The sequence below is a fragment of the Diospyros lotus genome, chromosome 13 (genome assembly GCF_014633365.1).
Source record: "Diospyros lotus cultivar Yz01 chromosome 13, ASM1463336v1, whole genome shotgun sequence".
Taxonomy (NCBI): Eukaryota; Viridiplantae; Streptophyta; class Magnoliopsida; order Ericales; family Ebenaceae; genus Diospyros; species Diospyros lotus.
Genome location: NC_068350.1, coordinates 31,879,198 through 32,023,376, shown reverse-complemented (window position 1 = coordinate 32,023,376; position 144,179 = coordinate 31,879,198). Strand labels below are relative to the sequence as shown.

The 144,179-nt window shown below is 39.0% G+C and overlaps 3 protein-coding genes across 4 annotated transcripts; 1 reads left to right on the top strand and 2 right to left on the bottom strand.

Moving 5' to 3' along the window:
• Positions 1–2,359: 2,359 nt before the first annotated feature.
• Positions 2,360–3,401, bottom strand: LOC127788185 (uncharacterized). Its single transcript, XM_052316296.1, has 2 exons — positions 3,084–3,401; positions 2,360–2,998 (listed from the first exon to the last, which is right to left on the bottom strand). The coding sequence occupies exons 1-2, from the start codon at positions 3,399–3,401 to the stop codon at positions 2,360–2,362; spliced, it is 957 nt and encodes a 318-aa protein (XP_052172256.1).
• A 26,598-nt stretch (positions 3,402–29,999) lies between these two features.
• Positions 30,000–98,827, bottom strand: LOC127788399 (mediator of RNA polymerase II transcription subunit 33A-like). 2 transcript variants are annotated; one of them, XM_052316600.1, is made up of 12 exons: positions 98,345–98,827; positions 76,301–76,411; positions 72,001–72,354; positions 66,342–66,658; positions 66,126–66,217; positions 65,668–66,043; positions 65,306–65,516; positions 65,115–65,229; positions 64,442–64,603; positions 56,582–57,254; positions 56,164–56,370; positions 30,000–31,536 (listed from the first exon to the last, which is right to left on the bottom strand). In XM_052316600.1, the coding sequence occupies exons 1-12, from the start codon at positions 98,629–98,631 to the stop codon at positions 30,443–30,445; spliced, it is 3,999 nt and encodes a 1,332-aa protein (XP_052172560.1). In that variant the 5' UTR covers positions 98,632–98,827; the 3' UTR covers positions 30,000–30,442. The 2 variants fall into 2 exon arrangements, with proteins under 2 accessions (XP_052172560.1, XP_052172561.1); XM_052316601.1 differs by lacking the exons at positions 76,301–76,411; positions 98,345–98,827 and having other exon boundaries at positions 66,342–66,630; positions 72,001–72,149.
• A 41,823-nt stretch (positions 98,828–140,650) lies between these two features.
• On the top strand, positions 140,651–141,814 carry LOC127787824 (calcium-binding protein CML42). The gene has a single exon (XM_052315848.1). The coding sequence runs from the start codon at positions 140,973–140,975 to the stop codon at positions 141,570–141,572; it is 600 nt and encodes a 199-aa protein (XP_052171808.1). The 5' UTR covers positions 140,651–140,972; the 3' UTR covers positions 141,573–141,814.
• The last annotated feature ends 2,365 nt before the right edge of the window (positions 141,815–144,179 follow it).

Below are 144,179 nucleotides of genomic sequence, written 5' to 3'. Positions count from 1 at the left end.
AGAGTCCCGAAGGGCAAATATGGCCTTACGCGCTACATTTTGAATTCCGAGCATCTAACAACGAAGCAGAATATGAGGCCTTATTGGCTGGGCTGAGGTTGGCTGAACAGTTGGGGGCTCAAAACGTCGAGGTGAGTTCAGATTCTAACTTAGTGGTGCAGCAGGTGAATGGAGAATATGAAGCCCGAGAAAGTCACATGGCGCAATACTTGACCCTAGCCAAAGAGCTGATGGCGCGTTTCCAACACGTAAAGGTGGAATACGTCCCTCGAGCCATGAATACAGAGGCGGACTTGCTGTCCCGAATCGCCTCTTCCTCTTTCCCTACAAGCTCTCGGGAAATTCGGATCGAATCTCTTCCGCAAAAGAGTATCGAAGAAGCCGCAGACCAATTTTGTATCGATGACGAGCCTAGCTGGATGGACCCCCTGTTGTCATATTTAAGAGAGGAAAAGCTCCCGGAAGACGACTCGGAGGCACGGGAGGTCAAACGAAAAGCCCGAAATTTCGTGTTAGTCGGGGGGGAACTATACAGAAGGTCTTTTTCACAACCGCTGCTCAAGTGTATCCGACCTCGCGAAGCAGACTACATCCTACGGGAGATTCATGAAGGAATATGTGGAAACCACATCGGGGCTCGGGCGCTTAGTCAAAAGGCCCTGCGACAGGGGTATTATTGGCCAACGATGGTACGAGATTCCGAGCAGCTAGTTAGAACTTGCGACCGGTGCCAGAAAACGTCTAACTTGGTCCATGTGCCGGCAGTCGCGCTAACTCATCTCGCCACACCATGCCCCTTCGCCCAATGGGGTATAGACATCCTGGGACCTTTTCCCCCAGCAGCTGGACAGGTCAAGTACATCATGGCTGCTATCGATTACTTCACAAAGTGGGTTGAAGCTGAAGCAGTGGCCTCTATTACTTCTCGCCGGGTGAAACAGTTTCTATGGAAGAATGTAGTCTGTCGCTTCGGAGTTCCTCGGGTGCTGATCTCAGACAACGGCACTCAATTTTCTGATCGATCCGTTCGGGAATGGTGCCAGGAGTTGGGAATCAAGCAACAATTCACCTCGGTAGCTCACCCCCAAGCTAATGGCCAAATCGAACTCGCTAACAGAACTCTGTTGCGTGGGTTAAAAACAAGAGTAGATAAGGCGAAGGGTAGCTGGGTAGAAGAACTATCGAGCATTCTGTGGTCTTACCGGACTATGGCGAAGGTCTCCACGGGAGAGACTCCTTTCAGTCTATGCTACGGCTCGGAAGCATTAATCCCAGTTGAAATTGGAGTACCTACGCTACGAGTAGAGCTATTCGACCCTGAATCCAATGAGCAGAGTTTGAGGGACAACCTAGATTTCCTTGATGAATTTCGTGACCAGGCGAAGATTCGACAAGCTGCTTATAATCAGCGCATAGAGAGATACTACAATCGACGAGTAAGAGCACGAAACTTTCTACCAGGAGATTTGGTACTAAGGCGAGCAGACGTTCAGGGAGCCCGAGAAACAGATAAGTTAACACCAAATTGGGAAGGTACTTACAAAGTAACAGAAGTCCTCAGCCCGGGGGCATACAAAATACAGACCCTCGAAGGTACACCGGTGAAAAACGCATGGAACGTGCAGAACTTGAGGAAGTTCTATCAGTGATAGCTCTTTATTATCTTCATATGATCTGTTAGTAATAATTTTACATTATATGTCTTGGCATCTTTTCTTTTTTATTGCTTTGCGTATGCTATCCAGGAATAAATTCATTTTTTCTCCTATGCGTAAAAACTCATCATTTCCAAAGATCTGGGAAGGCACATCAGCGCGAAGGGAAAGAATTGACATACCTTCAACGGGGCTAGACCCCTCAACTATAACAAAGGATCAAATATGATCCTCGGGGGGCCCGAACCCCCGACAAAAACAAAGGATCAAATATGATCCTCGGGGGGCCCGAACCCCCGACAAAAACAAAGGATCAGATATGATCCTCGGGGGGCCCGAACCCCCGACAAAAACAAGGGATCAAATATGATCCCGACAAAAACAAAGGATCAAATATGATCCTGGGAGGCCCGAACCTCCGGCAAAAGCAAAAGATCAGATGTGATCCTTGGAGGGTCCCGAATCCTCGAAAGGCTTAAGATTGCGAGGATCAGGCGCGATCCTTGGGGGGCCGGAGCCGAACCCTTTTGAGCAAGCGACGAAGACCAAGTCTTGCGATGAGCAGGAAGGGTAAAAAAAAAAAAAAAGGGAAGAATCAAGCCTGATCCCAAGCGGCCTTCTTTTTCTTGTTTTTCAAAAGAAAATTGTGTGAAAAATCTAAACACTTTTATTATTACGACAACAGGTTTTAATACAAAAAATGACTACTCTAAAGAAGACAAGGCGGCGACAACATCGAAGGGGATGGAGTCTACATCCAAGTTTGGGAAGCGCTCTTTGATGAGTTTTCTCATATGCTCAAACCCACCCCGAAGAACTCCTTCTAATTCCGCGGCATAAGCTTCAGAGCTTCGGAAATCCTCTCGACCATTCTGAAAAGCCACTTGGGCATCCTTGAGGGCAGATTGAAGTTGGGCATGAGCAGTACGAAGGTCTTCTTTGCACCGGGAATAAGACTCCAACGCTTCGACCTGTCCCTTCTTGGCCTCCTTCAGCTCTAGAGTGAGTCTTTTTATATCCTCCTGAAGCTGGCGATTAACAACCTTAGTGGAATCCAGCTCCTCCCCAAGTCGGGAATTGGCCTGATTAGCCTCAAGCATGTTCTTCTGGACCAACTCCAAATCCTCCCGAGCTTGAGCTTCGGCTTCGTTGGCAAGTCGGGCATCTTCTTGCGCCAGCTCCACAGACTTGGTTAAAATATGAACACGGTGCTCGAGACCCGACAGTTGGGAAGAAAGAGATTCCAACCCTCGAAGCCTTTCCACTTCAGACTCCAGGGAGATGATCCGAGTTTGAAGTTCGGACTCTCGTCGAGAGACCAGACCTTGGAACTCCGTAAGGTTCTGAGGAAGTAAAAATAGAGTACAGATTAAGACCTACTCGCATAGAAAAAGCGAAAAGTCAAAAGAAGAAGGAGTACGGTCGCACCCTTAGAATTTCAGCGCAATAGTCGATCTTGTTCGGAGTTCGTAGAGTCTCCGGTAAGACTAAAGCCATTGAAGGAGCATTGGTGGCTTCAGGAGCCGAAGGCTCGGAGGGAGCAGCAGCTGGGGAGGCGGCTTCCATCCTACGACGCTTCGTTCGGCGCGCTAAAATCTCCTTCGCCGACAACACCGAAGCCTTCTCCAGCGAAGCCTCTCCCGTCAGCTCCGAACGCCCCGCTGGTGCCAATGGCGTTAAAATTCGTTTAAAAATCGAACTGATAGGGATGCTGGGAGGCGTAGCACTGGACTCCGTACCTACCATGGTTTGCCTTTTCTGGGCCTCTGCGCGAGCTACAGCAAGCACCTGAGCGATGGTCGCCGAATCGTCTACGGGAGAGATCGGCAAGCGCGCAGGCATGGTGGAGGCTTCTCGCCGCGCGGTCGGAGAGCCTCTGGTTTGAGAAAGGAGAAGCGGGGAAGATGGGTCCCCCGAACGGGAAGATGGGTCCCCCGAACCCCCAGCAATGCTCCCCTTGGAAGCCTCTTGGAAGGTCCCGGGGTCTTCCTCCACCGCCCTTCGCGACCTGGACGGTAATGAGTTCTTCTTGTTACTCTTCTTGCTCTTTGGAATTCGCTCGGAAGGCGCAGTCCTCTCCAACACCCTCTGGTTGCCGGAAGGTGCCGAAGGCCTTTACTCCCAGGGAAGTCCAAAATCATTCCTTTGGTGATAGCAGAATAAGATATTTCCCAGACCTCTTCATCTAAGAAAGAGATAACAACGAAAATCAAATACAGACAAAGGAAAAAGAGAGAGTAAAAGAAAAAGATGAAGGAAAAAGAGCTCACAGTTCTCGCCGTCCAAACCCGCTTGGGAAAGGCTGGGATTGGAGAGCCATCCTTCTTCCCAGTTCCGACTGTTCTTCATAAGTCGGCAGGCGAAATCTTCAATGGTCTCGACACTCGGACGCTTGTGCTTAGTGTCCAGAGTCCACTCGTTACTGACAGACCAGATCTCTTGAGAAGAGCCGGATGGCCTGGGGCGGACGAAGACAAAACGCTCCTTCCAATCATCAGAATCTTTCGACCCGCCGGATTGCATGAGAGTCGAAGCAGAAATCTCAAGATTAGAGTATCCCTTGCAGGCGAGAAGACGGCTATCTTTCACGATCCGAGGGGAGATGGAGATCCACCCTCCGGGGTCGCGGTTGGTCGTGAAGAAATAGTCGAAGAGGTCTCCAGTTGGCTCAATTTTGCCAGAATGACAAATAAGGAGGAACCCCATCAAGTATCGCCATCCGAAGGGAGACAGTTGGGCGGGAGCGATAGTAAGATGTTGAAGTAAGGTCATCACTCTTCTCCAGGGAGGGAGCCGAAAGCCCCTGTCAAAAGCACACTTATAAATGCAAAGGCGGCCGGCGACGGGATGACATGCTCGTAGATGGCTGTTGAACTCTACCTCCCACTCTTCGGGGACGTTGTACTTTTCTCTAAACTGTTGACGTTCCGCTTGGCTCATCCATTGACATGGAATCGACGCAGCAGGATGTTTTTCCCACTCAATAAGCTCTGCACCAGCGGGATTAAACCTCCCAGAACCGATTATCGCCATGGCAAAAAGCTAGAAGAAAAAGAGGCGAAAGAGGAGGAAAACGCTTGCGGGCACAAGAAAAGCTAAAACTGAAGGAAAGTCGCACGGAAAGAGAAGTAGAGGGACTGAAGGGTTCCCATTTTAAAAGATTAAACTGTGGGGATAAGAGACCAAAGGACGAGCAATAATGAGCATTGATCACCCCGCACTGACAGAGCTCGAAAGACGAAACGGCCTCGGACAGCGCATAGGGAAGGGATACCGCCGTCAAAACCGATTGATTTTCGCGTCTGCCAGACGCAAAAAAAAAAAAAAAAAAAAAAGAAAAAAAAAAGGAGTTAAAGTGAAGAGCCTCAGGGGCCTTACTACTCCTCGGGCCCTTCAAGCCGAAGAGCTCAAGGAGTGGGGGGGCAAGTGATGAGGGGAACGCCCTCGGTCCCATAATTACGCCGAGACGAATACCTAACAGCGGTCAAAAGATACACAGCAGACAAGCATTGCCACGTCAATCAGATAAGCACTCAATAGAGAAACCCCCGAGACCTCAGGAACAGGCTATCCCACCGAAGATCACGGAGGCAACAGTTATCCCGAACTCCTCGGAGACGGAGGCTATCGCGAAACCCTTATCGGGAAAGTCCCGAAGAAGGCGGGAGGAAGATCCCGAAGATCCCTCATGATCCCTATCCCGAGAAAAGGTAAGCGAAGAAGGTGGGGGATTCTCCTTATTTTCCATCAATTAACATAGTTTAAAAGGGACAAGGAACCCTAGATCAAAGGACTAACTTAATCATCGGAGATCGACCGGGGGAGCAAGCCCCGTCTCCATTGCAGGTGCATTCAGAGAGGCAAGAAGGGAACGTGCGGCTACCACTTCCGAAAATCCTTCATCATATTTGATTTTAGTAGGTGATTAAGATGATCTAAAGACTAGAATTAAAACTAAACTAACACTGAATTTAAGAAAGTTGGGTCAAGACAATTTCAGTGTCAAAATTAATTAATTCCTGATTTAATAGAAAAGATCAGTAATATTTATCTGAATTAAGTTTCGTAGATCTGTCAGTAATTTTAGTTCAAGATAATGATAATTTTTGTTTAAGCAATCTTCATACATGGCATGCAAATTATAAGTTAAGCAATTACCATAAATTAAATTATATTCCACAAACAGAATTTATAGATATAGATTAATCATTTGGGCTTGGGTATGAAAATATTTCCAAGTCTAGCAATTTTCATACGTGGCATGAAAATTCTAAGTTAGACTTATGCTCCAATCCAAACTCAAAGATACACTATACGCACATTGCTCAAATTAAATCAGATTAATATTACACTTTTGAAGCGCAATTTTCTTTGGGAATTATTGGCATTAGACACTGTTGTTGCCTTAACTCAAGATTGGATTTAGCTACTCATATTTATTTGAAAATAAATTGGCAGGAATTTAAATGACGAGAATTAAAATTACAGAAATTAAAAGACAGTATTTAAAAGACAATATTTAACCGACCATATAGGCGGTGGATAATTTAAAAGACAGTAATTGAAAGACTATATTTAACCGACCATATAGGCGGTGGAAATTAAAAGACAGTAATTGAAAGACAATATTTAACCGACTATATAGGCGGTGAAAATTAAAAGACAATAATTGAAAGACAATATTTAACCGAACATATAGGCAGGGGATAATAAAGATAACAAAAAAAATAACATAACACAATTATATGGAACTAAAGTTTGAAGAATTGAGAGAGAAATTCTAAGAATACAAAACTATAGAAAAACTAAAGTTGAAAATTTGAGAGAGAAATTCTAAGAACACAACTATGCTTTCATTATAGAAAAATTGGATGGTTACAAATGCAACCAAGTGAGCTATTTATAGCCCACAAGATGCAATGGAGATCACTCAATTATCTAATTTAATAATAAAAAGATAAACAAATATTTAGTTTTATAATACAAAGATAAACAAAATAAAAAGTTCGGGTCAAAGTGTAGTTCTTGAAACTTCGTGACTGGATATAAACAATGATATCATACCAACCCATGATATAAGCGATGTTGTAAGCGATTTGTGAGACTTGGGCCTTTCTTGTTTTGGGGTTGGGCCTTGCTTGTGTTAGGCTTGGGCCATATATTATATATATTATATTTATTTTTTGTATTTTATATATATTTTTATATTAATATTTTTAAACCTGCACGCAATCACAAAATGCATAATAATATTCAATTTAAACCATTTTAAGATCAAAATAAAGGTGAAATTATAATAAAATTTTTACAAAATTAATCACTAATTAGGAGCGGAATGATACATGCAAATGTTATGGGAAAGTGGAAGACCAACAAAGACTTGGTCAAGTTGTTTATTGCTCAAAGTTTAGTTAGTTAGTTGAGGAATAAAATCTGTTATGCTGATTTTCAACAATAATGGTAGTAGTTCTTCTTATTTCCTTACTTTGTGGTTATTTTCTCTTTGCATTGTAAGGTTATAAATATAGCCAACTAATGGAATAAAAAGGGGATAACATAGACAAAAATTCATAATACTCCATCTTCTTCTCTTTAAATTATGTAGATTCTCCCTCCCTCTAAATTCATTTCCTATCATTTGAATGATAGGTGAAATTTAGGGGGGGGGGGGGGGGGAAGGAACCTATTGAATTGCAATAAAGAAAAAAGAGGAAACCAGTAGAAAAGAAAAAGATTCACAAGAAGAGATATTTGTTGTAATTGTTCACCCCTATTCCATAATTGCTAATAGCTATTTATAGACAATTTACAACTTGTTAACCAAGTAATTTAACCACTTACCTAGAAATAAGTAAGTGATCAACATAACTGATTTTATCCAATAAACAACTAAAAGAAATAGAATGGACCAAATCTTGCAAGTCCCATTTTCCCATGCATCCATTTCATGTGCTCAGTGTTGTTTGGTGTTGCATGGGCACTTTACATGCATCATCCCCCCCCCCCCCACTAAGTATCCTTGTTCACAAGGATGAAGTCGGGTATGTCTTCAACCATGAAAAATTAAGATTGTTGACACTGATGTTCAGGAAGGAATTTCTCATCACAGTAATAGCATATGCCATTTTCCCTATGCTCTCAGACTTCTTGGCTCATAATTCCTTTGAAGGGATTAGCATTATTAATGGGGTCGATGCTAGTCTTATGCATGGGTAGGAGGCCCAAAACTCCAACAGAACTATTGGGTCCTGATTTTGGTTGTGTGTGAAGTGGTTGGCTCAAGATCTTTTGTAACTAATTCAGTTCCTCGATTAGCCGAACGACTCTTGTTGTCTTTGCCAAGGTCCTGGGTTGTTTGATTTTTATATCTAAGTAAATGTCATCTAGGAGTCCTGCTACAATGCAACCAATTAGAAAATTTTTAGACAGGCCATCTACTTAGTGGGAGAGTTTCTCGAAGGCTTCATAATAATCTTCCATTGTTTGAATTTTGTTTAAGGTGAGTCAAGGCTTCTGACGGATCATCATAATCAGTTGGGCCAAAACAGAGCAATATAGCTTTGGTGAATTCTTTCCATGTGAGTGGACAACAAATTTTTATCAACCACTTGTGCCACTATAATGCAATACCTTATAAATGAAAAAAAGGCTAGTTGACCTTGTTGGGCAAGTTCAATATTTTGGAAATCAAAATATTGGTCTGCCTTTATAGACCTAGCCAGTTGGGTCTTCGCTGTTAAATTTTGGAAATGATAATTTAATGTGTTGATGGGGGTGGTCGTTGGTGTTGTTTGGTTAAGAAGAACCTTTAACTGCAAAGGGGTTGACTTTGGGTTGGTAAATGGTTGGGCTTGATTAGTGTCGAAGAGCTTAAATCTCGATTAACACCGTTTGCAAAGTAGTGTGAATCTAGTCAATGCTTGACTTGTGTCGAGCTAAGATTTTGTGAAGTTCATTACGAAATTCAGCATTGGTTTTGCCACGAGTGTTCATGGTTGGAATCGTGCTCTGATACCAAATAATAGGAAATGAATTTAGAGGGAGGGAGAACTTATAGAATTTGGAGGGAAGAAGATTGAGTATTTTGAATTTTTGTCTACGCTTTCCCTTTTTTATTCCATTAGTTGGCTATATTTATTGCCTTACAATGCAAAGAAAAAATAACCACAAAACAAGGAAATAGGAAGAACTACTACCACTACTGTTGAAAATCAGCATAACAAATTTTATTCCTCAACTAACTAACTAAACTTTAAGTAGTAAACAACTTGACCAGGTCTTTGTTAGTCCTCCACTTTCCCACAACATGTCTTTGCTAGTCCTTCACTTTCCCACAACATTTGCACGTATCACACATCAGACCCATTGTCATCAATATAGATTTTTTCAAGTTGTAACTGTTTCATATTCCCAACACATTTCTAATATAATAATACCTTATATCAATGTGTTTGGATGAGAACTGACTATCACAAAATAGATCATACTTGTCTTGCTTGAACCAAGTTCTTAAACAAATTTCTTCATCCATAGCAACTCTTTACAAGCTTTTGTAGATACAATAAACTTTGATTTAATGGTAGAAAACACAATACCTTTTTGCAATTTAGACTACCATAACATAGTTCCCCCTGCAAAAGTGATCAACTACTTTGAAGTAGACTTCTTAGAATCAACATCACCAGTTATGTCAGCATCTGTATAAGCAACCAATATAGGTGCATCATTACCAAAGCACAAACATACACTAGTAGTGTTCCAAATTAGTGAAACTTATTGTCATATTCTGCACATTAGAAATTGCTAAATTAGTCTTGTTGAATGAGTTTAGTTTGTTTTTTAGCTTTCCATTTGTAACACCCCAAATTTTTCGAGCGTCTTATAACTTAGGATTTCGGGAATATAAAAATTTTTCCATACACACTCGTTGTCATACATCACACAGATTTCCCAAAACCCTAATTTTCACCTTCTCAACTTAACAAACCCAATAATCGAATAGCTAAGACAGGTGTTAAAATTTCAAATGCAGAAGCTAGATCGAACCTGATATGGTTCACAACCATAATGTTTTATTTATCATAAATGAAATCGTTCAAGACATCTACAAAATGCATTACATGGACATCATCTCTTGCAAGTGATAACTGAACGTCTTAAACATATCCAAAACATACATAGGTTCGCACATAAACAAAAATATGCTAAACATGTTACGTACAATAAATTAAGCTTATTCTTTAGCTATCTCATTTCCCGTAGAGCTGCTCGTCGAATCTGGAACATTTGAATATTCCAGGGACATAGTCCAATTAGAAGATGAATCTTCTAGTGAGAAACTCTAAAACAGTTTATATCAATACATGAACAAGTATAAAATGTATGAGGAAAATAATGAGAACTACTCCGAAGTGCCTCGTGAACATGTTAGCCTCCTCCAACGAGAGCTTTCTCAATGACGCACGTAGAACGCCTCTCGGGTGGTCCCTAACCATGTCACCTGGGCCCGACCTCATAGAAGTCATGAAAACACCACATTTGTTGTCCTTTCAACTCACGGTCTTTCCCACGAGAGCTTTCTCGATGGCACACACATAGCGCCTCTCAGGGGATATCTGACTTTTTCTCTTAGCCAACAACAAATAAGTGCAATAGTATAGCCACACGAATTTTATAAATACAACAGTTAAAAAGCTAACAACATATATTTTTCAGAAAATACATTTCATATAAGCAACATGGTTTCACGTAAGAGAACAACAAGAGTTTACGTATAGGAACTTCACAAAACACGTTTTATTCAATAGAAGTCTTTCATAAGAGAATAAAAAATAGGATTTGGAGTATAGGAGTCTCACATTGAAGGTTTATCTCTTGGAAGATACAATTTCACAGCAAAAGGCCTAAGTTTCTACAGAAAACACACGTTTTGGTAAACCTAACCTCAAATATTTTTATATAGGGTTGAGGGACATTAAATTAGGGACAAAACTAAAAAAATTGAAGAGAAATAGGCCCTTCACGCGCCCTGAAAAGGTGGCACAGGCGCCTTCATGCACAACCACTTTCCGGCGCGTGTATCTCACGCATGGTCCACCAGTTTCAGATAGCTTCGCCTCGGTTTGGTATTTAGACCATAACTTCCTTATTTTAACTCCAATTCGACCCCTGTTTGAACCTACGCGACCATCTCTTCCCCCTCTACGGGATTATAAAAAAATGGACTTATCTCGCTTTTTTTCTGACTAATTTTGGCGAACTCCAACGAAGACCCGTAACTCTGGCGAGGCTCATTCTCTCCCGCTTCTCCGCCGATCTCTTCCCATCTTCTTGCAGAATTTCCTCTCCTCTCTCAAGAGCAAGCTCCTCAACTTCAACTCTCAAACTCCCTTAAATGATTTTGAGAACAGCCCATGGTCTCTATTTATAGATTCTTTGAACCAATCACATGGTGTCACTTGTCACAAGCTAAGCCATGGACTCCAAAGACTCAAAGCTAAATTGAATGGGTTTTCAAATCCAAAGCTAGAATGGATTAATTTTTGAAATCCAAGCTAATACCCCAAACTTCTTCCAAATGACATTTTGGCCCTTATTTCAAGTTCTCAAACTTTGATGTTTTACCACATAAACTCATAATTTCATTCTTATTTCGTTTGGATAATTCTCTAATTACAATTACACACTCAAACATCAAATTAATTCTCATCAAAATACTTAAAATCCAAAATTAATAATTCAAAATTACTTTATAAGTACGATTTCATCCCACCGCTCTCACAGGACCTTTGTTTCATCCCGAAACCATCTCAGGTGTTTTATTTACAAAATTAGAGCCTCTTTAGGGTTCCATCGATTTTCTGGAAGCCCCTTACCATCATTTGGTCTTTTTAGGCTACAATTTAGTTTAACTGAAAATTGTCTCTGATTTGATTTCTTTCAACGTTATAAATCTCACCTCGAGACGCTCGTAAAAAATATACTTTTGTCCTTAGGTATCTAAGTTCCAGGGCACTCTCTGTAGTTGATTCAGTCACTTATTGCCATTTCAAGCATATTTTTTGATATTTTGAACTCATTTAAAATACATGGCAACTTCACGAAAATATGGGGTATTACACCATTTATTTAGGAAGTTGATTTTATCTTCCTTTTATTTAGGAATTAATGGATTTTATTTAGGCAAATAAACTCAGAAGACACGTTGGTGTTGGTTGAGATGTTTTAGGAAATTTTTAGTATTTATAAAGTTTGTAATCATTGTTTTTGTTCAGATCTTCATTGAGCAATAAAATTCAGTTTTAACAAATCATTTCTGCTTCTTTCTTTGGCTGCTTATTGTATTAATATTTATTTCATGGTATTAGAACTTGGTTGCCTACTAAGTGTTTGATTGTATTACTCAGTGAAGATGAATGGTGGAAGCATTGTCTCTATAGGCAAGCTTGTTTGTAACAATTACAGTTACTGGAAGCTATGCATGGAAGCTGATCTATAAGGGCAAGATTTGTGGGATCTTATCTCGGGTGATGATGTTGTAATTTCAAAAGATATGCCACAGAATGGCGAGTTGCAGAGGAAGTGGAAGATTAAGTGTGGCAAAGCTTTGTTTGCCTTGCCAACATTGATCAGTAAAGAGTACATTGAGCATGTTCATGATGTGAAGTCGCCAAAGGAAGTGTGGGAGACACTTGAAAGGTTGTTCACTCAAAAGAACACAATGAGGTTGCAGTATTTGGAGAACGAACTTGTTGGCATGACTCAAGATAGATAATCTTTTAGTTTCAGAATATTTTTTGAAACTTAAAACCTTGTGTGCTGAAATTTCAGAATTGGATACAAAAGAGCATGTGAGCAACACTCGTTTGCGTTGTTATCTCATTCCTAAACTACAGAAAGAGTTTATGCCTTTTATCTCTTTGATATAAGGATGGGCAAATCACCTTCTATCATTGAGTTAGAGAATTTGCTCTCAAATTAGGAAGCATTGGTGAAACAAATGACAAGTAACAACAAACAATCTCCCTCTTAAGTGGAGAATGCTCTTTACACAAAAAACAAAGCAAAAAGCAAATTTTCCTCCAAGCATTCTTCAAGTGACAACAAGCAATCCAAAATTGTAGGGCAATCCAAAGGTAATTCAAAAGGCAATCGTGTGAAGGTGGCGTGTAATCGATGTGGGAATTCAAGCCATATTAAACAAAATTGCCATGTAAGTCTCATAGAAGCAAGAGCAAATGTTACACATGAAACTAGTGAGTTTGAATAACTTAAGTAGGAGAAATGCTTATCCATTGAAGCCCTTGATCAACCTATTACTGTGACTTTTGTTGCGCATCAAACCAATCCATAAACATATGCTAATGTTTCCATAAACTATAACAAGGATTGGATTGTTGATTCTGGTTGCTCTCATCATGCTACGGGAAATGCTTCTTTACTCTCTGATGTTTGTCCTCATTATGGAAAAAGAGCCATTGTGACGACGGATAATTCATTACATTCGGTAGTGAAAGAAGGATATTTCAATGTCAAGAAAGATATTTCAAATGTTGTTAGCGTTTCTCTCAAAGATGTTTATCATGTTCTAGGCTTAAAGAAGAATCTTGCTTCAGTTTCTCAGATTGCTGATTTTTGGAGATATGTTCTTTTTGGTCCAAACGATGTGAAAATTATTTATAATATCAAACACCTTGAAGATGATGTTTTATTTACTGGAGAAAGAAAAGATTCATTCTATGTATTGTTTGCAAGTGATGCATATGTTGAAAAGATAAGTCAGAATACAAGTGCAATACGTGGGCATGCTAGGTTAGGCCATGTTAGTTATCAATTGTTGCAGAAAATCTCTACAAAGAAACTTCTTAATGGAGTTCCTCTCTTTAACGAAATTCATCAAGATATGGTTTGTCCTGGTTGCCAATATGGAAAATCACATCATCTCTATTTCTTGAATTCAAATAATAGAGCTTCTGATACACTACAACTAGTACATTTAGATTTGATGGGGGCAACAAGAACACTCAGTTACCATGGTTTTCATTATGTAATGGTTCTTGTGGGTGATTTTTCTCGATTCACTTGGGTGTTTTTCTTGGAACACAAAAGTGAGACTTTCTCCAAATTTATTTAGTTCAAGGAGTAGGTGGAGAAAGAATTTAGGCTGCTAATAAAGTGTCTATGCACTGACAATGGAGGAGAATACATGTTTGATCAATCCCTAAATTGTTATAGAGAACATGGCATTCGATGTCAAATGACTTGTCCAGAAACTCTACAGCAAAATGGAGTTGCTAAGCGCAAGTTAGCACATCTCACATACATGTGCTTGTCATGGTTGCATGCAAAGAACCTTTCGAGAGAGCTATAAGTAGTAGCTATTCAATCAGCCTGTCATGTCATAAATCGTTTACCTCCATTGCCAGGGACAAAATCATCTCCTTTTGAAGCATTATACCATCACAAACCCAATATGAGTTATTTTCGAGTTTTTGGCTCAGTTTGATATGTTCATGTCTCAAAAACTAATAGGACTAAACTTAACCCAAAGGCAAGGCATTGTATTTTTGTTAGTTATGACACTTACAGGAAAGGAAATAGATGTATGGATCCAGAAACAAAGAAAGTTGTTGTTTCTCGTGATGTGGTGTTTGATGATGTTTCATCACATCAAATTGATACAAATACAGATAGAGGCACAATTGATCTTTTGCCCTTCTTTGGTGACCATACATCTAGCAAAATAGGGAGTTATGCTACTCTTTCTAGAGAAAATATTCAGCAAGATGAGATTGTAGGGACTATGATTCGGAGGTCATTTAGACAAAGAAAACAACCTGATTATGAAATTCAGTTAAATCATTGCTATGTTGTGTCCTATTTTTTGATGAAAATGAGCCTAAGTCTTACAATGAAGCTAAAGGTATTCCTAAATGGGAAGAAGCAATGCGGGAGGAAATATTAGCTAAAACAAGAATTACACATGGGAGCTTATTCAAAAGACAAAGAATGTTGAATTAGTTACTTGTAAATGGGTTTACAAGTTGAAGAAAAGGGTTAATGGTACTATCGATAGGTATAAAGCTCATTTTGTTGCTAGTGGGTTTTCTCAGCAATATGGTATAGATTATGAGGAGACTTGCAGCCATGTCACTAAAATGGTGATGATTCGAACAATTATTTCATTGGTTGCTTACAAAGGCTAGAATTTGTACAATTAGACATGAAGAATGCATTCTTTTAGGGGAATTGGATTGGGATATCATTATAGAGCTATCACATGGATTTATTTCTAAGGAGTTTCTGGACTATGTGTGCCGACTCAAGAAGACTTTGTATGGCCTCAAGCAAGCTACACATGCTTGGTATGGTAAAATCGCTCAATATCTTGATTTTTGTGGTTTTAAGTCTTTAAATGCAATTCAAGTTTATTTGTTAAGAAAACATCCTCAGTGTGCACAATGATCCTTCTCTATGTGGATGACATGATTATTACCAGTGATGATAATGCTGAAATAACTCGTCTTCAAGATGCTTTGTCTCTTCGTTTTGAAATGAAGAGTTTTGGAGAAGCTAGCAGTTTTCTTGGCTTGAAGGTGAAAAAGTCAAATGGATATTTTGTCTCTCAAAAGGGATATGTAGCAATTTTACTGAATCATTTTCATATGGAGGAGTCAATGGCAATGACTACTCCTATGGAACCTTACTTGAAGTTACCTAAAGATGAAGGGAAACTATTGGAATATGCAACACCTTTTCGACGGGTTGTTGGTAGTTTGTTCTATTTTAACTATCACAAGGCCTAACCTTTCATATTCTGTAGGAGTCATCTCTCAGTTTATGGACAAACCATGTGAGAGTCATTTAGTTGCAACAAAGAGGATTCTTCGCTATGTAAAAAGTACTCTTAACTTTGGCTTATTGTATAAACAACATACATTATTCTTTTTTACTGGTTTTGTATATGCAGACTGGGTTGGTGATGTGAATGATAAGCGCTCCACAACAGGGTATTTCTTTAATACAAGTTCAGCAGCAATCTCATGGTGCAATAAAAAGCAAACTAGTGTTGCTCTTTCAAGTTGGGAAGCTGAATACGTAGTAGCTACTATATTCAACTTTAAAGGCTTATTCAAGAAATGTTTTTTGTCTTAGACTATCTAGTTCCCATTCACTGTGACAATGAAAGTGCAATTAAGCTTGCTGGAAATCTGGTGTTTAATTCCAGCACAAAGCACATTAAAACACATTACCATTTCATTCGAGAAAAGGTTTTGACTTAAGACATTCAGCTGTAGAAAATACGAACTGAAGATCAAGTTGCTGATATATTTACCAAAGTGCTTGGAAAAGCAAAGTTTGAAGTGTTTCGAAGTGCTCTTGGTGTTGTTGACAGTAAGTTTGCACTAAGAGAGTGTTGCAAATTAGTAAAACTTACTGTCATATTCTGCACGTTAGAAATTGATGAATTAGTCTTGTTGAATAAGTCTAGTTTGTTTTTTATCTTTCCATTTATTTAGGAAGTTGATTTTATCTTCCTTGTATTTAGGAATTAGTGGCTTTTATTTAGACAAATAAACTCAAAAGACATGTTGGTGTTCGTTGAGATGTTTTAGGAAATTTTTAGTATTTATAAAGTTTATAATCGTTGTTTTTGTTTAGATCTTCATTGAGCAATAAAATTTAGTTTTAACAAATTAGTTTTGCTTTTTTCTTTGGTTGCTTATTGTATTAATATTTATTTCAAGTAGTACCTCAAAGATACTTGAAAATCCATTTAACTACAACCCAATGTTCTTTACCTAGATTTGAAAGAAACTAACTAACAACACCTACAACGTGATCTATATCTAGCTGAGAGCATAACATAGAGTACATTAAACTACCAATAGCTAAAGCATATGGAACTATGTCCATTTCTACTTGCTCTTGCTCTGTCAAAGGACTTTGTTTAGTGCTCAATTTAAAGTGATTAGCAAGAGAAAAACTAACCACTTTAGGCTTGTCCATATTGAACCTATGGAGTACTTTTTAATGTACTTCTCTTATGACAACCACAACTTCTTAGCATTTCTATAACAAACAATCTGTATACCAAAGATCTGTTCTGTCGGTCCTAAGTCTTTCATGGTGAAAAAATAATAAAATCATTATTAGAGAATTTTTTGTAAAAACATAATGGTTAAAATTAGTCTTTTTGTAGCCTTGCTCCCCCATGATTTGACTCAAACTTATTGTACCACTGTTTAGGCGTTTGTTTCAAGCCATAAAGACTTTTCTTCAATCTATAAACATAATCTTGTTTTTCTCTAACCATGAAACCATTTGGCTACTCCATGTATATCTTTTTATACAGGTTACCATGAAGAAAAACAATTTTAACATCCATTTGTTTGATCTCTAAATCAAAGCTAGTTGTTAGACTAAGCATAACACGAATGGATGATATCTTCACAACCAGAGAAAAAATCTCATTAAAGTTAATGTTTTTTCTTTGACTAAATCACTTAACAACCAATCTAGCTTTATACCATGGGTATGGACAATGTTCTTCATGTTTTACCCTAAACACCCACTTATTCTTTAAAGCTCTATTACCTTTAAGAAACTTTAACAACTCAAAAGTTTTATTTTCATGCAAAGACTTCAACTCATTTTTCATGGCATCAATCCATTTCTCATTGTTTTCTTCTTTCATAGCTTCTTCGAGACTCTTTAGTTCTCCCCCGTCAGACAATAGCATGCAATGGCTATTAGGATATCTTGTAGAAAGTTCTCTATTTCCAATAGATTTCTTAAGTACAACAAGGGGTGAATCCACTGGTACTGGTGGTTGATCATGATCATTGTCATTTTGCTCAATCTGTATGGGAGCATCAACATCACTTAGACCATGTTGGTCATCATGTATCTCTTCTTTAACATGTTCTAGCACCATTATCAAAGGAGTTATTTTGAATTCATTTGGATCATATCTATTCTGAGTAACTATTTTTTCAACTTTATCAATATCTTCAATGGTTTAGTCTTTAACAAACCTAGTATCACGGCTTCTGATAAGTTTTTTTCTAAATTAGATCATAAAATCTATAGCCAAAAACATCTTAACCATAGCCAATAAACACGTGAAGTTTAACACATGTACAACTGTATTTAGAGCCTTGCCCCAAAAGGACTTGGGAAAATTTGCATGTGAAAGCAAGCAGCTCACTCTCTCCATCAATGTCCTGTTCATCCTCTTAGCTAAGTCATTCAACTTAAGTGTCTTTGGAAGTGTAGTCTGATGTTGATTACCCTACTCTTTGTAATAATTTTCAAAAAGTCCAATGCACTCATCACAATTGTCTGTCTAGATGCATTTCAACTTCTTCTCAGTCTGTCTCTCAATTGAAGTCTGAAACTGTTTGAACGCATCTAATACCTAATCCTTTGACTTTAAGTTGTCGACCCAAATTTTTCTCGAATAATCTTCAATAAATGTCACAAAGTAAGAGGCATCTACAAGTGACTTTGTTAGGATTGGACCACATAAATCAATGCGTATTAAATCTAACACATTTTTCATTATGGAATGAGAACTCTTAAAAGTAACTCTATTTTGTTTCCCTTCCACATAATGAGAAAACTTTCTCAAAAAAACATTGTCCATTCTAGTTAGCACATTTTGCTTGGTTAACTATCTCATTCCTTTCTCACTCACGTGACTAAGTCTCTAGTGCCACAATTCCACTGCATCACCTTTCTCCATTGAATTCTCTGTGTCTCTAAAGAGTCTTGCTTGCATCAAATATAGCGCATAGTACTTCTTTCTTTAGCAATTACCAGAGTACCTTTAATAAGTTTACATTGATCGTTGTTTATGGTGTTGTAGAACCCTTCATTATCAAGTTTGCTTGCAGAACTCAAATTTAGGGGAACATTTGACACATGCCTAACTTTTTTCATCACAAGCCTGGAACCATTATCCGTCTCTAGATAAACATCTCCTTTACCAACAATTTTAGCTATACTGTCATTTCTCATCTTAAGATGTGAAGAAATCCTTCTTGGATGTTGCATGAATAGTGGCACCACTATCAATCACCCAAATAGACTCATGACTTGTTTACTTTACACTATCATCATCAAGGACAATAAGAATTTGCTTTGTCTTGGTTGCAACATGTTCTTCATCACCTCTATCATCTTTCTTGTCTTCATTGCCCTTGTTCCTTTTGTTTTCTTTCTTGAGTTTTTAGCAAAATCTCTTAATGTGACCTTTCTTGCCACAATTCTGACATTCAATGTTGGCATATTTATTGGATTTGCCTCTACGTTTATCTCTATTTTTCAGACACCTAATTTGACTTCTGCCCATGGTATATGTAACTAGTACTTTTGATTGTGAAGTTGAACACTACTTTTAACAAAATCCATTGTGATCTTTTCATCTTGGGCTAAGTTGGATAGAGACATTCGGAAAGTTTCCTATGAGTCTAGTAAAGTACCAAGTAGCCATTATCCCTATACCTCATCATCAAACTTGATTCCCATTCCATCTAATTGATTAATAATTCCTTGGAACGTATTTAAGTGATTGATTATAATAGTTCCATCTTGGAATCTCAAAGTCATCTTCTGCTTGATCAAAATAACTTATTATTCTCTATTTTCATAGCATAAAGCTCCTCAAGTTTGTTCCACAAGGTGCAAGCATGTGTCTTTTCACTAACATGGTTCAAAATAGTATTATTTGTCCATTGCCTAATGTATCGACAAACTTGTCAATGAAACAACCTTTATTCTTCATCAGTTTTATTTTCTGGCTTCTTAGTGGCAAAATTTGACAAATGATAATCACATAAAGAAGATCTTCCATCTTTCCTCTCCAAACATGATAATTTAAAGCAAACACATAATTAACTTGGCTATGATATTTAACATAAGATAAAAAATCCTGTAACTTGGCTATGATACCACTTGTTGATAGAAACATGCACAAAGGAATAATAAACCAAGAATTAAAGCAAACACATAATTAACACCAGTTATTTTTACATGAAAAGTCACCCAAGAGTGGGGAGTAAAAACAACGGGGATAAGCTAGTCAATCTTCTACTATCTAAATAATGGATAAGTACAAAAATTCTTCCCTAACTCAACTAGAGGCGTATCTTCTTAATCAAATCTCAAGAATCAAATTTTTGGCATCCACAAAGAAGAAAAACTGAGAAATTTAATCAAACATGATATATATATAAAATACCTAAATTGAGCCAAAAAAACTATATGAAACGTTCACCTTGTAGCACTTGGAGAGCACATCAACACAAAATTTCATCAAGATTGGAGTTGAAATCACCACTTGATCTTGGCTAAAGGTTTACAAAATTCAAACCTTTTATTTTTTCTTCTTCTCCACATTGTCTTAGTCGCTGCTTCTCAATTTTTTTTTTTCTTCCAAATTTCAATTAGGGTTGCATGGGTGCACCTTTATACTATATATAATAGGTTACACACATGCACGACTATATATATGTATATATTATTAATTTATTCTAAATGGGCCCCAATGGGTAAGACCCACTTAACATGTGTAAGGGTTTTGAAGTTGTATCAAGGCATAAATGGGAAAAATGAAGGACTTTCAACTTTAATGAAGGCAATATTTAAGGCTAACAACCATTTCTCCATAGACAAATGAGGGAGATGGGTGGTGCAAAGTGACTGGTTGGGTTGGAAACACGTAGATAATACTGGTTGGATTTGTTAATGGTCTTTGATAGTGTCGATATGATAATAGAATCCACATGTTATGAAGAAGTTGGCAACACTATAGTGGTTTGCAATTGTTGGATTGAGGTTCTGACGATTTTGATGTGGTTATATAATGGTGTGATGAGACTTTGAATATTTATTACAGAAAATTGAGTGTTTTCAATGTTGCTAATGGAGCCTTTAATGGTCTTTAATTGGATTCTGTGACTTGTGATGATGGTAGTTATGAAAAACTAATGTAAAAATGATATGGACTAATGTTTGGCTTTGAAACCAAATTGATATAAGACAAAAGAGAATGGAGAAGAGAAGAGAGAAGTGAAAGGAAGAAAAAGAAGAAAATAGGAGATCGAGAGAGAGGAGAGAATAGTTGAGAGGAATTTAAATTTAAATTCAAATTAGTTGTGTAAGCACATTAGTTGTAATCAAATTCATGTAAACACACACACACACATACATGTTCAACATAAAATAAAACTAGTTTTAAATGCAAGAAATTAAAAAAAAAAAACAATTCTCAAATATAAACATATCTTAAAACCTACTTCTATGCCTATAACATGCCCACCCAAATCTTTCTCGAGACTCTCTTGTGTCAAAGACTCAACTAAAAAAAAAAAAAAATAGCAAGAATTGTAGTTTAATTCATTTAAATTTAAAATAGAATCAAAAGCATTATAAAGTCATATCATATCACTACAGAGAGATCAAATTGGTTTATATATTGACTATTTTGAGATTTTGTTGTGCACTTCTAATTTACACTTTAGAGGGCCATTTTAAATAAATAAGAAGAATTAAAGAGGCATTTTTCTACTTAAAAGGACAACATGGTAAGTGTTAGCATATCTATAATATATTTAAGAATACTATAGTATACACAATAGGTTCAAACATTTTATGTAATCTTTTTCTGCTTGTATATTCCATGTAATGTTTTATTTTCTATTTCTTTTTTGTATCTAGCTTTATACACAATTCTTTGTCGGTATCTTTGTATGTGTCCAAATACATAAGAAAGAATATATATTCTTCTCCCTCAATTATTCTATATTTTTCAACATGGTATTAGAGTCTTTATCCTAGCCATACAATCTACCTAGTTACATTTTGTTCTATTGGTCATTTGTAATGTGATTTTCAAAATGTTGAGTGCTTCAAAGTCAGCTTTGCGTATAGTTTTTGAGTTCCCTTTCATAATCAAGTGATGTAGTTGTTGAAGTTTAAGGGAATATGCTTAGGGAAACTATATCCATTCGCCTAGAGGTATCTTATGGGATTCATCTATGTCACTGTGCTTAAGTGGAACCCTTTCCTCCTTTGATCAACACCTTTTTCACAAAGACATGTGAGACTAGTGGATAGGTTTCTCTCCATCCTTACTAATAAAATCCATTATTCACCACCTTCTTAAAGGTAAAAATCATTAGAAGGCGAATTGTGTATTTTTTTTTTTTTTTTATCCCATTGAGGATGGTGGAGATGTGTATTGTTGGATTTTGTGTTTCCTAATGAAGCCTAAGGCGATGACGATGGTTCGGGTTAGCTTCATAGGTTTCGGCTCGGGACTGAAGCGACGGTTCAAACACCTTTATTGGCAGCCCAAATAGAAGTCGGGCCATAAGTCCTTAACCCTCCCTTTGGAGGAGAAATGAGCCTTGGCCCATTTGCTCAAGGGAAGGAGGAAGCCTATGAAGCCCAAGCCCAAGCCTATTACCCTCTTAGCCCATTTTCTCTTGTGCCCTAGGCCCTTAATATAAAAGGGATTCTTTCCCCTTTTGTGCCCTATGCGTGGCGGCCGATTGTGTTCTCTCTCTGGTTCCCTCTCTCGGCCGATTCTCTTTTCCATTGATGGCCGATCCTCTTAGGGTTTCTTTCCATCTCGGTCGGATGCTCATTTCCATGTTAAAGGTTGTTTCTTCCCTTTGTGGGTTCTTAGTTAATCCTTCGTCGAGGTTCAATGTCCTCTATTTATCTGATTGGTGGTTCTCTTTTTCGGGTAAGTTTTTTCGGCCATTGTTGAACCCATATCTTCGTGATTACTATATGTTCCTTGGTAGATCCTACTATGTGTGGAAGTGTGTGTGGCTTGAGTGAGGGGTGTCAATCGGCTGAGAGATTTGGGGGTTTGAGGACTTCGGTTCTTAGGGGTTTGGACTCCTTTGTGGCTTGGTGTCCCTATTCGTTGGCGTTACCTAAGTGGTGATTGAACGAGCCTAGATCTGAGCCTTGAAGCAATCTTCGTGACTACCATTGTAGCGGAAACATGGAGTTTATTTGTTTGCCTTGATTTGTTCTTGCATTCGGTTGTTTTGGTTTGTTTTCGATTGAGTACTAACCCACTGTTTTGTAGAGATTTCCGCAACATGTATAATGCTTGGATGCATTTGATGTCACTTATAAAGAATAAGTTGCTTGCAAGTGTGAAAGAAATAGTTGGTGTGTAGTTGGGGATAACCGTGTTTAACACATTATGGCTTTTTGGTGAAAAATGTTTATAGTTGGTCTCTTTGCGTAGATTCACAAGTTTCCCCTTTGAAAATATCCTCATGATTTCTTCCTTTTTGCATTTTCCTTTTCTTCACTCCTTTTTGTTTTTTGTGCTTCAGTTGTTAGCAAGTTACTAGGGGTGAGGCTTGCATTAGGACATCAAGGACTTATATTACTATTTGCAGTCTGTTGGGGTCGAAGCCCTTCATGCATTGGGAACTTATGGTCATTAGGTTTTTACTCAAAGTGAAGGTGCTCTCGTGGGGCATTTTGTTGCAGTCTTTTGGGGTCAAAGCCCTTCATGCATTGGGAACTTATGGTCATTAGGTTTTTAATCAAAGAGAAGGTGCTCTTGTAGGGCATTTTGTGCTTTAGTCTTTGTGTAGTGTGAAAGAACTATTGCAAGGCCTTTTGTGCTCCGGGTGCTAGAAAGTTACCAAGGTGAAGTCTAGACACCAAGGACTTACATTGCCACTAGACTTTGTTGAGGGCTAGGCCTTTTGTGCATTGAGGGCTTATGGCCTTTAGTCTCTTCTTAGAATGAAAACTTTCTAGGGATGTCTTTTGTGCTTTTGTCTTTGAGTGAATTGAAGGCACTCTTGTGGATAAGGGCATGCAATAGACAATTTGGGCAATTTGAAAAGTGTTTTTAAAATCAAAACACTATAGACAATTTGTCTACCTTCGAAACTACAACTAATCTATCATGCCTTTGAAACTAACCAAATAATAACTTGTTTGAGTTATGATAATTAACAATAACTAACAAGGAAAAGAAGGAAACATAGCAAGAACGACATTTTGTATTTTTTTTAAATAAAAAGTTTTAAAAAAGGATTTTAGGAATTGTCGATTAAGCCAATCCACCTAAGTTATTGATTAACATGCTTGAGAGGGAGGTAAATTGTAGTTATAGGTAGAGGTTTTTTTTTGTGGGTATTTTAGTAACACTTTAATTCTTTGGAATGCAATTGTCTAAGTCCACCCATATAGTGTGATTTCTTTAGTAAAAAAGCTGATGATATTTTGATTCTTTTAAAAACTTTATTCCAAATCGTTAAACCATAAATTGTGAAATCTTTGCTTTATTTTTTTATCAAAAAATTTGGTATTCTTTTTATAAGTAAAAGGTATGAATAACCAAACAAAATCACTATACACAAATTAGGTTAAAAACCTAGCTAGGGCATTTCCCAAAGCATGAAAAGTTACCGAAAGAAACCCAAAATGTGGCAAAAGAAATGTACATGAAAGAAAACCGAGCAACTATCCTAAAGAAGAGCAAATGGAAACACAAAATCAAGAATAACAAAAGTTGACAATTGAACGTGGAACAACTTCAACATAACAAACAACGAAAATATATCCATTTGCTAATGGTACATCATGAATGATGGTAGAAGGCAAGGCCATGCATTTTACTAGTACTTGACTCTACAAGCAAACCTTGTAATAGATAGAGAATAACTTGTATTCTATTTTTCTACATACTTGCTCCACCAACAAATAAAGGGTATGAGTGTGAGTGGTACCTCAAAACCTTTTATCATTACGCTCATATCCCAAATGATGATAACCACAACAGTTATGATTAACTGATAACATGTTTTCCAAAACCTTTTAGATTTTCTTCTATGTTAACGAGAACATAACTTGAGTCAAATCTTTATATGGCATTGAGAACATCTGGCTTTGAAGCGTTTTAAAAATCATTTGAGAGTAAACAATAAAAAAACAAATGGTCGTGACTTTTTACTTGATTATAACACAAGAAGTATCTATTTGCTTGAGGTTTGAAAGATAATAGTTTATCAATAATGGAAGGGCAATACTTGATCACAAGCCAAAGAATAACGCATGGGAAGACACATTATTACCAAACCAAACTAAAGAGTACCACACCATTTTAGAACCTAGATCACAAAATTAGCGACAAGCCAATGCTATTGGAATTTGGTCATTCGAACAAAGAAGCTAAGAAAGGGCATCATCTCAATTCTCATCTAGCATGTATTCTAGCATGAGCTTGCAACTTTATTAGCTCCAAGAAACGACGAGTAAGAAGCTACTACATTTCACCATCAACAATTGTCACCACAAAAAAAAGGTGAGCAAGTAATTTTTGGTAGCTTATTGTGCCCAATCCCAAAATCTAAACCAAATATTTTTAGGTGGTTTTTAAAATTGTCAAACTACAAGCAACAAGTATTTTTCATGAGATAGTTGTTTGGTGGTTTGGGTTGACTCGATGGAGTAGAATTGGTTTTTCATGGTGCCTTTTTTGCTCCAAGTGTAGCGACGATCTGATCTAGTTCCTTTGTTTAGTAGTGAGGATGTAAATTTATTTTCAAGTGCTGTCTTCATTTTGCAAAATCCTAACTAGAAATTGAGTTGATAGCTTTATGAATGAGTTCTTAAAAACCAGTCCAAGCACTAGTTTTAGGAGCCCAAAAACACTATTGAGGTTTCGTTCTAAGCTCACTAGAATTTGTAGTACCTGTTGAGCCAAATTACTCCAACCAACCTATTGTGTGTATTTTGATATCTAATAAAACATAATTTTAGTAAAACTATTTTGGTATATTTAAATCCCCTAATGGATTTTTGTTATCTTATGGTGGAAACATATTTTAAGTATTATAGTACTTTGTGTATCAAAATGAACCAAGAAATACTATTTCTCTAAGTTTGGAATATTAGTGCATTATAATGGGACATATATGAAAATATTTTCATTTTGAAAAACTATCTCATAGTATTTTGATAGCTAATATTCATTGTTGTTAAAATGATTTTTAAGGAATTTTTCAAGAAATAAAAGATATGTATTTTGGGGGTGGTAAAATCGCTAAATCTCGAATTTGTACTAAAACTAAAATTATGTTTTCTTATTGTTATGAATTTTGATTTTTTAGATATTTTTATTAAATCCAAATGGGGGTACTTTTTTATTTACATTCATGTATTAAAGTAAATAGAAGGTAAAATATAAATTAAAAAAAATGTGGACATTTACTTAAACTAAAGAAATGTAAATATGTTGTAATGTATATATGCTATTGATTGTATTATCAAGCAAATCTAATTTTTTTTAAAATCTGGATTGAGAATCGATTCCCGATGAGGGACAGTGGGAGTCGACTGTGGATTATGCAGAGTTGGTCTAGCAACATTAGTGTATTTCAAAGAGTCGACTCTAACAGTGGAGAAGTTGACTCTTGTATAACTAGAGTAGACTCCCGCTTAAAATAGAAATCGACTTATGTTTCAGGAAAGTCGACTCTTCAGGTTTAACGGTCGAATTTTTCTAGCCGTTACAGATCCGTTGGAAGCTCAAGTATATATATCAAGAAAAGTTTTTGGAAAAGGCTAATGCACTATCAAGATCTATCATTATAAAGCACACCCAATCTCTCAAGATCTCATTCAAAGCAATCCAAGGCTCAAGCTACAAAGATCAATCCATTTAGAGCCCAAAGCAAAGAAGAAAAAGTTTTCTTCTTGTTGGTAATTCTTGTATCATTTGTATATTTTTCTTATAATATTTTTTCTTGTATTCATATCCATATTAGTCCAAGTTTGTTGGACATAGGATTGTTTATTTATATTAATTGTGGATTGTAAGTGGTAGCCTAGAGTTTGTTGTAATCTAGGTGGGTTGAATTAGTTTTCAAGGTGAGTTAAGGGGAAAACCTTGATGTTGTATAAAAGTTTCCTAGGTGAACTTGTTGGAAAACCTAGGTATGGTTATAGTTGAATCTCAAGTGTCTGGTTGATCTTGAGAGAGTGGACGTAGGTGTTAGAGACACCAAACCACTATATATCTTGCGTTAATATTGTGATTGTTTGTGTATTTATATTGGTATTTCTCCCAAACAACATATATTTATAACAAGTATTTTCTTTGTATAAGAAAAGCTTAAGAGTTTGAAAAGGGAAAAATTTAGTTTAATAAGTTTTTATCACTCAATTCACCCATTCTTGAGTGGTCATTGTATGTCAAGGGACCAATAGTACGAATGCTTGCTAAAATGGCTATCGTTGATACTTCTTAGTTAGGAAACAAATCACCTGATAATTTGCACACGATGATCATAGAATTCAATATCTCTAATGAGATTTATGATTTTGTAACTCTAAAGAATCTAATTTTCCAATCCGAATGTGCACTACAAATAATTTGCACATGATGAACGTGGGTCTTGGTTTTTCATCTCAAGGTAGGTGAGTGTAATTTTGAAAATGTAAGGATTAGTTTTTGTAGTTAGGCTAAATTTGAGGTAGGCAACATATTTTATCCTAAATAAAAATATTGATGAGCTAAAATTTGCATAAACTACCTTAGTGATATTAATACTTGATATATTATTGTTGTTTGTAGTATTAAAAAAAAAAACACTTCTAGTGGAACATTATTTTTTTATTGTCATTTTATTGTGAAACCATGTATCTTTTATTTATTTATTTATTTTTTTATGGATAAATTATTAAAAAACATCTTTTTTCAAGTTTATAAATTATATGTCAAATTTTAAAAATTATCAATTTTATACATGAACATGTGATTTTGTATCAATTTCATAATTTATGATAAATAATATAACTAAATAGAGCTTCATAAAAGTAGGGTGATATGACTGTTTGTTTCATTTATTTCACATGTCAGACTACACTTCACCTGCTTTAATGAAGCTCTATTTTGCTAGATTATTTATAATATTATTTTATAATTGATATAAAATTAAAACTTTGTATGTCAAATTAATAACTTTAGGGAGCGTTTGTTAAAATGAGTAAAATAAAGGAATATCAAGATAAGTCCGGAATTATTTTCAGACCAAGATATAGAATAGTCAAGATAAAGTTAAAAAGCATTCCCAGATTTTTGTTAAGCTATTTGTTAAATTTTTAAAATACACTAGAGGACAAAAATATTATTTTTTTTTTATCTATAAAAACTAAGATATGCTTATCTTGAGGGGGGGAGATAAGGATATCTTGAAATATCAAGATAAAGAGGTTATTAATGATTTTTTCAAGAATAGTCAGATAAGCTTAACAAACATGTTAAAAAGAATAGAAGTCCGGAATACATCGCATATCTTGAGTTTTTCATCCCATGTCTTGATTAACAAATGCCCCCTTAATGTACATGATTTGACCTGTTACGACAAAATAGAGTTTGGTTAGGTTCATGAGCTAAGGTAGGCCAAACTAGGCTAGCCTAAATTGCATGGAAACGATATTTTCTAAACAATTAAGAAAACAGAAATATGAGATAAATTGTAAATTTTAAAAATATAAGGGTATATGTGATAAATAATCAAAATTATAAGTGTTGGAATAAAATAAATAAGGGTATATGTGAAATTAATTTATAATTTATATGATATAAATAGTTTTATATGTTGTAAACCTTAGCTTCCAAATGGAGTGAAGCTTGAAGGTTTGGAATAGCTAGAGAAAAACTTGGGTGTTCGCTATTCTCGCCGCCGACTCGTTTCGTCGATCGCTACTGCATTCTTCATCTTTGTCGCCGCTGCTACCTTTCTCATCGTCGACGCATCTCCTCGCCTTTCTCGCCACTATGGTCATCGTCAACCCATCTTGCCTCACCCTTGCCACCAACCGCCATTGTTTCCTCCATCTCACTACGCTTCGACCACACCGTTGCCTCTCGGCCCTCTTTGCCGACCCATCTCGCCTCTCTTGTTGCTTTGGCAGTCGCTGATCCGTTTCTCCTTGCGTGTGCTGCTGACCGTTGCCGCATCCTTCATCTCACTAGGCTTTGATTGTTGCTGCCTCTTACCTTTCTTGCCGACCCGTCTCGCCTCCTTCACTGCCTTGTCGTTGGAAACGTGTTTCAATTGAAAGGCATTTCCAACTACTTTTTATAAATTGCAAAACGATCCCAAAACATTTCACAATTTACAGAAATGATCTGAAAATCGTTTCGGGCGAGTTTTGTTGTTTTCAAAATGGGAAACAGTTTCAAAACGAGAAACGAGGCCATTTTCACCGTTTTCTTGCTTCTTAGAGGCCAGCTCACCAAACTCACAGGTCAAGCCAGGCTCAGGCTCATGAGTCTGAATAGGTGAAAGCACGCAAAGCTTATCGAGACAACTCGATTTTAATATGATTTTAAAATTAATTTAAAAAAATATATTTATTTAATGAATAGAATATAAAAATATTTTTAAAAATACAAATGTCACTTTTAAAATAAAAATTAATAACTTAGAAGTTAATAGTTAAAAGTTTGAAAATTGGTAACTTTTATCTTTTAATGGTTTCCACTTTCTAATTTTTAATGATCTAATTATACTTTTAAAGCTATATCAAATTTTATGAATATTTAAAAATTATAAAAAGTTTTTCTGTTTAGCATTTGTTTAAGGTAAGGTGATTATATCTTTTTTGTATGACAGTATATAATTATGTATGAGATATACAAATTATCATAAAAAATTTAGAATCAAATTTGTAATATAAAATATTATAACTTTCCAACGAGCTAAGTTTATAGGGTTGGTGGGCTAAACCGATGGGTCAATGAATCCTAATTAAGCTGACCTTTCTTCGAAGTCGGGTCATATGACCAAACTCTCGTTGGGTTATTCCCACCTTATCCATATTACAAGTTAAATCTAACCCAACTCGCTATAGTACTGAACCTGATTTTTTTTTTAAAAAAAACAAATTCAACAAAAATAAGTTAATTTTCAAAAATTGAATGTTTACATTCTAACAAAAAGAGCTTAAATGAAAAGGACTATACTATCCGTACTCCATGAATTACATTATGGGCTATAAAATGTATCATAAATAACAAAAATATCCTTCACACTTCACGGCCGTGCCGTCTCACCGTCTTAGGTGTGGAATATTTTAGTTGTGTCTCACCACCCCACTTCATCACCTTGGATGAGAAATATTTTAAATATTTTAACTATATTATGTAATCCATAATATATTGATAATATTTTTCAAATGAAAATGACATAACTTGCATGCACATAGACAAAAGGGAGGCCTACCTATCAGAATGGAATAAAGCAGTAAACAGGTTCTAATGGCACTCAAACAAGGCCCCAGAACTTCTCAAAACGTTCAAATGATTACTATAAAAGTTATTTCAAGTACACAAAGACTCTTTGCTTTAAAAAAAAAAATTCATCTCTGTGCATGATCTAACCTATGCATTGCAAAGAGGCTGCAAACAAATGCAAATGGTCTCCTGATTTAGAAACCCAAAAAAAAAATGGAAGCAAAAAACACCTCATCTATGCCATCAAATTTTGATTATTTTCTTACCAACTTTGCAGTAGTTGTCAACTTTTGTTTTGGTCGCTTCCGACTCAGTAGCTTTTGAAAAGGGCATACTTAGTGCACGGGACTTCTCTCCTCACTTTGCGAGGGTCAGGGATAGATCATATTGTATGTGACCTTGCCTTTGCCTTTTAGGTTGCTTTTACAACCTCAACCCGAGACACCTTCCACTTTTTGCGGGGAAGAGTCGCATATTGAAGTCAAAACAAAAGTCAGATTTCATTCACAAATTGAGCGACAGATCCCATGGCTGCTAGGCCACCTCTTTCAAGGAGGGAAAGAGCCAGTTCACACTCGTGCCATCCTCTCAATCCAGAGGCCAATTTCCTGAGTGTCTCTGCCTTCACTTCCCCAATCCACATTGGAGCAAAACTCACTAACAAGCTAACTAAACAAGAAACATAAGCTTTCCAAGTAGCAGGATCACATCCAAGTGATATGTTCCCTTCCAATACCCCTACCACAAAGTCCATATGGACCCCAAAGCCACTCAATCTCCTGGAGAATGCCCATGATGTTGGTTTGTCACCAACACCCCAAATGAAAGACCCTGATAACACCACCATGTATGCCATGGTATATCCTTCGAGTATCGGGGAGACAGAATTGGCCTTGCCGCAGTTTTGGTCTCTTGCAGAAAGGAACCAGGTTGGAACAGTTTCCTGATATAATTCCTGGACCAGCTGGAGGCCGCCTGCAGCACATAAGAGGCTTGCTCCGAGTGTGGCCACCTCCTTTGCCTTAGCAATGGTGACATTTAAAGACGCTTGGGCAGACATCAAGCGGGGTGAATCTGTACTTGCCCATCTGGTGGCTAGTTCCCGGGAAGAACCAGCTACAAGCTCCACTATCACGTGATTCAGACGATGGTACACATGGTGCATTGTACGGCAAGTTCGGAGGTAAAGAAATCCAGGTGCTACACGGGGCGTATGGCCTGGAGCTGAGATGAAGCTCCCCAGGAGACCATTCACTCCATTTTGACTAATGAGCGGTGAGGATGAAGGATGAAGCGATCCAAGAAATGAAGTGAAGCAACTTCTAAGAAGTTGAGCAACAGCACCCTGGTCTTGCCTGAAAACAGAGCGAGAACAAGATACAACAATGAAGTCGTGCCAGCGGCGAATCTTCTGAGCCCAAAGAGATCCAATTATCGGCATGCTCAGCCAAGGGCATCCTGAGGCACAATGCTCCAAAGCAGGCCCAACGACGGCTTGGATGCACTCCAAGCTCTTATCAAGTTTAAAAGTAATGGTCAGACTGACAAGAATTGCCATTGGTAGTGGAAGTATTGCTGGCGAAACCCCTGAACGAAGACATGAAGTAGGCCTTAGCAATCTCAGTGCAATGATTATTTAAGGATATTTACCTAGAAAACTCTCACATGGCAGAGAAAAGATATCACTGGCACAAACTGCATCTTCAAGGATGGAATTATAGTTCCATCAATAATAACATACCGATAAATGAATTGAGAATTCAAACCAAGAGAAGAAATAAAGAGACAGATTAAAGTTATGAAAAAATAAATAAACAAATAAATAAATGAAAAGACAAATGTTAGCATCAAGTGAAAACTACAAAAAGAATTGAGATCAGAACAAAGTTGTCTTTGTGGAGGAAGTATCGCACTGATTTATAAAATAGTGAATGTGTTGGAAATATCACAAATTTACTCAAAGAATAATTCGAGTAACAACTGGATTTCTGTCCTAATCTTATGGCCGAAAAATAGGAGATAAAAGGATAAAGTGATAAGGTGATTTGGAGATTAGAAAACTCCAAAAATAAAGGGATAAAGGCAGAAGATAATTCAAGATATCTCAGCAGTTATTTAAATTCTTGTTATTGTATTTTATCTTCTAAACATTCAAATATGTTCTTAGAATATAGGAGATAACCTAGGTATTGTGTATAAATACCCCATACTACTTGAGAATAGAACAAGCAAGTAATATATAGTTCTTTCAGCTTGTTTCATCTTCTTCTATATGATATCAGAGCCTTCTTTCTTGGAACCCTAATTTTTCTGCCGCCATCCTTAAGTTTTTTTGGTGTCGTTACAGCCTTCATTGCTGTTCAACCACTACCCTCAATCCTCTCCCTTTTTCAGTCTTCATTACTGTATCAATTTAGCAGATATCGCCACTACCATGTCTACAATTTCTGATGCAATTGCTCCAAATCCTTTTGATCTTCCATTAGGGGATCAACCCACTAATTTCTCGGGTAATTCTCAGCCTACTGAAAATATACTTGGCTATCATAGCGATCTTCATCCTATCAATTTAACTTATTGACTCCATGGAAAGAATTATCTACAATGGTCTTAGGTAGTCTCTACCTATCTAAAGGAGCATGGAAAATTGTCTCACCTAACCGACAAGGCTCTAGCTCTACCAATCCAAGTTTTGGGGCATGGGATGAAAAAGATGCCATAATTATGTCATGGCCTTGGAACTCCATGCTACCAGAAATAAGTAGAAACTGCATGTTTCTATTTTCTACTCATGACATTTGGAAGACTCTCTGCAAAAGTTATTCTATGAAGCAAGATGCAGCAATTATTTGAGTTGTGGACCAAGGTTGTCGCTATGAAGCAAGGAGGGATGACAGTGATTAATTATTATAACACTCTTATTGGTATTTGATATAAGATCGATCATTACCAGAATATGACAATGATCTACTCTGAAAATAATCACACACACACTGCATTTGTGGAGAGAGATCAAATCTTTGATTTTCTTGCTAATCTTAACCTAGAGTATGACCAAGTAAGAGTGCAAATTTTAGGTAAGGATCCTATGCCTCTTATTTCAGAAATACTCTATTGTTCAAAGAGAAGAGACATGACGCTCTGCCATGCTTGATCCACCAACATCTATTGGATCTGTTATGGCAGTAAACAAAACCACTCCAGCTGCAGCTAAAATAATATCTAAGTCCAATAAAGATGATTTATGGTGTAGCTACTGCAAGAAACCAAGGCAAACAAAAGAAAATTGTTTCATACTTCATGGAAAAGAACAAGTACCCAGTAGATTGGAGGTTTTAAAGGAATTCCCAATGGTTGGGCTAATCTCACTAATCAAGACAACTCCCAGCCAAAGCAAACTTCCTCATTGAGTATTGATATCAAAGGAGAGATTGAACGACTGAAAGGTCTCCTTGATACACTCTCCAAGTCCTCTAGTTCTTGTTCATTTGCCCCGAATGGTGTATTTTTTCTTCTTTTAATGCTTTTGGAATATCTCCACCTACTTGTTGGGTACTTAATTCTGGTGCTAGTGACCATATGACCCATGATTCTACTTCATTTATTTCCTACTAACCAAGTTCAGGGCATCACAAAATCATTGTTGTCAATGGATCCTCTCTTACTGGTGCTAGTGAAGGCCACATTACCTTAAAACCTTCTCTCCATTTAACTAATGTCCTTCATGTACCAAAACTCACTACTAATCTCGTCTCTATTTCTAAACTAACAAAAGACCTAGATTGCATTATTACCTTTTCTGACAACCATTGTGTATTTCAAAATCGGATATCGATGACAAAAATTGGAGTTGCTAAAGTCCAGAATGGGTTGTATCTTCTTGATAATGTGCAGGCTCTTGTTGTTTCTAAGAAACAACCTACTGAAACACAAGCCAAATCACCTAAATAGTTTAATATTTGGCTTCACCATAGACGTTTAGGTCATCACAATTTTGGTTCTCCTAAAGCTATGTTTCCTTTTTTATTCCTACATGTCTTTAGTACTAATTCAATAAAAACCACCATGGTGTATCTTTTCCACCTTCATCAATAAAAACTTCAGCTTCTTTTGATTTAATTCATTCTGATATATGGAGTCCTTCCAAAGTCTCTAATCTAAATGGGGCTAAGTGGTTCATTACTTTGATTCATGATTATACTCGGGTCACTTGGCTATTTTTGCTTAAAGAAAAATCTGAAGGTCCAAAGATTTTTCAACATTTCTTTCAACTCATCCATACTCAATTTGGGGTTCACATAAAGTGTATTCATACAGACAATGGGAAGGAATATTTTAATCATACCCTACATTTTTTTCAATCCCATGGAATCATTCATGAATCCTCTTCTGTTGACACTTCTTAGCAAAATGGGGTTGCTGAGAGGAACAATCGTCACCTTCTAAATATGACTTGAGCCCTTCTCTTTGACACCCATGTTCCATCTTATTTTTTGGGGGGAAGCAATCTTAACTGCTACACAACTTATCCACCGAATCCCGTCTCTGATCCTTGAATAGCAAAGTCCCCTTCAAAAACTCTCTGTTTCCTACCATCACCTATATATGTGTTAAGACATTCTGGAAGAAACCGAGATGCTTGATTGTAGACCTATAGATTTGATTGAATTCTCACAAATGATAGAATCTCACAATTAAACGATAGGAATCTCCGATTACAAAACTAACAAAAAGAAAACAAATATTGGCTTATTCGAGAGGGCCTTCTCTCCCACAACTCCTTCCGAATTCTCTAGCTATCTCCCTTTCTCCTTTTCCCCAGCCTTTTATATGTATTCCCTAGTCCGTTGTAGCCATGTGAGTCATTATTCTCCCCCAACTAAATGTGACTCTTCTGCCCTTGTGTCTTTTTCCTTGATTGCCCCTGTGTCTCCCTTCATTTTACGTCGCTGGTAAGTGTGACGAATAGGGGCCCTATCATTACTCCCTCCCATGAGATTCACTTTGTCCTCAAGGTGAAATTCAGGAAATCGATGTAGGATAATCTGATGGTATGGCTCCCAAGTAGCCTCCAAAGGTGGCAACCCCTTCCATTGGATAAGAACATCAAGGCTCCTCAAGTTTTTTCCCATGGCCGGCCTTACCACCTGTAGGAATTCCGGTTCCACCTTCATCTCCAGCTTTGCAGTCAGCTGGTTAGGGACATTGGTAGCCTCCTACACTGCTCCTTCAACCTTGTGGAGCTGGGAGACGTGAAATTTGGGGTGAATTGCATAAGATTGTGGTAGAGACAGCTTGTATGCCACCTTCCCAATCCTTTTCTCCACTACGAAGGGTCCATAAAACTTCGGTGATAGTTTCTCATTTGGCCTAGAAGCCAATGTCTTCTGCCTATAGGGGAGGATTTTCACATAAACCAGTTTGCCAGCCACAAAATGAATGTCACGCCTCTTTTTATCTGCTATAGCTTTCATTTTTGCCTATGCCCTCAACAACTGGGCTTGCAACTCCTACAAAATCGAATCTTGTTCCAACACCAAGACATCCGTTGTTCCCTTCTCAAATCTCAACAACGGGGGAGGTTCACGCCCATAAACTATTTGAAACGGAGTTAATTTACAGGAGACATGGTAAGAAGTATTATACCAGTATTCAGCCCAAGGAAGCCAACTATACCACACCTTTGGTTTGGAGGAAGAAAAACATTTGAGGTACGTCTCCAATGTTTTGTTGAGGACCTTTGTTTAGCTGTCAAATTGAGGGTAGGAGGTGCTTCTATTCAACTTAGAGCCTTGCAACTGGAAAAGTTCTTCCCAAAAATGGTTGAGAAAGATTTTATCTCTATCAGAAACGATAGAGTTGGGAACACCATGTAACCGGATAATTTCTTTCACAAAGACCCCTGCTATTCTGGCTGCTGAGAAATGGATGTTTCAAAGCAATAAAATGTCCATACTTAGCCAATCTACAACCACTAAAATAGAATCCATTCTAGCTGATTTTGGCAGCCCCTCGATAAAATTCATTGACACATCCTCCTAGACTTAACGAGGAATAGGGAGTGGTTGCAGCAGACCACCCGAAGAGAGTGCCGCATAATTATTTCCTGCTGGCACACTAAACATTGGCAAACATACTGATGAATGTCTTGCTTCATCACAACCCAATATACATTGGCAGAGATTCGTTTATGTGTCTTGAGGAAATTGGAATGGCCCTCGATTTGCCCATTGTGACCCTCCTTCAACATCAGGGGAATTAAAGTGGAGCCTTTAGGAAGATACAACTTCCCCTTGAACAGCAAATGACCATCCACCCGTGCAAAATCTAGTTAGCTAGAAGGATTAGACTGTACCTCCTTAATGATATGGTGGAGTTTACTATTTTCCTCTTACCTCTTTTTTTAAATGATCCCATTGTAAGACTCGAGGAATGATGAGTGCCATCAACGTGATAGGAGAGTAGAGGCGTGACAGTGCATCAGTTGCTCGGTTCTCTAACTCGGGGCGATATTGAATCTCGAAATCGTACCCCATCAACATCACCACCCATTTTTGACATTCCGGGTTGACTACTCGCTACTCCATAAAAAACTTAAGGCTTCACTTATCAGTTCGAATAACGAATTTTCATCCCAACAAATAATGTCTCCACTTCTTCATTGCGAATATAATTGCTATCAACTCTCTCGTACACCAACATTGAGAATACAATCTCCATCAACTCTCTCTTGTACACCGATTTATTCCGATCAATCGGATTTAGGGCGTGGCTAAGGAAAGAAAGAGGTCGCTGCTCCTGCATCAAAACTGCCCCTAATCCGTGCCCTGAAGCAACCGTCTCCACAATTAATTCCTTTGAGAAGTCCGGTAAGGCCAACACCGATAAATATGTCATAGCCCTTTTTAGTGACTGAAAGTCTTTCTTCGATAGCTCATCCCAATAGAAGTTATATTTTCGAAGACTCTGTCAACAGCCACGCCAAGTTGCCATAATTCCTCACAAATCTTTGGTAATACCCCGTAAGGCCTAAGAAGCCTTGGAGTTTGGGTAGAAATTGAGGGCTGAGCCACTCCATAACAGCCTTTACTTTAGTACTATTTGCAACCACTCCATCTTGTGAAATAACATGTCCTAGATACTCAATCTCCCTCTACCCAAATTGGCATTTTTTTGCATTAGCATACAACTGATGAGCTGTTAGGACCTATAATATGCACCTCGAATGCTCCTTGTGTTCTGCTATACTCTTTACTATAGACTAAAATGTCATCAAAAAATACTAGGACAAACTGTCTCAGGTGCTCCTTAAAAATCTCATTTATCAAGGACTAGAATGCGGCGGGTGCGTTTGTTAATCCAAACGGCATCACCAAAAATTCATAATGACCCTCATGTGCAAAAAGCAATCTTCAGAATATCATCAGGTGTGATTTGTATTTGATGATAACCCGATTTCAAATCCAACTTAGAAAAAATAGTAGCCCTATTTAGTTCATCCAAAAATTCTTCAATGATTGGGATTGAGAATTTATCGGGGATCATTACCTTATTTAAAGCATTGTAGTCCACACAAAACCTCCACCCATCATCCTTTTTCTTGACCAGCAACATGAGACTGGAAAATGGTCTAATGCTCGGCCTAATGATCCATGCTGCCAACATCTCATTAACCAGCCTTTCAATCTCATTTTTCTGGAGGTGGCGATAACAGTAAGGTCTTACACTTACTGGAGGGACCCCAGTTGCAACGTAATAGTGTGATCTCGCCTTCAGTGTGGGGGAAGCCCACACGGCTCCTCAAAGACTTCCTTGAATTCTGTTAGCAGCTCTTGCAGACTACCAAGAACTTCCACCCTTGCCTCTTACTTCAACCGTCAAGCTTTCTGAATTCTAATAACACTCCTCCATTTTCCCGTAATGCCTTCATCATCGACTTCAAAGTTACTAACATTTTGCTGAGGCTAGTATCCCCATGCAATGTGATAGCCATGTCCCCAATTCTAAACTTCATAATTAACGAGCCCCAATCGACTTGTGTCTCCCCAAGTGTGGCTAACCATTTCATCCTGAGAATAACATCTGAGCTTGTTGGAATTTACACACATGGACTGCTCTTCTTACGGTGCAATCTTTCCTTTAGTGGCTGATATTGTTTTCTGTTAGGACTCACATTAGTCTCACCTATCAAAGGCGTAAAAGGAGAGGAATAATAAGGGCAACCAAGAAAATTGAGTCAGGGGCAAAAGAGTCAGAAGTTGGTTAGAGGAGAATATTCTTTCACATGGTTGAAACAGAATGGGAGAGAGGTATAAAGGGGGAGAGTGGAGGAGAGAGAGGATAGCTGGAAAATTGTTGAAGGAACCATTGGAGAGTGAGGCCCTCTCGAATAGACCTGATTTCTTTTGTTTTGTTTTCTTTTCTTGCTATTGCTAATGTCCATTGTTGTAAGCTACTTTAATTGGGTAGTTGCTACTGTAAGAGCTTAATTCAATCTATTGAGAAAGGTCCTATCAATCTAGTATCAGAGCAACGATCCATGGGGGTGACCGTATCCGAGAGAGTGGGGGATCTGGAGGGAAGAGTGGAGAATTATCAATAGCAGATTGAAGAAAAGATGGAGGGATTACAGATGGGATTAGAATCCATGAAAAAGGAATTCCAGAGGGTGCAGAACATCGAGAAAAACATGGCGACGATGATGGAAAAATTTGGTTTGCTGATGGAGAGATGGGAGGATCAGGAGAAAGGGAGGAAGGGGAAATAGTCGGGCGAGCACATACTGGTGGGTTCGACCCTCATAGGGAGGCCACGCCGGAACTGGGAAATCGGCATAGGGAAGCTGGTGGTGAGTTCGATTCATATGGGAGGTCCGATGGAAGGGTCCGACGCCTGGAGATGCCAGTTTTTGAGGGTGACGACCCAGATGGTTGGGTGTTTCGAGCCGAGTGGTACTTCTCCATGAATCAACTATTGGATGTGGAGAAGTTAGACTCCGCTGCCCTTTGCTTTGAAGGACCAGCTCTTGCTTGGTTCCAGTGGGAACAACGAAGGCGACGGGTGAGGAGGTGGGAGGAGCTTAAGGCGATGATGAGAAATAGATTCAAGCCCACGTAGGAAGGCACGGTGGAAGAACGATTCCTGGCGTTCCGGCAGTGGGGGTCCATCAAGGACTACCGCCTTTGCTTCGAGACTTTGGTTGCTCCTCTCAAGGACATGCTAGAGGCGCTGTTGGAAGGCCACTTTATAAATGGATTGAAGGCCGACATAAGGGCGGAGATGAGGGTACTGAGGCCAATTGGGCTGGAGGAGATGATGAACCTAGCCCAACGAATTGAAGAAAAGAATCTGGTGGTGCGAGGAGGCCATTCCAGTCTAGGTGCACCTAGGTCACAGGCCCCTGTAACTATAGCTGCCAACCACCAGTGAGTGTTGGTCTCTCCTCCCCCGGTGGCGTCACCCCGATCGACTACCACCATCCCTGGTTCTTCCCACCGGCCTCTTAATATCGGTAAGTGGAACAATTCCCCATTTAAACGGTTAAGCGAGAGTGAACTACAAGCTAAACGAGCTAAGGGGTTGTGTTTCTATTGTGATGAGAAATATATGATTGGGCACAAATGTAAGAACAAGGAGCTGTAGGTGATGGTAATTCACGAGGGGGAAGGGGAAGAGGAAGATATAGGAGAAGCTGAAACAGGGGAGAATTCAGGGGAGGAAGGCGAAATCGTCAAAACGGGGGAAGTAGTGGAGCTGTTAATAAACTCGGTAGTTGGTTTAACCCCTCCACAAACCATGAAGATCAAGGGAGAAATAAAAGGCCAGGAGGTGGTGGTTCTCATTGACAGCGGGGCTTCCCATAACTTTATAACGTCAGAATTGGAGTAGAAACAGGAACTGGTCAGGTCGCAAACGAGAGGCTATGGCGTGATCATGGGGTAGGGCATGACTGTTCAGGGGGCTGGAGTGTGTAGAGGGGTAACCTTAACGTTGCAAAATGTGGAAGCAGTGGAAGATTTCCTGCCATTGGAGCTGGGAAGCTCGAATGTAATCCTTGGAATGAAGTGGTTGGCCACTCTCGAGGAAACACAAGTGGATTGGGGCTCGTTAGTCATGAAGTTTGGAGCAAGGGAGACTACCATCACACTGTATGGGGATCCTAGCCTCAACAAAACTTTGGTAACATTGAAGTCAATAATGAGGGTGTTTAGAGAGAATGGAGAAGGGGTGTTGTTGGAGTTGGGGAGTTTAACTACCCAAGAGGAAGATGTTGGTTGGGCAGTCCCTGACAACTTGTAGGAGCTGTTAGCGGAGTTTAGGCATGTTTTTGAGGAACCGTGTGAGCTTCCCCCACACTAGAGGCGGGATCACGTGATTACATTACAACTGGGAGTGTCACCTGTGAATGTGCGCCCCTATCGGTACCCCCACCTTCGAGAAATGTTAGCAGCTGGACTTATCCGGCTAAGTGTGAGTCCGTTTTCCAACCCGGTATTGCTGGTCAAGAAGAAGGATGGTGGCTGGAGATTTTGTGTTGACTATAGAGTTTTAAACAAGGTAATCGTTCCCGATAGATTTCCAATTCCAGTTATTGAAGAACTTTTGGATGAGTTGAATGGGGTTGCTATTTTTTCCAAGTTGGATTTGAAATCGGGGTATCATCAGATCCGAATAGCACCTAATGACGTTCTTAAGACTGTTTTCCGCACACATGAGGGGCATTATGAATTTTTGGTTATGCCGTTTGGGCTAACAAATGCCCCCGCTACGTACCAATCTTTGATGAACAAGGTCTTTAAGGAGCATTTGAGGAGCTTCATTTTAGTATTGTTTGACAACATTCTGATTTACAGTAAGGATATGGCTAAACATAAGAAACATTTGAGCTGTGTGTTGGGGCTCCTAATAGTCCATTGGTTATACGCCAATGCGAAGAAGTGTTAGTTTGGGCAGCGGGAGATTGAGTATTTGGGCACGTCATCTCTTAAGACAGGGTGGCTGCAGATAGCTTTAAGGTTAAGGTGGTGATGGAATGGCCCAACCCCAAATCCTTACGTGAACTTCGAGGATTCTTGGGTCTTACGGGGTATTATCAGAGATTTGTGAAGGATTACGGGAAGGTGGCACGGCCATTGACAGACTGCCTCCGGAAGGGTAATTTCTTTTGGGATGAAGTGGCAGAGCAGGCCTTTCAATCCCTCAAACGGGCAATGACCAATCTGCTTGTGCTGGCTTTGCCGAATTTTTTGAGGGAATTCATTGTTGAAACTGATGCATCAGGGCAGGGATTAGGGGCAGTGTTGATGCAACAGCAGCGTCCAATTGCTTTTTTCAGCCATCCCCTAAGCCCCACGAGGTTGAGTGAGATCTATGTATGAGTGGGAATTGATGGCAATAGTATTTGCAGTGAGGAAATGGCAACATTACCTACTTAGGCGTAAGTTTGTTATTAGAACAGATCAGCGAAGCCTTAAATTTCTTATGGAGCAGCGGTTGGTTAGCCTAGAGTGTCAAAAATGGGTCATGAAGCTGATGGGGTACGATTTTGAGCACGATTTTGAGATTCAATATCGTCTCGGATTGGAGAATCGAGCAGCCGATGCTCTCTCACGCCTCCCTTCTTCCGCCACCTTGATGGCACTTTCCATTCCCCAAATAGTGCAGCTAAACCAACTCAAAGAGGAGGTGAAAGGAGATGCTACACTCCAACAGATTGTTAGAGAGGTACAGGCAAATCCTTCCAGCAGACCTAACTATGCGCTGGTGGATGGCCATTTGCTATTCAAGAGCTGGTTGTATCTTCCTAAAGGGTTGGGATTAATTCCGTTAATGTTGAAGGAAGGGCATGATGGACTAGTTGGGGGTCACTCCGGCTTCCTCAAGACTTATAAGAGGATAACCGCAAATGTGTATTGGGTGGGAATGAAACGAGACATACAGCAATATGTTTAGCAATGTCATGTGTGCCAGCAGAATAAATATGAGGCTCTATCACCCAATGGATTGCTGCAGCCACTCCCGGTTCCTAATTGAGTTTGGGAAGATGTGTCCATGGACTTTGTTGAAGGGTTACCTAAGTCAGCTGGGATGGATACTATCTTGGTGGTTGTGGATCGCCTAAGTACGGACACTTTATTGCTTTGAAACACCCTTTTACAGCAGCTAGCGTTGCGGGGATTTTTGTGAAGGAGATAGTCCAATTACATGGGGTTCCAAGTTCTATAGTTTCCGATAGAGATAAAAATTTTGTCAGCCATTTTTGAGAGGAGTTATTTAGATTGCAAGGCACTCAATTGAGAAGAAACACATCCTACCACCTGCAGTACGATGGCCAAACGGAGGTCCTAAATCACACCTTGGAGACATACCTTCGATGCTTTTCCTCCTCCAAGCCAAAGGCATGGTGCAGTTGGCTGCCATGGGCGGAATATTGGTATAACACTTCTTTCCATGTCTCCTCTAAATTGACTCCATTCCAAATAGTTTATGGGCGTGAACCTCCCCTACTATTGAGGTTCGAGAAGGGCACCACGGCTGTTTCGATGATTGAACAGCAGTTGTTGGAGCGGGATTCTGTTTTGGAAGAGTTGCGGTCCCAACTATTGTGGGCACAAGTGAGGATGAAGGAGACAACAGATAAAAAGAGGAGGGATGTGGAATTCAAGGTGGGTCACCTAGTTTATGTTAAAATTCGTCCCTACAGGCAGAAGACTTTGGCTACTCGGATGAATGAGAAGTTGTCACCTAAGTTCTACGGGCCCTACGTAGTAGAGAAAAGGATTGGGAAGGTGGCCTACAAGCTATCCTTACCACCTTCTTGTGCAATCCATCCGGTATTCCATGTCTCCCAGCTTCGCAAAGCGAAGGGAGCGGTGCGGGAAATAACCAAATTTCCCGAACAGCTAACAACTGAGTGGGAATTGAAGGTACATCCAAAATTTTTGTTGGGTGTAAGGCTGGGTCAGGGAAAGAATCTACGGAGCCTTGAGGTCCTGATACAATGGAAGGGGTTGCCACCCCTAGAGGCCACTTGGGAACCCTATTAGCAGATCCTACATCAATTTCCAGAATTTCACCTTGAGGACAAGGTGAAACTTGTGGGCAGGAGTATTGTTAGGACTCCTATTAGTCTCACCTATCAAAGGTGTAAAAGGAGAGGAACAATAAGGGCAGCCAAGGAAATTGAGTCAGGGGAAAAAAAGTCAAAAGTTGGTTAGAAGAGAATATTCTTTCACGTGGCTAAAACAGAATGGGAGAGATGTATAAAAGGGGAGGGAGGAGGAGAGAGAGGACAACTGGAAAATTGTTGAAGGAACCGTTGAAGAGTGAGGCCCTCTCGAATAGGCCTGATTTCTTTTGTTTTGTTTTCTTTTCTTGCTATTGCTAATTTCCATTGCTGTAAGCTACTATAATTGGGTAGTTCCTACTGTAAGAGTTGAATTCAATCTATTGAGAAAGGTCCTATCATTTTCTTGATTTGTTTCTTATTTAATTTGTTTCCTTTTACTACTGCTTTGATTTGTTTTCTTTATTCTTGTTATTTTATTTATTTCCTTGTATTACTAGTGGATTGTATCTTGTACAATCTTTCCTTACTGTAGATATTTCCTAAGGTTGTTTAGGCATCTTTCTCTTGTTGGAAGACTGCCTAACTTAGAATTGTAGGCATGTATATATTATGTAACCTACAGACGAATCTAGTGAGATTGGATTTTTCAGTTCTTTGGTTCTTTCTTGCAACATGGTATCAGAGCCATAGTTTGATCCAATCCATTTTTTCGATTGCTTGAAATCAAAATTTTTTGATTCAAGCTCGACCTTTCTCAATTATTTGAAACCGATTTGTCTGTTATCCTTCCGTTCAAATCTCGTTCATAAACTGAAGCCATGAGTAAAACCAATGAATTCGGAAATACCAACGAAGGTACGAATGAGGTTACCCTCTCTGGAAACTCCGATAGCGGTGGAGTTGTTGGTGGAGAATTGCAACAGATACAAGCAACGTTTAGGCTGATCGGCAAGAATTATCTCAAGTGGTCCCAGTTAGTCAAGACTTTCCTTAAAGGCAAGAGGAAGCTGAGCCATTTACTCGGCACTGGACCAAAGGAGGATGATCCAGCATATGCCGTGTGGGGCGAAGAGGACTCACTAATCATGTCTTAGCTCTAGAACTCAATGATTCCATAGATTAGTGACACAGTGATGTTTCTCACTATGGCTAAGGAGATTTGGGACACGGTGAGGATGACTTATTCTAAGGTAAACGATGTTGCCCAAACCTATGAAATCAGAACCAAAGTAATAGTCACCAAATAAGGGACTTGGTCTATAACTGAGTATGCAAGTTTATTGCAAACCTTGTGGCAAAAGTTGGATCACTATCAGTGTATCCAAATGAAGTGTAGTGAAGATGTTTTCATTCAGAAGAAGTGGGTGGAAAGAGAGATGACGTATGACTTCCTTGCAGGCCTTAATGGAGAATATGATGTAGTGAGAATCCAGATTCTTGGTAAGCCTGAGTTTCCATCTTTAAATGAAGCAATTTCGATTGTTAGGGCCGAGGAAAGTAGAAGAGGAGTAATGCTTGAAGGGCAGCCTATGGAAAACTCAGCCTTATTATCCCTAAAGGGTGGTCTCAATCAAGAGAAATTTACTAGGGTGAAAAGAGGAGTAGATTTCACCAAGATCACAAATAAGGACAAACTATGTTGTATCTTCTGCAAAAAGCCCAGACACACAATTGATAGGTTCTGGAAACTTCATGGTAAACCAAAAAAGGGGGACAATCAAAGGGGCAGGCTTATGTAGCAAATGGTAAAACCAGTGCAAGGAATGAGCCTACAGAATAGGTCAATTCAATGGAGTTGTTGAGGAAGGAGGAGATAGAGAAGTTAATAAGCCTGCTAGATTCCATTGAAAAGGGATCAGGTGCAAATACTAGTGCTTCTAACTTAGCCTTCACAGGTATATCTTTTACCTCATTTAATTTACATACTTCAGACAAGGCCTTTAAACATACTTGGATTCTTGACTCTGGGGTAACCGATCATATGACATCATCCTCTACAAAATTTTTGACCTATAAACCATGTCCTAGTACCAAGAAAATTATGCTAGCCAATGGATCCTTAACAATCGTGGCAAGTCAAGGAAATATTCTCATTGATAGAAACCTAATCCTAAGAGATGTCCTTTATGTTCCTAAACTTTGTACCAATCTAGTTTCTATCCAAAAAGTGACCCATGATTCTAACTGTTGTGCCATCTTCTATCATTCCTTCTGTGAATTTCAGGAAAAGGAATTGAGGAATATGATTGGGCGTGCTAGCGTAAAGGATGGTCTCTATCATCTTAAAGATCTAAGTGGAAAAAGTAATGGGGAATAGTTTCCAATTTCATTTTTAGCTCAATCCAATAAAGATGTAATTTGGCTGCATCATTTCCGTTTAGGGCATCTAGCTTTCAAAGTTCTTCATGATATGTATCCCTCTTTGCTCAAGGGATTAGATGTTAAGAGTTTTCAGTGTGATGTGTGTGAGTTGGCTAAACACAAAAGGGCCTATTTTTCTCTTAATAATAATAAGAGTTCTTATCCTTTTGACTTGATTCATAGTGACATTTGGAGCCCCTCTTCAGTCCCAAATTTATCTGGAGCTAAATGGTTTATGGTGTTCGTTGATGATTGCACATGGGTGACTTGGCTTTATCTCTTGAAGTCTAAGTTCGAAGTGTGCACTATATTTCCCAATTTTTGTAAAATGATCAAGACTTAATTTGGAACTGAAATCAAAAGGATAAGAACTGATAATGCTAAGGATTTTTTCAACCAAACTTTGTCTAGTTTTATAAAAACAGGGTATAATTCATGAGTCATCATGTGTGTATACCCCTCAGTAGAATGGGGTAGCTAAGAGGAAAAATGGGCATCTTCTAGCTGTTACCAGGTCTTTGCTTTTCCACAATAATGTCCCTAAACATTATTGGGGAGAAGCAACCTTGATAGCAACTTATTTGATTAATAGACTTCCCTCTAAAAGTCTCAACTCAAATAGTCCTATTCAACTCCTTTCTAATTTTTTCCCAGACTTTAAATTATCCAATGGAATCAATCCTAAAGTGTTTGGTTGTGTGGTTTTTGTTCATAATCATTCACCTTAAAGAAGCAAGTTAGATCCTAGAGCACTTAAATATATTTTTGTTGGGTATCCCTCCACCCAAAAGGGATATAAGTGCTTCCATCCACCATCCAAACGGTTTTTGTTTCAGCCGATATTAGCTTCATGGAGGACAACCATACTTTGATAAAACTTATCCTAAGGGGGAGACCAATTTTCTTGAGGAATCCAACAGAGAGATATTTTTTCCCCTCTCTGTGAATCTTTCCCTAATGTTGTCTCCTCCCAGCCAAAACATATCTTAAAGGATTCTCTAGAAATGGTCCACAAGGAAACTGACCTACCATATACAAGTCCTCTTAAGGTCTATACAAAAAGAAAGAATCTGGTTCATAACCCTATGCAGGCAAAATCATCTATCTCAAATTCTAATTCTTGTGACAATCATTCTAACCCTACTTCATCTCCTATTCAGCCCACCTTGTCACCTAAATCGGTTGCCTCTAAACCTCACATTGACCCCTCTACTCAAGCTAAATTTGAACCTTATGACTTGGACATCCCTATTACTCTCAGAAAGGGAACCCGCACTTGCACTAAACACCCGATTCATTTGTTCATGACCTATTCCCATTTATCTCCTGCTCATAAGACATTTTTAACCAATCTTCATTCCATTCCAATCCCAAAGACCGTGTCTGAAGCATTAGATAATGAGTGTTGGAAGGATGCTATGATGGTTGAGATGGCAGCATTTGAGAAGAACAATACTTGGGAATTGGTTAAACTACCAAAAAGGAAGAAGCCGGTAGGGTGCAAGTGGGTGTTTACTGTTAAATACAAGTCAGATGGGACCCTAGAAAGGTACAAGGCTAGGCCAGTGGCTAAGGGGTATGCCCAAACATATGGGGTAGACTACCTAGACACTTTTGCTCCAGTAGCTAAGATAAACACAATCCGAATATTACAATCCTTAGCGGTTATGTATGACTGGCCATTATCTCAATTTGATGTTAAAAATGTTTTTTTACAAGGGGAGTTGGAGTAAGAAATTTATATGGATATCCCACCAAGGTTTGGAGTGCAAATAGGAGATGGGAGTGTTGTATGCTGGCTGAAAAAGGCCCTCTATGGACTGAAACAGTCCCCTTGAGCCTAGTTTGGGAGGTTTGCTCAAGTTATGCTTGGTTTAGGTTACAAGCAAAGTCAAGGTGACCATACCTTGTTTATACATCATTCAATTGCAGGAAAAATAACAGTATTGTTGGTATATGTTGATGATATTATCGTTACCAAGAATGACAAGGCTGGGATAGAACATTTGAGGGGTTGTTTGGCAAGAGAATTTGAGATCAAAGAATTGGGAAAGTTAAAATACTTTCTTAGTATAGAAATAGCTCGGTCCAAAGAGAGAATATTTATTTCCCAGCATAAATATATTCTAGATCTTTTAATTGAAACAGGTATGCTTGGCAGCAGGGCCGTTGAGACTCCCATAGAACCAAATCATAGAATTGGGGCAGAATGTGAATCAGGGGCACTAGATAGGGGATCCTATCATCATTTGGTTGGGAAACTTATTTATTTATCTCATACTAGGCCGGATATAGCCTATGTTGTGAGTGTTGCCAGCCAATTTATGTATGATCCTAGGGAAAATCATCTCAAGGCAATGCATAGAATCCTCCATTATCTTAAAGGGTCTCCTGGTAAGTGTGTTTTGTTTAAAAGAACTCATGATCTATCGCTAGAGGTATTTACCGATGCAGATTATGCCGAGTCCCTCGTAGATAGAAGGTCCACCTCAAGCTACTGTACATTCCTTGGTGGAAATTTAATTACTTGGAAAAGCAAAAAACAGAATGTTGTGACTAGATCAAGTGCTGAAGTTGAGTTCCGATCTATGGCATTAGGCATTTGCGAGCTTCTTTGGTTGACAATTATCCTAACAGATTTGAAAGTTCAATGGATTGTGCCTATGCGCCTATATTGTGACAACAAGTCGACTATAAGCATAGCTCACAACCCGGTTCAGCATGATAAAACCAAACATGTTGAGGTTGATAAGCATTTCATCAAAGAGAAGCTTAATAGTGGCTTAATATGCACTCCTTTTGTTCCTATCAACGGGTAGCTAATAGATGTACTTATTAAGGGTTTATCGGGACCTATTTTTCACAAGATACCAAGCAAGATGAGAATGCGTGATATCCACTCCCCATCTTAAGGGGGAGTGTTGGAATTTACACACATGGACTGCTCTTCTTACGGTGCAATCTTTCCTTCAGTGGTTGATATTGTTTTCTTGATTTGTTTTTGATTTAATTTGTTTCCTTTTACTGCTGCTCTGATTTGTTTTCTTTATTCTTGTTATTTTATTTATTTCCTTGTATTACTAGTGGATTGTATCTTGTACAATATTTCCTTATTGTAGATATTTCCTAAGGTTGTTTAGGATCTTTCTCTTCTTGGAAAATTGCCTAACTTAGAATTATAGGCCTGTATATATTTTGTAACCTACGGATGAATCTAGTGAGACTGGATTTTTCAGTTCTTTGGTTCTTTCTTGCAACAGAGCTTCCTAGTTCTAATGGCAGGAAGTCCTCAAATATCTCCACATTTTGCAACGACAGGGTCACCCCCTTACATACTCCAGCCCCTTATATCGCCATGCCTGAACCCATGATCACTCCGTAGCCTTGAGTTTGTGTCCGTAATGGTCCCAATTTCTACACCAAATAAGCGGTTATGAAGTTATGGGAAGCCCCGCTATCGATTAAGACCACCACTGCCTGGCCTTCTATTTTCCCCTTAACCACCATTTCTCCCATTTTGACCGTGTCTTCCAAATCCCCAGAATTCTCCCCTACCTTGGCTCTCTCAATTCCTTCTTCTTCCCTTTCTTCTTCATAAATGACCATTACATGTAGCTCCTTATTCTTGCATTTGTGCCCAATCGTGTATTTCTCATCACAGTGAAAACATAATCCTTTTGCCCGTTTGGCTTGCAGCTCACTCTCACTAAGCCGCTTGAAAGGTGGGCTGCTCAACTTTCTGGCAGCCAGAGGCTAGTATCAAGGGGTTGGGCAGAGCATCGCTAATAAGGGGGGAGGGTGCGAAGGTGGAGGAATCGCAATTCGCTGATAATTTGGGATCAGGGTTGAAGGGGCCTAACCTTTACTTAGGCTAGATCCGAAAGTACTTCCACGGATCACCTGATTTTGTTCCTCAATTCGTTGGGCCAAATCCATTATCTGCTCCAATCCAATAGGTCTTAACACCCTCATCTCAGCCTTTATGTCTGGTTTCAACAAATGCCCTTCCAGCATGGCCTCCAGCATGTTTTTGATCGGTGATGCTAGAGTCTCGAAGCAAAGACAATAATCCTTGACGGATCCCCACTGTCGAATAGCTAGAAATCTCTCCTCCACCATGCCTTCCTGCACAGATCAAAATCGACTCCTCAACAATTCCTTGAGTTCCTCCCAACTCCCCACCCTTCGTCTCTTTTTTTCCCACTAAAACCATGAAAGAGCAACACCTTCAAAACAAAGGGCCGCAGAATCCAATTTCTCAGCATTCGTCAACTGATTCACAACAAAATAACATTCAGCCCTAAAAACCCATTCATCAAGATCTTTTCCCTCGAAGAGTGGCATCTCCAATCGCCTATTTCATACTTTTCGACCTCTAGAATCCATTGGATCCAATGCCTACGTCCCTACTCTTCCCTCCAAGATCTGACGTGTCCTCCAAGGTGAGGGAGGAATCCATAGGTTTGTTCTCCCCACTCTGTTTCCCCTTCCTCCCACTCTCTCAAAGACGATCACTCCCACAGATGAGTGCTCTAATGCCAAAAATGATAGAATTCTCACAAAGGATAGAATCTCACAATTAAACGATAGGAATCTCTTATTACAAAGCTATGAATGAACAAAAAGAAAACAAATATTGGCCTATTCAAGAGGGCCTTCTCTCCCACAACTCCTCTCGAATTCTCTACCTCCCTCCCTCTCTCATTTTCCCCAACCTTTTAATATTTTACTCTTATGTTTGGTTTTGATGATAAAAAACGAATGGATGGAAAATCAATTTATACTCTTAAGGGTGCATTTGATTGCAAGCACAGAAAGAAAATAAGTTCTAGGCAATTCAATTGCCTAGAAATGATTTGCATGGAAATTATCAATTAAGGGCTAGAAAGCTTACCATGGACGAAGACGAAGATGAATGGCAGTCTGGAAGTCGGAATCGGAGGTCAACTTCGATGGAGATGGCAATGAACACGAAGGGGAAGGGGCGGTGGACAAAGACCAAGATCGGTGGTTGAAGACCAAAATTGCTCACTGAATGGGAGAGAAAAACCAAGATCGGTGAACGAAGACCAAGATTGCTCGCTGGATCTACAGAAATAAGAAAAGAATGTGGCCAGAAACCTTACTGTGGAAGAAGATGAAGATGTGCCGGCGGTCTAGAACTTGGAATCGGAGACGGTCTTCTATGAAGATGGCGACGAACACGAAGTCAACGCCGAATGGGAGAGAAAAACCCTAGAGAAATTGGCAATGCGCAATGGAATTTGGGCGGATAAAAAGTGTTAGAGGCAATGCATGGTGGGTGAATTCTCTGGAAAATTAGAACTACCCCCCTCCCCCCATGAGAAAAAGTGAGAACTTTGCATCACGAGACCAAAAGTTAGAAAATAATTAGCTTAGAAAAATTGGCTAATCAAACACCTCAAAAGTTAGAATTTAGCTGGAAAATGGTTATTTTTCATAGAAAATATGGGCAATCAAACGCACCTCAAGTTAAAGTTCATAGTTTTAAATAAAAATCAATTTCAATTACATTGTTAAAATTGTATCAAATCAAATGAACTATGATTTTTAGATATATATACTTATATGGAGATTTGCAAAAATATTATGTTTTAAATAAATGTAACATCCCAACATTTTGAGAAAATAAAAATATGTAATTTTGGGTGTTGGAAATAATTTATTGAGGGTTTATGGTTTTATGAAATTTAATTGAGAGAATCTCTGGTAACCCGTTGGGGTGCTTTAGACCTGTGGGTTGTTACTAAAAAATGATGACATGGCATGTCCATTGGTAAATTTTGTGAAATTGAATGACAAGTAATGAATGGGGAAATTAAGGTAATTAATTATTTTATGTGGGGATAGTTATAGAATTGCCAATATGTGGTGGTGTATTCATGAAATTAATGTAAGCATGGAAAGGGGTGTACCTGAGAGTTTGTAGAAGTTCGGGGTGTAAGGGAAATTAGTATGGGGGTGTGTATGTAAATATCGGAAGTTGTGGGCGTTGAAATGCAATTTTCGGAAACGGCCGAGAAGTCACCTTAAAATTAATCAGAAGCCTAAATATGTTGAAGTCAGAGTGTGGCATGGGCGGTCGTGCGCGAGGAAAGCCAGGGGGAGACGCGGGTTCAATCCCGCATGGGGGGAAATGCTGGATTTTTCCAGCAAGCCCTCCCCAAAATGACATTATTTCAGGAAGGCAGTGACATCTCCTAGCGGTTGCTCCAACGACCGCCACGTGGCTCCTCCCCAACCATCCGTTTTGCTCCTTTTTAAAGCCCATTTCGAGCAACTCGTGAGCAACAGAATAGAGAGGAAAAATGAGACTCAAGCAGCCATTGAAGAGGAGGGAAATTGGAAGAAAAATCCAAGAAAAATAGGGAAAAATCTTGGTTTAATTAGTGTTTAAAGTGACCGGGTAAGTGGAAAAATTCATTAGAAGCCTTGCGCGATTAAATTACAAGTTTTACGCGGTTGGATTTAAATATTTTGGGCTGTGGATTCATTATTTGTTGTGAACGTAATACTTTGCAGCGGGAGTGCGGGAAACATGAGAATCGACCATTTAAAGGCAAGTTCCAACTCCTCTTCGCTTGTTTTTAATTCGTAAACAAGTCTCCATTGCTGTGTGTATTTTACTTCTTCCCTCACCATAGTCCAGTTCCACGAGTTAATTATGTAAATAAGCGTGGTAACCATTTTATAGCTTGTGAGTTGTTGGTGAGTCTGTTGGCGGGGGTTTTAAGCTGGAAGTGAGACCCTTTGCGATATTCCTTTCCAACCATCACGGGGTTTTGTATCGCCCCGCTTCCTTGGGAATGATGTCGAACCCATGTGGGGCTAGGTTCTTAGAGAGTCGGGGAGACTTAGAGTGGTTGGGGAATCACTGGGGTGTTGACCGGGTTGTCTTATATAGCGGTGGCGGTCAACCAACCAACCTCTGCTTAACCCGTAATACCATCAGATAATTTAGACTAGTCAAAAGGGTGTATAACGACGAGTGTTGCCCTTGATCCAGGAGGTAAAGTGGCACAAATACACCCTACAAGGGTTTATAACCTGACCCCGAAGTCATATGAGGTAACATGTCGACCTGTAAGTGTTGGGCTGGGATCTAGTGACATAAGCGTGTTGGAGGCACATAAATATGAGTCTATGGATGTAAACCATCCACTATGTGTGTCAAATGGTTTGGGTGGTTGCATAAAATATGTGGAATCATGTGTTCATGCATGACATGATATTTATGTGCTTGTATGTGTATTGAGCAAGTCGCCTGTACATGACGATTTGGGTCCCCTTGGCCTCTGAGCAAGAGCGACACCCGACTGACAAAGGATATGGGTGTTGATCTGTACATGATATTATTGTACATCATGACATGTGTGAGCCTGAGGGCCAACTACATTGCACGAGCATAAGTGTGTGTCATACAAGAGATAAGCCACGTTATGGGATATACAACATGAAAAGTTGTGTGCATGGGAAAAGTGTTCAATCAAATCATCATGATAAGATTGCATGTGGATGACATATTGATATATGTGTTAGCGCACATTATTTTGCGCGGCGGTGTGATTGTAAAACGGGGATATTTGACTTTTTATAGACTCGGTGGGTAATTGAGAGAGCTACGACTTGCTAGGCTCACTTGGGTGGAGCTAAGATGAGGAATGCTCGGTGGGTAACCGAGGGAGCTATGGCTCGCCAGACTCACCTGGGTGGGGCCAGGATGAGGGTGGACAATAGTCCACAGTGCTGGCATTGCAGCCTTATATATATGGGTGTGTATGTGAACATGGCATATGGAGTGCACATTGTCACATGTTGTGTGAACCAGTGACTATGCCCGACATCTTTGTGTGTATATACATGGCATGTGGTGTGTGTGTAAACGGTTATGTCATAGCATGGGGGCATAACGTGAAGTAACGTGGCATGGTTGTGTGAGATGCATTTGGATGCATGATGTCATAAATATAACATGAACCTATGATGTTAACATGGTAGCAAGATCACTCCTCATGCGTTGGGTGGTGTGATTCTATCTCTCTTTAATTCCTTATTATGCCCTTTTGTTTTGAATATACTTGCTGAGCCTTGTGGCTCACCTCGTTTTTTAAACTATTCCAGGTGTGAGAGCTGGTGTTGAGGATGGGCTCATAGCGTGTGTCAAGCTTAGATGGCTACATGTATAGGATAGTCCCAATCGAGAAGATCTCTGGGAGTAAGTTATAAGTAAGGGATCAAATGCTATGATTGATTAGCTTTGGTGGTCTGATGATTTATTGTGTATGATAGAACCCTTGGGTCGTGTGTTATCATTAAATTGCTACCGATGCTGTAAGTATGAGTTGAGGAGATATTTAGGATGTTACAATAAATCTCCTAAATGATTTTCAAAAATTAGTTTTGAAATGTTGGTCAAATGGAACAAAAAATTTCATAATGGAGCAAAATTTTTCAAAGGCAAAAGACCATATGTCGACCGTTTTGGCATTTTGGACCAAATTGTCAACAGACCATATGTGACTGTCGATCGTTGTGGATTTTATGGTTCTGGTTGTCGACCGTTCGCCTTAGGGCTGTTGACCGGCAAAATGCTTGCTCTTGATGGTTTGGAATTTGCCTTACATCTGTCGACCGTTCGCCTTAGGGCTGTTGACCAATAAAATCCATGTTCTTGATGGTTTGGAATTTGGCTAGCATCTGTTAACCGTTCTGTTATAATCTGTCAACCGACAAAATGCTTGCATAAGAAGGTGTCGATAGTTCTTCATAGACTGTCGATCGATTTTCAAATTTAAGCTAACCTGTCGACCGATTCCTTGAATCTGTCGATCATTTTTATCGTAGAAACTTCCAATGGCTAGTTTGCCCACCCATCCAAGACGCTTCTCCCACTACCAAAAGCTATATTTTTAAAAGATCTCGTTAAGCACTATAAATAAAGGGTAGATGGATGATTCAGGTCAACCAAGTGATCATATTACAAGCTCTCAAGTGCTCATTCATTCTTGTGCTTCATTGTTCCATTCATTTTCTCTCCAAGGCTTTGCATTCACTTTATAAAATTTATTTTTAAGCCTTGCATTCATTTTTTGAGAGATTTTTGTATTTAAGAGATTCATCTCTTAGAATTTATTCTCTATATATTTTCTCTTGCATTTCCTAGCTTGTGGCTAGAGGGCCTACATCGATGGTAGGAGGTTGTATTGCCTACCTAGTTGCTAGAGGGCCTATTTGTCATAGTAAGAGGTTTGTAATTCCTAGTAGTTTATACTAGAGAGCCTATCGATTGTAATAGGAGAATTTTAGTGGATTGTTTGAAAATTCTTAGTGAGGAGCTAGGGAGTGGATTAGCCTTAGTTTAAGTCGAATCACTATAAATCGCCTGTGTTCCTCTATTACTTTTATTCCCTGTTTCATTTATTGTGCTAAGAAATCCCTCATTCATCCTTATTTGCATTAAAATCTCATTTCTAAGCAAAGAGTTCTTCAAGTTCAATCAAAATTTTAAAATAACCCAATTCACCCCTCTCTTGGGTTGTGGTATCATGACTACATTTATATCACCTTTTATATGTATTCCTTAGTCCGTTGCAGCCACGTGAGTTGTTATTCTCCCCCGATCAAATGTGACTCCTCTGCCCTTGTGTCTTTTTCCTTGATTGTAAACTTATAGATTCTCCTATGGACCCTAATGTAAAGCTTTTACTAGGACAGGGGGAGCCTCCTGTAGATCCAGGGAGATATCGCAGGTTGTTGGAAAACTTAATTATCTCACTATCACTTGGCCTGACATTTCTTTCTCAATTAGTGTTTTCAGTCAATTTTAACAGTCTCCTAGTGATAGCCACTGGGATGTAGTTGTCTGGATTCTCAAGACAGAGGTTATACTCAGGTAGTCAGATATTTTAATACTGATTGGGCAAGTTCTCCATCTGATAGATGATCTACTTCAAGATACTATGTTCTGGTTGGAAGAAACCTATTATATTGGAAAAGTAAAAAGTGGGATGTTGCAAGGTCGAGTGCAGAAGCAGAATATCGTGCTATGGCCTTGGCAATGTGTGAATTTATCTGGCTAAAACAATTTCTTCAGGAGCTCAAGTTTGGAGAGATATCAAAGATAAGGTTAATTTGCGATAATCAAGCTGCATTACATATTGCCTCCAATCCAGTCTTTTGTGAGAGGACCAAATATATCGAGATAAATTGTCACTTCATCCAATAGAAGATTTTATCTAGTTGTATTACCACAGATTTGTCAATTCAAATGACCAATTAGCAGATGTCTTTACTAAATCTCTCATGGGTCGTTGAATTGAGTATATTTGTAACGAATTTGGTACATATGATATATATGCTCCAACTTGAGAGGGAGCATTGAGTTGTATAAAGAGGTGATTGCTATGTTTGTATATTATACCTAAGGTTAGCTTTATGTCAAGGCCTGAGGCCCATGGTTTGTTTAATATTTATATATATAGGTGTACTGTCTATTAGTTTAATACAATGAATTTTCTCCCACTAGGGTTTTCTCTCTCTCTCTTTCTCTCTATCACTAAGGTCCCAGATAGAACAAATCAAACACATTAATTATGATGGACTGCATATGGCCACAACGAGTCCATATGGCAGCAGATATCAAGAAACTTAGCATGGGGAATTGATCAATTAACCGAGGAAATTTGGTGTTACTTCTAATTACGTAGTTCAAAACATTGGAAGACAAATAGGCCATTAATAACAATCATCAGCATTTGACCTACCAGATGAAGAGCCAGGAATAGTAACACCAGCAGCAGCAAGAATATCTTTTATTTCAGACTCAACTGAGAGAAGATTAACTGCAGGACTAGGCCAGTCCTTTCCATTCATCAAAACTGGTTTCCATACACCCCGAGTAACTTCTGCAGAAAAGTAGCTAATTATAGCTGCAAGAGAAGCAGGGAGAAAGTTGACAAGGTCCCTCAAACCTACAAGCCATTCAGGTACATCAGAGCCTGCAACTTATCAATAAAGTATACGTAATAATGAAAGGTTTTGCATATATTTTATTCTCAAGTTTCTGTAAGACCCATCTTTTACGTAGTCTAATATTTAAGCAGAGACTGGTTGACACCATTAAAAATAAATGGAAAAAACACGCCACAGAAAATAAGGATAAATAGGAAGGTCACAATGAACCTGTTGTTAGATCCCGTGATGAAAGCTTTCCATGGGCACAAGCTGTTAAGATTGCCTCGAGAACAAATGGGATGGCTTCCAATACCTCCCATGCAGGGAGCATAGATATCTGGTAAACTTCTTCTCCTGTACTAGTTGAGGGACCACCAAAGTCATTGCTTGATGACATGGAAGAGTCAGTGGATGCAGTCCCACTTTTAGTTATTTTCCAGTAGATCATATTCAATATTTTATTTGCAACTTGATGAACAGGATTCCCATTACAGAGGCCAGAAAGTGTTGATGCTATGCAGGATTTATTTTGACAGTACCAAGCCCGTAACTTTGGATAAGAATCAATATACATGGGCTTGTTTCTGGCTGATTCATGCAAATTTGAACTGGTGACTGTATGATCTAGGGAAGCAGAATTATGTGATTGAATGCAGCTGTTGCGCAATATCAAAAGGTACTCCAATGTGAGCTCACTTCCAATTGCCCCTCCTCGCCCCTCAACACAATGCTCTAGGGGAGGTCTGTAGAATTTCCACAGACGAAGAAGAAAGAGAAAAGCAGAAGAAAATACCATGTATACTGAGGATTCGTCACCCTTGCTTGATTTTTTATTTGATCCTGGGGGAAGTGACCCAAAAGTCTCACAAAGTGGCATTAGAGAAGCTGCAATTTGAGGCACCTGCAGTAATAGAAACTTCAAATCTTTAAACATCCTAAGGTATATATGATGTAAAATTTTAATACACCTAAGTTTGAAAGTAGGCATTATATGCTGTAGAATGAAGTTCCTACTACCTGTTGGTCCTTGGGGGGGGGGGGGGGGGGGGGGGGGGGGGGGGGTGTCCTATGATTCAAAAACTTTTCACCCAAAACAATTTGGTGTGTTTGATAAAGATGTTATGTATGTTTAGATATAAATTGTGCTTAAGATGATGTAGTGTCACAATGATAATCCAAGCAATAAACAGTAAACAACATACACCACAAAAGGCACAAGATTTATAGTGGCTCATCACCTCAAGGTACCCAACTCCACTTCTCAAAGCAACAGGCTAAACCCTTACAATATGTTTCCTTGGGGTCACTGAAAACCTTTCCAACTCGGTTTTCATGGACTCACCAAAAACCCAACTCAGTTTTCATGGGCTCACCAAAAATCCAATCACAACAATGGCGGTGCTCTTTCTGTAAAACAATATTGCGTCTATGTAGGCTGATTTTTACACAAAAAAGCACATAAAGATATAAAGAAAGATAATACTTTATAAAGCTTTTTTAGATAAGTTTCTCCTCAATGGTTGAATAGTTGAGAAGCCCCTTAAGAAATCTCTTTTGAAGTAGCAAGATGTTGTTGTCAAAAAACCAGGAAAAACTTCCAATCAATTATCAACTTAGTCGAACACAACATATATACAGAGAGGTTGCCAAGTTTAGGATATCTCCTAAGTTGGATACCTTCCTAAGTTAGCCTAAATGAGTTAGGCAACTCTCTAACTTAGCAATCTTCCTTAAACAAATTAGGAAGCTGCTTACGAGAAATAGAAGAAAATAAAAGATTCTAATCTACAATTTACAATCAATCAACCAAGAAAAGGAAATAATATCAAGACAAATCAACTCATTTGCTAACACTCCCCCTCAAGATGGAGAGTGTATGTCATACATTCCCATCTTGATGAAGATCTTGTGAAAAACACTACCCGATAAGCCTTTGGTAAAGACATCAGCAAGCTGTCCACCAGTAGGAATGAAAGGAGTACAAATTAAGCCATTGTCAAGCTTCTCTTTAATGAAGTGTCGATCCACCTCAACATGTTTAGTCCTATCATGTTGAACCGAGTTGTGAGCAATGTTAATGGCCGATTTGTTGTCACAATATAATCTCATAGGAGCTGTCCATCGAATCCGTAAGTCATCTAAAATAATCTTGAGCCATAATAACTCACAAATTCCCAATGCCATAGATCGAAACTCAGCTTCAGCACTAGACCTTGCCACCACATTTTGTTTCTTACTATGCCAAGTAACAAGATTGCCACCTAGAAATGTGCAATAACCGGAGGTGGACCGCCTATCAACAAGGGAACTAGCATAGTCGGCATCCGTGTAGGCTTCCAAAGACATAGGGCCACCCGTCTTAAATAAAATACCTTTACCAGGAGCACTCTTAAGGTAATGAAGAATACGATGCACAGCTTTAAGATGACCCTCCTTTGGACTATGCATAAATTGACTTGCTACTCCCACAGCATATGCAATATCCGACTGAGTATGAGAGAGATAGATTAGCCTTCCTACTAACCGTTGGTAAGACTCTTTATCAACAGCACCTCCCTCCATGTCTTCACCAATTCGATGATTTTGCTCAATTGGAGTATCAAGAACCCTGCAGCCTAGCATACCGGTTTCTTGCAAGAGATCTAACACATATTTATGTTGAGAAATGAAAATACCTTTCTTAGACCTAGCCACTTCAATGCCCAAAAAATACTTTAGGTTCCCAAGCTCCTTTATTTCAAATTCCTGAGTCAAACACTCCTTCAATGCTACAATTCTATCTTGATCATCACCTGTCACAATTATATCATCCACATACACTAGCAAAGCAGTTAGTTTACCAGTTGGAGAGTGGTGAATAAACAATGTGTGATCCCCTTGACTTTGCTTATAGCCCAAACCAAACATTACTTTGGCAAATCTCCCAAACCAAGCTCTTGGTGATTGTTTCAGTCCATAGAGAGCTTTGTTCAAGCGGCATGCTAAGTTTTTTCCTTGATTAGGAAACCCAAATCTAGGAGGAACCTCCATATAAATCTCTTCCTCTAAGTCACCATGTAAAAACGCATTTTTAACATCATATTGATACAAAGGCCAGTTTAAAGTGGCTGCCAATGATAATAGAACCCGAACAGTGTTCATTTTGGCCACCGGAGCAAATGTTTCAAGATAATCCACACCATATGTTTGGGTATAACCTTTGGCCACCAACCTAGCTTTGTACCTTTCTAAAGAGCCATCTGATTTGTATTTGACAGTAAAAACCCATCTACATCCCACTGGTTTCTTGCCTTTAGGAAGTTCTACCAGATTCCAAGTATGGTTCTTTTCAAGAGCATTCATCTCAACTCTCATGGCTTCCTTCCAATTCTCACTGCTTAAAGCTTCAGATAGGTTTTTTGGAATTGGTATGGAAGAGACATTGGTTAAGAAGGCCTTGTAAGCTGGGACAGATTAGAATAACTGAGAAACAAGTGTAATGGATGCTGGGTGCAAGCTCGGGTTCCCTTCCTTAGGGCAATTGGGACATCTAGATCATCTAAATTGAGTGTAGATGGCTGATGGTCAACTGGAAAAGATGCTGGTGAAGTAGGTTTAGCTTCAGGAGAAGATGGAATAGAATTCTGGTGGGAGTCAGATACTGGACTGCACTGATCAGGACTTAAGTTAGATAATTCAGCATGCTTAGATGGAAGTTCTGGGGCTCTCTTTCTTGTATACACTTTCAGAGGTTTAGAATGTGACTGAATAGTTTCTCTTACATCGGTATTAGCACAATCCTGAGGATTAGGACAAGCTGAAAGAGTGGAGGAACATCTAGGACAAGCTGAAGAGGAACATGGAAGAGTAGGAAGATATAACTCCTTTGCATTTCCACCTAAGAAATCAGTCTCCCCATGAGTGTAGAAATTCTGGAAATATGACTGATCTTCCACAAATTTAACATCAGCTGAGACAAAGAATTTTTTAGATGGAGGATGGAAACATTTATAACCCTTTTGAGTAGGAGAATAGCCAACAAAGACACATTTGAGGGCCCTAGGATCCAATTTTCCCCTATGAGGAGAATGGTTATGAATAAAAACTAAGCTGCCAAACACTTTAGGACACAAATCTGTGAGAACAAAGTTTGGAAATCCTTGAGTAAGAAGCTGAATTGGACTTTTGAGACCAAGGTTTCTTGAAGGAAGCCTATTGATAAGATAAGCTGCAGTTAGAACAGTCTCTCCCCAATAGTGTTTAGGCACATTATTATGAAACAACAATGCTCTTGTAACTGTTAATAAGTGACCATTCTTCCTCTCAGCTAGCCCATTTTGCTGGGGAGTATAAACACATGATGATTCATGGATCACACCTCTTTTAAAAGAAATGAGAGAGAGTTTGATTGAAAAAATCCTTGGCATTGTCGGTTCTCACTCTTTTAATTTCAACACCAAATTGGTTTTTAATCATGGTGTAGAAATTTTGAAAAATGGAACAAACATCTGATTTGTTTTTAAGAAGGTATAACCACATTACACGGGTACAATCATCAACAAATAACATAAATCACCTTGCACCCGAAATGTTAGGGATAGGAGAAGGACTCCATATGTCACTATGAATTAAATTGAAAGGAAGAACACTTCGAGTATTATTAAGAGGAAATGAAGCTCTTTTATGCTTAGCAAATTGACAAATATCACATTGAAATTCCCTACTATCTAATCCCTTGAACAAAGAGGGATACATAGATTGAAGAACCACAAATGATGGATGCCCTAAGCGAAAATGATGAAGCCATAGGGTATCCTTATTGGATTTAGCTAAAAAAGACATAGGAGGAACATATTTCAGTTTACTAAATTCTTTAAGATAGTATAGCCCCTCTTTCACCTTAGCATGCCCAATCATCTTCCTCGAGTCCCTTTCCTGAAATTCACAAGAGGTTGGAGAGAAGATAGCAAGGCAATTAGCATCTTGAGTCAGTTTTTTAATAGAGATGAGGTTGGTGTAAAGTTTAGGAACATGAAGAACATCTCTTAGGATCAAAAGATTGTTCACACTGATGTCCCCTATTCCAGCAACAGTAGTTAGGGATCCATCAGCCAGAACAATCTTTTTGGTGCTTGGACAAGGCTTGTAGGATAGGAATTTTTGGGAAGAATAGGTCATATGGTCGGTGGCACCAGTGTCAAGAACCCAATCTGGTTTAAAACCTAAATCTGAAACTTTTAAGCTGGAAGAATTGAGAGTAATACCTGTGAGAGCAAGATTTGAAGAACTTGCTCCTAGTTCCTTCTCAAGTGAGCCTAATAGGGTCCTCAACTTCTCAATTTCTTCTTGTTTCAGCCCCATAAACTCAGCTTGTTCAATGCCTTTGCCTTCCACTTGTTGTCGGCCATTGATCTCTCCCTATCCCAGCTGACTGTTAGCCATATATGACTGCCCATTAGGCTTAGATTGTGGATGTTGTCCTCCTCTAACTGGTTTTCCATGGAGCTTCCAGCATTTATCAATTGTGTGCCTCGGCTTTTTGCAAAAAGTGCACCACAAATTATCTCTATCTATGGTACTTCCATTTGAATCCACCTGTCTTCTATCTTCTTTAATCCACCTTCCACAACCAGCCCCCTTTATAGTGAGTAATGCTGATCCCTCTAACTGATGATTCTCTAACATCACTCCTCTCCTACCTTCTTCCCCTCGAATAATAGCAATAACTTCATTTAAAGAAGGTAGGTCAGATTTACCTAGGATTTGGATCCTAACAGCATCATACTCCAAGTTTAGCCCAGCTAAGAAGTCATAGATCCGTTCTTTCTCCACAAATCTCTTTTGAATGACTGCATCCTCGCTGCACTTCATCTGGATGCACTGATAGTGATCCAATTCTTGCCACAAAATCTGCAACAGATTAGAGTACTCAGTAACAGATCGGTTGCCTTGTTTTGTTGCTGCCACATTTGTTCTGATTTCATAAATCTGTACAGCATCATTGATTTTGGAGTAGGTAGTCCTCATAGCATCCCATATCTCCTTAGCCGTAGTTAGAAACATTACCGTATCGCTAATCTCTGGATTCATAGCGCTCCAAAGCCATGACATGACTAATGAGTCTTCTTCATCCCATGTAGTGTACGTGGGATCCTCCTTTTGAGGCCCGGTTCCCTCCAAGTGGCTCAATTTCCCCTTGCCTTTCAAGAAGGTCTTGATTAATTGAGACCACTTGAGATAATTTTTTCCGCTCAACCTATAAGCCGCTTGAATAATCGGAAGCTCTCCTCCAGTACTTATCCCATGGCTGGAACCCCCCGTAACAGCACCTGTGGCTGTGACTTCGGTCGTACCTTCCGATTCTCCAACGTCGCCTATACTATGGTTGGAAGGAAAAAATGGATCAAGGTATCTCGGCTACAAACAATCACCGAAACCCTATGGCTCTGATACCATGTCAAAAAACCAGGAAAAACTTCCAATCAATTATCAACTTAGCCGAACACAACATATATACAAAGAGGTTGCCAAGTTTAGGATATCTCCTAAGTTGGATACCTTCCTAAGTTAGCCTAAATGAGTTAGGCAACTCTCTAACTTAGCAATCTTCCTTAAACAAATTAGGAAGCTGCTTACAAGAAATAGAAGAAAATAAAAGAAACAAATTAGGAAGCTGCTTACAAGAAATAGAAGAAAATAAAAGATTCTAATCTACAATTTACAATCAATCAACCAAGAAAAGGAAATAATATCAGGACAAATCAACTCATTTGCTAACAGTTGTTGCTCTATTGAGGAGGTTGAAACAGGATTTAACTTCTGTTTGCACTTATACCTTGCTCTTCACAGATGTAACCAAGTAAGCTCAATAAATGCCCTAAGACTTGAATGTAGGAAAACAGGGCTTGAAGAGATTTCAAAGTTAACAATCTAGCCTTCCTCTGTCTCTCCTTCAACGCAAGCATTTTTATATGGAAATTCAAATGTTAAATGTTCTAATGCTTCCAATGTTCCTTTGACCAAGCATTCAATGCATTTAAGGTGGTAGGTGGCATCAGCCTGGTGAGATCCCTGATAGTTAACCAGGTTTGTAACCAAATCTCAATAGTTTTCAGCAATTTCCAGCAAGAAAACGAGAACAATCCAGGGCATTCGAGAGGCCCTTACTCTCCAGAATTTTCTACCCAAAAACCAGCCACTGTCTCCCTCTTCTTCTAAGCTATTTATACCTCTCCTCTGCCCCTCTCTAACCGAATTCCCTTGCACATGCAAATTATTCCCTCAGCATGTGGATTACAAATCTACCCCCCATGCGCAAATGCTGGTTGTTACACCTGCATGTGTTGATTCCCTATTCTAACCTTCATGCATGCTGCTGTTTGTGGCGTCTTTGGTAGGTCCGGTACACCGGTGGCCTATCAACCCATCTAAATTTTCATTGTATACGAGCCCCTGATGTCCCATCATGTTGGCTGATGGCATCACCTGAAGGTTTCAGGAGCTGTAACAGGCAACTGATGCTCCGTCTGTATTTATCTTGTTCTATAGGCTGAAAATTCAAGAATCCAAGTCACCAGCCAAGAAAATTCAGTCCACTGATCCAGAGTCTGATCAACTCTAGATTTCAAATTGCATTACCTAGTGAAATTTCAAGAAACTGATACTTTGACTAGACTTTTGGCTTGATCATGGTCTAGGCATTGACCTTTAGAGTTTCTTCAAGCATTAGAACCAGCAGCTAATGCATTGCTTGATGGACTCTTGAATATAAAATTCCTCGCCCAGTCTCTGGTTAGTCAACTTAGCCAGTGCAGAGGCCCTTCAGTCGATGCTTCAAGAGAGTAATGAGTGCTTGATGTGTGTTTCTGGGTGCATCATTTTTAGATGGCCACCATCCAAGGGAAAATTGAGCATTCTTTAACATTAATGTTACCCACCATTGGCTTATTTTGCCCAACATTTGAACTTACCACCGAGACTTTAAAAGGCCAAAATTGGTCCACTTGATAAGACCCCTTATGCTGAAGCATCTGATGCAGATTGACCCCCTCTCAGGAAGAGTGCATTTATAGTGTAATAAATTAAAATAATAAATATTACCCAACTTACCACACCATGCAAAGACAGAATATGAACGGTATCAATAGAAGCAGCCCCCAAAAGGATTGAATTCAGCATGGGCATATAATCAACCAGATGACTCCTTGACCCTATAAAATTTTGAGGAATAGGAGGAGAAAGAAGCTTGACCACAAATTGCACCACATATTCCTGCAAAAGGAACAATTTTTGGGCAAAGAAAGTTAACTTCACAGAGGTAGCTAAAATCTTACTGGAAAGCAACACTCTCTGGGGAGATTAAGAAAAACTAGTTGCAAATTGGCAAATTGCTAAGGAAAATTGGCCAATTGGAAAATTGCAAATTCTCACAAAGAATAACATAAGAAGCTACGGAAAATAAATAGGCAAATTGCTTGATTCAGCACAAGGATATTTAATTTGAACCTTTTTAAGAATTCCATTCGTCAAAACTGTAAAGTTCAAACAGATTTAGCTACGAACAGATGGAGGTGCAGTTCTCAAAACAATAAATGGGGCACTTGGTTTCTGATGCTCTTACACCAGAGATTTTTAGGCCTTTAATGCTCTTTTTCATGGGACAATCTCAGTAACTTCTGTCTCTTGTCACCATTTTTAAGGCTATGAGTAATGATATATCTCAAAAGCTTTTTCAAACAGAAAACATGTTCCATCTTAGGACCACGAGTGAGTGAATTGCTACCTGAATATTCCATCCACAAGTGAGAGATGCACCACACAGGATCTTTGCAGCAGCCGATTTCTCGTCCTCCGACCCATTCAATGCAATATAATACAACTTCTCAACCTCTGCTATACTTTAAAAGAAGGACAATGCACATTCAATTCAAACAAAAGATAAAAGAGTCAAACTAAAAACTCCTTTATAAGTACCTTGAAGCAGGATTTGTCATGAGTGCATTTACTAAGGGGCCACTTAATAGTGCTCCTTCCATAAATATTGCCCAAGGAGATTTCTGAAGATGTGATGAATCTGATAACGATGTCATGGTTGCACACACATAACCAGGCCAAACGTACGTTGATGTGTCAATTAATTTTCTCGCTAGACAAGCTTCCACAATGAGATGCCTCATATCACCACCTTCAAGAAATGGACAATGAAAATCAAATAGAACCTTAAAAAAGAATAGCTCAAGCATAAACCACAAAGGCAAAGCAACAGAAATATCAGTGCTATTTTAAGTCATGGCCAACTGTGAGACAAAGGACCAAGCTCAAAAATAGAATTTTACCAGTTTTTCCAAAGGCGTCACTATAACCACCTGTGCTTGTTCCATTCTTCACATGCTCAGAATTAGAGATGAAGGTTGCTGCTTTAGCAGCAGCATTATTAGCTGCATCAACAACTGATGCAGGAGGGCACAAGAGAGCAGTAAAGTGTCCAAGGACTTGAAGAGAGGAAATCAGTCCCTGTCTCCTTGAAGCATAATCATTTCCATTCCTTCCACATCCATGACCAATCTCCACATACATAGATGCTACACCTCCTGAAGAAGATGGCACGGCATCGTCCTCCAAAACCCGAGCAATTGCCAAGGGGGTGATAGACAAAAGGGCACAAAGACGGGCCTCCAAATGTGGAACTGGACCTTCTAGGGGTTCACGTTCCTGTGACAATAAATGGAGAAATAAGTAAATAAAAGCTAGATTTTGTTGATTTCATGAGAACTTTTCATGCAGATAATCTTACTCGTTGCACAAGGCGAAGGGCTGAAAGCCAGAGTGCCAGAAAAGTTTCTTGCCAGCTTGCCCTGTTAAATACTTTCAGCGTATTGATTAATTCTGCAATTAAGATCATCATTATCAGAGATGTAAGAAAGACCTTAAGTTATTTAATCTACAGTCTAAAATATAAGACAAACCATGACACTCAACACTGAGAAGTTCCAGTTGTAACACAACTGACCTGTAAGTACATCAATGGCGGAAGTGGCTGGAAATTGTTTCCCATCCATGGCATTCTCCATATAAATATCGAACGGAACCCAACAAGCAAACCTACCAGATTTGGTATTATAGCAAGGTGATCGTTTATGTGATTTGATATCAATAAGCAACCCAGTGAGGTGGTGGCTGTTGAATTGGTATTCAAAATCCATTGCTCTCTGGATATTCAGAGACAATTTTGCCAGCGTGTGGTCTGCAGACGTTAAATCTGGGGATGCCAACTTTTGAACTTCAAGAAACTGCATTCTCTGCAGGAGGCCATTGAATGTTTCAGGCCTATTCCCACCCAAATCGCCGATGACAAAGTAAAAATAAGTACAGAAAGATAAGGATAAAAATAGCTAGTCAATTATATATAGATTACCAAACAAAAAAAGAAAACATTTACTTATCACAGGAAGATTAAAACTTGGGGACTTGAGAGACCATAACAGGGCAGAATGAGCTCTCCTAGCAGCAGTTCTCAAACTTTTATTCTACCCAAAAAAAAAAGGAAGAGTGGATTCAACTGTTTAATTCTTAACCACCTACTCATCTTAAAACTTAAGCTTGTAAAGAGATGGGCAATGTATATAAACAACACATTAAGCCTTAATTCAACAGTATGGGGTCAGCTGCACAAATTCAAGCTCACCAATCATATCAATGCCCTTATCTTCTGTAAGCCCATATTTTCTAGAATTGACTGCATAACTGAACCAAACATGTGTAACTTTTAAATATCAGGTTAGAAGTGAGGTATGAGTTTAGGACCTTTACCTGCCCTATATTATGTCAAATTATTAACAATAACTCATCTAAAACCCTAAACTTCATAAGTGAGCATAACTACATAAAATATTAACCACTAACTGATCTAAATCCCTAAATTATTAACCACAATGTGAGGTCAGCTACATAAATTCTCTCACCCCCCCCCCCCCCCCCCCCCCCCCCCCCCCTCTCTTGTGGGTTTTAGAATTGTCGGAACCCATTGCATGCTATCCATCATGCAATGTGTTTTGGAGATATTCCAGAAACCATCAAGCGATGGGCTTTGGAGTCAACCTAGAACCCATCACACACAATGGGTGAGAGAGAGAGAGAGAGAGAGAGAGAGAAGAACCAGTAATCATGAGCCACCGAGCACCACCATCTCCACAGCCTCCATTGCAAGACCACTGCTTCAGCCTTGTTCGATCTCCCTCCTCCCTTAATCTTTGTTGGCTGAAACCTCCTGTTCCAATTTCTTCTTCCCCTCCAAACTTCATGTTCAGCTCTCTCTCTCTCTCTTTATGCTCCGATTTGGCATTGACACTGTTGGGTTAATTGAATTGGGTGTTTGTTAATGGACATTTGTCGTGGCTAACAAAGATAAAAGTCCCTTCAGCCACATCAGCAAAAAATTGCCCAAACTGAGCTTTGGCATACATTTTAGGTACAAACTAGGCCTTTTGGCATTATACTTCAAACTTGACAAGAAACCTTAAAACATGATATAAGACATAATATTCTTATAGAGGATACAACCATAGATAGAGATGGTTGTATTCTACAATTCAAGTAGCTGATTCCACCTAGTGGGATTAAGGTTTGTTATTGTTGTTCTATCAAAGCAAGGGTAAAACTAGCTAGTAAAGGATCAAAGGCCCAGAATCCAACCCAATCAAAAATTACTAGGGCATTATACCTTCAATTCTTGTCCAACCTGAAGCTTCTAATTATTTGCTTCCTTAAATGAAAAACATAGTGTCAGGTTCCTAGTCCTGATCTAGGGTTTATTAGGTATTTGGGAAGAGATCAAGAGAGAGAAAAGAGAGAACAGAAAGAACAAAGTGAGAGAGAGAGAAGAGAGAAATTTTAGAGGGAAAGAATTATGTTATTTCACACAATAATCTCTCATCCTCCAAGTAGCAGCCTATTTATAGGCCTTCTAGCTTTCAGTTGTTATTGTTAACTGAAAGATACAAGTTGCTTTCAGTCAGTTGTAACTATAACTGCAAGGTGCAAATTGTAACAGCAGCAAACAAGGTACAATATAGTAATTGCAACAAGATGTAATTATTGTTATAACCCTAGGACCATGACACATAGGAGGGTTATGTCACAACCCCAAGGGTAGATTAGGCATAGGATATTACATGTATTTGTTAGTGGTTGTACCTTACTGCATTGTTGGTTGTATGTTTACCTAGAAAGCCTATAAATAGGCTGTAACCTAGAGAATTAGGGATATGGTTGAATGATAATTTGATTTCAATATTTTCTCTCAACATTCCTCTCCCTCGATTTCCTCTCTTCTCCCTCAATTCTCTCTGTTTTTGTTCTGTCTCTCCCTCACTATTTGCTCTCTCTCCCCCGTTTTCTTCTCAAATTCCTTTCTAAAACCTAGCCAAACCATAGGGTCATGTCATTCAGTATTAGAGCAAGGCTTTCCTCAGAAGTTGATTGAAGACGATTTCAAGAAGCTGCAATGAAGGTGATAGTCACTTGCAAATCAAAAGCCACCTCTTTCTTGGAAGTGATTTGAAATTGGCTAGATCAGTGACTTTTGGACGTTAACAAGCCAACAATTTAGAATCAATCGAGTAGTGATTTCAAGCAATTCCGGCAAATTCAAGATTATGACGATTTCAAATGGGTCACGACTTGGGTAGGCAGACTATAGAGGCGATCGATTATCAAAAGACGTGGACGAAACTTTAAGCCGCTAAGGAGGCAAACTAGGTTTACAGGAACCAATTTCGGTTTCCAAGGGGATCCTTAGAAGCTCATCAAGAAGTTGTTACAGAGGAGAATTTGCAAGGATTTGAACTGAAAAGATGGATACAGGAATTGCAAATACTTGGGACATAATTGACAGCAAATTGAAAGGTCTATCAAGTAAGTTTGATGAATTTTTGATAAAGTTTACCAAGAAGGATCAAGTTGGAGATGAGAGATGAGAGTTACAAGGAGGAGCTTAACAAACTAAAACAAGAGGACTCGGTTATGGAGTACTTGGTCAAGTTTGAGAAATTGAAAGCACCAGTGCTCAACTCCCATCCAACCTTGATCGAGTCTTATTTTGTATCAAGATTCATTAATGGTCTTAACTATACGCTGAGGCCTATGGTGAAAATGATGTGTCCTGCCACGATACAACAAGCAGCTGAAAGGGCTAGGATGCAAGAGTGGGGGCTAGAAGCCATTTATAGAAAGCATGGGCTGCCCCCTAATTGTTATCTTAAAGCAGCCAGCAAAACGAAGGTATTTCTACGGCTACCTCCAGTTTGCAACAAGAAGTTGATGAACTTCCCACAATGGATGAGGAAATTCAGGAAGTAAAAGATACTTCGATTGATGAGATCTCTAAGGAAGATGGGAAGTAAAAGATGTTGTGAACTCGAGAAAGGATATGATCAGAGCAACTTGTCAAGTCTCTTGCATGAGACTTGAAGTGCAGAGAATTAGAAAGAGAAAGAGAGAATTTGGAGGGAAAGAGAGAGAGAATTTGAGAGGGAAAATAGAGAATTAAAAAGGGAAAGATCTTCTCATTCAACATAAAAGTCTCATCCTCTTAAAACTGGCCTTATATAGGTCCTTCCCACAATTTAATAACACAACCATGGGGAACATTCTAGCTACTCGCTACAAGCGGCCCATGTGGGCTACGGTTATTATAGGAATCATATAAAAATTTCAAAATTACCACCAAGGTCTTAACATTTCCCACCCCTAGAAAGTATTCTTGTCCTCAAGAATCTATAGAAGTGTCGTAGCTCGTGGAAATTGAGTAAACAATTCGGGTAGATACTCCCAGGCGGTGTGATGAGGGTTCTTGTGTGACCACCAGACTAGCACCTGGGTTAGAGGCAACGAGCCTTGGTAAATCACCCGCTTATCCAGAATGGCCTAAGGCTCCACTATCTCTTCCTCTTCCTCACCCATAGTGGGTACTTCCCAGCTAACTGTCTCCTATGGCTCAATAGATTTTTTTAATAGGGGATACATGGAACACCGGATGCATGTTAACCTGTGGTGGCAATCTAAGTTTATAGGAAAGCTTCCCTGCCTTAGCCTCAATGACATACGACCCAAAGTACTTGGTGCTTAGCTTAGATGCAGGGGTAGATGTGAACGATTGCTGCAAAAACCTCTTCACTCTCAAACAAACCTTGTCCCCTACTTCAAAGGTTCGGTCACTCCTTCTCCTGTTAGCACTCTACTTCATCCTGTTTTGGTGAGACTGAGTCTGGTTTGAGATTTGGGTTTTAAGCTTAGAAACCAATTGAAAAAAAAAAACAGATTGAAAAATCGCAAGTGTATGGCAGACCTAAAGAAGGAGAACAGCGAGGAAGTGGTCGATCTAGGTGAGTTGGCAGAAGCGACTGTGGCATGGCAGATTAGAGAGACTCAAGCGAGGAGGCTACGATTTGGACAGCTACTGTTGGAAGCAATGACGACAGCAAATTGAACGTGAGGAGGAGAGCGGCAGCAATCAGATCTAGGTAGATCTGGCCGACGCGAGCGCGGAGGAAGCCGTGAGCTGAGGCAGCAATGCTGGGCAGTGGCAACAGCGGCAACGGGTGTGGATCTGGGTGGCGGCAACAGCAGTGGCAGGCACGGATCTAGGCGACGACAATAGAGGCCACGATTTGGAAGGCAGTCGTCGAATGTGAGAAAGGCAACGGTGGCAATAGAGTAGGCCACAAACAACGACGACGCAAGGGCTGGCGAAGGCCAACAGCCGTGAGATCTAGTGAAGGCCACGACCATTGAGCGACAGTGGAGGTCACGAGCAGAAAGCCGAGCGAGATCTAAGCAGAGGTACCTGGATTTTGGTGATGGCAATTGGCAACGATGGCTATGGAGGCCAGATCTCCTCCAGATCTGAGAAATGATGGTGGATACTAGCAGCGACGGTGGCACGATGGCAATGCTTAGGTGATAGCTGTTGCAAACGCCAATAGATCTGTGGTCATTGGCGAGGGAACGTTGTGACACCAGCATGCAACAGCAGTGGTAGCAATAGAGAAGATGGAGATGAACTATAGAAAAGGGACGCTGGAACTACAGAAAAGGAACGTTGTGACACCAGACGCACGCAGTCGCTGAAACAAGATCTGAAGGCGGCGCTGATTGCAACTAGGGTTTGGTAATGGTAGGCTCTGATGCCATGTTGAATCAGAGAACTTGATTGAGGTCTAGCCTCTTCATTTAAATTTTATAGTAGGAATGTACAATAATTTACTCCTAAAAATAAGGCCTAATTGACAACTTATTGATAGCTATGACAGTTAATTACATTTATTCCAACAGTATACAAAGGTAATAAGGACATAACATTTAGTGAGAATCCAAAACCAAGAGAATGCAATAAAACCAGGTCCTCCACACCTTAAACATTTTTTAAGAAATTGAGTGAATATATGATAAGAAGAAATGGAGCAAGTAAACACTGTTACTCACATACTAAAATAAGAAACATGAAAAATATTGAAGTTAGCGTAGCTATCCAACCAAAAGAAACTAATTAGTTACACAGTGAGTTTGTATTTAATTCCAAATGGGTGTGAAATGTGCATGTTCCAGTTCTTACTTTCAGATAAAAAGCAAAGGAATTCAAAGTAAACATTATGCACAATTAAAGCACATACATGTTCAAGTAGACAAGGCGAAGCAGAACCATAGCCTTTCTGTTTTCAGTTAGCTTTGCCAGCATCTCAAAGGCCATAAAAGAATTTGATCTCCTTAAACTTTCAGGGTGTTGATTTCTTTTACAGATTCGACCTCCTTTAGAGTCCACTTCCATTTTCTGGCTATCTTCTCTTGCAATGGTTCCACTTCCTTTGTCAGCAGATGTCATTTGCAATCCCCAGTCAGACAATGTGCTATCAATTAAGCCAAGGCATATGGTAAAGAAGGATAACACAAGCACATGTCCAAGTTCCAAAGCCTGAACTTCATAAGTCTGGGAAAGCTGAAGGGCAACATCAATAGATCTTATTATCCTGTAAAACAGAAGTATGAATCAAAACAAACCTGATCTGAGGTCTAATTAGTCACCAGACATGAATCTATAAATCATGCTTCTATTCCAACATATATCAGCTGGAATTTGCACTGGCAACATTAATTTTTAACTGGAAAGTCAACATCAAGAGAAATCGCATTGAAAAAAATGGACCCCTTCCCCATCTGGTCAAAATGGAATGCAAATATTACATTATTAGCTTCTTGGGCACACAGAGTAAGGAACAAGAGAAAGCCGATTTCTAGACATTGAAAGCTAATAATTAACAGGGTACCAGACCAGACCATTGGACATTGCCACTGGACCATGTTTTGGCAACCTGAACACATCATAGCCTGCTATTAACAGAATTTTCCCTTTTCCATTAGAAAGAAAATTTTTGTTTTCCTAGAAAAACAATAACAGGATATTAAGCCTTAATCTCACTGTGTAGAGCTGACTACATGAATTATGGGTCGTCAATCATTTCTGTCTATTGGTCATCTGTTTCCTTAGATATGAATCTGTGTATTAGTGCTAAACCTAATCCAATGTTTTAATGAAATATGCTAAAAACACTCCAAAATTTAGCCAAACACTACAAAACATTCTGAACCAATAAGCTTTCCAAGAAGTTAACAAAATCTAGCAAGAGTTAACCTATTTAACTTTAGTTAAAAGCAAATGGTGACAAAAGAATAGTAAATTTATTAGAGATTCCAAAAATTTAGACAAGGGAGAAGAAGAGATGCCTGTTAGTATATGTAACAAGGGTTATTATGTACCTTTATTAAAAGGAAATATCAGAGAATCAAAAGTACCTCTTTTGAGTTTATTACATGATTTACTAAAGCAGACAAAAAAGGAGAAGTAAAATGGAAATGATAAGTGAGTTATCCTTCTTTGTTCTATAATTACATTACAAAAATCATTGCCTTCTCATGTCATTTTATTTCATTTTATTTTTATTTTTATTATTATTTTACCAATCTCATTACAGCCATAATACTTGAACCAACATTTAGATGGACCCTTTCTTCTTTGTTTTCTTGACCTTGCCAGATTTTTACTCTCTTCTTTCACAGATGATGTAACATTTCAGATTTCAGTTCATTTATGATATATAAGGTATCTAAGAAAGCACAGGACATTTGGAGACTCTTTTGGGTTGTTTAGTTGTAGAAAACATTTTCCATTTTTCTATCTCCAATTTTCTACATCTCAAATTTTCCATTTTTCCTTTTCCACAAAAAATTGGAAAACACGTTAAATCTTTTTCTAGAAAATTAGATAACATGTTCAAAATAGTTATTTTCTAATATACACAAAATTTAGAAAACTGAAAACATCATTATAAAACATGTTTTTTAGATGTTTCAGTTATTTTCTTTCTTGGTTATTTCCTTTATTTAGATTACAACAACAACAACAACATATCCAGCCGTTATCCCACTATGTGGGGTTAGCTACATGAATTCTAGACTTCTATGTGAGTTACATCCCAACAGATAGTTTGTCTAGAATTCATATTTGGATCCGACTAGGTTTTACGTTATTGTCAATAAATCCACAATTCTTTAAACAATCAAATTATTGTTTTAAAATGCAAAAACAAAAAACCTCCATCAGTGTACCTAGAGCTCCAAGCTTAATACAAATCCCAATTCTGCAATTTATTTGCATAAAGGAGCAACTCTTGTGGGAATAAGAAGATGATAATAAAGAGGGATAACAAGAGAATACTGTCATCAAAGCAAACCTATTCTAGATTACCCACAAGTTGGAATTACAAAAAGAGCCAATGCAGAAATCTAGCCATATAAACATCAATAAATCAGCCAAGCAACAAAAACCTGTTTAAGATTTACTAGTTTTGACAATGATTGGTCCTGCAGAAGACTCTAATCACAAATAAAGAATAAAAGCATTGCTGTGAAATTGTGAATAGCTGAGGAAACGAGAGTACCTCAGAGAGAGATAGATTAATTGATTCAACAACAGAGGGCTGTGAAGGAAATTTCAAATCCAATTGAGAAGAAGAGGGAGGGGCAAGGAAGCAGAGGGCTGCACAGTCCTGTGAGTGTGAGGGAGGAGACAACCCATTGAGGAACAGAATTTGGGAAATGTGATCTAAGTTTGTGAAGGAAATTTAGGAAAACAATTTTTTTATTGTTTTCCATTTCATAGTGTAAAGTTGGACAATTAGAAATTTGAATTTTCTGTTTTCTAATAGGAAAATTGTCAGTTGAACACATTTGCAATTTTCTGTTTTCTATAGAAAAATTTCCCAGAAAACAGGAGTTGTTACATTTTCCATAATTGAACAGCATTTTTATGTTTCTTTGGAAACATGTTACCCTTTGATTAGTTTGGTAGTTCTGAAGTTTTATTTTTAGCAGTGAACATCCTTTGCTTAAAGAGGTTTATGGCGCGATTTGGATGAATTTGGGATGTGATTTGCACACACGAGTGATACTAAATTGTGCCATAAGAATTCTGATATTTAAAAGTCATATGGTGTTTAAATACTTATACTCAAATGGGGTGTAAATGGAACCAAACCAATGCGCCAAGTTATAGGATATTATGTGCACATATTAAACATGGTAACCTGAAGATAAAAATGGAAACAACCACTGCATGGGTGGAGAAAAAATTCCCTAAAAATTTAGAGATGTCCCAGAGTGTGTTAGGATAATGTTATGAAGAATTTGGTTTCAAGTAAAAATGTTTTAAAAGGTCGAATTACCAAAAGGGAAGCCCATCATGAGGATTCCAGATAGTTGTAACTTGTTTGGTTTTAGCAAGGGGTCAAAAAAGTTCAAGGAAAATCCAAAAATATGTTGTAAACTAGAAAATAACTAATATTAAATCTGGAAAGTTTGAAGGAAAAATCTACAAAAATATGTTGTACACTCTAAAATAACTAATATTAAATCTGGCAAGTTTGAAGTTCAGGACTAATTTTAATGGGTCTAATGTAACAAGAAGTGGAAGGGTACCCAGAGAGTATCCAAGATCCAGTAAAACATCAAATTTTTTGGGCGGTCTAAGCTTGATCAGAAAAATCATAAAAATTAGAGGAGCTGCCTAAAAGGTTAATAAAATCATTAGAACCCTGAAATTCAGGAGAATTTCAGAACTCTTCTTCTATGTAAAACCTCAGATTTTCTTAATGAAAGGTTCTCCACTCACCTTCTAATGTACCTCAGTAACTCTCTACATGTCTCTTAATCACAGCAATGGGAGAGTGGAAGCAAATTCCATTCAGTCTTTGCTTCATGTCTCTGCCTTTACTGCTCTATAAGTTAAAATCTCCAGTCTTATTTGTCTTTATCTCTATCACCGTCCATTGTCTCTCTCCATATCAACCGCCTTATTTAGTAGCAAACACCTTTTACAGACAAACACAAATGGAGAGTAATTGTACCATCTAAATGGCTAAGGATTGATTAGTAACACCCAACATGGCCGAGCAAAGGGTACTGGCAAGTACTAATTTGGTTCCATTATGCATATGGTGAGTTCCTTGAAGCACTTGTGGAGTTAGTGTTATTGTCTTTTAATAAAATTAAAAGAATGCTGTAGGTAATGCCACAAAAGGAGGAGAGGGGGAAAGAGGGGGGGGGGGGGGGAAGAATGACATGAGAATGCAGACGCACAGAAAATGGGGTTTGTTGACCAGATACAAGGCCAGGCTTTATTAATTGAATGCAGTAGTTGTCTCCCAGGGTTTATAGAAAGAAAAAAAAATTAAGAAAAAGTAATGGTCAGATAGAAATAAGAATCATGGTAGAGATTTTATTACTCAATTTGCATTTTCCAATCATCATTAAAGTCACAATCAACTTTATCACAAGAAATATGCATGTATGTTCTTCTATTTGTAACTATGCACTGCTTGCAAATTTAAATGTAAAATTGGATGTCATAAAGGAGCTTACTTCTTTTGGCATTCATTTCCTCCAATCCCATAAAATGAAAATGCATATTTGCTCAAAAGTTCAAGATAGAGTCGATACGCCTCTGGTTGAGACCATCTGTGAGGAATAATCCTGTATTAAAGATGTAAAGCAAGTAGAAATGAAAATCTTGCAAATTGAACAAATCAAGAGTTAGTACATTGTGGAAACATAGCTTCTACAAAGATTACAAACTCATAAAGTCATCTCCACTCCAATATGTAAGAATGTTTTAGACATGAAGGCATCTTGGTAATATGTAGGGGGTTTGGCTTTACATAAAAGAAAGCCATCATTTAAAATTTGCATGTTAATATAGACATACATATACAAGAAACTCATAGGCATATGCAAATTATGCTTATTCCTCATATTGCTGATTTCCTAATTTGTATCTTCATTTTTTTTGTCTGATTAAAGGTGATATGCCATTGCAACGGATTTATAAATGAGTTTCCCCTCTATTACTGAATTACCATATCAATCTACATGGTGATCACTAAGGATTATATGAATGCAATTTGACTTTCTTCTACATTAGACAATTCAAATTATTCAACAACAGCACCTAATTCTTTTAAAGGTTAAAAATTTTCCAACTTTCAACCTTGTTTTTAGCCTAAAAAGTTTTTAAATCAGACTACCAACAAATATGCTTATTCCAATACATAATCTAACACATTCTTGAGCTCCTTAAAGATGACTTCAACACTCAAACAGTCAAACCCTTACTATCTGTTTCTTAAGTTACTTTAGTTAATAAATGGCATGGAAACCAAGGCAACACACAGGTTATTGTTGGTAACTGAAATTTGAAGACCATTGTGAACTTCAAAATTGGCTCTCAGAAAAGCACAAGGTAGGTCCACAAGACTTGCCCCAGGCCCCATGAGCCCTAGAAAAAATTGCAGCCGTCTAGATATCCTATCTCCTGAACAATATGACTTGTTGAAGCCCAAATGGCCATGCCACTGATTAAGCAAATAGGAGGACTAAATGTCCCTGTCCCTAACAACAAAAAGAGAATAAAGCACAAAAAGAGAATAAAGCACCAACCACTTCTACTTCCTAAAAAGAAAATTCACAAGCACACTTTCTAGCTTCTAGAATGTTGAGTGATTAGACTACAGTATCCTCCATCAAAAGCATAGATGCATTGAACTATTCAACAACTCACCATTAGGAAAGTTCTTAATGCAGCATTGTCACAGAAAATAAAGCTCTAAAATCTTCCAGTGATTGTAGCAAGCTGATGAGTATGAACATCTTATATTCACTTTTCAAAGAAGATACTTAAGAAGTGCAAGAGAATGTTAAATGAAAAATAAAGTGTAATGAAAATGTCTAATTTGCCCTCATATAAGGGGCAGGGGCTCTGCAGTGAAGATGCCTCTGCAATAGAAGGAAAATAGTTTGGCAAAGACAAGGGCATCATAAATAAGGTTCAAGAAAATCTGTCCTTAAGTTTCTTAAGTGGTAATTTTTTCAGGAAAATACACTATGCCAATCATTGGGAAACATTTTGATATCTTGTAATACCAAATGGATGCTAGAAGAATGTGCTTCCAACCTATTGGCCTCAGACCTATCTATATAAACCCTTGGAAATTGGGGGAAATTGTAAGTCAAGAGCACAAACTTGCTGTAAGACAAGCAGGATAAATATTTTTTGATATGCACGATAGTGGCTAAAGAAGCATGCTGATGGTAGTATCACATATTTGATCTTAGTCCCACTTAAGGTATTGAACGAAATAGTCAACTTCTCACTGCAGTAACCATATACAACCAAGCCCGCCACACTGGAGTTCAGGTGCTCGCCTGCCTGGCTCAAATCAATTTATCTCCAAAGCATTCAAAATCAAATTCAGTGGATATTGACCCAAAGCTGAGAAATTATTAAAGTAATCCCAAGTCTAAGGGCATAGATTTAACATCAAATAAGTTGTCAATAACGGAGGGACTGACAAGGAATATCGGTAGAATTCTGGAAGGAATTCTTTGGTTATTGGAGAAAGAAGAGAGAGAGAAAAGATCAGCATATTCTCATTCACACCTTTCCTTGGGCATAGCCCTTACATATATATAGACGGTTAGGGTCCTTCTAGGAGGTGGCCCTACCGTAGTACAGCCTTGTAACGGCTGAGAACACCTAATTGCATGACAAAATTATAAACAAAATATAGAAATCAGGAATATGGACCAAACTACCCCTAGGAGCGTGACAATACCCCTCTCCTTAAAAACATTTCTTGTCCACAAGAAATCTACAATAGCCTGATTACTTGGGGAAATTGCGTGAGTAGTTAAGGTAGGTAGTCCCATGTAGTGTTGCTTGGGTGACGGTTGGTCCACTGTACCAGCACTTGTGTTAATGGCATGGAATCATGATAGGTGACTCTCTTGTCTAACATAGCCAAAGGTTTTGTCTCCTTCGGAGGATCTGTCTCAAACCTGGGTAGGTCTAAGCTGACTAGATCATGGGGTCCTACTGACTTCTTCAGTAGCGACAGTGGAAGACAGGGTGGATTCCAACCCCTTCTAGAAGTTGTAGTCCATAAGCAACCCTCCCCACCTTGGCTAGCACTCGGAATGGCCCAAAATACTTTGGGCCTAGTTTAGATGGGGCACACCCCATGAATAATTGCTGTTGGAACCTCCTTACTTTCAGATACACATTATCCCCTTCCTCAAAGCTCCTTTCACTTCTCTTCCGATCTGCCATTTGTTTCATCCTATTTTGTGCCACTGTCAACTCCTCCTTTATAACTTGCAAGGTTTCTTGCCTTTGCTTTAAGTGTTGGTCTACTGCTAGCTCCATAGTTGAGTAGTGCATCACTATTGGGATCAATGGGGGTTTGTAACAAAATAGTGCCTCAAAAGGGGATCTTTTTGTCACAACCCAAGGGTCGTATTGTAATTTTTGTTTTTGAAATTTTAGTTGTATTGGCAAGAGCTAATTGATTCTGTAATAGTAGCCTTCCCAAAATACCCTCGGTTTGAATGTAATTGCTGGGAACAACCTATAAAAGGCTCTCACGCGAAAGGATGGGAATTCATTGTTGAATGTGAATTGAATTCTTCACCTCTAAACACTCTCTCTCTCTCTTTCCCTCCAAATTCTCTCTCTGTTCTTCTCCTCTCTCTCCCTTTCTCTCTTCTTAAACATTCTCAAAGTCAAGTCTCCCTCCCGAGACTTGACAATTGGTATCAGAGCCAGTCATCCTCGGCTATGACCCGATGACGGTAGAACAGAATTGGGCAAGATCACGATTCAAGCGAAGTCCGGAGAAATGGCAAAGGACACTAGACTGAAGCAGTTGGAGAATAAGATGGAGGCAATGGAGGTTGGGCTCACCTAGACTTAGGACGTGGTGACATAGAGTAGGGAAGAAATGTGTACAATTCGTGAGGAGCTATGATTTGATATGGTGGCTTCCCATGATGGAGTTCTAAGGGAGCTAGCAAGGCAAAGGGAGTCTATGAATCAGCAAATTAGCAACGTGATTAACATGCTATCCGCACTCCTGCAATTCCAATTGCCATCGAAATTCCCTCCTCAAGCAACGCTGGAGACTGGGTCATCGAGGCCAGGCATTCTGCCTAGGCCACAGAGAGCTTCAGAGGCGGGAAATTCACACTTCAAAGAGGCGAATGATCAAGTAAGAGAATTGAACTCCCCTAGATCTAGCCAAGGCCCCCTACCAAGGCTAGAGATACCTCTGTTTGAAGGATCCAAACCATGTTGGTGGATCCAAAGGTGTGAGAGGTATTTTCAATTCTATCACATACCGAAGAATCGGAGGATCACCTTGGTGATAGCATATCTAAATGATGTGGCCGATTGCTAGTACCAAAGATGGTCCAAATCTAGGGGCATGGGGGCGAGGTGGATTGATTTTGCAGAAGAATTATGTGTTAGATTTGGAGAAAGGAACATAGCCGATGTCATTGAGGAATTCAACTTAAACAAGAGGGTACGGTCACTAAGTACTAAGAGAAATTTTAGGAGTTGGTGGCATTGATGTGGAGTGCTCAACCCACTCTTACAGATCAATATTTTGTTTCAAGTTTCATTAGTGGCCTAAAGGATGAGTTAAGATCCATGGTTAAGATGTTGTTGCCGACCACGATGAGAGAGGCAACAGAGAAGGCAAGGTTACTAGAATTAACACTAGAGGCTATTTACAAGAGGAACAGATCGGTGCCAAGGGCGATGCCTCCTGCTAGCTACCTGACAGGGGGCAACACTAAGGCTTTAATAGCCTGCTATGTCCACGGGGAGAGCAAAAGGGGGTCCTAATGCCCCTACTAACCGAGCCCCAACAATGGAACAAAAGAGAATGCTGGGATTATGTTTCAGATGCGACAACAAATACGGCCCCGACCATCAGTGCAGGAGGCACTTGCTCAATATGGAAGGAGAAGATGGGGAGGAAGAGGAACACATTGGGGAAAAGGAACAGGAAGAAAAAAGTAAGGAGACAGAGGATGTGTAGGAAGAAAAAAGTAAGGAGACAGAGGATGTGTGTGAGGAGGATCAAGGACGAAAAGGGGGAGAAATCTCCTTTCATGCTCTAAGGGGAGGTCCTACTGGGAAGATTATCAAGGTTGTGGGACAAATGGGGAGGAAGAGGTTGATGGTGTTGATCAATAATGGCAGCACTCATAGCTTCTATAATGAAGCTATTGCCAGTGAATTGAAATGCAGACTTACCCACACCACCCCACTTTCAGTGAACATGGCCAACGGGCACAAGATGTATAGCCATTGTAAGTGCGTTGATTTCAAATGGGTGATGCATGGCTATGAGTTTGGGCTAACTTGAGGATCCTTGAGTTGGGGGGCTGTGATATTGTTCTTGAAGTGGATTGGATGAGGACGGTCAATCCACTCACCTTTGACTTCAACAAGCTAGAGGTGATTGTGGAAATGGAGGGTAAGAAACTCATGTTGGCTGGTGTCACGAACTAGTCGGTGACAAGCTGGTTACGCTCCAAATAAGAATGAGAGAAGGAAGAAAAGGATAGAAGAATGAGTCAGTGAGGGAGAGTAGAGAAAGAAGAGAAGGAATGAGAGTAGGGAGAAATTTTGTTTCAATTCATAGATGCCTTCTCCAGAGAACTTTAGAGAGGATATATGCTAGCTAGAGGTAGGGAGAGTCGGCCGTAGCAGATTCCCATCCCCAGGCGATTACAACCACCTTCTTGTCCTATTCGCCTACCTTGCACGTGACCTAAACTAATTCATAACAGAAATTACAGAATAGCAATAAGGTAACATTTGGCTACTACAAAAAGAAAAAAAATAGATTCCCGGCTGATTCATCCCTTGACAATTCTCCCCCCTTACCAGATTTCTTGTCCTCAAGAAATTTGGAGTAAGCTGGCTGCCCTCGAGAACTTTTTAAGCAATTCCGGCAGATATTCCCAAGAATTATTTTCTGCTGACCTTCCCTTCCATTTGATTAACACTTGAATAAGTGGCGCTCCCTGATGGTAATTTACTCTCTTGTCCAGCAGAGCCTCTGGTTCTTCCAACACATCTCCTTCCTTTGGCAGTAGGGGCAATGTTGAGTTCACCCGTTCCGTACCCACTGCCTTCTTCAAGAGAGAAACATGAAAGATGGGGTGTATGTGCGATTTTTCAGGCAATTGTAACCGGTAGGCCACCTTACCCACCTTAGCCAAAATAATGAAGGGTCCATGGTAGCGGGGGCTAAGCTTAGACACTTGCTCCCGTGTGATGGACTTCAAATGGGCATGCTTCAGCTTCAAATAAACCTCCTCTCCCACAGAAAATTCTCTCTCGCTCCTCCTTCGGTCAGCCACCTGTTTCATTCTGTTTTGTGCGGACGCTAACTCCTGTTTTAGCTGCCTTAGGACTTCTCTCCTTCATTGTAAATATTCTTCAACCGCGGCTGTCGTGGTGTGCTCGCCCATAGCTAGTAGGAGGGGTGGTTTATACCCGAAAAGAGCTTCAAATGGAGACGTTTTGAGGGAGGAGTGATGGTTAGAGTTATACCACCATTGTGCTAAAGCGAGCCATCTATGCCATTCCTTTGGTTGTAGGATACACATGCACCTCAAGTATGCTTCCAAACTTTGGTTTACCCTCTCGGTTTGCCCATCGGACTGAGGGTGGTAAGCCGTAGACATACCCAATTTTATCCCCATAGACTTCGTCAGCTCCTTCCATAGAAGGCTTGTAAAAATCTTGTCTCGGTCCAAAATTATTGTTCTAGGAACACCATGTAATGTCACCACTCGGTCTAAGAAGACCCTGGCCACTTCCTTGGCCGTGTAAGGATGGGCGAGGCCTATAAAATGGGCGAACTTGGTTAGCCTATCAACGATTACCAGAATGTTGTCCCTACCTTGAGACCTGGGTAATCCCTCCACGAAATCCATTGAGATGCTTGACCAGGCTTGTTCCGGTATGGGTAGTGGTTGTAGCAGTGCCGGGTAGGCTACATTCTCAAACTTGCATCTCTTGCAAATATCGCAGGCCATTACAAATTCTTTTACCTCTGTCTTCAGCCTCGACCAGTAGAAGAGCTGCTTTACTCGCAGGTAAGTGTTTTGAATTCCAGAGTGCCCTCCTATCGGTGATTCATGTAGTGCTTGTAGAATCTTCCTTTTGAGGCTGGCACTATTGCCAATTACGATTTTGCCTTGATACCTTAGTAACCCGTCCACTAAGGAGTACCCTTCTTGTTCTTGTGAGCCAATTGCCACTCTTTCTAACATTTCCACTACCTTTGCATCCCCTTCATAGCTGCTTATCACTTCCTTGCACCAATCCAGAATTATGGCTGTCATAGCTGCATTGTTTCCTTCTTCATGACACCTCGAAAGCGCATCAGCAGCCTTGTTCTCTTTACCCTTCTTGTATTGAATTGAGTAGTCCAAACCCATCAACTTAGCCATCCCTTTCTTTTGTAGCTGGGTTTGGAGTTTCTGCTGTAATAGAAATTTTAGACTTTCGTGATCAGTTTTGATCACAAACCTGCCACCTTCCAGATAATGCCTCCACCGATCCACTGCCATTAACACTGCTAGGAATTCTTTTTCATAAATGCTGAGCCCTTGATGTTTAGGGCTCAATACCTGACTTAGGAATGCCAGTGGCCTACCCTCTTGTACCAGCACCGCCCCAACTCCAATCCCACTAGCATCCGTTTCCAGCACAAAGGATTTTGTGAAATCTGGTAATCCCAAAACCGGCACCCTGCTCATGGCCTCCTTCAATATTTGAAAGGCCTCCTCTGCCTTGATATCCCAGCCGAATCCCCCCTTCTTTAATAACTCAGTTAGGGGCTTGCTAATTGTCCCATAGTTTTGCACAAACTGGCGATAGTAACCGGTTAACCCTAGGAATCCCCTCAGGGCCCTAACCGAGGCAAGCCTTGGCCAATTTGTCATAGCTTCTATCTTCCTTGGGTCGGTGCTCACTCCTTCCTTTGATATAATATGTCCCAAATACTCTATCTGTCCTTGACCAAATGCACACTTAGATTTCTTAATGAAGAGTTTATTAGTCCTGAGGATATCGAGGGTAGCCTTAAGATGGCTCAAGTGTTGCTCAAAGGTAAGACTATAGACAAGTATATCATCAAAGAATACAAGTATAAATTTTCGAAGATGTGGCTCAAAAATTCTGTTCATGAGGGATTGGAAAGTGGCTGGGGCATTGGTAAGCCCAAATGGCATTACCAAGAATTCAAAGTGCCCGTGGTGGGTCCTAAAGGCTGTTTTATGAATATCTTCGGGATTCATCCTAATTTGGTGGTATCCCGAACGTAAATCTAGTTTAGAAAAGTATTGGGCAGCATGCAATTCGTCTAATAGGTCCTCTATCAAAGGTATGGGAAATTTATCTTTGATGGTCATGGCATTAAGTAGGCGGTAATCTACACAAAATCGCCATGATCCATTTTTCTTTTTAACTAAGAGAACGGAAGAGGCAAATGGGCTTTGGCTGGGTCGAATTATAGCTTGTTGGAGCATGTCTCTTACCATCTTTTCTATCTCATTTTTCTGAGTTGGGGGGTACCGATAGAATCTGCTGTTGACAGGTTCAGTGTTGGGTTTGAGATGGATAGAATGGTCAAATGATCTGGTTGGGGGCAAGGATTTAGGTTCGGCGAAGAGATTCTCATAGTCTATCAACAATTCATTAATAGTTTCTAAGTAATGTACCTGGTCTGGACCTCCTAGCGGTGTGCTGACAGTCAGGCCTATCTCATTTTGAACCTCCATCCCTTCTTCCACGGCCATCATTGAGAAGAGTTAAGCCAGCTGATTCCACCTTCCTTTGAACACTCTTTGTAGCCGCTTTCCTGAAATCATCCTACAAGTTCCAGCTTCTCTTTTGCCCGATAAAGTCATCCTCCTACCCTCCTTTTCAAAGGACACTTCCATTTTGTTAAAATCGAAGCTGATGGGGCTAACCCCTTTCATCCAATCCACCCCAAGGACTACATCACAACTTCCCAGCTGCAGTAGTCTTAGATCCGCCTCAAACCTTTCTCCCTGCATTTCCCAACAAAAACCGTTACACGATGACTTGCTCAAAACCTTTTGGCCGTTGGCTACTGTCACACTTAAGGGAATTGTCCCTACCAACTGACAGTTCAACCTTCGGGCCGTGCTTTCATCAAGGAAGCTGTGGGTGCTCCCACTATCAATCAGAATCATGAGGTTACCCCCTTTGGCTTGTCCCTCCACCTTAATGATTTTGTTGTTAACTACTCTTTTTAGGGCGTGGATGGAAATCTCTCCATTATCTTCCTCTTCTAGGCCTTCACAATCTCCATCCTCTGCCTCCCTTTCTTCTTGGGTATCATCTCCTTCTAGTAGTAGGATTTGTCTTTTACATTGATGTCCAACGTGGTATTTATCCCCACAACGGAAGCAGAGGCCAGCGATTCTCCTCTATTCCCTCAATTGATCTCCATACGGCAACGAGCTGGCGCCCCCTGCGCCTCTACTTCCACCCTCACTAGTTCTCTAGTGTAACCTCTTCCCCTGAGTTGGAAGCTCCCGCGATCACCACTCTTGTTTGCTGCCTTTGTTTTTTTAATAGTGCCTCCACTGCTAGCTCCTGTAAGCGGGCACTCTCTGTTGCTTGTTCCACCGTTCGTGGCCTTAGTACCTTGACCATCGGTCTCAGCTCCTCGTTGAGTCCACTCAGATAGCTGGACACAAAGTATGTCTCGAATAGGTGGGGGTTATGCTGGAGCATGAGAGACCTCAGCTCTTCGAACCGCACCTGATATGTCTCCACACTACCGGTTTGTTTGAGCTTGTTGAATTCCTCTATGACGTCCACCATGCTCCTCTCCCCGAACCTTTCACACACCTTCTCCGAAAGTTCTTCCCAATTACAACCCCTTCTCCGCCTTATGCATCCTTGATACCAGGCATCAACCACCTCATTGAAGTAAGCGTATGCCAGCGACACTCTCTGTCTGTCGGGAATGTTGTACCAATCAAACATCCTCTCACATTTCCGTAACCACCATCTGGGATTCACCCCCTCAAATGTGGGAATGTCCACTCGAGGCATGGGAAAGCCTGGTTGGTGGATATTACCCTGACCATTCCTTCCCTCGTGGATTAATCCATCCGAGACGTCATCGGGTTCCACTCCCAACTCCACAGCTCCATGGCCACCCGCTTCCCGATTCCCTTGAAGGATCGGTTCTGTTCTCTCCCTAGGAGGAAATTCAGGTGATAAACTTACTTAGTTCTGGCGACCGAACATTAACATAAACTGCTGCATTTGAGCCGCCAAATCCTCTCATACCCGCATTATGGAGCCTTCAAGTCTCCACTCCAGTCCTTCTATGGAGCTTTCCACCCTCCGATCCATTGCCGCAATAGCTTCGTGACTCCGGTTAGCTCCTAACTCCAATTGCTCTATCTGATTGTGGGTGTCGGACATAGTTGAGCTGAACTGTTGCACTTGCGTCTCCAATGCCTTCATTCGGGTGCCTTCCGCCATCGCCTTAATCCTAGCTCGGCCGAGGAAGGTGGCTCTGATACCAATTTGTCACGAACTGGTCAGTGACAAGCTGGTTATGCTCCGAATAAGAATGAGAGAAGGAAGAAAAGGATAGAAGAATGAGTCAGTGAGGGAGTAGAGAGAGAAGAGAAGGAATGAGAGTAGGGAGAAATTCTGTTTCAATTCATAGATGCCTTCTCCAGAGAACTTTGGAGAGGATATATGCTAGCTGGAGGTAGGGAGAGTCGGTCGTAGCAGATTCCCATCCCCAAGCGGTTACAACAACCTTCTTGTCCTATTCGCCTACCTTGCACGTGGCCTAAACTAATTCATAACAGAAATTACAGAATAGCAATAAGGTAACATTTGGCTACTACAAAAAGAAAAAAAAACAGATTCCCGGCTGATTCATCCCTTGACAGCTGGCAACCTAGAATAGGGGGAGTGCAAGATGATTAAAGGGAATAAGTTGCAGAAGCTATTGCAAAAAAATTGGAGGGGGGGAATCACACAGCTCTATTCAATCCAGGCTGTGGAAAGGGAAGAACCAGAGGATAAGATAGGGCCTCAACTGTGTGAGAATGGGGGATTCCATTCAACCTATTCTCAAGTAACTACCATAGATAGCTTGATTTACTTTTAGATAGATACAAGGGCTTGTTCAAAGAGCCTAACTCCTTACCACCCCAAAGACCTCTGAACCATACCATTCCCCTTAAACCCTAAAATACCCCAATAAACATTCGGACCTACCGCTATTCACCCACCCAAAAGGTTGAGATTGAAAAACAATTTCCAACATGCTGGCCACTTCATTCATACAACTGAGCCAAAGCTCTTTTGCATCTCCTGTGTTGTTGGTTAAAAAGAAAGATGGCTCTTGGAGATTTGTGTTGACTACGGTCAACTCAATTCTCACACCATAAAAAAACAAATTCCCTATTCCCTTATAGATAACCTGTTGAATGAATTGGAAGGAGCCAAGATTTTCTCCAAGCTAGACCTCCGATCCAGATACCACCAAATTCGGATGAAGCCCACAAATATCCCCAAAATAGCCTTTCAAACCCACTAAGGCTTATATGAATTTGTAGTCATGCCCTTTAGCCTTACAAATGCTCCTGCCACCTTTCAAGCGCTCATGAACTAGATTTTTTGTAACGACCCGATCGAGGGATAGGAAGGACTGGAACAACTTACCCTGATTAGCCTACGCGAACTTCCCAGGGGGGTCACCCATCCCTGGATTACCCCAAGTTAAGCACGCTTAACTTGGGAGTTCTTTGTCAACATTCAGCCCAAAAGGTATCCAGCTGGTGTTGTTTCCTTTCTTACACTATCCTCGATATATACTAACTTCTCTGGGCTCTCGGGGTATTACATTCTTCCCCCCTTCAGCACATGACGTCCTCGTCATGCGACCTTATAACCGGTCCCAGATCTCCCCCCTTGCATGGCCGATGTGGGATTCGTCTAAGGTGCCTACACGCACCCCCCATAGGGGATTACACACACCCCCCTCAGGACTCAGCCTCCTCACTGAGGTTTGCCCCACCATCGCGCTCAGAGGCTCGGGGGTCAGCTCTGATACCACCTGTAACGACCCGATCGAGCGATATGAAGGACTGGAACAACTTACCCTGATGGGCCTACGCGAACTTCCCAGGGGGGTCACCCATCCCTGGATTACCCCAGGTTAAGCACGCTTAACTTGCGAGTTCTTTGCCAACATTCAGCCCAAAAGGTATCCAGCTGGTATTGTTTCCTTTCTTACACTATCCTCGATATATACTAACTTCTTTGGGCTCTCGGGGTATTACATTTTTGCCCCTTACCTTTGAAAGTTCATCCTAGTCTTTTTTAACGATATATTAATCTACAATCCAAGCCTTGAACAACACATGACCCACCTTAAAACAGCATTTGAAGTCCTTAGAACAAAACAATTGTATGTCAAGCTATTTGAGTGTATTTTTCCAAGAATGAGATGGGATATTTGGGACATATTATCTCAAGGGAAGGAGTTAAAACTGACCCAACAAGGTCACAACAATGGAGTGGCCAAGGCCTCTATTTGTAAGGGAGCTTAGGGGCTTTCTGGGATTGACAGGCTACTACCGGAAATTTATAAGGTATTATGGGGTGATTAGCAGACCTTTAACGAACCTATTGAAGAAAGAAGGTTTCCATTGGAATCCCCAAGTTGAAGCAGCCGCCTTGGCCCTCAAGAAGGCTATGACACAAGCCCCCATATTAGCCCTACCGGACTTTTCCAAATAGTTCACAGTGGAGACGGATGCTTGTGACAAAGGGATAAGGGCAGTCCTAATGCAAGAGGGGAGGCTTATTGCTTACATCAGTCAAACCTTGGGACCTAAGCACTTGAGGTGGAGTGTGCACAAGAAGGAGTTGCTGGCAGTGTTAAAGGCCACGGACAAATGGAGGCATTATCTAGAGGGTAAGTCCTTTGTGATTAAAACAGATCGTGAGAGCCTAAGATTCTTATCCTAGCAAAGACTGCAGTCCCAACTTCAGAAGAAAGGGCTATCTAAGCTCATGGGACTACATTATACCACACTCTACCGCAATAGGAAGAAAAACATAGTGGTTGATGCCCCATCAAGAAGGGAGGGTAGTGACAGAAAGGGCCACTGCCACGCCATCACAACAGTAGTACAAAAATGGATGAAAGAAGTGTTGCAAAGTTATGAGCAGACTGAGTGGGTGAAGGAACTCTTACCTAAACTGACAGTTCAAAATGCAAGGGAGAGAGGATACTCAACGTCCAATAGCCTCATCAGATTTCAGGGAAGGCTAGTTGTGGGAGATGATAAGGGGTTGAAAGAGAAGATATTGAAGTTCCTACATTGCTCACCCTTAGGGGGTCATTCAGGGATCAGGGTCATCACAAGGTAAGGCAGTTTGTTCTTTTGGCCAAAACAAAAAAGGGATGTGGTAGAGTTTGTTCTGGCGTGTGAGATGTGCCAAAGATGTAAGCACGAGCAAGTGCCATATCCCAGCATGTTGTTGTAAGCCCTTAGAGGTTCCAGAACAGGCATGGGAAGGGGTCTCCATGGATTTTGTGGAGGGTTTACCCAAATCTGAAGACAATGACGTGATTTTAGTAGTGGTAAACAGACTAACAAAATTTGGGCATTTCCTTAGTCTTGGGCATCCCTTCTCAACCCAAGAGGTGGCTAGGGTGTTCCTGAATTCAATGGTAAAGCTACATGGGCTTCCTAAGACAATAGTATCTAACAGGAACAAAATTTTTACTAGCAATTTCTGGCAAGAACTGTTTAAGAAGCTGGGAGTAGGGTTACAGATGTCTACTGCTTACCACCCTCAAACCAATGGCCAAACAGAGAGGGCCAACCAACGTCTTGAAGCCTACCTAAGGTGCATGTGTTTTACTAAGCCGAAGAGTTGGAACAGGTGGCTACCAGTGGCTCAATGTTGGTACAACTCTTGTTTCCATAGTGCCATCAAAAGAAGCCCCTTTGAGGCAGTGTTCGGGTACATACCCCCTCTCCTGCTAGTTATAGCTAGCAATTCTTCTAGCTTAGCAGCAGTGGAGCAATACTTACAACAAAGGAGGGACATGCTCTCCACCCTGAAGAAGAAGCTAGCTAATGCCCACAATGAAGCAAGCAGCTAACAAGAGGAGAAGTGACAGGGCTTTTGAGATCGGGGATAAGATGTTCCTTAAAGTGAAGAGGTTCTTGCAACAACCCTTCACCTCAACACCTGCATCCAAGCTCAGTCCCAAGTACTTTGGGCCCTGTGTCATTGAAGCTAAAGTGGGGAAGGTGGCCTACAAGCTAAGGTTGCCTACAGGAATCAATGTGCACCCGGTGTTCCATGTGTCTTTGCTTAAGAAATCCATTGAACCAAGGGCCACTACCAGCCAGCAATAGAAGATGAACTCGAAAAGACCCTAGAGCTGAGGGCCATCCTAGATAGGAGGGCAGTCTATCAAGGAACAGTGCCCCTAACACAAGTCTTGGTCCAATGGTTGCAGCTACAACCAAACCATACCACATGGGAACACCTACCAGAGTTGCTGGCGCGGTTCCCACGAGCTACTAGCCTACTGTGAAGGATTCCTAGAGGCAAGAATGTTCTTGAAGGGGAGAGGAGTGTCACGACCCAAGGGTCGCATTGTAATTTTTGTTTTTGAAATTTTAGTTGTATTGACGGGAGCTAATCAATTCTATAACGATAACATTCCCAAAATACCCTCAGTTTGAATGTAATTGCTGGGAACAGCCTATAAAAGGCTCTCATGCAGGAGGATGGAAATTCATTGTTGAATGTGAATTGAATTCTCTCTCTCTCTCTCTCTCTCTCTGTTTCCCTGCAAATTCTCTATTTGTTCTTCTCCTCTCTCTCCCTTTCTCTCTTCTTAAACATTCTCAAATTCAAGTCTCCCTCTCGAGACTTACACTTTTGAGAGAGCTAAGGTAATTGGAATTGTAGCACCACTGGGCAAGTGGCAACCATTGGTTCCAACTCTTGGGTTTGGAGAAGCATATGCACCTTAGGTAGGCCTCTAGGCACTGGTTCACTCGTTCGATTTGTCCATCTATCTTAAGGTGGTAGGCAGAGGACATGTGCAGCACTACTCCCAACTGTTTGAACAATTCCCTCCAAAAATTGTTGGTGAACACCTTGTCTGTAATACCCTAGAATTTGATATAAAGCTTGAATATTGTAATGAAAATTATAGTAGCAAAATGGATGGTATTTTGATTCAGGGCATTAATGTAATAAAGAGAATGATTGCAATGATGATTCCTTATCCTAGAAGACATGAATTGGAAAGATAGGATTGGATTTACCCTAAAGTCTCAAGGAGTCTCAAGGAAGAATGGTTGTAATGATTGATTTTACCCTAAAAGTCTAAGATGACATAACTTGTAAGACTTGTATTGGCTTGCAAAGGAAGAAGATAATAGTGCTTATCCTAAAGGCCACATGGGGGTGAATTTGGAGGCTTTGGTTTGGGAGGAATGGTGGCTTGCTTTGAAAGATAGAATCAAAGGAGAAAAATTTCAAAGATGGTAATGATTGCTAGCGTAGAAAATGAATAACTTGGGGGCTAAGAGATATCCTGAAGATTTGGGATTTGAGAAGCTATATAAAGGGGAGAAGGAAAGGCCACGTGAAGCTAAAGTGTAAGAAAGAAAACAAGGAAAGAAAGAAATTCAAAGAAAAAGCAAAGAAGGGAAGATAGAGACACTTGGTCGGAAAGCAGCAAAAACAGAAAAGAAATCAAAGAGGTAAGCCAATTTTCTTTTCGTAGAATTGTAGAGCACGAAAAGAGGAGTCCGTAGGTTCAAACGGAGAGCGAATCGGAGCAAAAATGAGCAAGTTATAGCATTTTTAATTTTAGGTTGCAAAATCCGTAACAAGGAAGGAGGCAGTGAGTGGCCACTCTTCCGAGGGTGCGTGAGGGCGTGTCCGGCCTCCATTTGACCTGAAATTTTCACCGTTGTTCTCCTATTTTAATTACCTACAACCCTATATAAAAATATTTAAGGTTTGGTTCACTGAAATGCGTGATTTCTACAGAAACAGCCCCTAGTGCTTGAAACCGGGCTGTGAACAATGCTATCGAAGGGAAAACAATTGAGGTGAGTGATTCTTGCATGTTTGTGACACTTTGAGCATTTGTTGCTTCACTTGTGTGTGGATGTTGGCTTGCATGACATGCCTTTGTGGCTTACACGTCATATTTTTTCTTGATTATGCATATTCCTTCTGCTTTATCATATATCATGTTTGTGTTGGTGACTGTGGCTAGTTGTTGGGCCATCATGGAAGAACTCGTGCTCTTGCGGTGAGCCAAGGGGTGACTATGATGACCGCGGGGGTGATTGCAACACCCTGGCATTGCTACCACAAGGGTGGATTTCATAATGGCATTATTGCATTTGCACGCATATACTTTCCTTTTCTGAGTCACTCACTTAGATGTTATTATCTAACTCGGGTGTTTCATACCCCTGGGACATTCAACGTCCCAGCTTTATCGGAAGTATCAGGTGTTTCAGGTTCCAGTTCAAAGCGTGGGCAAGGAGGTGGAGTTTCGCTAGCTTCGGGTTTTTATTTCATTATGTAATTCAAGTGATGTATTGTAATAGCAACTAGGATGCTCGGGCTTGTATTAAATGCATGGGTTGTGTGAGTGTAATATGTTAATTGGTGCACTTCAAATGTTGTATGGGGAAGTTGCCATGATGAGGGTTTACTCGCTAGCTTGGGCATGGGTTGCAGTTATAACTACAAGTAATGAGTTGTGTCTTTTGGGTTTATTGAAAATTGTATGCGTTTCTTGTACATATAAAGGAATCTAGTGAAAACCCCTTTATTTAGCTTTGGTTAAGCTTGCAGGTTCAATCCAATGCTTTCGTTGGTAAGGGTTTCCATAACGCCCGTAAGTGATGTCTTAATTATATTTCAAGTTATTGCATATTTGGAAAAGTGGGGCGTTACATTATCCCTATCTGACGTGATGGACATTAGTAAACCATGCACTTTAACCACGGAATCCAACAACAATCTGGCCACCTCCGGGGTTGTGAATGGGTGGGCTAAACTTAGAAAGTAACTGCACTTAGTTAGCTTGTCCACCACCACTAAGATAGTACTCTTCCCTTCAGACCTTGGAAGCCCTTCCGCGAAGTCCATTGAAATTTGTTGCCATGCCTGCTCAGGTATCTCTAAGGGTTGAAGCAAGCCAAGTTATGAAACCTGTTCATGCTTGCATTTCTGACAAATAGGGCATTCTAACACAAAGGTAGTAACCTCTTTTTTCATTCCCAACTAATAAAATAATTGTCTGACCTTGTTGTAGGTGACATTCAAGCCCGAGTGTCCCCCGATGGGTAATGCGTGCTTGCAAGATCCTCTTTTGAAGCTGGCTATCCTCCCCAGTTACCAACCTCCCCTTGTATCTTAGCAGCCCCACCTTCAATGATACCCCTTGTGCTCCTGTGGTCCAGCTACCAGTTGAGTCAATAGATCCCTAGCCCAAGATGTTTGTTCACAACTCTCAGACACTTCCTTGATCCAATCTAGGACTATCAATGATATTGCTTGGCACTCCCCCATTTCATCCCTTCTCGATAGTGCATCAGCCACTGTGTTTTCCTTACCTTTCTTGTATTGGATAGTGTAATCCAGTCCCAGCAACTTAGTCACTCCCTTCCTCTGTAGCTGCGTGTGCAGCCTCTATTCCCCTAGGAATTTAAGGCTCTCATGATCCGTTTTGATGATAAATGGATTCCCTTCCAAATAGTATCTCCATTTCTCTACTGCCATGAGGACTACTATGAGCTCCTTGTCATAAATACTCAGCCCCAAGTGTTTGGGAGCTAAGGCTTGACTGAGGAAAGCGATAGGTCTACCTTCTTAAACTAGAATTGCCCCCACTCCTGTGTCACATGCGTCGATTTCCAAGACGAAGGGCTTGGTGGTGAAGTTAGGCAGAGCTAATATGGGGGCTTGGGTCATTGCTCTCTTAAGGGAATTGAAGGCTGCCTCTGCCTTGTCACTCCATTCAAACCCACTCTTCTTGAGCAGCTCTATTAAAGGCTTGCTGATCACTCCATAGCCCTTAACAAACTTCCTATAGTACCTTGTTAACCCAAGAAATCCCCTTAGCTCCTTAATTGTTTTGGGTGTTGGCCACTCCACCATAGCCATGATCTTCTTAGGGTCTACAGTTACTCCTTCACCTATGATTATATGCCCTAAGTACCCCACCTTCCTCTATGCAAAGGTACACTTAAACTTTTTTACAAACAAAAGGTTAGACCTGAGGACTTGGAAGGTGGTTTAAGTGTTGTTCCATGGTAGGGCTATACACTAGGGTGTCATCAACGAAGACCAAGATTGAATTTTTAAAGGTAAGGACAGAAAGTATGATTCATCAGTTCCTGAAAGGTCACAAGAGCATTAGTTAGGCCGAAGGGCATAACCAAGAATTAGTATAATCCTTGATGGGTGCAGAATGTTGTTTTAGGTATGTATGGGCAACTCATCCGGATCTAGTGGTACCCAAATTTGAGATCAAGCTTTGAGAATATAGTTGCACCAACTAGTTCATCTAACAAATCATCTATGATTGGGATTGAAAATTTGTTTTTAATGATGTGGGAGTTGAGTTGTCTATAGTCTACACAGAACCTCCAGCTTCCATCCTTCTTCTTAACAAGAAGAACAAGGGATGCAAAGGGGTTTTGGCTGGGTTGGATTATGTTTTTGGAGAGCATGTCCTTGACTAAGCGTTCAATCTCGGCCTTTTGAAAAGGAGAGTATCTGTGGGAATGGACATTTACGGGTTCTATGCTAGGTTTAAGGTGAATGGTGTGCCCTAGGAAGCAATTAGGGGGCAAGGATGAAGGTTCAATGAACAAGTCCTCAAATTCAACTAATAGAGAGTGTAAAGAGTCATTAAGAGTTACCTCGCTTGAGGAACTAGTAAGGGCTTCTAGCTTGAACCACTAATGGTCCTCTCCCCGAGGTTTGCCATCCTTCTTACACTCCTACTCTACCTCAATAGCATACACGGAGTGTAATTGGGCTATGGCTCCTTCTTCTTGCTCAAATAATTTTTTCAAACGACTCCCTAAAATTGCCCTGCATTCCCCTCCTTCCATGCACCTGGGTAGTGCCAATCTTCTTCCCCATTTTTCAAAAGTCACCTCTAAGGTGTTGAAATTAAATATTAGAGGACTCATTGTCCTCATCCAATCGACACCAAGCACTATGCAACACCCCCAAGCTGTAGGGTCCTCAAATCTGTTGAGAATTCATACCCCTGCATTCTCCAGGTGAACCCTTGACATTTATACCTGCTGATCATCCTATGGCTATTGGCAACGAGATCACTGAGAGGGGTATAGTTGCTTGCAGCATGCATTCAAGTTCCTTGCATGTGTTTTCATCCAAGAAACTATGTGTGCTCCCACTATCAATGAGCACTATCAGTTTCTTCTTCCCTACAGTCCCTTTAATTTTAATCACCTTCTCTAAAGGGTGGCCTTTCAATGCATGAAGGGAAATCTGCCCCTTTCCTCCCCTTCTTCGGCCTCCTTTGTGTCCTCTTCTGCTTCCTCACTTTCCTCATCTTCTTGTCCTTCCATCTGCATTAAGTGCTTCCAACATTGATGTTCGGAGGTGTACTTCTCACCACACTTGAAGCATAGTCCCATTTGCCTTTTTGGTCTAGTGTGAGGGACCTTACTAAGGCGGCCTGGATTGGAACTCCTGATGAGTAGCCCCCCCTATTCATCTACGGGTTGATACCCTTGTACCCTCCTCCCATAAGGCTCTGCCAACCCCCTCCCAATCCTTTTGGGGAAATCTTATGTTTCTTCATAAAGGCTTCCAAGGACAATTCATGTAATTAGGCCTTATCCTCTGCCTACCTCACCGTAGTGGGTTGCAACATCTTCACCATTGGCCTAAGTTCGTCATTTAATCCGCTAAGGAAGCTCGATACAAAGTAATGCTCATCTAATGTTGGATGAGTATGATTGAGTATAGACTTGAGCTCTTCGAATCGGGCCTGGTATTCTTCCACCGTCCTTTTTGCTTTATTTTGTTGAATTGTTCCACTACATTTGTCAAGCTACTCTCCCCAAAACAGGCACAAAATTCCTCCACGAATTCTGGCCATCTCCACTCATTCCTTCATCCACTCCAACTCTAGAACCAAGAGCTGGCTGCATCGTTTAAGTATGCAGCCGCCATATTCACCTTATTCTCCTCTGCGGCTCCGCCACCCTATAGTGATAGAAGAAGCATTTGTATCTTCTAATCCACCACCGAGGTTTCTCCCCTTTGAACACTAGAATCTTTAGTTTAGGCATGGGAGCATTGGGTTGATTCACCACATTTCCTCTTAGTGTGGCTTCTACTGCAAGCTCTATCCTTTCTTCCCTCTCCTGTCTTCCCCTAGCTCCAGGAATGATCGACACTGTAACAACTCTTGGTGGCAAGTCCACCAGCAAGCTTGCATTGGGTTGCCTAGAAAAGATGGTCAGCACAGCATTCAACTACTGGCTTAGCCCAGAGAATTCCTCCCTCAGACGTGAGAAATCCTCCCTTACGTTCCTTTCAACCTCCAACACGCCAGCTCAGATGTGGCTCACATCCTCTTGGGTGTTTCTAACTCCCACTTCTACAATCTCCAACCTTTCGTCAACTTGTTCATAACTCTACCTCAAACCAACTTCCATTACGTCCAATCACAATTCCATCTGCTTCATGCAGTTCCTTCCGCCATGTTTTTCGGCCAAAGATCGATGGATCTGATACCAATTGTCAATACCTGAGGGACTAACAAGGAATATTGGTAGAATTCCGAAAGGAATTCTTTGGTTATGAGAGAGAGAGAGAAAATATCAAAATATTCTCACTCATGCCTTTCATTAGGCGTGGCCCTTACATATATATAGACGGTTAGGGTCCTTCTAGAAGGTGGCCCTACCGTAATACAGCCTTGTAACGACTGAGGACATCTAATTGCATGAAAAAATTATAGACAAAATATAGAAATCGAGAACATGGACCAAACTACCCCTAGGAGCGTGACAATAAGTTTGCTTAATAAAGCTTCACATTTCTTTTTAGAACTTTATCTCAAGAATTCTAGATAAATATAAATGCAAAGATAAAGGGAAATGCCAAATTAATCCTATAGTTTGGCCTAGGGACCAAATTGGCCCTCCTAATGACCAAATAAGTCCTTGTACTTTTAAATTGGAGCTTGTGTTAGCCCTTACAATGGACATCATCTAAACTCTGTCCAACAATGTTTATATTTCGTTAATAGAGTTAAGGCTACCCAAAATCAAACCCTAACCCCTAAAACCATTCTAAAATCAGGACTCCAATCACATCAAACATACTTTGTTGCTAGGATTCTTGCGTTTGATTTGGGCGAGGTAGGATTCTTCAATTGCGAATGAGGGTTCAATTTGGGCTAGAGTTTAGGTTCAATTTCTGTTCCTAGAGTCATTACTTTCATACTTTAACCGCCTTTGGCCCCAGTTTGAAAGTACAAGGGCCAATTTGGTCCTTTTAAATGTAGAAGGGCCCATTTGACCCCAAGTTTGAAAGTACGAGGCTTGTTTGGCCTTTTTCAAAAGTAGGAGGGCCAATCTGGCCCTCTGGCCAAAATATAAGAGTTAATTTGACACTTAACCCCATAAATAAATCACTAAATTTCATGATGGTGCACACTGTATAATAAAGAGTGGCCTTGAGAGCACAACCAATGCCTAGCAATACAACGCTGTGCTCTAGACAGCTGAGAGTTGAAACCAAGTGAGATTTTCTTTTAAGCACGTGCATTACAGAACTTTTCTAGACAAACCAAGAAACTGTCAACTTATTTCCAATTCATGCAATTAGATGAAAGTTGTTCATGTTTCCAACTTCCCAATTAGAAACTCAATCTTGTGTTTTACTTGCCACCTTGTGGAGTACTTCAGGTTTGAGGATGGGTGTCTCAGCCTACTTGCTCTGGTAAAAGAAACTCAAATAATTGATTACAGAATTGGGGCAACCCTGTGGCTCAGCAAAGAATCATCTGACTGGGTCCACACCATTGAGATGCAAGCTTGCAGTCCTCTAAATTGGTCATAATAGAATGCCGGGCCCAGCACGTTGAAACTAGTTATTATGTCCGCTGCATCAATTTTCTTCAAGGACGTAATCAGACAGAAAGATAAAAGAGAAGAAGACAATCATCGTCATTATTCACAATTTATCTTAACCAAGTTAGGGTCAGTCGCACCTAACAATACAAATCCATGCGGCAAGATTTTACACTGGATGCCCTAACACAACCCTTTAGCGAGGAAATGATAAGATAAAGCTATAACACCATCTTCATATGAAAAAATGCAAACTTGAGCGACTAACAGTGTAATATACCCCGTAACACCACTCAAAGCAAAGACAAAACGGAACACGAAATAGAGAGATATGTAAAGGGAGACCTGGAAGCGAGGAGGGCGAGGATGTGGAGAGGAGAGAGCAAGCTGGAGGAGAGAGCGATGTCGAGGAACTTCCAGAGAGAGGGTTTGTGGGAGAAGCAGAGCTGAGAGAGCAGCAACTCCCCTAATTCCACGCTCGGAAGCCCTACGCCGGCCGACACCGCGCATTTGGCCACTTCTATTGCCCACACCACCGGCGGCTCGTTCCGCCGCTCGCATAATTTGAACGTCTCCACCACTCGCCGCTCGAATTCTTCATCATTATTAGCAGCCCCGACGCCGCCCCCCATTCGGCTTCGCAACCACCAGACCAGATACCCCCAATCTCTCTCTCGCTCGCTCGCTCTCTCTCTCTCTCTCTCTCTCTATATATATATATATTTATGATGATTGGGCGGTAGGTGGAGCCGCGCGTGGCAAAGCTAATTTTCATTCGCCGGTGCAGTCTACGTTTCAGTTTCGTACCGGAACTACAGCGCCGGACCTCTGCAGATGAAGCACATCAGCCATGTTATAAAAATGCTATTTATATTTATTGGGTTACACCTTCTATTAAAATAATAAAAATATTCCCCAAACGAGATGGTATAAGACACTAAGGGGCATAAAGAAACGATAAATCTATTTGTAGAGATGGGAGCTTTACAGAATTATTAAATGATCAAATTACTCCTGAGTTTAACCCAACACACACTTTCTCTAGCCTTGCCTTGCCTTTGTGCCTTGCCATCACCCTCATCGCTACTCTCTCTCTTCTCTCTCATATTGTCTTGCCTCACCTCGTCCTTGTCTCACTCTCGCGTTTGCCTCTGTGTCTCGCCCTCGCCGCTTGCCGATCGCCGCCACCCGCCAAGGTTGTTAAAATCGAGATTTTAAGTGGGATCGACAAAAGGTCCATAAAATCGAATCGTAAAATCATAAGATTTTAATTAAAAATACTCTTTAATTTTTGTAAATATATGTTTATAATAATATAATTTTATAGAAAATAAATTAATATTATTTAATAACTTGATTATTCCTTATTATAATTCAAAAAATAATACTTCCCAAATATAGCTCAAAAACTAGCAGGTTGGTATATGCAATTTAGAGGCAAAATATAGGTAATTTAGAGGTAAAATATAGCTTAAAATTCTTTAGAAGATGCTTCCAATGTCTTCCATTAGATTTAGATTGTAATTTTTTCTTGATTTAACATTGATTAAATCAAGTAATATCCCAATTTGGAGTTGGGTGGTCCATTAATTAATTACTTGTTTGTCTTGATTTACTTATGCAATCAATGTTAAATCAAGTAAAAATTATAATTTAAATCAAGTAAATTAGAACTTATGCAATTAATGTTAGATGCTATGTGACATTGGAATTTATGTAATCAATGTTAAATCAAGTTCCAATTTAGAGGCAAAATATAACAATTCATTGCATAAGTTCCAATGTCAGATGCTATGTGGCATTGAGACGTTGGAAGCATTCTCTAAATTACAACTTAAATCAATAGAGGTCTTTGAATCGTAAAATCGTTTGGGGATCTCTGAAGCGTAAAATCGTAAAATCGTACATGTAAAATCAAGACTTTATAGGATTTTATCCCAAATTAGATTTTACATGGGATTTGAATCGTTTGGGGGTCTTCGAATCGTAAAATCGTAAAATTGTACACGTAAAATCGGGATTTTAACAACAATGCCACCCGCTGCACCTCAGTTGGTTTGGGTGATCGTCGATTGCTGGAGGTTGCAGTGGTGAGGCGGCGAGGTGCAGAGGCGACGAAAGGAGGCGGGAAGCGGCAAGGTTGCAGGCAAGGGCGAGACGGGCAACGAGAGAGAGAGAAAGAGAAAGAGGGGGTGAACAAATTGCGATATATCGCGATTTTTTAATGTCAAAATCTCGCGAGTTATCACGTCTGTGAAGGAGTTTTGTGAACCCCTTCTGTACGAATAGCGCGACCGATAAGGAAAATACCCTTCACCTAAAATAATAAGGCACGAGAGATATTTTCTTTATTTACTCACGTGTGTAGCTTAAAGTATAATCATTGATGTATAAGTAGTATGGTCAATTATTACTTTTTATTCTTTAGTAATACTTTTTTCTTTTTTTTCTTATTCACTTAGAGTGTCCGAGATTCACCCGACTAATTCTCAAGGGCGGGTGACATTCTCTTCTGATGCACTGTCAAATAAATCCCGATATGAACACAATCCATACACATTCAAAGCTGAACATTCGGCACAGTTTATGCAAGATTTACCTTCTAACCTTACTATTATCTTCTAAGATAACGTTTGTTAAAATGAGTAAGATAAGCGAGTATTAAGATAAGCTCAAAATGATTTTCGGACCAAAATATGGAATGGTCAATATAACGTTAAAAAATATTTCAAAAAATATTTCAAAATTTTTATCAAATTGTTTGTTAAATTTTTTGAAATGCATTAAAAAACACAATCATTTTTTTTTTTTTTTATATGTGAGAACCAAGATATGCTTATCTTGAGGGGAAAGAGAGATATGTATATTTTGAAAAATCAAGATAAGAGATCACAAGATAATTTTCTTAATAATTATCAGATAAGCTTAACAAATATGTTGGAAATGATAAAAATCTAAAATCTATTTCATATCTTAACTTTTTTTTACCTCATATTTTAATTAATAAATGTCTGTTAATTAAATAATATCTTTTAATAATAATTCTATATTTTAAATCTGGTACTTTTCCCTTACATATGTGGTATTATATGGTTTGGCAACTCCTATACGCAAGTGCAATTTTTATATTATCTCTGGATGACCTTTCTTTCAACCTGTTTTGTCTACTTTGACTAGATATTTTTTTGGTTAAAAAAATGAGATATAAGACCAAGAATTTATATGGTCAAGCATTCTAACCGGTCAAAGGCACAAACAAAAAATAGTTAATTAAACCTTAAGAAGTATCAAATGATAATATACGTCTATACATTTTTTAAGAGTAATATTATTTATTTAAATTAAAAATAATTCTTTAATCTAATTAATATATTTTATTAAAACATAAAAAATACAATGTAAATATAGACACCTACACCTTTTTTATTTTTTAATAAAAAGATGTCAATTATAGTAAAAATCTATCTATAATTTAGATAAATAATATTACTTACTTTAAATAAATGATAATACCTATTTCTTAAACCCATGCATCAATAAAGGGAGACCACCAAACTTTAAAATCGGGGGGGATATTGGTAGGGGCATGCAATCGGTTCCACAAATTACTAATCGAATTGAGATATATAACTGAACCGAATCATCTAAACTAACTGAACTAATCGAATTTTGAACTATATAACCAAACCAAAAATCGTACTGAAATTTTTACCAAAATAATTGAACCGAACCTAATAAAATAGGGTTGATTTGTCGGTTCGGTTTGATTTTTTGATTAATAATACCAAAAAAATCGAATCAAATAATCGAAATTCTTGAAAAAAAATAACCGAACCGAACTGAGACTAATAACTAAACCGAACTAAATAATCGAAAATCTTGAAGGAAATAACCGAACCAAACCGAACCGCTACCGATAAAAAATTGAACCGAACTGACAAAACTTGTCAATTCGGTTCGATTAGTTCAATTTACCCGAACTTTTGTTCACCTCTAAATATTGCAGTTGGGAGGGCTCAAACCTAGCACCTCCCCAAACCAAGGGCACACCCAAATGCTTGAACCACCGTCTATGATATTTTATCAATGTGTATATCTGTTATTTTTAAGTTATTCTCGTAAATATTTTGTCACCATTAGAGTTGTGTATTCAATTTTATTAGTCAATTTTTGAGTGATTTTACAATCAAATAAAAAAAAATCAAATTGTTGGTAAATAAACAAAGCATAGACCCAAGATATTATCTATTTTAATTAGAGATAATTATGTCATAGTTAAGTTCATATTTAGATTTAAAATTACAATCATTATTAAGTAAGATAAGGATACATAAGTGTAGAAATTAATATCACTAGAAGTTAGAATTTTTGTATGAAAAATTAGTGTGGCAGCTTATAGAGTTTGAAAAATGCTATTAGTATATCATGATGTACATTTTGGACTATATAATAATGTTCCAATGTCTAAAATGTCCTCACCCAAAGAGCTGAAATGAGGGATATTTATGTCATTTATGTGAATTGTGTAATCAAAGATGTACATAAATGATATACAAGTAGCATGACTCATGGAGTTTTGAGTAATAAATTAATTCATTCCTCAATTTATTCATGTAAACTACTAAACTTTTAACTTTTTATTAAAATGAACTTTCAATTTTTACAATTGATTAACTAAATTTTTAATTTTGTTACAATTTTATATTGAACCTTTAGTTTTTACAATTTACATATTGAACTTGTAAATTTGTTACAATTTTATAATGTTATTATATATAAAAAAATTATCTTTTACCTTAAAAAGAAATTAAACATAGCTAAACAAAACAATAAACAAAAGATAAACATGAATTATGTCATTATCCCCGCCATATTTTGTTGGTTTATTTTTCACGGTAAAAGCTAAAAGTTATAACAACATTCTATGATTGTAACAAACTTGTAAGTTTGATAATTGTTGTAAAAACTAAAATTTCGTTAATTCTAATAATTAAAAGGTTTGTTCCAAAATTGAAATAAAATTAAAATTAAAATTAATTTTTTATTATTTATCCTTTGAGATTCGATCATAGAATTAGTATAGAGCCTAAGTTGTAACAATTGAAAGTTTTATTTAAATTTCAAAGGAATTTTATCTTGTCTTGAGATAATTGAGTAGCGTTGAGAAATTTGTGTTTTAATTCATTAAATATTTTTAGTAAATTTGATTCAATGATGATGACTAAAATCATTAGAAAAAGTCTTAAGTTTATCAAAATTTTAATCAAGTAATATGTTCAAAAAAATCGAGTATATGATTGAATATATGAAGAATTAGCAAAGTTTTCAAGTAAAAATCAATCGAGTAAGCTTTAAGAGTAATCATGTAATACTCAGCGTACTTCAAAAATAATCGATTGCATATGTAAAGATAGGATGTACTTGACTAATTAAAATCTTATACTGTAGTGTATAATGCAGTTTTCTATGATCTTCAAATTAATCAAGTAAAGTATCTTTGTAATTGAGTAATCATCATTAGTACTCAAGTGAATTTACTTTGTAATCGAGTAATCTTAAGTTAAAGTGCTTGGGCATCTTTTTACTCGAGTGAATGCTTTCAATAATTGAATAGTATTATTTTTATATTAAAGTGAATATCTTGTGTAATTGAGTAAACATAAGATAAAATCTGGCTAACTCTTTAAACTTAACTTTTAATTGAGTAATAATTTGGGTACTCGAGTAAAGATCATAAGTAATCGAGTAATCCTTGCTATGTAATTGAGAAGATAATGCATCTTTTTGCGGTTTAAAAAATAATCGAGTAATAAAATCTTCATACTCGAGTAAGCATGAAATACAATTGAGAAATGCAAATTTATACTTGAGTATTTATTGTTAGAATTTGAAAAATATAGTCATTACACTGCATTTAATGAAGACAATTTCTACTTTTCAGTGCATTTAATGTTCTTTAGACAATATATACATATTTTAAATGATTAATAGTTTGATTGAAGTTTGTAAAGACAAAATATCATAGTTGTTAGACATACCAACATTCTTTTTATGAATTGACCTGTCAACAGCATTAAATACTGCAATTCTATAAATAAGAGAAGAAGTATGATGAAGAATATTACAACAAGATTTATAAAGAGCTTGAACTTGACTTCCATATACTCAAGAGCTTTTTAATACCTCAATTCTCATGCTTTCAAAGTTCATTATTTGTTTTTACATTCTATATCTCTCTTTTGTTCAAGAGAAATTTTTATTCTTATTGCAATATCATATTTTTCTCTTAAGAAATCCTTTCAGATTATTTGTGAAACTTGTAAAGGTTAAGCTTGAACCATGCATTGGTTGTGGCTGAGTCAAGTATTGAAAATCCAACTTGTAAATGTTAAGTAGTTGAGCTTACTTAAAAGCTACAAAAGGTAAAGAAAAGTTGTGTTTGCAAAAATCCTTGGTGAGAAACAAGGTAGTGGACTAAACTTTAAAACTGAACTACTCTAAATCTATTGTGTTACATTCTTATTTTACTTCAGTCCTTAAAGTTTTTTTTGTTTTGTTTTTGAATGGTGAAAAAGTTTAATTCACCCCTATTCTTAAACTAACTATTTCAACAAGTTGTGTGAATTAAGCATGACTCAAGATAAAATTTAATTGGTGTCAATGCGATATCTAGGAAAAATATTAGATTGAAAAGATTAATCCAACTTAATGGATTTAGTAGGATCTAAAGTAAGGTGATACTAAAATTTAACTAAGGTAAAAGTTAAATGAGTAACTGTATAATATATAAATGTGTGTCTGTAAAAATTCAGAGAAAAAAAAGAACAAAAAAAAGGATAAAAAGAACAAAAACTTAAAAATAACTGGCCATTGGCCAAGCACGTTGTAGGTCTGATATGCACCTAACACTTGCCCAACAAGCGTTTAGCTTTGGCTAAACAAGCACGACACTTGGGGCTTGAGAAGAACCCTCAAGTGTTCACCTTTTTCTTCTCATTTCTTTGTCACCTTTAGTTGTTGTTGACTTTAGTTCTTGGTTGATCATCATTTTCTTCTATTTTTCTCATTTACTATTAATTAGGTGTCACCACTAACCTATTAGTATCTTCGACCATGCCTTGTAGGGAGCCCCAACTCAACAACCCTTAATCCAGGGAAGCCAAGGTGAAGTCCCTAGAGAAAAGAAAAAGACATAAAAACACAATGAAAGCATAATATACATAGATAAGTTGTCAAGTACGGAGGAGACTATACAAAATAAAAACCACTAAACAGTCGTTAGGGGTACTACCATACACAACGACAGAAAGAACAAAATGACATCTTCCTACACCCAAGAACATCAACCACTCCCAAGGGTCTTTGGCTGGGATTGCCCTATACATACTCTACCCTGTTGGATCAAACATTGCCCTCGACCTTCTCTTTTCCCCTACTTGGAATAATGGAGAGCAAAAGTGAGTCACAAAACTCATCAAGTATAAGGAAACAAAAAGTCTACAAGTTTAGTGACTACCATGTCCATATTCTGCATACAAACTGTGCCGTGAACCACAACTCAGGCTACACAATAACACATGTAACAATACACAAATAATGAATCGATGGCCTACACATAAGACACAGACCAACACCCAAGGTTTCATACAAACCTACATGCAACCATGAACCGGCTAACATATCCTGAGCTCAAACCTCCTACAACCACAGAGCCAAAGCTCCCTTAGGACAGTCCTCCCGTCACCCGAGCTTGTGGATGTACATCCTACGGATAAATCCGCCGCATGGAATAGTTAACCATGTAACATATAAGTATGCAAGGCTATTGCAGCATTGATGATGATACATAACCCCATAAGCCACACATTAAGCCATGCTACGCTCACATAGGAATACATATTCCATGCAAATGCTTTCTAAATGTAAACCCACGACACACTAGTATGCTCATATCCTTGCATATTCAACACATGAACCCCCAAATGCCAACCACCCAAAACCATGTAACAATAAAATAAAATTGTAAGCATACAAACACCAGTACCCCCAATACCATCTAAGGCAATCCAAATCCTATAAAATTAAGCAAGTGTCCAAGGATAAGGATTTTTAAGCATAAATCACAGACCGACTAAGAACCAATTGACCAAACAATTAGAGAGTACATAAGAACTCATATGGAAAGGAGACGAACTTGCATAAAAGGATAAAGAGCTAGCTGAATGGAAAAAGGGTGATAAGAACTTGCCTTAGATTTTTTCTTTTAACCCTCTCATAGTACTAGGGCTGTCAACTACTCAACTCAAGCCTCTTCTTAATAAAATTAAGTTTCGAAAGACAAAAAAAATATTTAAATTAAATATTATCAAGATTACCTTATATTTAATTCTAATTAATTTTGCACTTATCTTAACCGTACTGTTCAGATTTTCTACTTAAGCTTGTTGCCTTCACTTCCTACTCTCCAATTCCTTCCTAACCCTCTCTTATTTATAGGCCCGACAAAGGAGGTGAGTGACAAAAATGCCATGTGGCAGCACATGGTTGATTCAAATGGCATAGTAGCAAGGCCCATGCACGCCTTGGTGGCGCAGTCAGCAATAGCCTAGCGTGGCTAAGGCTGCACAACTTACACGTTTTGGGCGCCTGATAGTTAGAAAAAACCAGTCTTTTCCTTTTTTGCCAGCTCACGGAATCAAACCTGCGACCAGCTTTTTCTCGTGTGCGTGCACTATTGCCTGACCTGCAAGCTCCACCTATATATGCACATAATTTATATTTAAGGGAATCCCACTCCCTGTTTTCAAAATTACACTTAAGCCATATTTTTTTTGGATATTTGCTATTACTTCCTCATTTAAAAATAGGTTAATTTTAATATCTTTTACCTAATACATCAAACCCACAAATTGATATTAAATCATGGATAAACAGGTCATTACACCTAAACCTAAAATCGGTAACCCTTCATTTCCTCACCACTACAACTGACAATACTGCCACTACTATCTTCACTTTTTCATCTTCGTCACCATTCACCACTATTGTGAGACCACCATATCTCTGCATGCTCTTCTTCTTTGTTTAATGGAGCCACTACCACTACCACCATCAACACTCCATCTTTACATTCCCCAAATTCTAGTTGTTCACTATTATTAGTTATTTTATGCATAAATTATAAATATTACAAAAATAAATACCTAATTAGCAGTGAAAAAATTCAAATCTTCAAAATTTGTCGTGCCACGAGCCTCCTCGAACTTTCAAGTTAGGTGCATAATTACAAAACAAAAAGTGCACTCTAGCCACAACCCAAACACCCATTCTCCTGATAAGAACACTCACAATATACGATGGTCTATGATTTTCTATGTGTCCCAAACCTTATGCAAGGACCTATATTTATAGAGGAGAAAAGCTTATCTGATAAGGTTTAGGAGACAAAGATTAACTAGAATTTGAATTCTGTAATTATCTCACTTAGAGATAATTTTATCATATTATCTCACTTAGATATAATCTTATTCTAGGATAAGACTGTAACGCCCCATTCCCACCTACGGGTGTTACTCACGAATAGCCAGCTTACTATTCACACGCTAGGGCAAAGATGAAGAGACAGCTACGTTTCAATGAGAAATAGTTTAGGTGGGAACTAGGCTTTGCCCTCCTTTTGCTCTACCCAATGATCCGGAAATTATCGAAACGACCCCGCGACAATAAAACCCGAAACCTTGCAAAGCGTCACCCCTTCTCAAGCTCTTTAATGAAGAGCTAAGGATGACTTCCCAAGATCGAAAGAAATAAACTAATTCACTTACTTCATATAAATTATGGCATAAGGCCTTAATTATAAGAAAATAATTTTTCTTTTCGTTGCCCCAACCATTAACCCACTTATCTCACTTCCAATTCATTTGGAAAATATTTGGATTAATCTTTCTTTAGAAAAATTTTAATAAAATTTTCCTTATCAAATCTCCATTGATTTTTCTTTTAATTATTTCAAATAACTCAAATTTCCAACACTTGGGAAATAAATTTTGAAATACAACATCAAGGCATCCTCAACCATTTTTTCAAAATTTAAGGAAAATACTCTGTTATTTATTTTTCAAATTATTGGAATTTTCCCACAATTGCCTCAATTTTACATTAATTTAATAATTAATTTAGAGGCTAAAATACTCCTTTATTTATTTATTTAAATATAATTTATTTCAGAAATTTCCAAAATAGCATATTATATTTAAATAAACAGAAAATAAAAAATAATAAAAAAAATAAAAACCTCAACCAGCAGCAAGGGGGGGCGGGCAGCAGGCCAGCTACGCCCCCCAGCGCGCGGCAGGGTGCGCTGGCGGCCCCTGCGCGCGCGCCCGCACGCTGTGCATTGCCACGCCCCTAGCGCCTAGCACACTGCCTCAGCCTTTTCAAATAAAAAAAATATATTTTTTCTTTTAAAACCCAAAATTTTCAGAATACTTTTACACTTCAAATGGCTTCCAAAACATTCAAGTTTGCCACTTTTCACCCACATTAAGCATTCATTACATATTTAACAAAATAAATACAACATTACTCACTAAACCCACAAAATACATACTACTTCGCATGCAATCTTCTTGCTTGATTACCTTTAACCTTCCAACACTCCATTTCCTTTAGATGATTCTCCACCTACATAGAGGTCAAAGGACCTTATGAGCCAATGCTCAGTAAGGATGCTATGCAAATGTATCATGAAAATATAAATATGTAATGCAAATGCAATGTATATAATGGGTAGTCCCCTATGCCCTCATAACCACATAGGTTAAGGCACTAACTAACCCCTCCCTCATCACTAGTCCTCCATATGGCCATAGGTTCACTAGAACACAAAACATGCAATATGACCATTACATGCAACTCATTCAAAACATGTACAAATGCAAGCAAAACCCCACCACTTGGGGTTATCTCTTACCTCTTTATCCTTGAAGCTTCAAGACTCCACTTGCTAAGACTCTCTCTTTAGCTTTCAACCACCTTAAGAGAAATATTCTTAAAGCATTTAAGATCTTGAAGACTAGAGAAATGAAAGAAGAATGAAAACTTACTTACTTTCTAGGGAGATTTAAATCAAGACTTACCTTTCTCTCATTTGGAAGTTCACAAGAGAACTCTCATTTGTTCTCTAACTTCTTCCACCAAGCAAAACCTTCTCATAGAGATTTCTCCTTCTTTATATACTAAGTCTTGACATCTCACAAGTTCAAGACTAATTTCTAGCCTTTGATTAATCTTTTGAAGAGTAAATCTCAACCTTTGAAACTAGCACAATCCTTGTGCTTCTTCTAAACTCAATCCTAGCCTTTGGTTTTAAGAGAACTCATCTCTAGTCTCTAGAGAAACACAATCCAAGAGACTTAGTCTATTTAAATCTCATCCTTTGATTTTCTTTGGAGATTAAATCCTCAACCATTGGATCAATCTCCAATTCCCATAATTCTCAAATTTTTAAAATTAATAAATAATGACTAATTTCAAGATTGACCATTTTCTCCATTTTCATTTAATTTAAATCCATAACTTTTCAAGCAATTAATGGAGACTAATATTTTTTCTTTTTGATTTTATTTAAATTGCTCTTGAAAGACATAATTCATTTTACTTTGGTATTTAGTTAAATCCACAATTTTTCCACATAAATGCATGACTAATTTCCATTTAATATGGAATTTCTTTTAATCATCCCCATAATGGCTCTCATTTAATGCTTGAGAGACTAATTTTCTTTTCTTTTTGCATTTCTTTAAATCCCACTCTTGCTTCACAAGATCATGCCAAGTGTCCCATTACACTTAATCAACAAATTTATTATTCCCAAATTAAATTAAATCTCATTCCATGAGATCTTGCCAAGTGTCACAAATCTAACCATACTTGGCTTCCATTTTAATTTCCTAATTATCCATACACTTAATCAAGAATTAAATTCTCCAATATAAATAATTTCTCCAAAAATAATTTATCTTTTTATGGGACGGAACCCGAAATTACCGGTTTTCCCCTCTTAAGGCATCCTATATGTTATGTGCATTCTCTTTAATTCAAGGGCAATTATGAAAATTTTCATATACCAATATTCTCTTAATTGATAATTTTATCATAACTCCTCAAGGGTATTACGAAGACTCACCTCATCTTATTATATTCCTGATCATATTGACTCATCTTGATTGCATTTGAATATTAATTGACTATTTATCAATTATGATATTTATTTACATCTCCCACTCTAGTATGATGGGCCAACCAATATCCAAAGTATGAGTATAACCTCTCTTATCAGAGTAGAGTTTTATACGGTAAAATGAGTCATGCAACTTGCAAGATATAATTGAGAAAAATAGGAGACAAATATTCATCAGAGAGCCTTCAACTCTAACCTAATGAAACATCTCGCTATGCCTCGACTTAACATTATCTCATTCTTTCGATGATAAATTATTACTTCATATATACATATTCACAATTATTCAATTATCACAATTGTCTGGCCAGAGAATACACATATTCATGAAAACGGTTAAGTCTTCTTCTTGTACTCATATTAATCCATTTTTGATCAATCGCTTTCCCAGAAATGTTCCATGAGTTGAATCTGTCCACAACTATAGGAAACATACCAAAGTAGCATTTACTGACCCATTACTTCATAATATAGTCAAGAATTCCAAAACAACAACAATATATGACATTCACAAAAAATGTCTCAAGGGACTCACATAGTGAAAATGAGGGATGTCTCAATTTGTACTCATTTCCATTATTGGTCGTACTCATAAGCACATGTAGTATGAATTGCATACTATGGTGATTTCCTCTCACAAAGGGGCGTATGTCACTCATATCACCATACGAATTTGTTGAGAAATCTGTATTTTGATTTATGAAGAAATTAATTTTAAAAAATATATTTTCAATAAATTTGGTTTATTGATGATTTTCAAAATATTTTTTATATAAATCTTTTTAAATTGAAAAACTTCATGCTCATACATACTTATATCTTTCAAATTAGTCAAAATATATTTTGTATAGGTCGAGCATGATTGATCAAGGTGTTTTGTAGCTTATAAAAATATTTTTCATAAATTAGAGAACTTCATGCTCATATATTTTTATATTCTTTAAATCAGTAAAATATGGTTTTATATTGACCGAGCTTGAGAAAAAACATTTGAGAAAATGTTTTTAAAAATCGGCTAAGTATAAAAGCTATTTGTTTAACTAAGTATATGTATTTATGAAGCTTTTGAAGGCAAAGGAACTAAAGATTCTTTTAAACTTATACACTTAATTTTCAAATCTTAAAACAATTTTGAGTCAATTGAGTATTGCTCAGTTATTTTTCATATTAATCGAGTATTGATATATTTCAATCGAGTATCATAAAACCTACTCGAGTATGTTCTTATAAAACTAAGTTTCTTAAAGCTATAATTGAGTATGATATTTTTTATAATCAGGTATTATTTATTCACCACTCGAACAAGCTTTTTAAGTATTGAAACTCGAGCTTATGTTTTCAATGGAGTAATGCACATCAAGATTTTTAAAACTAGTAGATTATGTGTTTTTAGTAAAATCCTTTTTGATCGACTATTGAGGTTTCCTGCTTGAGTATATTATATAAACTCTATGTATTTCTAAAATCAGTCGAGTAAGGAGTTATTTTTAATCGAGTATCTTTTTATGGTATAAAAAATTCTAAGCATCTCCTTAGTCGAGTATATCTTTTTTTCAACCGACTAATATATTTTTGTTAATGAGTATCTATATATTTTAGTCGAGTAAAGTTTGGATTGGATTTGAATAAGTCTTTGTGCCTAAGGTTAATAAAGAATATGTTATCTATACTCAAGTATATGCTTGTGTTAGTCGAGTAGGCTTAACCTTGTAGTCGAGTGCTTAATGCAAAGTCTCTGTGGCTTCTGAGTCAGTTGAGTAACGACTTGGTCTTACTCAAGTGAGATTATATAGATTACTTGAGAGTTCCAATCGAGTATAGTCTATATTAGTCGAGTATCTCTAAGACTTAATCGAGTAACTGGCATTTAATTTTGAATTTTATAGTCATTAGTGATAAAGCAAAAAGAGGACAATTATGATCGTTAAAGGCTTATTTCTTTATTCTATGAAGTCTAACTATGTTCTCTTTTATAACAATAATAAAAATTCTTATGCATGGTGTGCTAAATGCTTGTCTTTATAATATGCATATGGTTTCTAACAAATTTGACTGTTATCAGTCAAATCAAAGAAGCTGTGAGTGTGTGTAGGCTTCAATGCTTAATCTAAAGTCTCAAGCTTCTATAAAAAGGCCAAACGCTACAAAGAGTCTTTGTTGTTGCTATGCCTGGTTGATGAATGGCTACTGCTGATGTCTGATAAAACTATAGCTTATGTTCGAGTAACATTGAGCAAATCTAAACATAGCAAGCCTAATTCTTTTCAAGCCAATTTCAAATGCTTAGTAAGTATTCTTCATGATTTATTCTTTCTATACTCCAAGCAATTGTCTGGTAATGTTTTTATGTAAACATTCTTATACCAATCTTAGAGAGTTTAGTGCTTTATTCATTCATATTTTCAAACTCTCTTTTGTTCAAGAGAATATTTTGTATTATTGTAATATCATATTTTTTTCTCTTGAGAAATCCTTTCGCATGAATTGTGAAATTTGTAAAGGCTATACTTGCTCCTTTGAAAAGCAATATTTTGGTTGTGGCTAAGCTAAGTATGAAAAAGCCTCATGTATAAGGTTACTGCTAAGTTTATAAAAGCAAGAGTTCCTACTCAGTCCGTGAAAAGTGGAGGTTATTTCTTAGCCTGTAAAAGCTTATGGAAAACCCGTGTATGTCTATATGGAGATTTTTAAATTTTTATGCACATCAAATGCTCGCAGTGGAATATATACATACACGCCACAGATAGGTTGGGTATTTAAGTAACACGCATATTCATCTTATGAATATAAATACACACATACCTGCAGCCTGATGTAGGGTTGGTATAGAAACTATTTTTGTACTGAGACCACTCTACCTCACATTGTGGTGGTTCTAGTCCGTCCACACCTAATATGCTATCCGGTACCATTTCGGTTTTCCCTTCCTGAGCTAGACATAGGGGTTGCCGTATCTCTCGAACCTGTGTCAAATTTTCCCCACATAATAATTATGTGCATTAAATTCTCTAGCAGTAGAATAATAGAGGAAGCAAAAAAAGAAGACAGAAGCAACGTACAAACAAAAAAATAGCTTTTGCAATTTAATCTCTGCATAAACCTTTCACCGCTAGGCCCCCGGCCCTTTCCCAATTTCGCACCATGTGGCACTCAATTGGATTGGCTGAGCGGCATCGAAAGTCAACTTTTCAAGAAGCAAAAGTCGACTTTCGTCGCACCAAAAGTCAACTTTCACAATAGGAAAGTTGACCCTCCAGGCTAGCAAGTCAATGTTTGACCTGCCAATCCCTGAGACCCTTAGGGCACAATATGTGATTACCAGATACAACATTATATGGTTTGTGACTTTCTAAGTTTACTACTGGCTAACAATCAAATAGCACTGAAACCCCTTTCGATACTAGTCAACTCCTTAACCCATCACTAGAATCTTGCTACATCTCAATAACAATATGAGAGTTTCTGAATAGTGCCTAGCTACGATTCAGGACAATATAAGTGGCAATGAAGTCTCTCTTCAAGTGAACTTATTACGACTAACAATTACTGTGTTCTATAATCCTTCAATCACCTAATGTCCTGATTAAGCGAGAGTCATGGAGTGATAAACTCACAAACTTAGTAACTATGTGTTTGAACTCGTTAATGTGATTAGATAACACCTCAAGAAACTCCTTTCATGTTATTTGCTCTAGCCAAAAACTATTTTATTATACTAATAGTAAATCACATAGGACGTTCACCCATTAATTATCGACGAGGGCGACGGATCCTATCCCAACACCTGTCTCCATATACCAGTAATATGGAACCACATAGATGAACATCTCCACCTCCTAATTGGATGGTTTGGATCATTAGTAAATAGCGTATAGCAATATACAAAACAATCGTGCCAGTTCAAGTTCGACAATTAACACACCATTGCAACCTGACGATAAGACCATTATCCACCATGCCATGTGGTTTGTTATCTGGGTCACATTCGGCAAGTTGTTCCCCCAACAACCACCCACAAGTCTACTAGCTACATCCCCATATCATATAGCGTGTGACACACTACCCTTCCATCAGTAACTCATATTGAATGAGGTAATAACCCCTATGCTAGTCCATACTTGACTAATTGGAATCCCCATACAAAGAATCTAAGAACTATGAATAGTTTAAGGCATCTTGTTACTAGAGAATTCTGTCACATAGTCTCAACACCTTGAGAATAGGATTCCCAAATAGAATATCCAAGAACTCATTCATGTGTTAAATTGAAGAGTTTATGAATAAAGAAAACTTGTCTTTTATAAATATATACAAAGATGCAATAAATGTGACTAGTTACATGCCCGCTAGATGTCATCCAAATCTAGCATTAGGGCACACAACATTAACACTCTCCCACTTTTACTAATGCTAATTTGCAACATATGTACATGTAGTGCTTCACCATTGGTAGGTACTAGATCCCCATCTTCTTAAGATGTTGGTCCAGCTATGACTAAGTCATAACGTTGGTGAGTGGGTTAGTAACATTGTCTGTTGGATCTACTTTCAACAATTGCACATCCCCAAGTGCTATAATTTCTCGAATAAAGTGAAATTGATGTTAATTGTGTTTGGACTTTTGATGAGATTGGGGTTCCTTAGCCTGAGCAGTAGCGTCAGTATTTTCACAATACAATGGGACCACCAACTCGACAGATTGAACCACATTAACCTTTGAAAGAAACTTTTAGATCCAAACAACTTCCTTAGCAGCATCGCATGTCGCCACATACTCAGCTTCTGTAGTGGAATCCATTGTGATTTCCTACTTGGAACTCTTCTGACTCACAGCACCACCATTCAAGAGATATATAAAACCAGACATTAATTTGCAATCATTAACATCCGATTGAAAATCCAAATTTATGTATCCATCCAAATGGATATCACTGCCTCCATAAATCAGGAGCATATCTTTAGTTCTTCACAAGTACTTTAAAATATGTTTCACTGCAATTTAATGACTTTCATCGAGATCGAATTAATATCAACTTACAACACTCACAGCATATGGAATAACCGACCTCGTACATATCATCGTATATATAAGACTCCTAATCGTCAAAGCATAAGGTATCTTACTCATACGATCTCTCTCTCTTTAGAAGTGTTTGGGGATATCTCTTTATAAAGATGAACTCCAGTCTAGACGGTCAACTATCCTTTCTTGGAATTTGTCATGCTAAACCACTTCAGCATTTTCTATATGTACAGGCTTTGGGAGAGACCTATCAATTTCCTAACTCTATTTCTATAAAGTCGTATCCCCAAAACATAGGTAGCATCTCCCAAGTCCTTCATGGAGAATACTCTAGACAACCAGGCCTTAGTAGACATCATTATGTCCACACTATTATCCATAATTAAAATATCATCCACATACAAGACTTGGAAGACAATATCACTACCACTAGACTTCTTATATGCACATACCTCATCCGAATTTCTCACATAACCAAACTATTTGATCTCGTCATCAAAATGAATGTTCCAACTACTTGATGCTTGCTTTAGACCATATAATGATCTCTTTAGCAAACATACCTAACATCGATTGACGAACTCAAGTCAAAGCTGTTGTTCCATATAGATCTCTTCCTCAATAAAATCCATTCAGAAAATATGTCTTGACATTCATCCTCTAGATCTCATAATCATAGTAGGCAGCGATAGCTAACATCATCCTGATGGACTTTACCATCGCGACATGTGAGAAAGTCTCGTCATAGTTAACTCCTTAACGCTGACGATAACCTTTTGCCACAAATCATGCTTATTTATATGTGGAAACCTGTCCATCAACACCAATCTTTCTCTTGAAGATCCATTTACATCCTACAGGAACAATTCTTGTAGGTGGATCCACCAAGACCCAGACCTAGTTGGAGTACATAGACTCCATCTCAAATTCCATAGTTATCTATCACTTTGAGGCATCGATATCACATATCGCCTCATCATAGGTGATAGGGTCAACTAAATTGTCACTATCCCCATACAAGAATAATTCATGTATCTCCTCCGTCGACAAACCATACCTTCGATCTAGAGGATGGGAAACTCTACCAAACTTACGAGAAACCTATGAATGATCTATTTGACTCGGTTCACCTGGCTTAATATTCTGTTTAGGTATTTGTGGAACATAAGATCCCTCTTTTACTAGATTTACTTTTTTCCCCATGCCACCTTCTTGGATGAACTCTTCTTCCATGAAGATAACATGCCTGGAAATCACAACCTTCAGGTCAACCAAAAAATAGATATAATATCCTAAACTATCTTTAGGATATCCAACAAATCATCATTTCTCAAATATAGGATCCAACTTCTTTGTTTTTAACCTTTTTACATGCACCGGCAATCCCAAATCCTAACATGCTTAAGACTTGGCAGTTTCCCAACCCATATCTCATATGGAGTAGTCGAGACAGATTTAGTTGAAACTCGATTCATTAGATAAATCGTGGTAATAATTGCATATCCCGATAGTGAAATTGACAAATTTGTGTAGCTTAGCATAGACCAAACCATGTCCAACAAGGTTCGATTCCTACGTTCAGCCACACCATTCAACTATGGTGTATAAGGAGGAGTAGACTATGAATCCATACTACAAGATTTAAGATAATCAATAAAATTAGTACTCAAATATTCACATTCTCGATTTGATCGAAGAATCTAGATATTCTTTCCTATTTTATTTTCTACTTCTGCCTTGAATTCCTTAAACTTTTCAAAAACCTCATACTTGTATTTCATTAAGTACACATAACCATATCATGAAGAATCATCAGTAAAGGTTACAAAGTAGATATAACCATCTTGGACCATAACATTTATGGGTCCGCATACATTTGAATGTATTAATCCTAATAGTTCAGTAGCCCTTTCCACTTGTCCAATAAAGGAGTCCTGATAATTTTTTTTAAAATACATGACTCACAAGTTGGCCAAGGTTCAGCACACAAATCACAAATAAGACCCTGATGAACCAACTTCATAAGTTTACTCTCGCTGATATAACCTAGCCTAAGGTGCCATAACTATTTGGAATTTATATGATTATCTCGAGAATGCTTCTTCTTTACCGTTGTTGTACCCTATCTCTCCGAGAGAGCTCTCTTGGAGAGAGATCTCTCTAAGAGGAAGCCACAAAGCCTGTTGGTAGCTGTCGATAGGCTCTCTCAGAGAGGTCCTGGGAGAGTCTCTCTGAGAGGATTCTCTCTCGAAGATGCTCCTCAAAAGCCTCTCCGAGTGGCCAGTGAGACTGTTTGTAATATCTGAGAAATTCTAAAGGACTCAAGGGTAAATTATCTTGGGGGTAAAAATTGGAATTTAAGGATAAATGAAGGGTATAACGGTAATTTATTACCGTATGAATGACTGAATCGACTGCCAGGAATGCCTTGGAGTCGAGATGCCAAAGGAAAATGATGTGGCATTAACAAGCACCCCAAAATAAGATTTATGGCACCGAAAGAAATTGGATCAGGAATAGTTTTCGGTACAGCTAAAATACAACTGCCACTTAGGCTGCAATACCGAATTGTTATAGATAACTTCCCAGAAGTCAACAGAAGCTTGAGGGGGTTTCGATTTTTTATAAGGAACAACCCTTCAATCATTTCAGGAAGAAACGAAGAGGTTTAAGGCCAAAACGAAGATTTTGGCCTAAGTGTAGTTTTCTGAAATTGCCAGAGGGAGGTCAACACGATGACTTCTTGGAATCCTCATGGGTCAAATTGATGTTTTAGGACTTGAGGGTCTTGAAAGCAATTATGAAAAGTTCAGGGGCTAAGTAAAAAGGGGCAAAAAGGTAAAGGCCAAAAGTTAAAGGGCCAAATTGCAAAAAAAAACAAAAGTTGGCCAATAACCAGCACATGGCTGGTCGGCCATGGCTGATTTTGGCCACAGTGAGGGCACAAGGGATGGTCAGGGAGCCTCTTTTGTTAAAGCTTGAGTCGACAACAGCCATCATGATCGCCAGAAAAGCAAGAAAAAGCAACCGAAAGTGGTTGTGCGATGGAGCACCTGCAACTCGCTTTTGTATCGGATAAGGGTGCCTCGAGGTCGATCTAGGGTAGGTAAACCTTCGTAAGGCAATGGGTCGAGTGGCCAAAGGGGTTTTGAGGCTCGGGTTTTGCTATAAATAGTAATAGCTTGGCCGAAAGTTTCAAGAAATTAAAGCTTCAAATCGACAAGCTTTTTAAACGAATTGAGCCTTCAAAATAAGGGGCTTTTGAAGCCCATGAGAGGTAGATCAAATCTGGAGAGTTTGAGGCATTTTGGAGCAAGTTTGATGGCGATTTGAGCTTCACCGAAGTTTGGAGGCAAGCGGTCTAGCCGATCTTTTGGCTGTCCGGTTGGAGGTCTTCTGCTACTTGTTTGAGGCTCAAACTTGGCGATCTGGATCGATTCAAAGAGGGAAAGAGAATGGCATCAAAATCCAGCATCGTCGGCATGGCCGACATCGAAGAAGATGATCGGCGCGTGGCTACACGCACTGGTCAGCACGCGCAGCCCACGCGCCAGCACGTGAGGGTGTGTGGGGTTTCTGAAAAATTGGAAAAAAAATCCCTAAAATTCTAGAAAAATATTTTACGGGGGTCCATGCAAAAAGTTTTGAAGTTGGGATTCTCGATTTTAGCAGTAAAGAACCTCATTTTGCGTGAAAACGCAATATCGGGGTAAGTCCAGTATTTTTCCTTTGAAGTTCATAGCCTATGATGAATTTTTATGGAATTAGATTTAAGAAAAAGTCTCGATGATATTTATTGGGATTTTTAGAAGGAAAAATGAGAGAAAAAATAAAATAAATGGAATATTGAGAATATTTAGTGATTAAATATCATTTGATGATTGAGGTGATCTAGATGATGTGATTGGTATAACTTTTGAGAGTTGACACAAGAATCAAGGTCGGACATGCATATCGAGGTGACGCACGCTTTTCCAGGTGTCTTGATCTTTGGGCAAATGTGAGTTTTCTTATCATAACTATGGTTTAGTGAGTGGTTTTCTCCCAAGAACTTATATTCACGATATGGTTGTTATATATGCATATTGTTATGAATGCAATATTCATTTTGTCATATTACATGGAAAGTTGTGATAATTGCATGACACGATATTATTGTCATATCAATATTTGTGCATGGGAACGGGATGTCGCCCCCAGAGTGTAGCCGTAATTCCCCTAAGGTAATGATGGAATAACGTTAGGCTTATCCTGTAGAGGTTCGGGATTTGCCTAGGATTTCGTGCCGAGCTGGTGGGCTTGGGAAGTTACATTGGGGACAAATGTTGTTCATGTTATTGCATCATGTATTCATAGATATGTTTTTGGACCCTCACTAGAAGTTTCATCTTCTAATGGGTTATACCCCTGTAACATTCAACGTTCCAGTTTAGACTTGCAGCCTAGGCAAGGAGCAGGTTGAGATATGACGGCACGTGATGGCGAGGCCAATGGATTCAGCAAGCTGACTCGGATATGTTTTATCTGATGCTTTGTTGATGATTAGTCTTGTTAGAATATTATGGAATCTCCATGTATCTATGTATTTCAATATTGAGGATATGATGTTAATTATGGTACTGATTCTTGTGTTATAAATAAAGTGAATTGATTATGTGCCATATTAGGTTTCGATTATTGCTTCCGCATTTTCAGTGATTTGCTAGGGGTTTTGCTTGGAATTCGGTACTTAAGGTTTAAGTTATGTACCGAGAAAGAAAGAAAAAAATAATTTATGTATATTTTGGGCCCCAACATAGTGACATGCTCTATAAGAGAAAAGTGGGGTGTTACACTGTTGCACACATGTCCCAATCAACAACTGAGATGTGGAATTCTATAAAAGGCAAGACATAACACAATTAGTGGGATCCAAACATCTGGTAACCTATTTTGATTCTCTCATTTTTTCCTTTTCGAAGTCCTTATGTTTATTTCCGCAACTTCTTTTTCCCTGCATATTAACTTAATCGTCGGAGGGTCTTTACAGGAAATCCTTCTTGTGAGCCTTCTAACACTTGTCTCATGGTACAGTACTTCTGGAGGCTGAGTCCTTGGTCATCAGTGTCTCTTCGAGAAAACCTCTATTCTTTCCAAGACCTTTGAAACACCTTCCCAAAAGAGGTTCATACTCTTTCCAGAAGTTGATTTATTCCTCTCCGAAAGGTTTATATGACCCTTTTCGAGAGTCGTCTACAGAAATAGGGCACCTGACCATTGAAGAACTTTTGAGGGACAACCTCTCCGAGAAATCCCAATCGAAAGACCCTTTCAGCCCTTTCGAAAGCCCTTTTTTCGAGAGAGCTTTTACAGTGGTTTCACTTTCGAACATTAGCATCTTACATGGCCCCAGACAATGGTTTCCTTCATTCCAAAGATGTTTCAATTGTTGTATTTTGGCAACAACAATTTGGCGCCATCTATAAGAAACTGAGAAAAGGCCAAACTAACCAAAAATACCAGATCAATCGACTTGGGTAGCCTACCTTACCAAACATTGAGAAGTACTCATTCCAAAACAGTAGCTACTGGAGAGCCCAACCTAGTGCCCCAATTACAACCAATACTAATGGAACATCATTAGGAGTAAGAAGTTTACTCAGGACCATATACCCCATGCAGAAGACATTCAGGTAGTTAGACTAGGGGGCAATCAGATTGTCTGTTTAAAATAGGACCTTATAGCTGAGATCAGGGTCCAAGGATGGTCAGAGCAAAGAGAGATACACATTACAGATCTGGGGGCAAGAGCTATGAGACAAGGTAGACGAGCACCAACCCTAGCTCGCACGATTCCTGATTCGGACTCTTTGGGACAATCATCGATTCCCCAAGAGAATCTAGCCACGACCTTAAGAGGAATCTCAGGACCATCTAGAATAACACCCTTATAGTACTGCTTGTTAACTGCGAAAGACTTAAGAAGAACTGTGAGGAATTGAGACATCAAAATGAGGAGCTTCAGAAGAGTAACGAGGAGAATGCGAGGAGAATGTAAGGGATCATCGCCCTATTGCAAGAGCTTATGCCTGATATACACATCCCCTATGTAGGACATGCAGATGTTAGGGAAAGTAGACCTGGAACACGAGGCCAACCCCCAAGAGTAGCCTAAGCAGGGATAAGAATTGGGACGCATAAGCAAGATGATTGCGCCCCAAGACTACCAGATTCACATAAAAGAAGAGGTAAATGGGTGGGGAAAGCCTCAGTGTAATAGGAAATGACAAAGAGCACCCATTACAGAACTCTCTATCTCCTTCCCTCGAGGGAAGATGTAGAATAGGGAATGTTAAATGCAACAGACGTTAAAAGGCTTATAGAGGAAGTGTTGGAATAGAAACGAGTAATGATATCGTCCAAAAAAGCCACCATTAAGGAATTTTTCGTGTTAGAAGAACTCTAGAGACAACTAGTCCAACCAGGTTTCAAGCTGCCCCAACTTCCTATTTACTTTGGGAATGAAGACTTGGAGAGGCATTTTCAGCATTTTGTAGCTGTGGCTGTACTACACGGCTGGAATGAGGTGATTAAGTGCCAAGCCTTCCCCCCTCTTTGGCTGGACAAGCTCAACAATGATTCACGAATTTACTGTTGGGTCGCATACGATCATTTGGGAAATTGAAGAAAGGAATTTTTTTAGGTATTCTCAGCCTACGTACCGAAGAAAAAGAGCGTGATGTACTTGATGAGCTTATAAAAGAAGCCTGGAAAGCAATTGAAAAAAAAAAAATAGAGCAGTTTAGGGCAGCCACTCAAGAAGTGATGGATCTCCCGATTGGACTGGTGGCCTCGGCTTTGCTCAATGGGACTACCTACACACCACTCAGAAAATCCCTGACCTTTTTTTAGCCCAGCTCCATAACTAATTTATTCGCCCGAGTAGAGCAATTCATCGTCTAGATGGAGATTTTGGACGTCTAGGAGGTGAAAGGAAGAGGAAAACCAAGAGATTTGGAGTCCAACTAGCGGTAAAAACACAGAGAAGGGAAGAGCCCATAAAGATGCAGTTTTGAAGCTTCACTGCCCTTAATGAACCTAAGGCGGCGATCCTCTCATCTATTGCGCACACAGGGCTCATCAACTTTTCTCCTTATTCCAAAGAGCCCTGGAGAGAAATACGGAAGCTTTTTGCAAGTTCCATGAATCCCCAGGCCACAGTACAAAACAGTGTTGGGAGTTACGTAACCAGATCAAGCAGCTAATTAGATATGGGAAGCTCGATCGATTCATACTGGACAAGCCAAAAAACCAATAGGGCAGGGGGACAGGCCTAGGAGGGGTAATCAAAAGAGGCCTCCTCTCCCTAGGAATGATGCCACAAATAAGAGGGATAACCGGAAACCCCGTCTGGAGAAAGGAAAAGAAAATTCCTAAAGAGATCAACCAGGTTTGAGTATTGAAACAGGAGACAACGAACCTACCATGGATAGAATCAATGTGATTTCAGGAGGGGAAAATCTAGCTGGAGACTCTAATACAGCTCGAAAGGCTTATGTGTAATACCCGAGAATGATTTGAGGTCATAAATAATATTTGATGAAGGGCATAAATGGACTTTGTGGAAAATAAGACCATAGGGTACACTAACGCAACTTTGGATGATCGAATTAGTCAGAGGGAGTATCCTGGACCCTAGATAGCCAAGGAAAATGGTATAGTATCGACAAGTAATACGAGTTATGATTTTAGGCATCAAAAGAAGTTGGATCGGGAACGGTTCCCGGTACAGCTAAAAAAAGGCAATTGTGATTTAGGCTGAAATACCGAATTATCGTACGGGGCATCCGGGAAGTCAATGGAACCCCGAGGAAGTTCATATTTGGCATATAGAGTAACCCTTCAGTAGTTTTTGGAAGAAACAAAAGTGTTTGTAGCTAAAACGAAGATTCGGGACTAAGTGCAGTTTTTTCGAAATTGACAAAGGGAGATCGAAACGATATTTTTTCGGAATTTTAAAGAGAATGTTTTAGGATATTTCAAAGGGTTATAAAGGTCTTTAAAGAGAAGTTCAGTTTTTGAGCCAGGGGCAGAATCGTAATTTTTGAGGTTGGGGTAAAAGTGTAATTTACCTAAAAATTAGGGGCATTAGCGCAATTAGTCCATTTTTCAGGGACTAAAATGCAATTAAAAATTAGCCCGGGGACCATGTTGAAAAGGGCATAAGTGCAATTATCTAAAAGTTTGGGCCAAAGTGTAATTCTTGAAATCTTTTTATTAGGGGCATTTGAGAGATTCAGGAAAAAGCTTCATAAATGACTTTAGAGATAAGGATGAAGTCTCATGATGACGTTAGAGATAAGATGAAGGCTTATGATGACTTTAAGGATAAGATTTGTATAAGATTTGATTGGATAAGAAAAGATTTGATTATAGAAAATTTACAATGATTGCAGAGAATCTTTGAAGATTTTGGAATGATTACAAAAGATATTAGAAGATTTGGAATGATTATAGAAGATTTACAATGATTGCAGAGAATCTTAGAAGATTTTGGAATGATTGCAAAAGATATCAAAAGATTTGGAATGATTATAGAAAATATTAGAAGATTTGGAAAGATTGGAAAAGATTTTGAAAGATTTGAAATGATTGCAGAATATATATTTCTTGGTGGCTAAGTTTCCTAAACATATAAATAGGGGCTCAAGGTTAAGGATTCTCTCATTCGAAGTTGTGATACATTTGTGCTAGACGAGAGTGCTTCTGGTTTAGTGGATAGAGGGTTTTTAAAGCATACGCGAGGCATCACACGCGTAGAGCACTTAGGCAGCGCGTGAGGACCTATAAGGAGGTGGTTTGGTTAAAAGACTTGAGGAGTTGCACGAAAATTGAGGTTGGGCACAAGATTCGAGGTGTTCTGAGTTTCGTTCAAGGTGAGTGTTTGCCTCCAAAACTTGATTTATTGTGCTTGTTCTATCTGAACATATGATGATTTCATGCAAAATGGTTTTGTGCATTAAAATGGTAACCGGTGACGGTTGAATTTATGAGGAAGGTTTGTCCCTAAACGTTTTGAACTGTGCATTGCATTTTATAAATGTTGTTTATACGATGCATTGAATTGTGAATTGTGGCATTGTCTTGAGTTTTATGTGTACGTATGGAATGTCAGTCTCGGATGTTGTCTGGATAGTGTAGCCATAATTCTCCAAGGGCATGACGGAATAATAGGGGTATCTGATGCTGGTGTGCATGTCAGGATAGCTGCCTTGGTTTCCGTGCCAGACCGTTTGGTTAGGGAAGTTGCACTAGGACGACTAGGTGGTCCATACTGTGTTGTTCATGTGGGATGTCAGCCTAGGATGTTGTCTGGATAATGTAGCTGTAATTCTTCAAGGGCGTGACGAAATAATAGGGGTATCTGATGCTATGTGTGCATGTCAGGATAGCCGTCTTGATTTTCATGCCAGGCCGTTTGGCCAGGAAAGTTGCACTAGGATGACTAGGTGGTCCATGTGAAATTTTGGAGTTGGGATTGTATGGTGGTTCTTGGATGCTTAAGGTGGGAACGTATTCTGGTGAGATGCGTTGGCAGCCCCATTTAAGCTAGAATCGCGTCGCGTCGCGTCGCGTCGTCGAGTCGGTGTGGTGGCATAGCTTTTAGAGAGATTGCTCTTTTCCCGTTGTAGGGTTAACCGCGTGGGAATTCTCTTGAGCTAGGGCTTACCGGGTATATTGGTTTATTTCATATCTTGCATTATTCATGAAAAATGTGTTTTCAACTCTCACTTAGATGATTCATCATCTAATTTGGACTTTGTCCCTGGAATATTCAAACGTTCCAGGTGAAGGCAGCGGTGCAAAAGGGAAAGGAATCGTCGAGGAGTGACGACGATTAGCGGATAGTTTACATTATGTCTTTTCAGTTATGTTATTTACTTTTGAAAACGTCATGTAAACGTTGGTGCAACTTTATATATAAATAAAGTGGTTTCGGTTATGACCTGTTGAGGTTTCGATCCAGCTTCCGCATTTGTGTTGGTGAACCTGTCTTGGTTTATTAATGGTTCATAGTTGATATACTGAGAAGGTGTAACGGGATCTTCGGGGAATGGTTTTTGTTATGGGTTTTTGTTTGAAAAAAAAAATTTATCCCCGGAATCTTACGTTACATTAACGCTCCCAGGAATTGGGGTGTTACATTATGCACGTCAAAGACTACATGTAGACTTAATGGCAAAGGTGTAGGAGAACAAAGACCCCATTATTTTTAATGCCCGAGGACCAAGGAGATGTGCTTTTGCCCCATGATGATCCATTGGTATCTCGATCGTCATTGCTAAACACCCTGTTGAGAGCATTTTGGTGGATAATGGGAGCTTTGTGAATTTATTGTAATGGAACTGCTTTGAAAAGATGCACATCGCGCACGATTGACTCAAGACGGTCACGTCATTGTTAAATAGTTTTACGGGGAAAGCAATTTCCATTGTAGGGTTAGTCTAGCATTTTGTCACTTTAGGCAGCCACCCCCAATTAGTTAACAAGCAGGTGAGTTTTATGGTGGTTAAGACTTTCTCCACTGCTTACAATGTGATCTTGGGGCAATCCCTACTTAACGCCATGAGAGCAGTCATCTCACCAGAATACCTCTCAATGAAGTTCCCCATACGTCAGGGTACAGGCCATGTAAAGGGAAACCAGAAGTAAGCCAGGGTATGTTACGTAAGTTCCACCAAGAGCGCCAAGGGGAAGGAAAAGTTGACGATGGGAGAGACCTTAATGATCATTGAACAGACTCTTAAGGCCAGTAAACCTCAATCAGCGGAAACACTTGAGGCAATCCCTCTACACCCCAGCAATAGTGATAGATAAATCCATGTGGGTAGCTAATTAAAGGATCCGAAAAAAGAGGAGGTTGTCAGGTGCATACGATCCTATGGTAATGTATTTGCTTGGACACTAGCCAACATGCCTGGAATTAACCTGAAAGTCATATCCCGCTGACTGAACGTTCATCTAGAGGCTTGGCCTATCAAACAGAAGAATAGACATATCACCCTAGAGAGATTGAATTGCCTAGAAGAACAAATAGACAAACTCCTCAAAGCGGGATTCACTAGGGAGGTTCAATACCCCAATTGGCTAGCGAACGTCATGATGTTGAAGAAAGCCAACGAAAAATAGCGAATATGCATTGATTTCACCGACCTCAACAACGCCTGCCCAAAAGACTCATACCCACTTCCTAGAATAGACAACCTGGTTGATGATACCTCCGAATACGTTGTGCTGACTTTCCTGGATGTATTCTCAGGCTACCATCAAATCAATATGTATTCGCCCGATGCTGAAAAAATGGCTGTTATCATAGAAAATTGGACGTATTGTTACTAGGTGATGCCTTTTGGTTTAAAGAACGCAGGGGCTACGTATCAGAGACTGGTCAATAGGGTATTCAAAGACTTGGTAAAGGAGGTAATGGAGGCCTGTGTGGACGACATGATAATAAAGAGTAAGCAAGGTGAGTCACACGCCAAACAGCTAGAGAAAGTTTTTGCTATGTTCAGGGAGAATAATATGCGCTTGAATCCTGACATGTGTGCCATTGGGGTGAAGTTTGGGAAATTCTTGGGATATATGATTACTCACTGAGGGATAGAGGCTAACCTCAAAAGGTGCAAGTGGTAATCGACATGCAGTCCCCTTCATCAGTGAAAGAAGTCTAAAGGTTGACAGGTCTCTCAACAACTCTGAGCAAGTTCCTCTTGAAAATTGTTGAGCATAGCCTCCTTTTCTTTAAGGCCTTAAAGGGGGTAGGAATTTTCAATGGACGCTCGAGTGCAAAAAAGCCTTGCAAAAATTGAAAGAGTACCTAAAAGAGATTCGCCTATTAACTCGACCAAAAGGCGGAGAAAAGTTGTGCCTATATTTGGGAGTCAACCATCATGCTATAAGCGCAGTTCTCTTCAGGTAAGTAGAACAGGTCAATAAGCCAATCTATTATGTGACCAAGGTATTGTAGGGAGCAAAGTCATGATACCCCTACGTTGAAAAGGTAGCTTTGGCATTGATGATAATAATGAAAAAACTAAGACCTTATTTTTAGGCCCATGCCATGACAGTATTTACAGATCAACCATTAAGGCAGATCCTATAGAAGCCTGAATGTTCGGGAAGGATAACCAAATGGGCCATTGAACTCAATGAGTATGATATCAATTTTGAGCTCAGGAATGCAATAAAGGGGTAGGCGCTGATAGACTTTATAGTGGAATGCACTCACCTACCGACAGTAAAGGACACTATATGTAAGGGGTGGATGTTGTTTATGGACAGGGCGTCCAATGCCAAAGGAAGTGGGGCAGGAGTGGTGTTAATCTCCCTCGAGAAGGAGGTTTTGGAGTATTCCTTGTGATTCACTTTTTCTAGTTTCAACAACACTATTGAATACGAAGCATTGCTGGTAGAGATGAAGCCGGCTGAAAAATTGGAGGTAACCGATTTAACAGTTCATAGTGACTCACAATTGGTTGTGTTACAATTTCAGGGGACCTATGAAGTAAGAGAGCTAGTATTGTCTCGCTATCTATAGAAAGTGAAGGAGTTGGCACACAAATTCAGACGCTTTGAACTAATCCAAATCAATAGGTCCCTCCACTAACATGCAGATACGCTGTCCAAGCTAGCCTCCGCTCATGACACTCCCGGACAATTGATTCATATGGAGGTTTTGCAGCGGCTAAGTATAGATGAAAAGGAAGGAAAGGTGCATTGCATTGATGTGGTCGATGATTAGAGAACGCCAATATTGAAGTACCTACTTAATCAGGAACTCCCAACAACACCTTCAAAGGCCTAAAGGCTAAACAACAGTGTGACCTGGTTTACAGTTATTAGCCGATGGTTGTATAAGAGAGGGTACTCCACGCTATAGCTCAAATGTTTGGGGCCCCTAGAAGTAGAACGAGCCCTAGAAGAAGTGCACGAAGGAGACTGCAGAGAGCACCTCAGAGGGAAAGCCTTGGCCGGGAAGATCCTAGGGCCGGCTTTTTTTGGCCAACCCTGAGACAGGATGCGGCCTAGAAAGTGCGAACATGTGACAGGTGCTAGAGGCAAACCCCTTTGACAGCATGACCCCCTTCATCTATCCAATCAATATTCAACCCATTACCATTTGTATAGTGGAGGTTAGACATTTTGGGTTCATTTCCAATGGCATCAGCACAGAGGAAATTTCTGTTGGTGGCTATCGATTACTTTACGAAGTGGGTCAAAGTAGAGCCCCTGGAAACCATAACGGAAAAAAAAGGCGGAGGAAATGGTATGGAAAGATATAATTTGTTGCTACAATGTTCCCCGAATCCTCAACACTGACCATGAAACGTAATTCTACTCTGAAGCTTTTAGGGCCTTTTGTCAAAGATAGCGGATCAGTTTAAGAATGACATCCGTAGCATACCCCCAAACCAATGGTAGGCAGAGGCAAGGAATAAAACCATCCTGTATGGCCTAAAAACCTGATTAGAGAGGGAAAAAGGCAGATGGGCCGATGAACTCCCTAACATCTTGTGGGCTTATCGCAGACGAGTCGTGTATCTAAGGAGAAAATGCCATTCAACTTGGTGTATGGTACAGATGCCCTCATCCCAGTGGAAGTAGACCCCAGCTCGCCTCGAGTTATAGCTTTTAGCAAAGAAAGAAATTCAGATTACTTAAGGAAGAACCTGGATATGTTGGATGAGCTAAGGGAGAAGATAATTATGTAGGTGGCGGCGTATCAGAGAAGGATCTCCAGCTATTATAATGAGAAGGTTCACCCCCAGATATTTCAGGAAGGAGATTTGGTGCTCAGGAAGACAACAATTATGAACGCCCTAAGGGAGGAATGAAAACTCAGGCTGAATTGGGAGGGAGGAATGAAAACTCAGGCTGAATTGGGAGGGGCCCTACAAAATTGTGAAGATGTTGGGGGCGAACACATATGTGCTGCAAACATTGCAAGGTGAGGTACTAGGTAAGACATGGAACACCATGCACCTCAAAAAGTACTTTCCAACTATTCTAGTCACAGGAGCTCTTATGAGGGATGACGGGCAAGACGCAGCGAGTCGTGTGCCACGAGGAGCCCTTCCTAAGCATGTTATGGATCATGATTCCTTTTAGATTTCCATATGTATTGTAACTCCCCTTGATGAATAAAAGAATATACCCCATGTATTCCTGTGGATGTAGGCGATGTTATAAACTAAACCACATAAACTCCCTTGTGCATTACATATGCGTAGCTGTCATAAAATCTAGTGTAAAGACCGTGACAGAGAATAAATTCTGATAAACCCTAACACTAACAAGTTCAACAATGACGGGACAATAAAGGTAATGGGGAGCTTACGTCCTAGAGGGCCCAGCTCAACAAGTGGCGGTCTGGTGCTAAGACTGTGGACTTTATGCATTTCGATGCAATGCCCGCAGGTTAATCTAGTTCCCTCGCATGAGTTTGGTGCCAAGCCTACGAGCTAACCTTGACTCCTTGGCAGATCCGGTGCTAAGCCTCCCAACAAACTTGGAATGACCGATAGTAGTCTAGTGAATAATCTTGGGTCTAACTTAGAACCCCTATGTTGGACAAACCCGAAAAGGCCCAAAGGAAACATAAGACTGCAATTAGCCGTATAAGACAAACTCGTTCAGTTGTGATCTGGCACCATGGCCCCGAACCTTCCTGGATTCCCAGATGTGTTCTAATGCAATGCCTATAGGCTAACCTGGATCTCATGCATGAGTCCGATGCTAAGCTTATGGGCTAACCTTGACTCCTCGGTAGATCCAGCGCCAAGCCTCTTAACTAACTTGGAAAGTCTGGTAGAATTCAAGTTAGTGACCCCTATGGTTGATGAGTTTGAAAAAACGCATGAGATACGAGAAATGGCAACAAGGATGAATGACCGTCTCAGATACCCGAAGGTGATCTAGCGTAATACCCCCTAGACTAACCTAGATTCACTATTGTAGTTTGGTGTTGAAGCGAGAGACTAACCTGGATCCCTCGCGGTAGAATAATGTCAAGCTGACAGGCTTTTCCTAGACTCTTCATGGGAATTTGGTGCTAAGTTTCACAACGAACCTGAACACACAGTTGGAAACTAGTGCTAGGTCCTCTGATAAACATAGACACATGATGATCATCCATCGTAGACCTATTTAGTGAGAAGTAGTTGTTGGGGAGACCCATGGTGGGGTATTGCGATCCCGGTGATCCGTGTGAAAGTCTTGAAGCCGCGAGGTGAGGTAAATGTTGACTCCTCACCAAACTCGAGTCTCGAGTCTCGGGTTTATGGTTGAGGTCCAATACTTGACATGGACTTGAAATGATAGAAATAAAGGTTGTGAGTATCCCTTGAAAAGATCCAGGTACATAATGAGGCGGGTGGGTAAACTCCTATCACAGATAGCCTGCACACACCATAAGAATAAAGAAATGAATGGCAAGCACTTAGCCACCCCAAGTTGTAACATGGCCAGTTTATGAAGTAAAAGAAACTAGTGCTACGGATAAGATTGACAAGCAAATGAAGAGCTAAGGGCAATAACGTAATATGTATGAAGCACAATAATGTATCTAAAAGCCATATGCATTCAAAATAAGGGAATTTGATACATAGTACACGAGAGTCAATGTTCTACACATCTTGAATTCAAAAAGAAAATAATAACAAGAAAGCCTATACTAATCCTAATTGGAGGGATAGTTAACTGGTCTCGAGCCTTCCTCCTGGAACCAACCTTGAGAAGCCCGATCGACGACATCCACATCCAAGCCTTGCTCGATCAAATGGATGGTGTGGGCCATGCTATCAGACACTGCATCATTGGTTGGGCACACCGGGAACTCGTCTTTCTTAGGGTCCGGTACGTAAGGACTCTAGAGGCCTAATAGGTTACTTAAGTCATCTTCCAATGCTCGTCGTACGCATTTGTCGGGCCTCGAATCATTTGGCTCATACCTGGGCCAATCTTGAGGAGGGACGAAAGAGATGGCATCAGCAAAAATCATGTCCTCAATGACTCGTGTGGCCATTTCGCTTTCAGAAAGGTACAACCGTGGTAGAAATTGAACTTTGAATAGCACAAGGCATATTCATCCTTCCGGTAGAAGCAGTCCGTAGAGAGTCGGTAGTCTCAGACCGCCTTCTTCACAGCCTCCTCAACATCCCACTGCTTCTCACCTGCCACCCAGTCAGCCTCCAATGAGAAAAATATTTTAAGGAAAGAGCCATAAAGCAAGGGAGAGAGCACTGAAGATCTAGAGGAAATGACTTACGATGGCCAGGTAATGCTCGAAGTTGTTCTTGTCCTCAGGAGAGTTGCAGAAATATAGCCCCTCATCGCGAGGGAGAATGGTAGAGTACAACAAATGGGTCGCGACACCAGGTATGTTGATCGTGTCGGTGTCTAGGACCCCCGATTGAATTTGAAAGGGCTCGCCTCATGCCCAATGCCCTCGAACTAGATTGTACGCCTTCTTGACAGGAGGAGGCATCTTCGATAAGATAGGGTTGCGGCTTCGTTGAGGATCCTTAATGTTTACAACTCGACGACCTAGGCATTGGGGATTAATCACGACCCGTCTGTACATGCCACGGCCTCGTCCTTGAATGGCCTCAATGGCTATTTAATCCAACTTATAAGACACCTTGACGTCCGCTACACCAAGGGGGTTGTGGCTCGTCCCCGCTTTGGCTGCTACATGCCCTCTACGTCTTGGGACGATTCCTCCGTGCCTTACTTCGCTCAACTCCCCCAACGAAGCCTAAGTAGAAGACGCAGACAGTGGGGGAAGAGGTTTGTTGGTGAGTCTGCAATCGATCCCGTGAAGCTCTTCTTCCTCTAGGATGGTAAGGTCGGTGAGCGGACAAAACGTAGCAGCATCCCATTTTGCTTCATGCCTACCTAGGCATTGTCTCACCCACCTCTTCTACTGGCTGGGCGCACGGGGTTGCTAGCTCTTAGGATGGTCCCTCAAGGGCAGCTGCGAAGCTTACCCTCATCTATAAGCCTAATGAACTGTGCACTCAAATGGTAAGAAGCTAAGATTAAGAGAAAAAGAAGAGCGAAAACAAAAAAAATCAGTCAAGTGGATCCACACCCTTAAGGGAATGCTCCTCATGTAGAAAGATGTCCATTTCCTTTGCGGTTGCATGGGCAGTAGGCCAGCAATGTGATATTGTTCTAGGAACCCTGTAATGGGACAGTTCGATAGGCCCTTGGATCCACCCGACCCTCATTAACCTATTGGCAGTGAGGTAGTCATAGAGGTGTGATAGGCCATCTAGAAGAAAAGAAAGACGTTTCTCACGGTATTATTCCTGGAGCAACGCAGCTTGCGAAGGTAGATCTTTCAGAGATGATCTACTCTCTACATTTACCTAAAGGTAAAAGCAAAGAGTGTGGGGGCAGTTATTGTACCCTACCTCTCTGAGAGAGCTCTCGAAGAGAGATCTCTTGGAGAGGAATCCGAGAAACCTGTCAGTAGCTACTGATAGGCCCTCTCGGAGAGGTCTTAGGAGCTTAACAGAAGCTTAAATTCAATCTATCGATAGATTTAAGTCATATGTCGCCTAACAAAAGCTTAAAATTTAATCTTTTGAAGTTTTATCTCAATCTGTCGACTAACCTTTGCATCTATCGACTAATTCTTTCAATATGTCAACTAATAGAAGCTTAAAATTCAATATCTCGATCAATTAATTCGCAGAAAGCCTCCAATGGCTAGTTTTTCAATCTCTAATAGCTATAAACGACTAGTTTTTGGTTGAAACTTGTAGGATGCCTATAAATACAAATCAAGGATGATCAAGAATAGGCAAATGGATGGGAATGAAGTTGAAAGAGATTAGAAATTATTTACATCATCTCAATTGTATTTGTGCTTTAATCTTTTTTCTCAAAGGATTTGATCTTAATTTGTATTTTATTATTCAAGTCTTTTGTTTTCATTTGAGAGATCTTTGTAACTAAGAGATTCATCTCTTAGATTTTTCTCTCTATTAAACATTGTTTGTTTTTCCTAGCTTGTGTAGCTAGAGGGCCTACTTGTATAGGTAAAATGTTGTAATTCCTAATCTTGGACTAAAGGGTTTACTTGGGTTTAAGTAGGAGGTTATAGTGTATTGGTTTACAAAATCCTTAGTGAGGAGCTAAGGTAGTGGATTAGACTTGGTTTAAGCCAAACCACTATAAATCCTTGTGTTCGTCTCTTGCTTATGCTTTTTGTTTCATTTATTGTTCCAAGCATTTTATTAATCCTTAGTTGCATTGAATTTTTATTTTTCATCAAAAGGATTTCAAGTTTCAAACTAAATTTTAAATTACCTAATTCACCCCCTCTCTTGGGTCTGTGCCATAGCATTTCAAACCTATCACTCAATTCAATTTCCAAGGAATGATGATGAACCTCTTTTGGGGGTTAATACCATGTGGATAGAAAAACTTTGGGTCTCTTTGCATGCAAGTTTTTGGGTGTGAGTTATAGGGGTTGTTGATCGTTTGGGTACCTTGTGGTAGGGAACTCTCGATTGGGACTGCCAAAAATTATGATTCAATAAAGCATTGTAGTATTGGGCTCGGGTTTGCATTATGGGTAGACCGTTTGTTATGTGTGCATGAACACGGGCATTATAGGGTGATTAGGAGCACTAGCATTACATTGAGTGTGTATGACTATGTGGGTGAAGCGTGACTTGATGACTGGTTTATGGGGACATTGTATCATGTTTTTGTTCACTTCGCCATGCATTTCCTATGTGTTGCATTGCAGGTCACTGATGAGAGTGACGAATTTATCCTTGAGGTATACTTACGAGCGTTGGCTCGATATGTTGTTTTACGAGCATTAGCTCCATATGTTCTTAAACGAGCGTTGGCTTAAGATAACATTATGCGAGCGTTGGCTCAAGGTAACGTGATGGGAGCTTGGGCTCATGGTGGTGTTATGGGAGCTTTGGCTCGAGATGTAGATTTGTGTCAGCCAGTGCGAGCAAGTTTGTATATGGAACCCTGGGTGCCAGTATGTATCTTATGTGGGCCCCTCTATTCATTATATGTATGCATTGTTGTGTTTATGACCGGTGGGTTGAGTTGTGATTCATGGCATAACATGGCTTGTGTGTGGTGTTTGGGGAATGCTATATTCAGCCTGTTTTCCCTTTGTTTCATTATATGCTTGTTGAGTCTTGTGATTCACCCTTACTTTACGTCATTCCAGGTAAGGGCAAAGAGTATGTTGAGGATGGGTCCAATTGTGTCTAATCCTTCATGGGTAGATGGTGTGTGCAAAGATCCCCTGACCAAAAGATGCTCAAGATGGCTTTGTGTGGTTCTTGTCTAAGGAAGGCACTATTATATTTTGTTGAGTGTAATGTTTTTTGTATCTTACTGGGCAGATGGACCCGAATGTTATGTAAAAGAATTGGGAATATGTTATGTCATGCTTCCATTGTATTAAATGAGTTAAGGGGAAATTTGGGGTTTTTACATCTGGTCTTTATATTACTTCTATACCAAGGAAATATCTCATTTTTCTAAGGTTTGTTATGTCAAACTCATGAATCATAGAATTTTTAAATTCAACAAACATATGCTCATCATTGCCTGTAAAAATCAAGTCATCAACATAGAGATAGACAATTCGAATTTTACCTCATTCTCCTGCTTTGATGAACAAAGTATGCTCATAAGGGCACCTCTCGAAACCTTACTGTGTAAAGTATGACTTTATCCAACTATACCAAGCTCATGGAGCTTGTTTTAGATTGTATAACGCCTTTTTTAACATGTACACTTTCTGTTCCTCACTTTTCTTCTCATAACTAGGAGGTCGCTCGACAAAAGCCTCTTCATTAAGTTTTCCATGGAGAAAGCTCGACTTTACATCTAGCTAAAAAATCATCCACTTTTTTTGAGCTACAAGAGAAACTATCAATCGAACTGTCTCCAAATGTGCTACAAGTGCAAAAATCTCAATGTAGTCCATGCCATGTTTTTGGGTGTAATCCTTTGCAACCAAATGTGTACTTCTCCACCTCACCATTTTTATTGAGTTTCGTCTTATACACCCATTTCACACCAACATTCTTTGCTCTAGTAGGCAAATTTGTTAATTCCCAAGTATCATTTTTCTCTATAGCTTTAATCTCCACATCCATCGTTGTTATCCACTTTGCATCTTTTATTGCCTTTTCGAATAGAACTAGATCATTGGATGAAAACATGGCTAAATATGTTGTTCTTCTTCCTTAGATAAACCTTCTCCAATAACATAATCCCCCATCCAATTTGGTTTCCTTTTAAACCTTTGTTTATGAGATTTAGGTGAAGGATTTTCACCTGTGTTAGATGAATTGCCTTTATTTGAAACCATTTAAGCCATCAATTTCACATTTCTTCAGTACACCTATGTTCATTAGTGTCAGCTTCATCTATATTTTTAGCAACTACATTCGATTCTTTTTCATTTTTTTCCCCAAATTAAGTAAGCCAAAATAACTTCTTCATAAATTTTGTCCCAATCCCAATCTCTGTCTTCTTCAAACACCACATCTCTACTTACTATAATCTTCTAAGAGATGGGATCATATAACCTATATGCCTTTCACTCTTGACTGACTCCAAGTAAAACACATCTTACATTCTTTTCATTGAGCTTTATCCTTTTGCAATCAGGAATATGAACATGAGATACACACCCAAACACTCTGAAGTGATCTATTGATGGTTTGAATCCACACCAAGATTCTTCTAGAGTTTTGTTTTTCACTGCAAGAGTTGGACTCCTGTTAAAAATATGAATTGTCCAATTCATAGTTTCTGGCCAAAATGTTTTGGCAATATTCTTCCCTGAAAGCATACTTCAAACTATATTCATGATAGTTTGATTCTTCCATTTTGCAACACCGCTTCGTTAAGGGGTGTATGCAACTGTTAGCTGTCTTTGAATACCATTCTCACTACAAAACTTAGTGAATTCAAGTGATGTGAACTCACCCCCACGATCAGTATGAAGACATCTTATGCTCTAACCAACCTCTTTTTCAACACAATTCTTATATTTCTTGAAGGCAATAAATGCTTCTAATTTCTCAACCAAGAAATAAACCCAAACTTTACGACTATAATCATATACCTTCTCTTGCTGTTGGATATAAGTCTAATTAGTCCACATATATCTGCATGTACCAGTTCAAGAATCTAAGAAGCTTTCCATGTGCATTCTCTAGGAAATGGATCTTTCCATTGTTTTCCTACTAGGCAGTCGTCACATATTTTTGACAAAGTTTTAAGATAAGGCAGTCCTTTCACCATTCCTTTTTGTTGAAGAATTTTCAAACCACTAAAGCTCAGATGACCATATCTGTAATGCCAAAGTCGAGTTGGATCTTCCATGAAAGAATTAACAAATAGCTTGAACATTTGATTCGAGGACATTGTAATATCCATAATCAGTCTCTCAGGATGATAAATTTTGCATGTTCCTTGTTGTATAAGAATTACAAGTCCCTTCTCAGCTAGCTAGCCAATGCTTATCAAGCTATTCTTTAATCTTGGAACATAGAATACTCCAGTAATAATTTGTACAAAACCATTCACCAGTATTCGCACATTACCTGCACCTATCACATCCATTCTTGAGTTATTTCCCAGTTTCACTTTTTCCTTGAAATTGACTTCAAAATTTGAGAAAAACTCCCTTTTGCCACACATGTGATTACTTCATCCATAATCAAGAAACCACAACTCTTCTTTGCTAGCTTCCTTTCATCCATGTACGCCATCAACAACATTTCTTCACTACCTTCTACATAGTTTGCTCTTGCTTCTATTTCCTTCTTTAATTGGACATTCATACTGAAAATGTCTAAGCTTATGGCAATGATAACGTTCAACTGTGGATTTGTCAAAGCTATGTCTACCTCCCTCTCTTCCTCATCCTCGAATTCCATCATAACCTCGTCCTTTTTCTCCTGAAGACTCTCCAAAAGTAACCTTTAATGCCTGCTCTTCCAGAACATGAGCTTTCATATGTTACTCATGTACTAGAAGATACTTTGTAACTCATCAATGGTAAGAGCATCCAAATCATTTGATTCTTCAACAAAACACACCATATAATCGAACTGGGGTGTCATGGATCTCAGAATCTTCTCGATGATTGCTACATCATCCATCTTTCCCTTATTGGCTCTCAGTTTGTTGACCACAACAAGAGTACAAGAGAAGTATTCATTCACAAACTCTCCCATCTTCATGTTCAGCATCTCAAACTTTTTTTGTAGAGCCTGTCGTTGCGCTTATTGCACTCGTGTTGTCCCCTAATACTTCAGCTTTAAGGAATCCCAAATGTTTTTGGTTGTATCCTAGTTTAAGATGGTTTCCAAGATGGATCGATCTATGGCCTGGAATAGATAATTCTTCTCTTTCATATTCTTCAACCTTGTATCATCATCAATCACCTTTTATGGGCTTCAGTGAGTTCAGCTCCTTTTGTTGCTGCAAGAATCCCATCTTCCACCACACTCCAATATTCTTTTGATCGCATGAAATTTTTCATGAGCATACACCAGTGATCATAACGCCCATCGAATTTTGGGATTGATGGTTGCACAAATCCACTATCAGTTGCCATATCGTCACTAAACACCTTAGAAGATTGTTGCTTTTTAGTTTCAATCAAGCCCGTCTAATGTGGCTCTGATACCAATTGTTAACTCTCTATGTTTGAATAGTGAACACGAGCAAATCAGGAGAATGTGTTCTTATTGATAAAAATTTGAACTTGCTATACATAGCCTTACAAGAATAACAGGAAGAAAGAAAGATATATCTGCAACCTACGTTTTGGTAACGTCAAATAATTATAAAATAAACAGCTTATCCCTAATTAATAGGGATTATTCAAACCACTAACAGAAGAAAATCTTAACAACTATTAGCGTCAACAAAAGTGATCAAAATAAGAAATTTGTGGCTTATATTGTATTCTCTATTCCATTAAGAGTTAACGAAAAATGTCTTGTTATTATTAAGAGTTAATGATAGTTTTATATGCAATAAAGGAAGAACCTTGCCCCTAGGATACAGGTCAAGTGGTTGGGTCATAATAAGGTAGAATTCGTATCAAGTTCAATTTTTTATTCTGCGCAATAAAGCAAAATCTCCACCTGCGATTTATTTTTTCTGTCAAAATTGAGGGCACAAGCGATGATAAATCGCGCAAGAATGATAATTTTAAGAAAAAACCTTGCAACATACAATACCAAACTATCAATTTCTTTCATGATTGATTAACAATTTCTCAAAAGTTAAAAATTATCAACTGCTTAATGAATGCTATTGACAATTTTTTATTGGACAGATAATCCATGAAAGTGTTGGGTTGAGCTCCCATCCTATGGGGAGAAAAGCCCAAACCATATTATGTATTCTATAGCTTCCGTAAAGAATCAAAGTGCAAAAGTTATTTAAAATACACTTTTTTTATATCAAATTATCGTCTAAGGCCAAAAAAGTAAATAAGTTGAATTGCTCCACGTGGTCCAGATTGGCGTGAGTTGTTGAACGCGTCCGAGTCACGTGCTAGTCGCATGTGCTCGTTCACACGTTGCCAGGTCATCAAAGTCAATAGTCAATGCATAAAATCATTTTTTACAAATTTTTATAGTTAGCTTCACAAAATTTATTGAGAGTAAATTTAGGGTAAATCTTTCGCACTATCTTAAGGTTTGATTATTATATTAGTTTTTTTTTATATTTTTAAAAATGACAATTTTTTTTAAAATTTTACCAATGTGGATCATTTACCGTTAATAAATCTTTCTTAATTTTTTTTTTAAATTTCAAAATACCCTTATGTGTATTATTATTATTATAAAAAAAATTAAACATAAATTATATGTAACCATCAATGGCCATCACTGTCTTGTTCCTCAAACCCAACCCATATATTGAATTTGGGTTGGAATGGTGGGTTCATCTTTGAACCCAAATCTAATCTAGGTTCGCATATGTGAGAGAAAGAGATCACTGAAACTCTATCAACCTAAATTCACACCCGTCAGAGAGAGATCGTTGAAACTCCATGAACCTAGATATTAAATAAAAAAATGTTATCTGTACAAATAATTGAATTATCAAGAGAATAATCGAAGGCATTAAAATTAAAAAATGTTCTCACCTAATTTTCTGGATGAATTCTCGAGTTTTATCCCATGATAAAATTCGATGATTGATGATGAAGTTTGAATTTCATCATCGGATGAAATCCGATACGATCATCGAACTTGTATATCTCGTTAGTACATGTAATATGGTATGACTCTTTACTAAAACAAACACACACATAAACAGAGGTAACAAATTGTCTCCAAACGATCATCTACGAACCCCCAAGCCTAAAGATGAACCCATGAACTTGAATATTGAATCAGGGTTAGAAGACGAACTCATCTTCTTTGAATCCATACTCAATTTAGGTATACCCATAATGGAGAGAGAGAGTACACTACAACCTTGTCGTCGTCTATGTTTTCTCCAATAGAGATAAGGTTCCAAGAATTGGTGGGTGGTCGTCGATTTCTCCATAGTGAGTGTTTCATCTTCATAGTTCTACCTCTTCTTTGCGCTCTAGATCGCAACCATGGTCGGCCAATCTGATTGGAACCCACACAAAGAGGGGTCTTTGATTGGAACCCACCACATGGTGGGTTTCGACCAGATTCCACACCAATAAGTTTTGATCTAAAACTCATAGCAGAGAGAGAAGTAAAATTGTTTTACCGTTGAAAATAAGAACAAGAGGAGGTGTACCTTTTCGTTAAAAAAAATGAAAATATACTAATTAAATTAAAAATTCATCTCTAATTTAAATAAATAATATTATTTTAATTTTTGAGATATAAATAATTTTAACTTAAGAATTAGGTTGAAAATAAAAATAAAATAAAATAAGCCAGTGGGTCAACGGCGACCGGCTTAATGCACTTGCTATTTTTGTATATAACAAAAAGATAAATTACACCAACCCGACCCGATTCATTCCATTTCTAAAAATAAAAAGGAGAATTAAAATACAATTTAAAGGGGTGGTTAATTGGTTATGTTAGTTTAAAAGCACAAGAAATTTCGTGCCAATGACTCAAATGAATTAAACAATTATTAAGTAATAAAATAATAATAATAATAATATTTTTATAATGAATAGGAAAAAATAAATTGGAAGCAATTGGGTTGATTTTGACGACGTATAAACGGAGAGGGCGTAACCGTTAAGGAGGGCGACCAGATCCGTCGACTTTTCAAAAATGGTTGGTGGTGGGCATCAGACTTGCATTAAAGATTCTAGAGCAGAGAGAGAAAAGGCGACAATGTAAGACTCTTCAGCTACGACTTTTTGTTGCACTGAAGAGACACAGAGAAGAGAACGCGAAGAAGACTTGCTGGACGGCGTCAAAAACGCGTACCTCTGCATAATTGAGCAGTTAGGGGATTCATATAAAATGTAGATTTTGGCAGATAGGAAGAGGAAAGCAGCGGCAGCAGAGCCCATTGTTTGATTCTACCATTCAGATCCGATTGAGTTAATTTGACGCCGGATTTGGCGGATCAGCTTTGTAGATCAATCTCTCTGTAAATTCTAGCGGAGAAGAGAGAGGAAGAGAGTGGGAGGCCCGATGGAAACAGCTAATAATGGAGCTAAGAGCAAGCGGAGCCTGGTGAAAACCAACGGCTCGGCGTCGCCATCTTTCCGGCTCCGCTGCCCGAGCCTCAACTCCATCCGACTCCGCCGCACGTTCGATCTCTTCGACAAGAACGGGGACGGCGTCATCACCGTGGAGGAGCTAGGCCACGCGCTGAACGTTCTCGGCCTGGATGCCGAGGTCTCGGAGCTGGATTCCATGGTGAGTTCGCACATAACACCGGGAAAAGCGGGGCTTCAGTTCGAGGACTTCGAATCGCTGCACAGATCGCTGAACGACGTGTTCTTCGGGATCGGCGACAATGTGTTGGAGGAAAGCGAGGAGGAGATGGGGAAAGCGTGCCAGGACGAGACAGAGCTGTCGGAGGCGTTCAAGGTGTTCGACGAGAACGGCGACGGGTACATATCGGCGAGGGAGTTGCAGGCGGTGCTCGTAAAGCTTGGATTGGCGGAAGGACAAGAGATCAGCAGAGTGGAGAAGATGATCTCATCGGTGGATCGCAACCAGGACGGCCGCGTCGATTTCTTCGAGTTCAAGGACATGATGCGCAGCATCACCGTTCGCAGCGCTTGAGATTAGGGTTTTAGGTTTCCACGATCTGTTTGACACCTCCCCCCCCCGCTCTCTCTGTCTCTCTCTCTCCCCTGTGATTGGGTGCAAATTCTGTTTAAGCTTCCATTAATCTTTTGTGGTCTCAAGCCATATTTTCGGGACTTTCTTATTATAATCATCATTGTCTATATAAATGTTTCACGTATTTGTATTTAATATATTTTATTTTTGAATAAATTGTAATAATTATATATTATTTTTAACACTTAAATGTCTTTATTAATTGATAACAAAACATATTACATTTATTAATTAATAAAAATATTCAAATATTAAAAGAATATTTCTAATCTATGTCCGAACACACTCATTAAAATGTATCTAATATATCTTGTTTTAAACATTTGAATATTTCTATTGATTAGTAAAATATTTTAAAATATGATGTATTTATTACTTAATACGAAAAATAATTTACAATAAATATACCTTAACGAGTATCCAATAATGCAAATAAATAGAATTTTTCTAAAATATATCAAAAGTAATATATATATATATATAAAATATTAGAAGTATAGAGGATGAGAAACATTCAATATAACTAGGGTTGCAAATGAGCTGAATTATTCGTTGGTAACTTAATGTTTGATTTTATAAAATCTTGTTTGAATTTGTTTGTTAAGGTAAATGAATCGAATTTGAACTTAACTTTGAATTTTAATTTGTAAACGAGTTGAGTTTGAACTCAATAAATCTTGACTTGTTAACTTACAAGGTGGCTCAATTAGAAGTTTGCAAATAACTTGTGAATAGACTCATTTATAAATATAGAAAAACGATTGCATTTGAAAAGAATAAAAAAGCGACTGATATGATGTCAGCTTATAAGGATCACTTTTCTTTTCTAAAATTTTTCTTTAATTTTAACAAAAAACGTATGCTTTTGAAAAGTATGTATGAGAGTAGTGATGTTAAAGATCTTTCATGTTTGTAATGAAAATCAAAACAAGTTATGTTGGATATTGATTAACTTAATTTAAATGAGAAAACATTATATGACAGATGAAGAATGATATCATTAAAAGAAACAAGAAGCAAATCTCAAGAACACAACATTTTTGAATGGTTCATCTAACAAGTCTAGTCTACTATCTTAATTTCTCACTAAAGATTTTAAAAACATCCATCAAGGATTTTAACTTTTAGGGATTAACTATAACTTATACATAATTTTTGCAGATTCAATTAAAACCTCCATTTTTCATAGGTTAAGTAGGAATTCCAACTTTTACAAGATCAACTGTAACCTCTACAATTAGTTTTTTCATCTTAGGCTCAACCACAACCACTACCTTTCAAGGATAAAGCTTAATGTATCATACTTGATTTTTTATATCTGGCTAAGCCAAAATCAATACATTATTTTTCAAATGATCAGGTATAACCTTTTACAAGTTTTACAAATATTGTGAAAAGATTTCTCAAAAAAAAAAAAAAAAAAAGATAATACAATGATTTTAGACTTTCTCTTGGATGAAAGAGAGTTGCAAGACGTAAATGAATAAAATACATAACTCTCTCTTGTTTCTAATTTTTGGTTTAAGAAAATCTTCATAAGACTTGACTAGATAATGGCTTGAAATGAAGGAGGATGAGCATGAAAGATTATCGCTCAAGCAATGAACTTTGGCCAGAAATGAATTCGACTTTATTATGTCCTCTGAAGCACAGAAATGGCTTGAAGACATTGTTTTGATGTTTCCAAACCGTTTCTCGTTTCAAAAACAACCCGTTTTTGTAAATTGTGAAACATTTCGAGGCATTTTTGGTGACAATAAAGTCAGGGATCAATCTCACTCACCCAGCATCCCGAAGGTCGAGCCCCTTTTTTTCGTCTCTTTTCAGTCTTCTTCTTTCATTTTGTCTTTCAATCGAGCGCTTGCTGCTCCAACCTCTAGGTGCTTCTTTGCCGTTGTTCCCTCAGTTTCAGTTCAGGTCATTGTCCCTTTGTCGTTCTCTCTCTGTTAGTCATCGTCGTTCTCTCACAAATGAAGATCGCCCCTTTCTGTCGGTCACCACCGTTGTTCCCTCTTAAGTCGCCACAACTCGTTGGTCATTCCTTCTAAGTAACCACTCCTCCTCCCCAATCTTTCTCTCTCTTTTTCTCTTTCTGTTCATGCACTTATATTAATGTTTTACTCTCCCTCATTTTAGATCTATTGATTTCATTGGTATGTCTTATAAAATTTAACAAATGGATTGATTACATACTTTTAAGTTTTGCCCATAAGCTTAATTTGGAGAATGGGCATCATCATGTTTTTCTATGAATGCAATAATAAAAAGCATATTCAAATTATCAAATCAATTGAAGCACTAAATTACAAATATTCAAATACATCAGTCCTAAAAAAATTCCTCAGGAATAGACCAACACTTCACTGCAATCACCATATTAATTGCTACCCTTTGAAAAGATAGGGTTCAACTGTAAGTACAGAATGGTTATATTAAGTAGTAATTATATGAATACTTTTATGTTTAAATTTAATTAATCAATTATCTTATAATTTTTGTTCACTTTGAACTGATTATTGCCATCTTAATCACTCAAGTGTAAATGAT

Coding starts and splice junctions, on each gene's coding strand:
- LOC127788185 (XM_052316296.1), bottom strand. CDS start 3,401: ATGGTAGGTACGGAGTCCAGTGCTACGCCTCCCAGCATCCCTATCAGT. Junction 2,999..3,083: donor ATTGCGCTGAAATTCTAAGG/GTGCGACCGTAC, acceptor TTACTTCCTCAG/AACCTTACGGAGTTCCAAGG.
- LOC127788399 (XM_052316600.1), bottom strand. CDS start 98,631: ATGGGGGGCGGCGTCGGGGCTGCTAATAATGATGAAGAATTCGAGCGG. Junction 76,412..98,344: donor CTCGCCCTCCTCGCTTCCAG/GTCTCCCTTTAC, acceptor TCTTTAATACAG/GATTATTCCTCACAGATGGT. Junction 31,537..56,163: donor TATTCCTGGCTCTTCATCTG/GTAGGTCAAATG, acceptor GTCTTCGTTCAG/GGGTTTCGCCAGCAATACTT.
- LOC127787824 (XM_052315848.1), top strand. CDS start 140,973: ATGGAAACAGCTAATAATGGAGCTAAGAGCAAGCGGAGCCTGGTGAAA.